General features: G+C 29.6%; 2 protein-coding genes across 3 annotated transcripts in view; both read left to right on the plus strand.

Annotated features, from left to right (window-relative positions):
• Nucleotides 1-11,815, plus strand: part of LOC113378304 — a 426,677-nt gene extending 414,862 nt beyond the window's left edge. For both annotated transcript variants that reach the window (XM_026618837.1, XM_026618838.1), the window contains exons 3-5: nucleotides 9,504-9,593; nucleotides 10,085-10,613; nucleotides 11,485-11,815. In XM_026618837.1, the coding sequence (XP_026474622.1) occupies nucleotides 9,507-9,593; nucleotides 10,085-10,613; nucleotides 11,485-11,672 (804 nt within the window). In that variant the 5' untranslated portion in view covers nucleotides 9,504-9,506 and the 3' untranslated portion in view covers nucleotides 11,673-11,815. The remainder of the gene's footprint in view (nucleotides 1-9,503; nucleotides 9,594-10,084; nucleotides 10,614-11,484) is intronic.
• A 7,553-nt stretch (nucleotides 11,816-19,368) lies between these two features.
• LOC113378303 (serine/threonine-protein kinase 4) lies at nucleotides 19,369-63,517 on the plus strand. The gene is made up of 9 exons (XM_026618836.1): nucleotides 19,369-19,546; nucleotides 59,371-59,632; nucleotides 59,709-59,936; nucleotides 60,349-60,670; nucleotides 60,782-60,903; nucleotides 61,041-61,251; nucleotides 61,418-61,688; nucleotides 62,868-63,033; nucleotides 63,319-63,517. The coding sequence occupies exons 1-9, from the start codon at nucleotides 19,533-19,535 to the stop codon at nucleotides 63,475-63,477; spliced, it is 1,755 nt and encodes a 584-aa protein (XP_026474621.1). The 5' UTR covers nucleotides 19,369-19,532; the 3' UTR covers nucleotides 63,478-63,517.
• The last annotated feature ends 80,662 nt before the right edge of the window (nucleotides 63,518-144,179 follow it).

Here is a 144,179-nt window from a genome sequence, read left to right on the forward strand (position 1 = left end):
ACATAATGACATATATATATATATATATATATATATATATATATATTATCTCTTTTATTTACAACTGTCCAGTAAAGGATATTCAATAAAATTGATGAATTTACAATAGTCGGCCGAAAAGGGACATTGTATACTACAAGGGCATAATAGAATTATTTATTTCTAAATTAAATATAGATTCATATATAAAAATCGAATAATTGAAATTGAAATATAACATCGCAAAGAACTTAACGCATACACACATCATTCGCATATAAACAAGCATCATTTATTATGTTAATTTGAAAATAGTATATAAGAAGTGCAAGTTTTATAAATTACCTGCATTAAATAAGGTGACATGAAACCCTAATTCGTATTCGTCGAATACGGTTCTGATGAAAGATATATATTATCATAATAATATTCAATTATGCGTATACCGCCGGCGGCTATCCAGTGGCTATTTGTAATGTGCGCACGGACGACAAAAATAATTTGTAAATTATGAGCAACAAAAAATGAATTAATAAAAATCGGTGAGACGCCTTGGTATCCGCGTGGTACGGCACTCGGGTTATATTCTGAGTTTAATATTCAGTTATGATTATTATTTAAATTAAATGAATTTTCAAACATGTAGTGAATACTCTATAAATATGATATAACAGACATCATTCAATTTTCACACATTTAAAATGGTCTAGAAAATATTTCATTTTATTTCTCTTTAACTATTGAGTTGATTATTTATAAACCGCAATCTTCTACACATTTATTTGCAAAATCTACCTTTGTCTATTTACTGGATAGATAATGATTTTATTACTTGTTGTGCATATACCTATCATGTAAATATGAAATGGTGTGTATATTTTATACTTAATTGTAATTATGGGTTAGATGTGTAAAAATTGTTATAAAAATTTATTCTGCTACAATATATAAGGAAAGCTATATATGATCTATTTATTCTTATAATGTTTCGTATTACTTTGCTCTAAATTGAATTATTTGAAATTTTTATCTATATTAACCGAGGAGTGTCGCTGCTGTACGGAACAGCTTGTCCAGTAGTAGTAGTCCAGCTGGTTCATTCAACGGACCAGCCACAATGATATATTTCTATCGTTATCAATAAAACCTTTTTTATTCATTTATCATTATATAGCAATCACAACAGTAATAACATTCTATGAGCTGCTATGCTAAGATGTATAAAACAAAACTATAATAAAAAAACTAAAAATAACTAAATAAGAATAAATAAAGATAACAACATGAAACTAGGAATAAATATTAATAATAATAGATAATAATAATAAATAATAAAGTAATAAAATAATAGTACAAAATAAAAACTTACATTAAATTAACTATCATATTTCGATGATTAAGTAAAAATTATAGAAATTGTTCCTATAACCAATCTGTTAGATTAGGATATTATTCATTGGTGATTTTCGCTTGTGTCTCCTGTAATCTTATATCTCAAGCAATGGGGCAACTATTTTATTTGGATGGGCTTCTAGTTTCTGAAAGTGGTGGACACTGAAGTCTCTTATTACTTCCTCGAAATATAAAATATTTAGATCGTCATGTATAGTCTTATTACTGACGAACCACGGAGCATCAGCTATCTTTCTGAGTATTTTAGATAGAGCACGCTGCATTATTGCTATGTGCGAATGCTGGCACATCCCCTTAAGTCTAAACTATATTTCCATATAGGTTTATATCAATAAAACTGTGCTAAAAAATTGAAAATTACGCTTCTAATGAACTAGAAATTACAATAGAAGACAAGTCTTCTAAATTGTTGAACTCATAGTGATAAATCTGGAAGCTAAAGCAAGCACAAGATGTCGTCCATGGACGACATCCGTACACAAAGTACGTGGATGTCGTCCACATTTGTAGCAAAAAAGATAAAAATACCTTGATGCTTTTTGAAATGACTAGAAATATCTAAATTTATTTAAAAATTGCTTGTGCACGTTAAAGTCTGATAAAAATATTTTTTTAATTGTTGTAAATCATAATTTTACAATAATTATTTATGATTTATATTTATACAATTATAAATATATAAGCAATCAGTTATAGCAATTACCATATAAACTTATCATTACCATACATTATTATTATACATTATGATTATTAAAATTACTATACAAACAAACAAAAATAGTTTAAAATGGACAAAGTAATTAGAAGCATAAATCTTATAGAAAATTAGGTCAAATTATATTCTGACAAGACAAAATAGGTCAAATTACATGTTATATAAATAATTCTGACCGGCTGTATAAATTATTGAATTGGTTATATTCACGAAAAGGTATGACAATTTATAAAAAATCGAATTATACAATTGTAATTTAAAAAAGTAATAAGAACTAAAAATCTTCAACATTTTGAAATAAAAATATTTGTGTGCATTAAAACTTGATAAACAAATTTTTAAAAAATATCAGTTAGTCAGAAATTCATAAACAGTTATAAAGATAAATAAATAAAAAATAAATAAATATATAATATATATATATATATATACGCGTGTGTGTGTGTGTGTCTGTGTGTGTGTCATAAATTTATTATACAGGTAATTTTTTACACAACTAATTTTTAAATATAAGTATAAACATTTAAACATCACATGTCCAATGGTGCTTTCTTAGTTCTGAATATTAGTTTTTGAAATATATTTAAATGACACTGAAGAGGAGTGAAGTGAAGATTCAAAACGTCTGTAATTTTTATAAACAAAATCAAACTCGTTTCTTTATTTTAATAATCTGCTGAATTCATTCTATTTATATTTTACATATGCGTGTTTGTGTAAATATAACAGTATGCGAGTGTTTGTGTGCTTTAATAAGTGCACCCTTTGATTTTCGTATTACTAGTACGTCTCCGAGCCTCCTTCCCATATGCCCGAGGTGTGTCTGAAGATCGACCTTACAAGGCCGTCGAGCGGCTACGCCGGCAGGAGAGTCGATGACCGTTCGTCCGTTGAATCATCGATTTACTGGCAGCGATTTACTCATCGGCTTCTTGTAATTTCCGATACTTAGTGACTTAATAACTGTTCGATGTTTAATTCAATTCGATTTGTTTTATACGATTGCTTTAATGTTTTACTTTGACATACCGATCTGATCGCACGTTTATTATTTATTTATTAGTTATATTTATATTTCTCGCGGATATAAGGTTAAGACTAATAAAAACATACACTATTAAAAAACGTTTTTAAGCTTATTATTATAATTATAAGTGTTTGTAAACAAATATTTGTAGTAACATGGCAGAATATATGATAACTAGTGGTGCATGGCATAAGGCCGTACCGTAAATGAATATTCCAGGAATAAAAATAATCAATAATCCAAAAACATTGAGCTTTAAATTAATAATAAGTGTTTTAAATATTTTTAAGTGGATTATTATAAATACTATATAATTTATCATCTATATTTTATATTGCATTGACCTTATCGCACATAACAAAAGGTGTGAAACTATATAAACAAAGCCTAATGACCTAATCTCATATTTCTAATTATAAGAATTATTTAGAATCACGTACGTTTATGAAATATAAATATTTTGAATGTCGTATATTTTTTAACTTCACGTAGGGTGTTACAGTAATCGCAAAAAAATGGAAAATGAAAATTTTTGCATATCTTTACGTTTTGAAGGTTTATGAACATTTTGGCATACCTTAGAAAAAATGGATGAATGAGTGTGCTTGTCTGTGAGTGTGTGTGTATGTTTGGATACAATTTGTCGTTTACGATTTCGGGCGATCCCTATTGATGAGAAGACGTGATGATCAGTTTTTGGTAAAGACAGGTCTAGTCGTTTTAAAGATACGGGGCAAAAAGTGCCAAAAACGGTAATTCAGTTTTTGAGGGTACGGAGCACCCGATTTGAATAATTCAAAAAACATATTATTTGTATTGACAAAATGATAAATTGGTTAAATTTTTTGGTAGGCAGGTCTAGCTGTTTCGGAGATACAGAGGAAAATGTTAAAAAAATGATATTTGTTGGTCTAAAATGATCATTAAACATATTTACATTAAATTATCAGATATTTTAATAATAAGAACAAATTTTGTTACATTTTTTTTGGGTTCCGTACCAAAATTTTTAATTTTTAAAGTTCACTTATACGGTTCAAACAAATTTCAAAATCTTCTGATTTTTTTTTCAAAATTTTTAAAAATATACAAAGTTTTACTTTACTTTTTACTTTAAATATAAATTTTAAATTTAAAATTTAGTTTAAAACTATTTATATTTCATATGCGTTATTCTACTCGTAAGAAATATATCATCATTCAGAATTCAGAAATATAAATTCATTCAGCATTCCTTCACAATGTTTCAAGTGGTTTGAGTGATGAGATCGTCACTGTATATTATATGAACGAATAAATATACTGTAATTATAATTATCTATTTGAAAACATTTCAAATAATTGTAATTAATCATTGATCAAAATTTATGGGTTATTAATTTTCTTGCACGAGTTATTGCTGTACGGGAAGTTCCAGCAATTTGCCTTAAGGCACGATGCCATGCACCACTAGTTTTAAACCATATCTATCAATAAATCGTAATGTAAATTTCGTAAATTGTTAGCGTATCTAACAAATCAATTGCACCATCAAATTCAGCACGAGTGTTGAACTTTCTTAACAAACTTCAACGGAAAAATGTGGTGAAGACTTGCTTGAACAAGTGAATACGGACCGAATCATCATAAAAGCTGATCAAATGTTGGTATATGAATTTGACATGCAACCCAGTCGGAATCTGAATGGTGGTGTACAGGTGAGCCGAAACCAAGACTTTGACTTTTGTTTTTGACACGTTAAAGTCTGTCAAAAGTTGAAGTCATGTTGCTGATTTTGTCTAATTGTGGTGGTGTTGTGCGCCCGGAAATTATTCCACATGGCAAATTAAAAATATTGTTTCGAAGTTATGCATATTTTGAAGAGATTGTATATAGAAAACATCTTAATTTATGACTAATGAATTTTGTGAACAAAATTTCGCGAAATTTAACGGCACCACTACCGTATTCACCAGACCTATCACCTTGTAAATTATTTCTTTTCGTAAAACTGAATCGATAGATACCATTAAGAAAAATTGCCAAAGGTATTGAAGACTATTCATCTGAAGGCTTTTAAAAGGAAATGTTTGCATGTGTTCAATACTTCGAAAAAGGTCTATTTTATAGGCAAAAAAATAAATTTAAATATTTTTAGTTTTAAAAGTCATCTGTTAAAGTAAGCAAGTAGTCTGGTAAAGCAAGACAAATTGCTAGAACTTTCCGTACCTTAATTTAAAATTTCTAAATGCTTTAAAAATTTTTGATAATATTTAAAAAAAAAATTAAGGATTTTTGAAAATTTTGAATTTTTTTAAAATATTTGTAAATTTAACGCTTTGCGTTGCTCTTTTAAAGATAAAATATCGTTGCAAATTATACGTATATGTAATGATTATACAACATATACAGGTAACCCCCATACAACATGGTAGTTACGTTCCAGAAAACTAGCGTGTTATGCGAATCCGTGTTATAAGGGACAAAGAACTAGTACAAAAAGAAGGGTTACGTTCCAACAATTCAAAAAACATGGTACAAATGATGATTAAATTAAATTTAAAAAAAATAATAATTGTTACGTTTATTCATTTTTTAAGAAGTAATATACATTACTTGAATTATATGATTTTTTTCGTTATAATTGACATTAAGTGCTATCCAACATGATCCTTTTTTTGCAAGATATCCTCATCCTCTGAGTAGTTTTCTATACTACCTTTCAGATCCATGCATTATTTTTGCAAAAAAAAAAAAAAATCTGCGATTACTTGCTTTTAGCAAAAAATTTTTATGCTCATTTTATTTAAAGAATTGCTTAAGAATTATTTAATATATTGTTCGGATAATCCAATTTTTTTTGATAGAATTCTATATATATATATATATATATATATATATATATATATATGTATATATTTATATATCAAATTAGTGATACGTCGATTTTACTAATTTTAGTAGTTTAATTATATAAAGTTTGCTTTTCATAGGTTTTACTATATTTCTTATTTTATTAAAACTTTCCTCAATTTTTAAACCGTGTTATGCGATTCCAAAAGTACCGTGTTATGAGGGTGATGGTCTCTTAAACCGTATTAGAGGTTTTTTTGCGACTCTTAAAAAATTATATTTGCTGGTGCAATTCATTTGTCCAATATCGAGAAAATGGATTATTCAATATATATATATATATATATATATATATATATATATATATATATATTTTATTTGTATTTGAAATGATGTACAGTTGTTTCAATGATGCTGACGAAAACGCACAAATAATCCGATAAAATTAACCACATCAAAGTAACGCATTTTTTATTAAGGTTATAATAATATACATAACTTTTCTCATTGGCGACGTTTGTCAGTGCGTATGGCTTGATATTATGGCAAACCTAATTATCTTCTTTGTGGATTTCGTAGCCTCTGAATGAGACTTTCGCCATAATTCCAAACCCTGTTGCTATAATTCAGTTTTACTAATCATAGTCAGATAGTTGTTTGTTTGATATGTGTTATTTGTTGTGACATGAATGGTTTTGTTTTCACGATATAATTGCTCAAAGTCAAATTGTGGACTTTCGTGGCCCGCCCTACCCTATATATAAATATATATATATATATATATATATATATATATATACAGTGCTGGATTTACAGTAGGGGCAATCGGGGCTACTGCCCAGGGCGGCAAATTTTTGGGGGCGGCAAAATTTGGATAGTGAGGAAAAAATTCTATACAATATAATAATCAACTTTTTTTTAACAACATTTGTTATTTCAAGAAATATAATTAACAAACCATAATACGATTGCAATGCAAAATTTGGGTTGAAATAACCAATAACTAACATTTATTATTTTGCCTTGCTTCCCTCTTCGAACGTAAATTATCAAATTGGTTAATAAGTTATCATATTTGGCAATTTGGCTAATATAAAGATCCGTAAACGAGCTGAAAGTTTAAGAAAAATATGTTTTCCAGTTCTCGAGCCCTCTTAAAATGACGAATTTGTGCACTTCCAAGCTTATAGCGTCGAAAAAAAATTAAACTAGTTACGCATTGTGCCTTAAGACAAATTCCTGAAACATCCCGTACTAAAAATTACATTTTATAAAGAGCTTTAAAATTTTTTGAAAATGAAAAAAACACTTTTAAAACACATTTTTTGTATTTTGAAATTTTTTGAAAATTATGAACTTTTTGCAAAGCAATCGCGCTGCGTGGCTGTTTCAGAGAAGAAATATCGAAACTCAATTACCATTTTCCGTAATTGTCTGTGCCAAAAGCTGAACAGCACATCTCCCCATTAATACAAATCTAATATTTTTTAATTATTCAAGTCGATTCCGAGAACACGGATCAACCGATTTAAATGATTCAATTCCTATTGATAAGGAGACGTGCTGATTAGTTATTGGCCAAGGCAGGTCCAACTGTTTTGAAGATACGGGCCAAAATGCCAAAAATGATAATTCAGTTTTTGAGGAAAAAAGCGTCCAATATCATTCAAAAAAATTTACAGAATAAATAACTGCTTAAATTTGTGGGGGGCAGGTTTAGCGGTTTCGATGATCCAATAAAAAAATTTTAAAAAGAAACATTTGGCGGACAAAAGTGCTCATAAGACATATGCACATTAAATTATCAGATATTTTAAAGATATTATAATAATAAGTATAAATTTTGTTTACATTTATATGCGTTCTGTAAAATTATATCCGTTAGGCTGCGACGCGGCGCTTACGCGCTTCTATATTTTGTCCCTACGCAGCAGAAGCAGCGCGATTGCTTTAAAAAAAAGTTCGAAAGTTCGTAAAATTTCAGGAATGGGGCGGCATTTTTGTCAGTGCCCCGGGGCGCCAAATTTCTAAATCCGGCCCTATATATATATATATATATATATATATGTGTGTGTGTATATGTGTATATATGTATATATATGTGTATATATATATTTTAGTATGTTATGTATATTTGTATATTGAAAGCGGTTAGTATATAGTATAAGAATGGCTCGAATGTCCGCTTCAGCTACGCATTTACGCTTGACAAGCGATTCGAACGAGTATGAATAAAGTCGAGAGAGCCGTACATACATAATTCATATTTTATTTATGAACGGTCATTAAGCCGCTGAACGCGTTTAAGGGTAAATATCTGTTCGATGCGAGATCGCCTATCAGCGGGGCCATTTATCATTTTGCGACGCCGGGCTCCTCTTTACGCTAGCCAGGAGCGGATTCAGGCACTTAATTATAATAGACATATCCATATCGAGACGCTTAATTATAATAATCTATGATTGGACGTTTTATTGACAGCGAGACCTTATACGATTATACATGGTGATTTTGATGAGCTTTGGCTTTAGATCGAATCTGATAAAAGTCAATGAGAAAAGAATGCAATCAACACATAATTTAAAAAATATGCATTGCAAACTTGAATAGAACGTTTCCAGATTTTTAAGAAAAAGAGCATAGTCAGGTAAGGTGTGACGGTACACAAAGGTCCAATTTAACTTTGGGCAATTATATTGTGAGAATTATATCACAACAAATATCACATATCAAACGAAAAATTATCTGACTATGTTGAGTAAAGCTACCAGCTCTTTATCATTATAGAAATGTGTTTTTTTACTGTTTTTAAAAAAAAATTGTAACCTGGCCAGGAGGCGAACGTGTTCAATGTCTGATTTATAATTTTGAAAGAATTTTACGGTAGACCTTTTTACCCGCGGACCGGTAAACCCCGCTCTACTCTAATGCAGCAGCTTGTGTTTATTTCTAAAAAAATCTTCTTTAAACTACCTTTCTTTTGATAATAGAGAGTTATTGGAATGTTCAACAAGTAATTTCTTTTAACCCTGCAGTTTGGCAGTAAGCAAGGGTGCAACCAGTGTATACAGTTAATGTTAGTAAATTAAATTTATCGAACTGTTAATAACCAATATGCATCAACCAAAAAAATGATTGTTTCGGCATCAATTGAATCATATCGTGATGATCTGAAACTTGATATCATATATGATAGTTACATTTTTCAAATTGTTTTCATCTTTTTTGAATAGCTGTGTTAATTTATCTATGATAGCATTGTTACCTTACCTACACAAAATATTTAAGTTGTGACATAAATGGTACACATATTAATACGCTTAGCTTAAAACTATTGCAAAGAATATGTCTTTTTACACACAATCCTTTCATTACATTTCCTAACATACATTTATTATGCAGATGCAAAAAAATCAATTAAATCTCCTCTCTGAAAATAAAAAAATAACTTTAAATAATATTTGTAAGAAACATTAAAACTAAAATATTGATTGCAAATATACAGGTATTTTAATTTTATATTTCATCTTTTTATAGAAAATGAAAATGTGCAGGAGGGAATGGTTGGCGCTGCATTTCGTTTTTCTGGCGGTTCATTCAGTTACATGTGCTCCTTTGCCGAATGAGGTTTGTATTGTATTTATATTAATTATATATAATTTAAATTAAGTATTATAGTTAACTATGTGTTCAAGTAATGTTTTAATTTTATAATCTATTTGAAATAATTATATTGTTTAATATCTAATTCCATATTTAAAATATTCAAGTGACGATTTTAATAGATAATTACAAACAACCTATTTGGGTTATCAGTATCAAAAACATGATTTTCAACTATTTACACATTTTTGAAATTAGTTTTGCTAAAATTGCAGACCGTTAGCTATAAAGAAACAGCTAGACTGATAATCATGGAATACTAACAAATGCAAGTCATAGTTTTTTTTTTATTTATATATTATTTTCATATCTGCCAGACAGGAAGTATCTGGTATGAGAGATTATGAAACAATTTTCTTATTTTATATATAGTTAAATTTTAACAACAATTTAAACGGCTTTCCTGTGAAAAGTTAATAAATATTATATTATAAATTTAAATTATTTTATTTCAGCGTACAAATGACGACCCTGCTACCTCAAACTCTAATAGCAGGAAAGCAAAATCTCTGTTCTTCGATTTCCCTTTAGCTTCATATCGCACGAATAATGAATATGAAGAATCCCCCTTAGATTACGATGCATTACTGATGTCTTCACATCAGCAAGTGGATGACATCGATGATCCAGAAGATCTATCCAGGAGTGCTCCGTCCAGAAAACGATATCAGAACAATGGAAATTTTCCGAATAGTCCTATCTACTACATCAGACTTCCTGCAACTCCATATATGTTTGTTCCCGGTTTAGGATATGTTTCTAATCCACCCACGATGAATCAGTTGGGAGCAGGTGCGTTACCTCCACCACCAGACCCGTTCATTAACTTACCTGTCAACTTTATGTCAAACGGAAAACCAACTAATATTTACCAATGGCCAGATCCATTTGTCCCAACAGCCAATAGACCATTCCAACAGCAGCATCAGCCGCAGTTCCAGATTCAAAAATATCAACAACAGAACGGATTTTCTCAATTCCAAGGTAAAAAATGAAACCTTTATGATTATAAATAAGTGATTCTCATTTGATTGTTCAACGTTATTGACAGATTTTTGACTATTACTTTTTATTATAACTTGTTAGCAATAAAAATAAATAATATGTTTATTATTAAATCATGCAAATTAAGTTTGTATAAATGCAGAAATAATTTAATCATACCAAATATAATTAAGAGAAGCTATCAATCATATTATGAGATAAAGAATGAAAGACGTATCGCACCCCCGCAAGAAAAGTGACTTAACTCAAACATTTTCAGAAAACACTTTATGTGCGCATTTTATACCAATTAGAATATAATCTTGAGTCCTAAAAATTGGCATGAGTTAAATTTTTAATTAAATAAAAATATAGTCAAACGACATTAGTCAAAATATGGGCGAGTTTTGAGATTTCTTTATAGTATGAACTATAAATTGCACTAATCTTTTACTAACCTTTTTTATTTAAACTCATCACAAAGTACTAATATTGCTAGAGGGGCTAAAGTATATAATAAGAACTTTATTGTAAAGTTATCCATTCTAATTATTTTGTTCAAAATAGTTCCATTAGGATTTGGAATAACTTTTTGTGCAATTTGTCGTTCATGTTCAAATACTATCATCATAACGGACATAAATCGCAATCATAAAATGTCATTTTAGATTAAATAGAATCATTCTAGTGTCCATGATATTAAGTTAAGACGCAATATCATTTGACAAACAGTTGTTTTAGACATACGTATCTCTTCAATCCTAACAAATGATACTATAAACCTGGAAAGAATGTGACTCAAATAAAACGCATGATTTATTTGTTTTAGAAAGCACTTAATTGATATATTTTTATATTGTTAATTTTTTAGCTCCATCTTACCAACAAAATGCAATTCCTCAGCCGATCAAGAAAACGCCCAAACCATCCAATAGCGACTCCAAAGTGACGCACCTGAAGGGTCCTTTCCCGTTCAACGGTCGTCCCACGGACATCATTGTTTTAAGGGATTCCTACAACGCTCTCTACTCGGACGCCCTTACCAACTTCTACCCTTAATTTTCTTTCAAATTTAATTTTGAACGTTCTAATAGTGATAATAATTTAAATTGCGTCAATGGGTTGCATCGTGTCAATTGTGGGTGCATATTGTGTTTATGAAGGTTCTACTGCCGCAGTTTTATGAAGTAATTTCAACATATCCAGCATTATCCAGAATCGAAATATCTGACAAAAATATAATCTATATATTTTTGTCAATATAATAATTTTATATGATTATATTTGTTTTTTACCAATCGTTCTTAAAAATTTAGTTCTACAATTGTATAGTTGTACCAAAATTATATAGTTGTAACCAAATGTCAATTTTCTGAATTTACAAATTGTTTGCATAATTTTAATTTTATTACATTATTGAATATATGTCTGTACCTTTGAATGTATGTATTAATTTCATTTATTTCATAGTAGCATTAAAACCGACTTAGAGGTCTAATCATACCGAATATACAATTTAGAATTTAATTGTGAATATACAAAATTTGTTTTCAAATGATTGTATATACCAGCCACATTTGTAATATTAATATTTTGCCAGCCGTGTTTATTATGCATAATTAACTTTATTTTCTTCTATAAAATACTTAAAGATAATTATTATTTGGATTTTTCATGTATTTAGTTTTAATATTATTTTTTGAATTTCATAGATATAAGTACGAAGAATTAGGCCAGCAATTTAATAATATTACATAGACAATAGATTTGCTGAAATTCAATAACTAATAAATGCTAATAATAATTTGTAAAAAAAACTTTACTATCGTACTTATTTTACATTCTTATAAATGACGAAATGTTGCCATCTCGCAACATTTTTAACTATGATTTCAATATTGAAGTCTGAACAAATTATCGAAAGGTATTTGATATTGTATTTTAGTTTCAATCTGAAACTTTTATCAAGAAGTGTTCGAAACAAGATTATGATATAATAAAGTTTTTAACCAATTATTCGTTTTGCGAACTACAATTGATCTACCAAAAATATTCATTTAACTGTAAACTTGATTAATAATTACATAACTTTTAAATAATAACGATACCTATAAGTAGACTAAGTTATAGCATATAATAACATTTACAAAAACATTGACAAAAATTGTTCACTGAATTGCAATAGTGACGAAACAATTACTTAAGAATAAAAAGTCAAACGTAAATATTTTTATACATACAATATAGGATAAGTTATTTTTGTACACAAATTAATCGAAGCGTATGTTATTTATTATTAGATATTTCCACTTTGACTTTTTTGTGACAGTATTAAAATAAAATGCATATTTATTTTTTGGGATTTCCATTTCTGATATTGATTTATTGAAATGCCTAATGTTAGTCCAATGTATTTTTTTCAGAATTTTGTAGAATATTACATTCCTTAGAATTTTAAAAAGTGAACAAGCAGAACTTAGAACTTTATAAAATAAAAGTAACCGTGTAGGTAAATCATTAACTTCACATTGGGTAAGTTATAGCAATCGTTCACAAATCGAAAATGAATATTTTTGCAGATATTTATTTCAAAGGTTTCTGAACATTTTGACATACCTTAGAAAATGTGTTTTTTTGTATAGCGAGGGAATTTCATTTATGCATCCCATTGTCTGGGTATGCCGAACTCAACACCGGCTGGGTATAATACCGACTAAAACGTCTGCTTTGTCTTTGCTTCTGGTCCCCACGGAAACCGCCGTTAGGCATTACTTCGTGGGGGTAGAATCTAGAAAGTTATCATTCTTGCACTGATTTTATACTTATCTTTTAAATGAGCGAAGTCCCATTCGCTCTTTCTCTTTCCGTAGATCGCAGGTCAATAAGCACATCTCTCGCAAATCTTTCTATGGCGTTCCAAGCAACCTCATTTATCAGCATCACCTCTACAGCAGTATCTAAAGTAATTTTTCGGCTCAATATCTCTTCTACATCGTCCCGTAGAGCACTAAATCGCGGGCAAACGACGAACGCGTACTCAGCATCTTCGTTTTCGCCCAAACAATATGGCCGATTCGGCGATCTATAGTGCTTGAAGCGGTGTAGGTAGGCTCGAAAACAACCGTGCCCTGATAGCATTTGCGGAGTGTAATAATATAATAATTCACTTCTCCATGCTTGCGATTTAGCCAGACTTTGATGATTGGAATGAAACAATGCGTCCATCTGCCCCACATCCCACAGTTGCTGCCATCGTTCAATTTATACAGTTTATGTCAATTCAGGACTCAGTTGTTGATGTCTTCGTTGGTAAATCGTTCGTCTTTTCTTTGCTAAGACTAAGATAGGCAGAGTTCCTGAAATGATGCACACTGCTTCCTCCAATGCTGGGCGAAATGCGCAATCAACTCTTAACACTTACAATTTATTGTCAGAAAAATGTATGTGTGTGTATGTATGTATGTGTGGATACAATTTTTTAACTTCCCGTAAGGTAAGTTATAGTAATCGCAAAAAAATCGAAAATGAAAATTTTTATACATCTTTACGTTTCAGAGGTTTCTGAATATTTTGGCATACCTTAGAAAAAATTGATGTATGTGTGTGTATGTGTGTGTGTGTGTGTGTGTGTGTGTGTGCGTAGTATGTATGTGTGTGCGGATACAAATTTTCGTCGACGATTTCGGGAACACGGATGAAGCAATTTGAATAATTCAAAAAACATTCGATCCGTATTGATAAGGAGACGTGCTGATTAGTTTTTGGCGGAGGTAGGTCTAGCCGTTCCGAAGATATGGGGCAAAAAGTGCCAAAAACGGTACCTCAGTTTTTAATAGAACGGATCGTCCGATTTTAATAATTGAAAAAACATTTTACTTGTATTGACAAGATAAAAATTTGATCAAATTTTTATAAGGGCAGGTTTAGCGGTTTCGGAGATATAACGAAAAAAGTAAAAAAAAATGCCATTTGGCGATCAAAAATGATCATTAGACATATGCACATCAAATTATCAGATATTTTATAGAGAATTTAACAATAAGTATAAATTTTGTTTACATTCCTATGGGTTCCGTACCAATGTTTACCCGTTAGACAGCGACGCGGCGCTTACGCGCTTTATATTTTGTCTCTATGCATTTAAAGCAGTACGATTGCTTTGAAAAAAAGTTCAGATCTTCCAACATATGTCAAAATAAAGAAAACATTTTTTTTCAAAAAAAAAGATTAAAAAAAAAAATTTTAAATATATTTTTTTTCAATTTTTTTTTTTAAAAAAAAAGTAATTTTTTGTCAAATTTATTGTTTCTCAAAAATCTTATTTTTTCGAAGTAATTTTTTTTCAAAAATGTTAATCGTTTTTAAAAAAAAAAATAATTTTTGGTACGGGAAGTTCCAGCAATTTGCCTTAAGGCACGATGCCCTAATTGCCTTAAGACAGATTTCCACTTACAGCTAGTTCTTAACGTTTTCGCGAGCACACATCAATCAATTTGAATTATTCAAAAACATTTGATTTCTATTGATAGGGAAACGTGCTGATTAGTTTTTCTTGCAAAGGCAGTTCGAACCGTTTCTGAGATACGGAGTAATAAGTGCAAAAAATAGCAGTTATCAAGAGAACGGATGATCTAATTCAAAAAAAATTTTGCCTGTGTAGACAGTGTGAAGAAATAATTAGTTTTTGATGAAAGCATTTTTTTATAATTTTCAAAAAAATGTTTAAATATCTGATATTATTCGGTTTTCAATTTTAATTCAGAATAAAAGCATTTCAGATTTCTGGAATATTTCGTTATGGTACGGGAAGTTCCAGCGATTTTCCTTAAACGATGCCATGCACCACTAGTTATTTTTGTAATATATTATGTTTACTTATCTATGCACTATTGTTAAAATATTTATAAAAAAAAACATACTTATAGCAATAAAGAAACATTTCGACATTCCAAGCTCAGACCCACAAGTAGTATACTGTCATTCAAGAACACCAACAGAGGGCCCAAGGATCAAATGCCACATTTCTGTCAAAAGATATTCAAAAGTCAAAAGATACAGAAAAAGAGGTCGAAAATATAAACTATGTATTCATAATGAATACCCTAGACAATATAATAATGATGAATACATCGTATTCTGATATTGTCTAGGGTTATTATTAACATTATTTTCTATGGGCAACTTCGAATTCAAACGCATACAACAAAAGTGATGGATGTTAAATATGTGGATAATATATTGAAAAGTTGTACACAATATTCATATCTTTACAATACATTTATGTTAAAAGTTTAATAAGCTGCTGCATAAGATCCTTTTATTAAGATAAGATTGAGGAATTCGTGCTTGTTTTAGATAATTAGATACCTCGTCTTACTTTTAATGTTGTTGAGCTGTATCGATAATTCTAGTGGCAGTGTTATTTATTATAGCATTTGTATAAAAAACTATCTACGTTTATACCATTATGAAATGTTTTCATTAGATCATTGTTATCTTTTAACAATTTGTGATTATTTATGAGGTCTACATTCCTATCGAAGATGAGCATATTCATATAACTTATGGCTGCTTATGCATATCAGTCGATGCAAGAAGGCTACTGTGAGAACAATTGAATATTTAGCAGGTGATATTAGTAATGTGTCAAGAACTTCCTAAATATAACACCTCATATCATATTGAAGTCTATTAAATTATATGTAAAAGTAGATTTCTTGGTTTTAAATCACAATATTTACAATCGGCTACTTAATGCTTATATGATTTAGGATTACATACGCTATACACATACTCTATTAAGGTCATTCATTTATCATTTAAGTTTTCATTGGATGTATTTCATTGGATTTTGAATCGGTTTCAAGGAATTATTCACTTGTTTAATGTTTATTTTTTTCTCTGAATTTTAACAGCAATCAGAACTTACTTCCTATGAGCTCTTGTGCTCAATCTTTTCTTTCATGCTCTATTCAACTAACGATTAACTTATCTACATTTGATTATTCTACTGTTAAAATTAATCTAATATTGATGCAACAATGTCCGGAAAGGGCTGTTTTCTCTTGGAAACATATTTATTATTGACTGAACATGTCAAAAATTTGATTTCATTTCAAGATCCATAAATCAAATGACACTATATTGCAAAATGTTCTGAACTTAAATTCCATTGATAAGATTTGATTAGGATTGCAAATTTTTGGCTACATGATTATTGATAAAGTGTATTGTAAGATGTTGAGCAGAAATGCGTTTTGTTTTAACATATGATTCATCATATGAAGTTATTGGATTATTATATTTGAATGCTTAGTGCATATATTTGTAAAAATATATTTGTTGTAAAAATATGCTTATATTTGTAATATGTTTATGATTATGCAAACATACAAATCTTTAAATTCCTTTAATAATGTAATTTTAAATTTGTTACTTGCAAATTGTATGTGGTTTTACAAGATTTGAAAGTAAAAGAAAAAAACTGTGTTTGTAAGCAGATGTATGAAAATTTAAAAGCGAACATAGGGTTTATATAATTATAGTGGAGTTTGTTTAATATCATTATATACATACATATATATATATATATATATATATATATATATATATATATATATATATATGAGTGAGTTCTTGAGGGCGATACATCAAACAAAGAAAAGCCAAAGATTTATAAAATAATCTTTATTTCCAAACGTTTCGACATTCAATTTAATGTCATCATCAGTGGATATTACGTTGGTTAGTTACATATAGAGAAGTGTACAACAGCACTAGAGATTGGCACTAACATTTATACAACTAACTTGTCAGCACTATGCATTTTTTATATAATTTTTTTGTATGATGTAAACAGAAAAATGATAGTTTTATTGAACAAAAATGTAAGTAGAATTATGTAATTTCTGCCACGACTTCTGTACTTTGCTAGTACCGAGGCATGTATCTATATGTAACTAACCAACGTAATATCCACTGATGATGACATTAAATTGAATGTCGAAACGTTTGGAAATAAAGATTATTTTATAAATCTTTGGCTTTTCTTTGTTTGATGTATCGCCCTCAAGAACTCACTCATATATTTCAACATCAAAATTAACTACTAAATCATATATATATATATATATATATATATATATATATATATATATATATATATATATATATATAGTGGTACCAGGACTTAATTAATAATGACTAAATTATCATTAAACTAGTTTTTGTGTTTGAGAAAACCAATCCAATGAGCATTCTTTTTTTTCTTAACTTATTATCATAGTACATATTGCAAATATGAGTTAAACATATCTAATCAAACAATTTTAATCCTCGATCAGTTGCATCTTTTTTGGGGTCATTTTTATCCACAAACTTTTCAACTTTGCCCTGCATTGCATGAACAAATGCACAACATTAATATTAATGAACTGAATATTTTAATTTTAAAATAATTTACTTTAAATATTTGTATGATAGTTAAATCCTTGTTAACTTTTCGTAGGGTAAGTTATTGTAATCGTCCAAAAATCGAAATTGAAAATTTGTACATTTCTTCACGTTTTGAAGGTTTCTGAACATTTTGGCATACCTCAGAAAAAATGGATGTGTGTGTGTATGTATGTATGGATGGATATAGATTTTCGTCCATGTTTTCGGGAGCATTGATAGGGAGATGTGCTGATTGGTTTTTGGCAAAGCCAGATCCAGCCGTTTCGGAGATACGGAGCTTCCTATGTGTGTGTGTGTGCGGATACAAATTTTCGTCGACGATTTTGGGAACACGGATGAAGCGATTTGAATAATTTAAAAAACATCCAATTCGTATTGATAAGGAGACGTGCTGATTAGTTTTTGGCGAAGGCAGGTCTAGCCGTTCCGAAGATATGGGGCAAAAAGTGCCAAAAACGGTAACCCAGTTTTTAAGCGGAACGGAGCGTCCGATTTGAATAATTCAAAAAAAATTTTACTTGTATTAACAAGATGAAGAACTGATCAACTGATTTCACGAAGGCAGCTCTAGCGGTTTCGGAGATCTTGTAAAAAAAGTAAAAAAAAATGCCATTTGGCGGTCAAAAATGATCATTAAACATATGCACATCAAATTATCAGATATTTTATAGAGATTTTAACAATAAGTATAAATTTTGTTTACATTATCCTATGGGTTCCGTACCAATGTTTATCCATTAGACGGCGATGCGGCGCTTATGCGCTTCCTTAGTTCGTCTCTATGCTGTTAAAGCAGTCCGATTGCTTTGAAAAAAAGTTCAGAATTTCTAAAATATGTCAAAATAATGGAAAACTGCAAAAAAGTAATTTTTTATCAAATTTATAGTTTCTCAAAAATCTAAGTTTTTCGAAGTAAATTTTTTTCAACAATGTTAATCTTTTTAAAAAAATAATAATTTTTGGTACGGGAAGTTCCAGCAATTTGCCTTAAGGCACGATGCCATACACCACTAGTTACAAATGATATTAGCACCCTCATAAGTTTACGTTATGCCTCCCACTCGCACGTATATCGAATTTTGCTCGTCTGACGAAGCGAACGGGCCCCTTCTTTGGCGGCTCGTATCTCGAAAAACTCTTAGGACTAGTCGCTCGTAAGTCGGGTATTAAAAATATTATTTTACCTTGGACATAAACCTCGTTTGGTCTAAGCCTTTCCTCGCTAGATATCGCCAAACGTTTCTCCGTCTGACACAAGAGCCGTGAGGATTGGTATTGTTTGTTTGATTAATATGGCAGCATTGTGTACGTATCACCCGTGATGGTGTGTTTTGTGTTTTAATTGTTACATGCTAGTTTTTTAAATAATGTGATGTATCATGTCCTATCAGTTATGAAAACTCAATTAAATATTGTTTTATTATCGTGCACGTGATCGAATTGAGATCCTTAATTCACAGCAAAATGTCTTCCAAAAGGTGAGATCAATACAATTTTGTCTTTTTGTTTAAATAGACCCATAATGAAAATATTCACAGATTATCAGTTAAGTTTGATAACAGGCTGTTGATATTGATTATGACTCTTATTTATAATGCAGTGTCTAGGAAGATAAATGTAAAAACAACCAAAAAAATATTAGTGAACTCATAACCTCACTTCTGTCGGATCATCATGAATTACTTATATTTCAGTTTGCATTTGCTGTAAACGTTGAATATAATTTGAATATTTCATTCTTTATAAACACTATTGTCGTACAATGCAAATTTTTAATGTTATAAGTTCTGAATGTTGATGTCATGCATAATTCTGAGCTAATAAACTTTTAAGTTCTAAATATGGATCAAGCACTTCATGAATTGTAAATAAATGATCCATTCAATTTGTTGATGAATTAAGCATATGTGTAGTATTTTTGTTTTGCGCGCGGTAAAGCCACGTGAAAAACGTATTGCATATATTGTATAAATAATTCCATTTATAGAAACAGTAATTCAATCATTTTGTATTGCTGTGAGAGTGTAATGCTTTATTATTTTTATATATTACATTTTTATATTTATAACTATATAATTATAACACAGTTTGTTCTTTTCCTCTGGGAACTAGTTTTGCAAAGCTTCTTGTAAGAACAGCTCTTCTTACTAATCATCTATATTAATCTATTTTGTAGATATATCAATTATATAGATATTTATATTATTTCCTTTATTTTAGATTTTTTAAAGTTGAAAACCAAATTTTTTAAACTTAATTTTTTATTTATATTATTCTGCTATATATCTAGGGGTGATATTGGATGTCACCCCCTAAAAATGAAGAAAGGAACAAGGGAATCTTTTAGTTAAGAAAAGTTAAATAACAATAGTTTTCCAGATAAACTTGAACAATAACACACATACACACAGGCATATATATATATATATATATATATATATATATATATTCTTGAATGTTGATTTTCAACCAATCGTCGAATTAAAAGAAAACAATAAATATAAAATGTTTATTCATACGTTTCGACAACGTCGTGTGTCGTCATTCAGCAATTTTTTGATGTTTTACAGTATCACACCAGGAAAAATAATAACACAAATTTAAAAAACATAGAAAATAAACAATAATAAAATAACAATTTGTTTTAAATTTAAACTAAAGATTTATGTAGTGTGAAAATTTAAAACAAAATTGTTATTTTATTCTTGTTTATTTTCTATATGTATATACATTATTATTATTATTTTGTTTCATCTGGTTTTCAAAAGCAGCCCTAACTGATGTCAAATAGAGCGGGGCTTGAAGGTCCGCGTTTATAAAGCTTCACTTCCGATATCTCAAAAACAAGTAAAATTAAGGTTTTTAACAACAATATTTGAAAGTAGGGGACAAACGATATATAACCAGTCATAGCCTTGATTTTTACGACGTTGCTATCGGTAGAAAAACGGCAATGTTTGAAAATCTATAACAAATGTATTTTCTTTTGTTGCTAGTTTTTTTGGATTGTGAGCACTGTTGTTCAGTTTACGAAACCATAATATAATTTTTAAGTATGCGTTATTTAATTGCTTCATAAGATGTACTGTTAATTTTAAGTTATTTTCAACAGTTTTTTTTATATAACCTCTATAAAGTTGTAACCATAATGCTTACAACTGGCTGGCGTAAAAAAGACCAACTGAACCTTTACCCCTGGCAAAGGGGTAAAAAATAAAAAAGTAGCTAAATTACAAAAGTAAATTAAGTTAAAAATAGCAATATTAAAAAAATAGTTATTCTAACTTTGCTCATGAATATTTCTGATGAAAATATCTCTGTGAAAAATTCACCCATGAAATTTATATTTTGCATTGGTTGAATAATGCAGCTATTTTTTTATAAAATCCCTTTAAATTAACAATAAGACATTGGGTTTGTTTACCCCCTGACCGTCTCATTTTACCCCGTCTATGGGGTTAAAAGGACTAGGTGACAAATTTTGGAAAAATAGCAATAAACACATTCTGTACAATGATGAATTACAAAAACAGTCAGATAGTTGTTCATTTGATATTGTGTTATTTGTTGTGATATAGTTGGTTTGGTGTTCACAATATAATTGATCAAAGGCAAATTGGACCTTTGTGCCTCGCCCTACCCTATATTAAATGTACAGTAGTACCTCATTTATCCGGACTTCAGTTATACGGATTTGCGATTATTCGGACTATCAACCGCGACCAATTTATATGTATGTACATTAGGGTGGTCCTTAAAAAGGACATTTTCGAATTTCTTCGCTCTCAAGGGCCACAATGCTTTCAAATGAATAAAAAATGAATCTCTAATAGTATTAGCTCTTAATATAAACATTTAGATAGAGCGCACGCCAATTGAAAGTTTCTTATATTTATTATTAACATACGTCATTAAGTAATTCTTGTGCCATCTGTATAGTATTTGTGAACTTAACCTCTAATTAAATCCTATTCATCATGAAATCAAGATTAATTTTGCAGCAAAATATTTATTTAATTGGTGATGTTGAAATTTAAATTATTATCTTGATTATATGATGAATAAATATTATAGAACAGCCCACATGGATTTAATTAGAGGTTATGTGGTTTTTAAATATTTTTATGTGTCATAATATTTGAGTTCACAAATACTATACAGATGGCGCAAGAATTTGCTTAATGACGTATGTTAATAACAAATATAAGAAACTTTCAATTGGCGTGCGCTTTATCCAAATGTTTATAGAGCTAATACTATTAGAGATTCATTTTGTATTCATTTGGAAGCATTGGCGCCCTTGGGAGCGAAGAAATTCAAAAATGTCCTTGTTAAGGACCACCCTACAATTCGAATTTTTGCATGATTAATGTTGCAGATTAGTATATGTACGTAATGTAATGTAAGAAAATATATATGTACATACATAAGAAAGTTTCAAATTCTTAATAAACATTATTTTCATTGATATCTATGTATGTAATGTTTTCTTTTTAATTAATACACAACATTATTCTTCATACATTTGATTATCCGGATTTTCGATTATTCGAATGCCTATCGATAACAATTAGTCCGGTTAATCGAGGTTCTACTGTAATTATTGTTGAAGTTAGGGATTAGTCTATTAGAAGTTAGTGATAGTTTTCAGTATATTTTTAATATGAATTCTCCAATATTATATGCTCAAAAGTTGAAATTCGATAATACATACATTCAATATACCTTTAAAATTCTTACTTACTTATTCAAAAATTATGTGCCTAATAAAAAATATATTTTATCATGTTTGTATATTTTTTAACTGCCTCGTCAAATAGACGGTCAAGTATAACAGTCTTTAAAGTTTAATGGTAATAGCACGTTGAAATTCTTATTTTGCGTCATACGAATTTGTGAAATAGGTGTTAATTAAAAATTAATGTGCTCCATTAATTAATGCACAATGAGATGATGCACATAATAATGTGTCTCCAATAATTGTGGGTCTATTTCGGTATCGGTTTCTGTCATAGTCTAAATTGTACCTCCTGCGTTGTCAGATTTAGTCCTGCACTTACATCCGGATACAGTCTTTACTATAGTATGTTAGTTCAAATTTTAAATAACATTATGTAAGTGGCATTTTGCCTTAAGGTAAGATGCATTAATTTTCATGAGAATCGATTCAACTACTTTTAAAATTGTGATAATGCAATTTTGAATTTTGATGCGACCTATTATTGCAAACTTCAATGAATTTTTATAATCAAACCAGTTTTCGTAGGCCTATAATATTTTAGTACGTTAGTTAAGCCTATGAACTTTAACATCATAAAGAGATTCATCAGAATCGTCAAAAACAAAAATTAATTACAAAGAAACATCCCAGTCTATTTTACCAATTTTACTAATCAGCAGGAATGATATCATTCAAACACTTCTAGAATTTTCAAAATTGGCTCAGGATTTTTGGCTAAAACGAAACTTGGATGAACGAAAATTTTTGTACCTTTTTGCTAATTCTAAAGAAACTGACCGATCAAATTGATTATTGATATAAAGTGTTTTATAAGATGTAGTAATGTTTGAACGCAATGCGTTTACTACATCATATGAAGTTATTGGATTATATTTGAATGCACCCACTATCGTTAACTTTTATGAATTTTTATTATTAAACCAATTTTTGTAGGCCCATAATATTTTAGGACGTTCGTTAAGACTATGAACTTTATCATCATAAAGAGATTCCAAAATTGTCAAAAAGCTAATCAGTAAGGATCCCGACTGATATCTTTCGGACAGTTATAGAATTTTGAAGATTGGTTTAGGATTTTTGGCTAAAACGTAGACGAAAATTTTTATACTTTTTTGCTAATTTTAAGGAAACGGCTCGACCGATTGCAAAGCTAAATGGAAAACTAATCGACGTCCTATTGAGTTACATCAAATGAAGTTGAATCTGTGCAGGCGTTCTTGAGAAATTGAAGGGTTAAAATTTTGACTCACATCATTTTGGCGTCAAGCAATTCAGAATGACTTAAAAGCTCGCCGAAAAACAAAATTTGGTAAAGCGTATTTCTGAAAATTTTAGAAAGGTATAAACGGTGTACTAACCCCATTTTGGTTTTAAACTTCATATTTTATTAACTGAACTTATGGTATCATTAGGAATTATATCAATTGCTGATTAATAACTTACAGCAGTATATATCCTAGTTCATATAATTGAACGAGTTTATTTTGAATTGAGGTAATAATTTAAATTATATATTTTTTTTTATATCATATAGATTAATATTGTGATCCAATAGAACATTCATTACCATATTGAAATGTGATAATGAAAAAATAAAACTGCAATCTTCATTCATTAAATGAGATTTTATCTATTAAGTAAATAATTAGATCAATTCGTCCAGCGTTTTTGAAATTGAATAAATTCAAGAAGTTCATTGTAAATTAAACTGTAAATTTAAAAACAAAAACCATCTTAAATATTCAATAAAATTTTTGCTTCTGAATTGTTTTAAATTTCTAAATTTGCAAAAATGAAGAATTAATTTAATTCCGTTGTTTTAGAATCTAATTTTTGCATCTAATGTCTCAAATGACTGATTTAGCTCGACGGTGCATGACCATTAGTTCCATCTGTCTAGAACTTCAGATTTAGATTTAGAAGTTATTATAAATTATTAATTTTCATATTTACTTTCTTATTCGGTACCGTAAAATAACATGGCGATAAATTTACGCAATATAAAAGATAAACAATTTATAAAAATGTTTAAAATTTGTAGTGTGCACTTTCTCTAATGTCACATACTTTTATAAATATGCAATATCGTCAATAACGAAACTATGTGAAGATGGAACAATGCATCAAAGGTCAGTTTTCTTTGCAAACTAGAATAGTAAAAAAATTAAATAAGTAGCCAAAGACTAAAGACAGTCAATTATAAATTTAATTTCTTTTCTTATTAATATGAGGCATTGAATTTTCGGTGTATCTATAGATAATATTCTGAATCTTTTCATAGAATTTTATTATAATTTATCTAATGGCAAAGTGAGAGTTATCAAATTTCTCGCATTAGATATAAGAGATTATCTTCATTTTAATCACTTAAACAAAGCCTTTCGTTGGAATTCGTTGCATGTTCCCAAGAGTATTGTGGTGACACTGTTATTGAAATCGCGTAGTATAATTTCAGATAAAACAAATAGAATTTTTTTTTCGACATAATATTTACAACAGTCCTATATGGACAATTAGTAAATCTTTTGGCATTAGTAAATTGCTGGAACTTCCCATACCGGAAATTATTTTTTTTTTGAAATTAATAATTTTTTTTTAAACTTCATGAAAATTAGATATAAAAAAATTTAGATTATTTTATTTTTTTAGATTATTTAGATAGCTGCGAAGAACCGAAATATCGAAGCGTATAAGCGCCGCGTTGAGAAAAGTGCACAAAATTTGTTATTATTAAAATGTCTATAAAATATCTGATAATTTGATGTACATATGGCATAATTGATTGAATTGATGTACATAATGATTGTTTTTGACCGCATTTGACATTTTTTTTACTTTTTTCGTTGGGTCTCCGAAACAGCTAGACCTGCCTATTCAAAAATTTTATAAGTTCTTCATTTCGTCAATACAAATAAAATTGTTTAAATCTTTCAAATCGGACGCTCTGTTATCTCAAAAACTGTATTAACATTTTTTTATTTTCTTCCCGTATCTTCGAAATGGTTGAACCTGCCATTGCCAAACACTAATCAGCACGTCTCCCCGTCAATACGAATCGAATGCTTTTAGAAATATTGAAACCGGTTGATCCGCGTGCACAAAATCGTCCACAAAAATTTGTATCCGAACACACACATACACATACATCCATTATTTTAAGGTATGCCAAAATGTTCAGAAACTATTGAAACGTAAATATATATAAACATTTTCATTTTCGATTTTTTGCGATTACTATAACTTACCCTACGGGAAGTTAAAAATGTCACATTAATATATTGATAGGCGATAAATAAATAGTGATAAAAAGTACAGTTGCATTTTTCTTTTATGAGGATGTTATGACGATTTCCAATCGTTTATATACAGTAATTTATAAGATGTTTAGCTAATTTAGTTTAGTTCATTTATGTGATATAAAACATTCTATTCAATTCGATATATAGTTCACAAATAAAAGAACCATTGGATTTTCCTTCTAAAATCCACTATACATCACAAACTATTTACTCAATGTCTTTCTATAGACATATTGTAATTTATATGGAATTGAATATAGTTAATTTTAAAAACATATAGATTCACAATTTTTAACAAATTATATATTCGTTCATTACTACAATTTCTGAATATTAAAACAACAGAAATTGCAGTAATATTCTTTAGCACAATTTGAATAAGCTATTGTTCTTCATTGTATGTATTGTTAATCGATTTTTAAGAAAATTTTAAATAGAAAGAGTAGTCAAAGCTATAGTTCACTAATTATCAATGGTCGACATTTTATATCATCAAATGCCAACATCGATATTTAAATGGCACGTACGACTACTTACTAAATGCACTACTTGTGTCTAATCGCAGACAATCAATAAATGACCGGGTAACGACTTCTCGGACTGGTCACCGCCGCATAGCAGCTCCATTAGAAATATTTTTGGAACAATTCTAATCATGTTGCCGGAGGAAAATAGATAAATCTGATAAATCGAAAAAAGAATCAGCTTGACTCTAATGACATTCCCATTATATATTTCATTAGTGAATTAGCTTAACAGATTTTATTTTGGTCTTTATCTTACTTCAAGATCATGATACTTTTAGTATTCCCAAAATGTATAATCAGAAAACCCAAAATCTGGCATTTCAAATATTTTTAAAATACTTTCTTTTCCCTTTCATAATACCTATACTTTCCTAGGTCTTTTACTGTCTTTCTTAGATTTCATGTTACTTTTATTTTGATTGTACACAATGTGTTTATTTATTGATATTAAATATTGACTAGAGATTTGAACTCTAGTTCTCCTCCTGAAGTTATTGTTTAATCCAGCATTTCGATAAAGTATTTAAACTCATTGACTGGAATTTTAAGAATTTTGTTTCAAGATTTTAGGTGATTTATACATTAGCAAGATGCTTTTTATGACTAAATTAAATTATCGTACAATAAGAAGTACTAACAAGCTATAACACACATATGGGTCGATTCTGCCGTAAAATAGAATTATGTTATGTTATGTTACGTAGCGTTTTTCATATAAAGTTGTACTCCCAGTACATCAAGTACTCCCTACTAAAAACAATCAGCTATTTCAGATAGAAAATCTAACCTAGAAAACGCACAAACTTCAAAAAAGAATCTTAACATAAGTGCATATTTGTAATGTGGAAATTTAGTTTCACCACGGTACTGAAGAGTAACGATCACCAAATTACTGGTTAACAATAAAAATAATAAAAAATGAAAATGAAGATTAATTAAAAAAAGAAATTAAAAAAATGACGATTAATAGGTACGTTCTAAAGATATTCTTTAGACCAAGGCTTCTTAAACTTTTTTATATGGCGACCCCCTTCAAGCTTAGGAAATTTTAAACGACCCCCTCCTCCAAATAATAAAATATATATTAACCGTTATCGCACTATTTTACAATGTAAATAAAATAAGGATTGAAGAATATGTGCCCATTCATGTTATATATAATTGGAAACGTTGACATAAAACTATATATATATATATATATATATATATATATATATATATATCTTATATATATAAAAATGGATCGCAAAATGTGTTGGTAAGCGCATAACTCAACAACGCCTGAACCAATTTGGCCAATTCTTTTTTTAAAATGTTCGTTGAAGTCCAAGGATGGTCTTACGGCGAGAAAAAATCGAATAATTGCCGGGAAACCCCTAAAAACAGCCCTTTTCTTTTTTAATCGAGTAAGAAACGAAATTTGTAGAAAAAACAGTCATGACATTTTGTGCAGTTTTTGATAATCTAATTTTTAATATATTTATATAAACATAGAAATATCTTTCTATTAATTAACGAGCTATATTGGCAGCCAAAAACATTGATGCAAATGAATTAAATTTTAAAATTCAAGAACAAATTACAGGCGAATCAGTTGATTCTGCAACTAACCAAGACGATCTACCGGAGTTTTTCAACTCGCAGGATTTGCTAGGATTGTCACCTCACAATCTTCAATTAAAGGTTGGATCGGCAATTATAATGTTGCGAAATATCGACCAACCGCGCCTTTACAACGGCACAAGGTTAGCGATAAAAAAAAACTACCAAACAACGTGATGGAAGCAACTATATTGAAAGGATAGTATAAAGCAGAAGATGTTCTCGCACCGTGCATCCCAATGATTCCGACTGATGTGCCATTTGAGATTAAACGACTACAGTTTCCAATGCGTTTATGGTATCATTAAGTGTTTGTGGTATTAATTTGGAAAACCCATGTTTCTCACATGGAAAATTGTATGTTGTCTGTTCCCGTATTGGAAAACCATCCGATTTGTTTGTCTATGCGCCAGGTAATCAAACAAAAAAACAACGTTTATCACAAAGCACTACAATAAAAATTGAACTGATTTTTTAATTATGATTTACATGATTAAAATTACTTACTTTTAAACGCTTATAGTGTTTTATTTAATTATTTTTAATTCACACCGAATTATTACCAGGGTGACGGTTCTGTTCAGGATAATTTTTTCAAAGAATAGAAAAAAGGTAGGAACAAAACACCGCCACATTACAAATTTTTTTGACAGGACGGAGTCTGTCGGGTCGGCTAGTATATATATATATATATATATATATATATATATATATATATATTTATTCAATAGAAAAAATAAACTTTTGTAACAAATTCTTTATAAGAAAACATAAAACTATATCTACATATTCAATAGAAAAAATAAAATTTTGAAACATTTTTTTTAATGAAAACCTATTATTAACATCAAACAATATCAATGTGATGAATGTGATTGTTTATTTTTACACAAATAATTAAATCTAGGCTCAATTTAAGTTAGTGCAGATCGTAATAAATTTTCAACGTATATTAAAGTTGAACGGTATTTTGATTTTATGTAAGTTAATGTAGAAGAGGCTGATTCACATACATATGTTGCACAAAATGGCAATAATTTGTTTATTGCCATTTCCGATAGTAGGGAATATTCTGATTTGATTTCAATCCAAAACTCATGCACAGACACTTGAAAAAATCTGAGTCGCACGTATTACTTGTTTTTTTTTTTTTTTTTTTTTTTTAAATTTTATTGGCCTCCGCTTTACAGCATTTTTAGCCACATACATTATTCATTTTATTCTTCATCATATTCTATACAATTCTTACATATATATTTCTTATACATTCATCATATATATACTATCTCTTCTTATATCCTAATCTTCCATCCAATTTTCATTCTTCTTCTTGTTTCTCAATATGTTCTTCTCATCTTCTAAACTTCTTTTTTCTTATTTACTTCTATTTTTTTTTCTCGTATTCTACAAATTAACAATTATTTGGAAGCGCCAGGAGTCGAACCATCGATCTCCGGCATGTGAGTCGGACATGCTACCTCTGAGCTACGTCCGCCACGTATTACTTGTTAATTCGGTAAATTCTTCTTGTGCTTTTAAGTTTAAAAAATTAATTTCTTCCATTTCAATTGAAAATGGATTGCAAATCCATTGTTGTGTATTGATATCATTGAGAAAATACCTATGCATGTAAACTTCCATATTCTTCAAATGATTAACTATAATTTTTGTTATAGGAGTATCTTTTTTTGAAATATTGTTGCTAATTATATACTCCTCAGTAAATGGAAACATTTCGAGCGATCCACTTTCTACTCTGCTTTTCCATATAAGAATTATTTTAACAGAGGCCTCAAGTTTATTTTTTAACATAAACATATTAAAGCAGACTCTCTGCATGGATAAATTCATATCATTGATTTTATCAAAAATATTAGCCAAATAGCATAGCTTGAGAAGCCATAAATTATCGTGAAAATAGTCTGCCTAATAATACTAATTTTAAAATATTGTTTATAATGATTGAAAAGTATCAGATCTTTGCGACCCCTCTTTAGTAGTCTCGCGACCCCCCTGGGGGTCGCGACCCCCACTTTAAGTAGCCCTGCTTTAGACTATAATAATTGTCTTGGTGAATTTAGTTTTACCGCTGTACTGTTTATAGTACAGCAACGATTAACAAAGCTAGAGTACATGTAGTTTGAGTTCCATAACAAACTGGTAAACGAATGATGATAGATATCACATTATTAAAGATAATCTTTAGAAAAAATAATAGTCTTTATTGAATTATTAATCCTGATTAAATAGTTGGAAGTGATATTATTAAGGCTTATTAGTTCAGAAGTATGTATATTTATTAGCCCGGTCAATTTACGCATTCATGGTTAAAATTATTCATAATGGGCTGTAACTTATTGTTAGTAAAATTGCTTAAAATACAATTATAAAAGAAAACTCAAAAGTCTTCATTGTTCCGGCGCGCGCTTGAAAAATTGCCACAAGGTCAAAAGTAAAAAAAAAAAGACTTTTTCAGCTAAATGGTCAGTTTTATCGCAAAATTACCTGAGATCAAATTGTAAAGCATAGAATCATCTACAAAAATGTATAAATACTTTTTTTCAGAGCCACCTTTTTAAAGATATATCACTTTGAAAAGTACGTTTACGTCACTCTGAGGTAGTGTGCTTAGCGCGTTTTTTACGTGGTTTTTCCAGTAGGTCTATTTCACGGGTATGTTGTGATTTAGTTTGTTTCGGAACTATTGCAAAATAATATTGTGAATTTGGGCTGGTAAAAATAAAGGCGATAATTATAAAAAATGGAGCTAAATCTATTTGTCTGAGTCATAATTTTCAAATGTTTCTACTTCCTCGTCTTCTTCTCGATCTTCGCCTGACAGTTTTTAGTACAATTTTATAAGCAGAACGCTACGTTACAAAGCCTTGCCATAACATTGCTCTATTTTACGGCAGAATCGGGGGAATTATGGCAATCATACCGTTATCAGGAGTACACTGTCATTCAAGCTATTATTTTACTCCCTACTGAACCGAATGCACATAAATATCTAACTGAAGTCACCAAGATATGTACTTTTCCAAACACATTTTTTTTACACAACGTATTTCAGGAATTTCCAATATAATAATCTCAAAAATAAAAATTTCACTTCTAGAAAACTTAATATTACAACAACAAATTAGAACTCCCAATAATTGAACTCCGAGTGATAAATCTTGAAGTGACACACTCTATGTCGTCTATGGACGGCACTCGTACATACAGGTCGTCAAGCGGATAAGTTTGGATTATATCGAAAGTTTTGTAGTATAATCCGATTTAGATAAAGGTTCAGTCGACTAATTTCCTAAAATTTCTTTCGACTCTTCGGCAAATGGTTCATTCGGTCACCTCGTGGACGAAAGAGCTTATCGCACTCTATCTAAGTGGGTTAAACGTATACGGCATTTATATTTGGGCGCGATGCAAAATGATTAACGACGATTGCGTGTGAATTTTGCTTTGGCCGTAGTTGAATTTGCATTTTTTGGACAGAAGAATGAATAAACATTTTAGAAACATGAAAATGAATTAATGTTATATCTTTATTGTTTCACTTTGCCATATAATATTCTATGCTAATATAGGGGCGAGGGAAGAATGGCGACTCTTAATATAAGTGTGTTCCTACTTGATCTCTATGAATAATGCAAGGTGGATCATAAATCTTCTATCTTTTTTAACTGAAACCGATTTAAAAAAAATCCAGAACACATACTTATATATATTACATAGAAACTTTTTATTCATCTTGAACTTATAAAAGTACACAAATAAGTATATGTATATATTTTTAAAGTTTACATCATCATTATATGACCCTTGATTATTTTGACACTGCTGTAATCTCGAGCGGAAATTCTCTTGTCAGTGACGGCAAAATTCAATTTAAACGGATTTTTAGTCCGCCCTCTGTTAAAGATTACAAAACGTATTTATCGAAATTGTATTATTAAAAATAAATCTATATATTATTAATATCATTACACATATACTCGCAAATACAGTTAAATCTCATTATCAGGATTAGTGAAGTGCTTTCATGAAAACTTATTTATTTTTTAACAGATTCAGGGATTTCAGGTTGTTTGCAGAAAAGCCAATGACACATTAATACTTTTTTTTAACAATAATTAAATAGCAATCAAAAAATTAAAACAATCTGTAAGCTATTTGAATTACAGTAATAGCACTGGAGTTACCTACATGACGTGATGGAGGATGGAGGTCACCCCAGTGGGCTACTCCATTTCAATGCATTTGATCCAAGAGATGCTTTTTCTTCAATCTTCTAATAATTGATGGTTTTAATATGGGATTAAATGCAGAGTTATTGCGGTTGATAATCTTATCGTGATGAATTTCACTTAGTTTTTCACTACTTCCTGAAAAGTGTCGATTTTCAGATCGTTGTGTATTTGGTTACTAATATACCAAAATGCAATTCGCATACATCTTAAATTTTTTTACTTTTTTCTTTGGATAAATTAAATTCGTGATCTACTGGCGCAGCCCCACAGCTGAACGCCATAAGTCCAGATCGGTTTTATTATTGCTTTATATAGTAGTATTTTGTTTTCTAATAATTATTTAGATTTACCTCCAATTAGCCAAAACAGTGATTTAATTTTTTTGCCATCTGTTTTGTTTTACTGTTTATATGAGTAATCCAATTCAATTTGCTATCTAAATTACCTTTATTGCTCCATTTTCCCCTTATTAATTTAAATGTTATAAGTTGTCTTCATTCATTTTACATTCATATTTTTCATTCATATTTGTGCACCAATAGTTAGACCAGTTTTCGATTTTACTCAAATGATGTTGCAGTTTGATGCTTGCACGTAATAGATTTTTGTTAGTAGAAATAATTACTATATCATCTGCAAAGGTTCTAATGGTTGTATTTTCGAAAACCGGAATGTCTCTTGAAATATAATAACAAGGGCCCCAGAGCGCTGGCCTGTGGAACGCCTACTTCAAAAGCATGAAAATCAGAAAAATCGGTACTAATTTTAAATACTTCTGAAATAAAATATCTGTTTCAGAAACTTAGATTTTTAATAAGCATTTTACAATGATAAAAAACTTATCAATTACTATTAATCCAAGTTAAATAGATCCTGAATGATCCTGTTATTTATAAACTTTAATTATTTATTTAAACATTAAGGTTCAGGAACTGTTTAACTGCCCGTAGGGTAAGTTTTACAGTAATCGTAAAAAATCTAAAGTGAAATTTTTTATATATCTTCACATTTCGATGGTTTCTAAACATTTTGGCATACCTTAGGAAAAGCCGTCTCGAAGATAAGGGGCAAAAATGGCAATAATGGTATTTTAGTTTTTGAGAGAACGGAGCATCCGATTTTAATAATTCAAAAAACATTTTACTTGTATTGACGAAACAACTGGTGAAATTTTTGGAAGGGCAGCGTTTCCGGCGATCCAATAAAAAAAAGCAAAAAACAATGCAATTTGGCGGTCTAGAATTACCATTAGAAATATGCACATCATATTATAAGATATGTTATAGAGATTATAATAAGTACTTTAGTGTACATTTCTATGGGTTTCGTACCAATGTTTTTGTATACATTAAATTACGACGCGGCGCTTACGTGCTTCTATATGCAGCGTGATTGCTTTAAAAAAATTCAAAATTTGCAAAAAATTGTGTAATATAAAATGAAATCAAAAATCAAAATTCAAAAAAAGGCAATTTTTTTTTCAAAAATTCAATACTTCTCAAAAATCTAATTTTTCAAAATTTTGAAAATTTTTTAATTTTTTTTTAGTTTTAGTTTTAGTTTTTGGTACGGGAAGTTCCAACAATTTGCCTTATGGCACGATGCCATGCACCACTAGTTCAGTGTTAATGATATAATTTCTGAACGAATTTTAGAATTACTAGAAATTCTTCCTGATCAATTTGATAAGCGATATATTTACCTGCTTTGGAAATGTATCGCTATTAATACAAAGCATCATTTCTGAAAAATTCCTTAATTTGCAAAGCAATTTACGAATTTCCGAAGCATCCTATGTAGCACCTTGAGCTACAGCTGAAAGCAAAGGCGAGTTCTCGGATTGGTTCGGGCGTGTAACTATGTGCGCTCACCTAATAAATAATGCATGTTCGCATATGACAAACGTTTTACCATTACTAAGTCTTATCACTGAATTAATATTGACTTCGCTGCGGCAGCCTTCTATGTTGTTCTGCTCAAATATTCATTGAACAGGGAACGGCCACAACAGCAAGCAAATGCATATATGTAATATAAATATATATTGCAAGTAGTTTCCAGCAAAATGAAAATTTCAACATATGCAGATTTTACCTCAAAACAAATTACTATATTTTCAGTCGAAATCTATTTTTGATGACCATTTGTAAGATCAGCCATTTATGTTGGATATAATTCTATGAGCTAAATTTGAATAGGTACTTTTGTACAGTACAAAAAGGTGCAGTATAAAAATATGGCTTTTCACCACTGCTCGGTCATAATTAAAATCTTCTATTCAGTATTGATTTTATAAGCTGGTTATGAAATATACAAATAACTGTAAATTAGTAGGAACGCGTAAGGTAGGAAAACTGTGAAAATACTGAAGTCTCATTGATGATATTAAGAAAATTAATTAGTTTGAGTTTTACTTAAGGCAAATCTTGAAAATTTTGATATAATGACACGGTGCTCAAAGTATAATAAAATGGAAGCTCTATGTTAATATGTCTATATAAAAGGGAATAATTTTAGGGGCAATTAATACATACCCATTTTTTGTTGGTCGCACGTTAAATCAAACTGGTTTAAAAATCCAAAAATATAAAGAATTCTAAATTTTCCACAACCTCGTGGTTAGAGATTGGTTTTGCAACCATAGGTTCTTGGTTCGAAACCCATCTCGACCAGCTTTATATCAAGCGAAGTTATCTTAGATTTTCACTTGAGATTATAGATATTAAACATGATATAAAGTGAAAATAGCATTTCGGGGCTTATATATCATAGCAGTATTAGGATGAATAATCTAATAATCTTTTCAGATAGAGTTTTGTCAACCACTAGGTTGCCTTCTAATAACAATAGGTTAATGAATCATACAACAGCTCACAAATAAATCATATCAAATCATATCAAAATTTTTTGAATGCTGTTTAACAAAAAGGAAAATCTTGACTTACATAAATTCATACTACGCACATTTACACACTTGAAGCGCAATGAACACACATGAAGGTTTGTAATCCAAATATTGAAAATGCGTTTAACGATTGAAAACTTACTCAAGTACGTGTTGTAATTTGATTATTTCCTTGTTCCAATAATGCCAAAAGTCTAATTAAAAATGTTGATACTAATAATTATATTTTTTATAAACTACATCCCACATTTGGGTAAGATGGCTTAAATCAGTGACCTTCAGTTGCCAATATATGAAACCAGCGCCATCATTTATTCCGATGTATTTTCCCTGTCTGCCCGTCGGATTTCATAACTTGTATTCCAATTTGCATGCATGTGTGCGCCTCCACCTGTTCGTAATTGAAGTCATTAGGCAGTACTCTCTATGAATACAACTCCCATACACTATGCTAGAGTTCAAGGTCTTTATCGACCGCTAGATTATTAATAATTTAACGTTATCATATCACCAGTTGATTTATCAATTCTGAACTTGGACTTGCGCGTGTCTTTTTTGTTTTTAATTAGTTTCCAATACATAAAAAAACATGCGTGCGTGGGCTGATGAAGCCAATATTGAAGTTAAGGAGGAAAACACATCAATGGGGAGGTGATAGGAAAGCACGAAAGCACATTAATATAAATTGAAGCTCGGATTTTGGACATTTGTCCCTGAAAGCCAAAAACCCATTATCTTCGATTTCAGAACCCATTTGATATATGAAATTTCAGACTTTGTAAAGCACAATGTATATTGCGTTAAACTTATAACTAATATGAACATACTGCAAGCCTTAGTTTATCATCGAGATTTTTTAGGAAAAGATTTGATTAGTGGTAACTAATCATTGTAATTGCATAGGTATATTAGAACAAGAGGTCAATCATAAAACATTTGAAAGGGTGCAATATTTCAAAAATTTGTAATCAAGTCATATTTCTAAAAAGATTAAATACAATAATATGTATTATATGTAAAATATTGTAATTTATAGGGAATAATAATGTTAATTTCTAGAAATAGTTAGTTTAAACACTATTGTTCCAAGTCAATATGTGTATCAAACTACATGCAAGAATAATATATTATGACATTTAAAGTATTTACATATTTAGACTGTCGATTAGAGATTATACTTTTTGAATCAAATAGAGCGCATAAAATTATAAACACTTTTTGATAAAAAATGTTCGTAACAGTTTTGATTTCTTTTGAAAATCTAAACGTCCAAACAGCTGATTTGTTAAGAACTGAGAAGATTCATTACGACAATTCAATAATAAAAAAAATTATATACGTTTGCTCATCCTATACTCATTTAATTTTACTAATATTGAACAGCTCTCGCACCATGTGATTTTGGCTTAATAGATTAATTATATTTGTTTTAATTACCAATGACCGAATACTAAAGCCTTTTTGTTATATATAACAAAAGTTAGAAGTAATTAATTTTATTATTTCTAGTCTCATTTGTACAAGACTATTATTATTTCTATTATAATGCAGGATCAAATACGAGGTGTGTTCAAAAAGTACCCGGAATTACTAATAATTAAATTTCGCGGGTCTGGAGTGTCTGATTGTCAAAATTTTTTTTTTATTGTGTTGGTATACATGCCCCTAAAGTATGATGAAATTTTCAGCTATATTCACTGTTTACTTTGTCTGTGGTAGTCGCTAAGGTTCGACGTGTTTTTCTGAGCTCGGCGATTTTTACAATGGAAGAATTGAAAAGTCAAAGAATTTGTATTAAATTTTGCGTAAAAAATGAAATAAAGTGTTGCAAAGTGCAAAAATTCACCAGATATGGCTCCGTGTGACTTTTTCCTATTCCCAAAGTTGAAGAGACCCATGAAAGGACGGCGGTTTTCCTCGATTGAAGAAAATCGCTGAGAGTGCTCAAGGACATATCAAAAAGTGAATATCAAGGGTGCTTCGAAAATTGGAAAAAACGCTGGCATAAGTGTATTATATCTGGGGGGACTACTTTGAAGGGGACCACATTAATGTAGACGAATAAATATTTTTTTGAAAAAACGAAAATTCCGGGTACTTTTTGAACAGACCTCGTATATTTTGTTCTACTTTGTTGTCGAGTAATGGATGTTATTAATACATATTAATTTGCACATTATAAATACAATTTTACAAGGGCTTTCAAATTAATTCTTCTATATAAATAAATACATATGTATATGTATATATATATATATATATATATATATATATAATGATCGTGAATGAATAATAATATTTTGATTTTTAAATGAGGTCATATAATATTTTTTGCACACTTGCAGTTTATATGCATACTTGCATTTCGAAGAATTGAAAAAATCTGTGTCCTAAACTTCGATATAGTACCATTTACAGCAATTTTATTTTTTACTATTTTTAACTTCCCGTGAGGTAAGTTATTGTAATCGTCCAAAAATCGAAATTGAAATATTTTGCATTTCTCAACGTTTTGAAGGTTTCTGAACATTTTGGCATACCTCAGAAAAAATGGATGTGTGTGTGTGTGCTTTGTGTGTCCGCATTTTTCCGTTCACGTTTTCGGGCACACGGATCAACCGATTTGAATGGTTCAAAAAACATTCGATTCCTATTAATAGGGAGATGTGCTGATTAGTTTTTGACAAAGGCAGGTCCAGCAGCTACGGAGATAAAGAGCAAAGAGTGCAGAAAATAGAAATCGAGATCTAAAAAACATTCAATTAGTAATGATTGGGAGAAGTGGTTATTAGTTTTTGGCAAAGGCAGGCCCAGCCATTTCGAAGATACTGAGCTAAATATGCAAAAAATGTCAGTTTTTGAGAACTAAGCGTCCGATTTAAATGATTCAAAGAACTTACTGCTTGTTTTAACAAAATAATTGATTTTGTAATAATAAGGTACGATGCCATACACCCCACTAGTTTTCATTTGAATTAAAAGCCTGAATTCAATTGCTTATACATATTTTATGTTTTTTCCATATATGCTATATATATATTATATATATATATATATATATATATATATATATATATATATATATATATTGTACGTGCCGCTTTTAGTGCAAACATTTACACCCAAGTAGTAGAAAAGAGTGGAAAAATACGTAGTTGTTATATATGGAAGAAAAACAGCGAATTCGAAACGAATCTGTATATAGAACTCAATGCTAATTATTATTAACATATAACCCTAAATTTTTCAACCTTAAACCTTTATTTTTGTAAAATTTTATCAGTTTGTGAAACTATGTTGCACTATGAAATTAAACATTTAATTTTTCTCTTACAGTTAGATTTTTTTACTTGACATGCGAAACGGGCTAAACATAAAAAATGTGACAATATCGTTAACAATCCTATACATATAGCCGCCATCGATTAAAAAAACGGTTTTGCAAAAAAATAATTCTCCAGAATTTACTCGAAAGCACATTTCTTGGTGAAATAAAGTAACCAACCATCTCATGTTTGGAGAAACATACGATTAATGATACAATCGCACACTGTGTGCTTTACCAGTAGTGATTTATTGCTAAGCGAATATTTTAATATAAAATTACGTATGAGTTTAGCCTTTTTTTTAAATAAATATTTTATTTGCTGTTTTTATATATTTGACTAAACACGAGTATTTTTAAACAGAGATGTCAGACATGCAGGATTTTACATTGTTTAATTCACAAAGGCTATCTTAAATATTCGAGATGGGGTAACTTTTACCGAAATTGCTTTATCGTAAGAAGGTAAGTGTTTTATAACAAAGTGACGTCGTTATAGGTAATTAGTTTTCATGCAAAAGTGAAAGCTTTCAGAAAATAAACCTAAGAATAGAACGATTTGGAAACAATGTCCTGGTAGAGTAATCCTGAGCTTTTCTTGTATAATAGGTGTAGTTTGTACATGATTCATTTTAAATTTATGAGAAGAAATTGAGTGTAAGGAAAATATTGTGCGTGTAGTATGTGTATAGCATATTTTGGCCTGCAACGATTCGTATTCGATTGGTTTTTAGTTTCTGATATACTGAAGGGCTGTTTTCCTTTGGAATAAAAAATGAGCATGTTAACAAATTCATACGAAATTATCAATTTTTATAGCTGTCTCTTATACTTCACTAAATTATGGGTTTTATACCAATAAATGACAATTTGAAAAATACTTATACTAGTAGATATACTAGTAAATATTTCAACTAACCGTGAAACTTTATATTTTTTAGATGAAACTTGTTATCTTAAAAAAATCTAAAGGCTAAATCAGTTGTTTTTAACAGTTTTGAGTTCTGTACTAATGTACATGAATATTTCTGTCTATGTAATACCAATTGAAATATTACAACACAGGTCTTTTGATCTTGTTGAATTAAAAATCCTGATGATAATATAGGTTTAGATAATTTTTCTTGCACAATCTAGTGTTCCACAGCATGGTAGTCAATATACTGAAGTATTGATCATAATTGTTCGGGATTTTTAAAAAGTCAAATATTTATGTGATATTAATTGATAAAAACGGGTCTTTTCTCTATCAAATATTTATGTGATATTAATTGATAAAAACGGGTCTTTTTTCTTTTTTAATGTCCTATACACCTTTCCCAGGTTTTACACGGAAGATAGGTTCCATAAAAAACCGTGTAACTTGAAAATTACACTTTTATATGGAAAAACCGTGCTAAATGAAAATCAATATAAAAAAATTTTTTTGGCAGTTTTTAATATGATGAATAACACGCACATTGACGGAAAAATAAATATTAATATGTCTAATATAAAACACGTTTAATAAATTGTAGTTTCATTAATAGAATGAAACTTGGCAGCATCTATTATCATTTCATTGTTACGGAGACGGTTCAAAATTTCAATTTTGGTTTATGAAGATATAACTTTTCTTTTACTCTCTAGCTTTTTATTTCTATCTTTATAAATTATAAAATTTATTTAAATCCATAAATTATACATTTTGTAAAAAAATGTTCTGTTATTTGCTCACCTTGAATTTCACGCTATCAATTATATATAAACACTTATTAAGAACAAATTTTAAAAATAATGATGCTCTTTGTTTTGGTATTTCAAAAAAACTAGTTTATACATACACACAATTTAGTTTTGATCATAAACGGCGAGTTCCCATCTTATTTATATTTCCATCATAGATATATACTTTGTACTAAGAATTCGTAACTCTGGCGTAAAATGTCCACCACCGATATCTCAAAAATCAGTATAGTTAAGAATTTTTAACAACAATATTATTAAGTATTTTGATAGTAAAACAATCAAAATATTATCACAGATATAAGCAAATTATAGTTTAGTGTTTATAATTTCGTGTAAATGCAAACTTAATAAATTTCGTTAAAAAAATCATTTTTGCGCTTAAGTCGAGAATTATTACCGCGTAAGATCGAAAACGTGTAAAACGGGGGAATAGGTGTACTTGACTTGAAAATGACAATTTCCATTCTATGTGAGCATCGATGTATAAATATCCGAGGTTGACTGACTTCTACGAAAATTCCTGTATCGTAAATATTTGGGAGTGTTTTATGAAATGGTGTTTATCGATGTCTTGGTTCGATGTCCCGTCATGAATTTTAGCAATCACGGTTCGGCAGACACAATTAAGGACGGAAGTGCAATGTAGCAGATTGATACAAGGACTCGCTTTGGTGCGACCGGCCGGACGACGCGAATGCGGGCGATGATAACATATTTATTTACTAGGCGACGGACTTGTACGAATACTAATCCGTTATTTTGTTTGAAGGGATATTATCATTTATTTGTCTTACAAATAGTTCTGCTTTAGCCGTTGTCGCTGGGAAATTTTTGAAAACTAGTGGGGTGCATGCCCGTACTGTAATTAAAACTCTTGGTATGGAACCCAAGAAAAATTACACAAAACGTGTACACATAATGAAAATCTCCATAAAATATCTGATAATTTGATGTGCATAAGTCTAATAAACATTTTTGACCGCCAAATGACATTTTTTTAATTTATTTTTATTGAGAGTCCATCACCGCTGGACATGCCTTCCCAAAAATTTAATCAGTTCTTCGTCTTGTCAATACAAGTAAAATGCTTTTTGAATTATTAAAATCGGACGCACCGTTCTCTTGAAAACTGAGTTACTGTTTTTGGCACTTTTTGCCCGTATCTTCGGAACGGCTAGACGTGCCTTCGCCAAAAATTAATTAGCACGTCTCCTTTTCAATACGAATCGAATGTTTTTCTGAATTATTCTAATCGGTTGATCCGGGTTCCCGAAATCGAAAATTTATATCCGCACACACGCACACATACATCCATTTTTTCTAAGGTATGCCAAAATGTTCAGAAATCTTTGAAACGTGAAGATATATAAAAAAAAATTCATTTTCGATTTTTTTGCGATTACTATAACTTGCCCTACGGAAAGTTAAAAAAAATGATCCTGAAAATGTATTATGTTATTCGAGATGTGACAATAAAAATGTTATCTAACGGTTTGGGTTTGGGAAAATTGTTTTATTAAATTTTATAAATCTAGACACTAAATGATTATTTGGGACTTATTATGCCCGGGTTTGTTTCAACTTACGCATTTAGTAGCGTCTAGAACATGGTACTTCTTTACATAATTATTTCACAGATCGAATTTTCAGTTGTAGAGCATTAGGTATGTTTTCTCCATTTACATCAATTTATTTCTTTAGACTCGAACAGCATTTTCACTTTTTAACTTCTCGTAGAGTTATAGCTGAGGTAAAGGTTTTTGAGCATTTTGGCATACCTTACAATTAGAAAAATTTTGATGTATGTGTGTATGTGCGGATAGAAATTTTCGTCGATGACATCGAGAACAGGGATCAACTAATTTAAAAAATAAAAAAACATTCGATTCGTGTTGATGGGGAGACGTGCTAATTAATTTTTGGTGCAGTCGTTACGAAGACTAAGCAAAATATGTCAAAAATGGTAATGAATGAATGATTCGAAAAGCATTTTATTTATATTGGCGAAACAAAGAACTGATTAAATTTTTGGACAGACAGGTCCAGCGGTCAAGTAAAAAAAACGCTATTTACGGGTAAAAAATGGATCATTAGATACATGCACATCGAATTATCAGATATTTTATAGGCATTTTAATAATAAGTACAAATTTTGTTTATATTTTTATGGGGTCCGTATCAATGTTCATCTTCGATGTTGTTACCCCTCTAAAATAGGTACGCAGCGCGATTATTCTGAAAAAAAAAGTTGAAAATTTTCAAAAAAATTTAAAATGTAAAGAAAATGCGATTTTTTTAATATAAGATTCAATTTTAAAATTCTCAAAAAACTAATTTTGCAAGATTTTGAAAAAAATTCAAAGCGTTTTTTTAAAAAAAATATTTTTGGTAAGGGAATTTGCAATTTACTACTATAGTTATGGTAAAGTATTAATATATGACGTAAATACTGCTTATATTTAATGCCACTAAACAATACAAATCAAAACAATCAAAAATTACTGCTAATATTATATTGGACTTTATCTCTCACTTTTGTGAAATCTTGACCTAATTGCAACAGTAATCAAATAACCTATTACGGAATAATATAAAAAAAAATTATGCGCAATACATTCATTTTGTTTAGGGTAATAATTAGATATTATAAATTACTATAAGTAATAAATAACATTTTTTTTATTGATAGAAACTCGCCGGTAAACAAATTTTAAAAAAAATAACATAAACATTATCTTATATATATATATATATATATATATATATATATATATATATGCAATTTAATTAAATCATTTAAAAAACTATGTATACGTACATAAAAATATTTCACATTATAGTGCAGGCCCTGTAGGGCATCGAGTATGCTTAATATGAGGACCGCAAAACTTTCTTCAGATTCTTTAACCTGAGATGCGAAATAAAGAGAAAACCCATATTGCCCGCTTCGGTGTTGGTCGAATTTCCATGTATCTGCCTTTTTACTTTACCTATGCTATTACCTGCACCGACCGACATATTCAGCGCTTTTCTTTAAATAAAACATTTATATATAAGTAAACCTAAGCAATATGTTATATTATATGATATGAATACGAATAAAAGTAAAACATTATTAGTTTTATACTGGCTGCGTCGAGCGCTACGACGCATGGAGGCATGGGTAAAGTAAAAAGGCAGGTACAGGGAAATTCGACTAACACCGAAGCTGGCAATATGGGTTTTCTATTTATTTGGTAAAATAATCTGTAGATTTGGCGGTACCCATATTATGCATACTCGAATCCATACAACGCTCGCTCTATTAGCTTGAAGAATCATTTCAAATTGTTTAAAACGCCTTTTACGTGTTCTTTCTTTTAATGCTTTTTACGTATTCTCTCTTTTAATGGCGATAATTTAAAATCATGTATGTATCACTAACATTTGTGCTACATTTAATGTGTTGAAACCTTGTCGTTAATTAAAATATCAAATCCTATGATAGTAAAATAAGTCCGTTTTTCCATTTTCATTAATAATGCAATGTTAAATCAGTAGAGATTATTCAATTATTCATAGTATGTAATTCGATCGACATTAACAAATGCAGTTTGTCCGTATTGTTATTAATAGTTTTGATTTAAATATCATTCGACTTGATAATGTTGGATCGCATTAAAGCAATTCGACAGCGGAAACAATGGTAGAATATTTTTCAATCTTGGCTCGTGGTAAATCGACATCGTGTTGCTTATCAAATATTCATGTAATGTCACTGCTATCCATTTTTAAATTGTTTAGGACATGAATTCAAAATACAGGATGAAAATTGGTTCTAGTTAGACTATTGTCGTGATTTTATCTTAAAAGATACAAACTTACATATTTTTAACTTCCCGTAGGTTAAATTATAGTAATCGCAAAAAATCGAAAATGAAAGTTTTAATATATCTTTACGTTTTAGAGGTTTTTGAACATTTTGGCATACCTTAAAAAATATATGTGTGTATGTATGTGCGGGTACAATTTTTCGTCGACTATTTCGCGAACACGGATCAACCAATTTGAATAATTCAAAAAACTTTCGATTCTTACTGATAAGGAGAAAGACGTGCTGTTTTATTATTAGTTTTTGGCAAAGGGAGGTCTAGCCGTATCGAAAAAAAGTGCAAAAGTGCCAAAAATGGTGAAATTTTTGTGAAGGCAAGACCAGCGTCTCCGGAAATCCAATAAAAAAAGTAAAAAATAATGCAATTTTGCGGTCAAAAATGGTCATCAGACATATGCACATCTGACATTTTATAGAGATTTTAGCACTAAGTACAAATTTTGTTTATATTTCTATGGGTTCAGTAATAATGTTTATCAGTCAGACTACGACGCGGCGCTTACGCGCTTCGTTATGTTATTCTAAAACAGCTACGCAGCGCGGATGCTTTAAAAAAAAGTTCAAAATTTGCTTTAAAAATGTGTTTATGTGTGTAGCATGTATGTAGGAGCTGTCATGTTTTACTGTTAGAAAATTGATCCGATTTAGATGATTTAAAAAACATTTGAGCTATAAACAATTGTAGAGAAAAAAAAAGTATAGAGAAATGTATAATTTGCAATCAAACGTAGGACTTCCTTATTAAGATACGATTCTTTAATAATTTCTACGATCATTTAGCGATTGCTATGTCTCTGCAATGGTAGTGGACGATCGGCCGTTATAATTTCTCTACTTGTATGTTATTTTTTTCTTCAAGGTGTTTTATAAAAGAGTACAGAAATTGTTTATCCAACAATGCTGGAACATGGGAGTCGTTCCCACGCACCTGGCGCGCGCTTACAAAAACATTTTAGCGTTCGAATCGGTAAAAACACAGGATGGCTTTTCCAAATATTTTTTTGTTCAATGATTCTTTCTAGATAAAACATTTTGTGACATTTTAATGCGGATTTTCAATGGCTGCACTCACTTTAGAGATACATGGAATTTTTTTATATTAAATCTAGACAAAATTTTAATATAGACTATTTTATAGCTGAACTCCCCTTTCTATGGTATTTATTTAGATGCTATTGATAGAATACATTTATTTTATTCATAAACATTTTGCTTATTTTTTCGTCGCTTGTTAGAAACAGAGCAAATAAATAAAGTATGTAGACATAATAAGAAGCTCATTTCATCTTTGTTTTATTTAATCTTTCATAAAGAAACAGAAATTATTTAAATTTATTATTATGAATACATTTTATGATGTTAAGGTGAAGAACATTTCTAGACCATGAGAGTAAGATTAAATCTTGTATTCTTATATTTATATAAAAATTTAATTTTATTTTACATTGTCAATGAGCAAGTTTTAGGCAACATTTTAACATTTTCCTTTTGATTAAATACCTGTGAACACGATTGAATGCAAATACTGTTTGCGAGAAAACGATGACAGTCAAAAACAGACAGAAAAATGATTGGAAGATATTGGAAACAGGAATAGCTATGTTTAATAAATATAAAACTATTTGTGTATAAATTTGTCAGAATATAGCTCATATTCATTGTTACTTACATATACATACTCACAAAACTTATGGAGTGTGATCAGTATAAATTACATGAAATATTTATTTGTTCTTGAAACACCAGTTTGTGTATGAACTATTAATATAGATTCTGATATATTTTGATTTTTTTATAAGTTTTTTCTATAAATCACTATTTTACTAATATTGAACTCAAAACTGTTATTATCAATTTATTATAATTCATCCTGTCCAGGTCTCCTATAATTCTGACAAGATTGGCTCATTATATAAAGTCATAATATAAGAAATGACTTTGTAAACAATATCTGTTTCTATTAACTGAAATTCCTCTTCCATAAAAACACTATGATGTTCGACGGTGGGAACGTTTTTTATATTATTAAATTCTTTTATTATTATACGATAATTTATATATCTATCGTAATGGGATAACAAGTAATATTTTAAGAATATAAAATGGCTTTAAAAGTACAAAATTCTCTGACCAATGTCAATTTGAGATAGACAGAATTCAAATCATAATGAACTACTTTTTCAATCTTGCCTCGGTAGGATTGTGGTGAAATTCTTTCGCAAGTCAGTTTGGGTGACCTCGAGGCTGCTTTTGTATTTGTCTGAATGAGTTCATATTTTATTGCTTACTGTGTAACGATGGGAATGTACTATGAATATTATTCCTTTAGAAAACTAGCGGGGCATGGCATCGTGCCTTAAGGCAAATTGCTCGAACTTCCCGTATCGTAATAAAATATTCGAGGAATTTTAAATGTTTTCAAATAGATTATAAAAATACTATTATTTATTATTTGTATGTTATAGACTAAATATAAGAGCTTATAAATTGGACGACACCGTTTATATATGTTTACATGAAAATAAAAAAATAGAACTTAATCAAGCAAAGTTAGGATTAAAGGACCTTATATTATATTTTTAAGAATTATATAAATTGAATTGCAAATTCAATATTATTTATTTAATGTACAAAGTAAGCTTCAGAATTTTATCTATACTTAAAATTAAAACCCGAATCATTTTCAATATTCAAAAAAAATTTTTTTTTTACAAATTAAAAGAAAGTCTATTATTTAATTTTGAAATAAAAAAAAGTTTTTTTGTCTTACCCAAAAACTCATCGTTGCTTCACACTGTCAAAACAATGCTTTTTAAATCATTCAAATTGGATGCTTTGTTCTCTCAAAATCTACCAATTTTTGGACATTTAGCTCCGTATCCCTGAAACTGCTGGATCTGTCTCTGCTAAAAACTAATCACCACTTCTCTCTATCATTACGATCTGAATGCTTTTTGAATCATACAAATCGGATGGTCTGCTCTCTCAAAAACCTAATTTATATTTGCTGCACTTTTTGCTCTGTATCTCCGAAACGGCTGGACCGTCCTATACCAAAAACTAATCAGCACACGTCTCCCTATCAATAGAAAAATATTGCTTTTTGAATAATTCAAATCGGCTGATTCGTGCTCCCAAAAAACGGGGACAAAAAATTGTATCCACACATACACATACATACACTTATTTTTTCTAAGAAATACCTTAGAATACCTTAAAATGTTCATGAATCTCACAGATCTTCATTTTCGATTTTTGGACGAATACTACAACTTACTACGGAAAGTTAATTAGTTTTACAAAGTATAATCAACATCAATATGTTATGCATGAATTGCTGATTTATTACTTACAGATCTATTGATGATTTGCTACTTACACTGATCTAGATGCAAAATATCAAAATGTAAACTATATAAACTAATATGCATTGACGATGTTCCCAACTGTCAACCACGCTTCTGGAATCGCGCAACTCGATCCAATCGGACTTCCGACTAAACATTTATTCCCCGGTCAGTGGTGAAAGAAACGTTTGTAAGTCAGTGATCCGCGCTCGACGAAGTACGCGGTTTCGATACAGCTCGTCGAAAATAAATTTCTCGGCGACAAAAACTAGTATCATAATATGGTTATTATTAATCAACACCTCTTTTGAGACAAAAAATTGTGGCCCTACTTTTTACGCGTTTTTTTCAACGCGCGAGATAAAACATCGGTTAATAATTTAGTTTGACGCGTTACTGCGGACGAGCTATACACGTAGGTCGAAGAAAATATTAAATATAATTAAATACTAAGTGCTTTTGTGCAAATATGTGAAATAAAAAATGTAAAATGGAGTAAATTTAAAATATGTTCAGTGTCGTTGGAAAATTTGAAAACAAATTAGATTAGAAAATTAGTTCTTACTTTTGTTACCAAACATTAATAATTTTGTTTTAATTGATTGACTGACAATCATATACTTCACGACTTGTACGATTATTTTATGCCTTTTATATATTCTGCACCATTAATTATTTTTATTATAACAAATAACTAATATATAGTAATATTTAATTCTGAAAAATCCTATTTAAGTGCTATTGAGTTTCAATGCTTGAATATTTTATATATTGATTTTTTTCTCTATGCTTTGATTTTGATAGTTCAGCAAATTAATTAACGAGTTATTAATTATTGTAATATGTATACACAGTTACTTATATTTTACTAAATAGACAATAAAATATAGGAGCTAGGGCTAATTGTTAAAATAGTTTTTTTTAATAAATATATCTTGTGATTTCCTTATTATGATTCTACAAAATAATGATAGATAGTTGATGGAAATGATTCTTCTACGGATTCAAGTAAAAATAATTCAATAACTGTTAATTGTGAAATAATGACAATTTATCAATTTCTAGAAAAAACGGCAATAATGCCTCTGATATATTTTTCTTTACTCTTTTTCATGAAAAATGACTCTTTGCAAGTAATCCTTTTCATACATCAATCCAAACTATAATTAATACAAATAAAATATATAAATGTCTCCAGTAAACTACAATCATTATCATAATACAAATAAAAGATATAGTGTTTTTCCTGTAACACAATTTACATGCGCGTTCAAATTATATATTCTGTTCAATCTTCACTTGAATCTGTATATAATTTTTGTATATTACAACTAGCCCCAAGGTTTTGTTCCAACTAACCTCAGCTGTGATTTTTTTACTTTAATCAAGATAACTATTTATACAATTCAGGAATCACATAAATTGTTTCTCATTATCAAAGATTAATAAATTTGAAACAAAATAAGATATATCAAATTTAAAGTTTATGATAGTAAAATTTCATATTACATTTCAAATATGACGAAACTGCACATTTCTATATATTGCGTCGACCTGTGGGACAGTGAAATTTACAGTCGAGACAAAAATATTATTGTTAAAGATCCTACTGAAAACGCCTGTTACTAGTTACCCCTGTTAAAGATAGCCCCTAGCTTCCCTATACTTGAAATATATGTTTTATTATCATTAGTTTTGAGCACATATATAGTTCAATTATAGTTTCAGAATTGTTTGTTATTCTGAGAATATTTCAACCAATTCCGGCAACAAAATGTTGAATTTAAATCAACATTTGCGAATTTCGTATATATCATTGGCGTTTTTATTGCTGACAGTCGAGTTTTCGAATAAACTTCTAAATATTCATTTATTCAAATTACGGTTTTACTTTTACTCGTTGTTTGTATCCATTTATAGCATTAATATTTTAATCAGTCGACTGGTTATTTAAATTATTTTGATGCGATCTGAAAATGTATTCAAAAGGTATTTAATGCCACATAAAAACGCCAATTGTAATAGATTATACGTCAAATCAAATTTTATTGTTTTGTTGAGCAACAGTTTTACAAATTTACAAATCAATCGTATGTGCATTTATGCATGTGGTTCAAAGATTATTAACATGTAATTTAATGCAGATTATATTTGACTGAAATGACACACGAATGGCTGTAACATTACTACCCTTCTGTTGCATTGATAAAACGGACGTTCCAAAGTTGATTGACTAAAATAATTAAATAAACTTTCGAAATTACTAGAAAATTTATTAAAATAAGAAGATTTCTGACTGAAGACTAGTGAAGTTCTTCTTAACGTTATTTACTGTAAAATAAAAATACGAAAAATCAGGATAATGCTTTAATCAATACTATTGCCCATTATTGAATTTGTCAGTATCATTCACTTTACTGTATTGTTTTTTATATATTATATTGATCACATTTTTAGTTTTTTTTTAAAGTTTTTGTTATTCTATTGTTAAGTTTAAAGTTTTTGTTATTTTATTTTTGAAGTTTTTGTTATTCTATTGTTGTCTTGTGTGGGCAGGTTCCCGAGTTCAAACCCCCGCTCTGGACAACCTGATATCGTGCAGTAGCGATGTTTATTTTTTCTTGAAAATATAGATGAAAATTGTGCTTCCAATTGAAAATAGCCCATTTCGGCACTCCGGTGTGGGAAACCTGCTTTCACACTATTCTTCCCCAAATCGAGTTGGACTTTAACTCAGCCCTAAGGCAGTAGTACCCATTGCAGCTCCTTAGGGCATATTAATTTTGTTAAGACCATTAAACATCAATTACTTTAATAATATCCGAATATATAGTAATAAAAATGATAAATTTATGTAACCTGTACAAGTTACAATAATAGTTAATAAATGTATTTCATGTGTTTTATACTTACCAAGAAAACCTAAGCGAAGCATATTGTTATATATTCAACTGGCAAGAATATTGTCGTTTGATTAACTTGCCATTCTTTTCTCCAATGTTAATTTAATCGGTTGATTAATTATTTCTGCTATTTATAAAACATTCCAAAAATGCATTCAGCGTAATTCTATTGCAAATTTTATCGCCCAACGCGCACGAATTTGCAAATGCCATCACATCGCACGGACAGGTAATTTAGGTAACCCGGTTACAATCACGCCACTTATTAATTGTTTACATTAATTGATATTATGTCACGAATGCGATGTTTAGCATAGCTTTTGTATGTTAATCTTACATATTTCGATGTTTATAGCAGTTTTCGTTGATAAGAAACTTTCGGTTTGCTTGTAACACATGAACATATTGCTTGAAGCTAAATATCTTCATAGAAAACGATGCCATATTCGCGGAAGTTTCATAGTGCATATTTATATATGTATGCTACGGCATTATAATTCGAATATTTTCTACCTTATAAAGTTATTGTTTCAAGAAGTACTAAACGTACTGAATTTTATACTGTTCTATAAGATATAAAATAAGTGTACACATGCAGTGTGCAAATCCTTGTAATATATACTCTTAAAATAACTTATTATAAGTTCCATTAATTAGTTATAATTGATTAATGTGCTATATTCCGAGTTTTTTATTTATAACCTCATTGAACTAATTTGACTAGAACTTTACTTAAATTTGTGAATATTTTTAATCTTTGATGTTTTAATGAATTATCTGTTATTTGCAAAAAAAAAGTTATTTGTAAAAGTAAGGTACCCGTTTTAATCGTTTGAGAAAAAGTTTTTATAATTTTTTAGCATGTTTTACATTTATAATCATTGTACCGTCGATAATAACACCGCAATTACTTTTTATTTTATACTTCAATATTTATGATTGACATTCATTGCAGTATTTATTTGCCAAATTTTAAACGCGTTTTCCCCAAATGTGTTTTTCAATACGATGTCCACCATTTCTCGAGTTCTACTCGGCCGATTTATTTTAGATAATCTAATAAGAAATTTAATTTTTAGATAATCTTCTTTATAGACTTCTCTCGAGCATATACTAGCCTCATCCCCAAATTTCAATTTTTACTATTTTTAAAAAAATTCGATAAACTCAAAAAAGTGGTAAGAAAATGGTCTTTTTTCCATTTAATTTTTTTAACTTATTTCTAGTGTATACTATTGCAACATCATTCTAGATTAATAACCGTTTTTTATTTCGGATTACTAGGAAGGTTGTAATTGTGGACATGGTCAACACGTGCCAATTTTTAGTGACCCCCCACTTCACAAACTGCTAATTTTTAAAATGATTATTTTTTTTATTTTTTAGTCTCTATTCTTGTAACTTTGATAAATAATTTATAAAAAAATAATAGTACAAATTTTATGATGATAAAATAATAGCCTCTTTCTTATGATGATTTAAAAATGACATAAAATTCATGCCTCTACACTGGAATACCCCCTTGATTTTTACTTTTTTTTAATATGCAAGTTTAACCTATATATTGTCTAACAATAAGATTATAAAAATATTTATATATGATCACTATTCATGGATTAGACTGTGTTTATTATATTGATACTGCTTATATATGTAGGTGAAATATCGATCGAATATTCAGTATTTTCGTTTGACATACTATTATAGAGTCGCAGGGATTTATTTTGTTTTGTCGCACACAGGGTATAGTAAGGTTTTTTTTCCATTATTCTTCATGCGAACGAAGATATTGTGACAGACACATACTGTAAACAGAAAGTACATGATCAATACATAATATTAAATACATCTGATTATTAGAATTGTAGCTTGGAAAAAAGGTTCTATAAATTTATATGTTTTTATTATCTTATTCAGTCCTAATAATGCAAAATATTATGATAAAAATTGATTAACTAAGCGAATGCTACTAAACTTGAAAAACTTGTGTATATGATTAATAGAGTGAACACAATTGCAATGATTAAAGCATTGTTACGGTCGTTCGTAGGATCCTGTTCTTTTTTTTAACATCTTGTGGTTCCGTGTCTGTGGTGTCATGATGTCCATGTACCAAACGAAAGACAGTTCTGTTTGAGTAGTGTTTGATAACTGTAAATTGTGTGAATAGAATTAATAAATCGATCGTTATGCAAAATATATCATCTTCAGTGGACCGCGGTCTCTTCGGACCCGAATTGCCGACCATCAACTGCGCCACGTGCTACGTGCGTCGATCTAAAGGCGAAAGGGACACTTGGTAATGATGCACATATAATAGAAAAGAACATTGCATTTATGACAGAAAATTTATAACAATTCGAAATTTGTTTTTACCCATTTATATGAGATGTATGTTATGGTTCAATTTAGTATAAGTTTTCCAAAAGCATCATATTTTGCAACGAACACATTTACAAATAGGCGAGACTGGGTACGGTTGTGCCAATTTACGGTACTGACTGTTGTCAGAGATAGGGTTCAAAGGGAAAACTATAATTTATAAAGTATATTTATTTGAACAAGTTTCCATTATTGCATTGAGTCAGCGTCCTACATTAACATGATCTGTAGCCCGAATTCTTTTTACAACCAAAAGTATTTTTTTTTGTTCGATTTTTTTCAATAATAACTCTTACTTGTATACAGATAGATCACTTTGTTTGTTATTATGCTGTAAGTTGAACACTAGTAGTTGATTACTAGAAATTAGTTTTGTTTTATGTGATATGCATATGTTGTCACCTGCATTTTTTATCCTTTTTGTGAGAAATTTAGTCAGATTAAGGAAAATCTAACTTAACTAAGACAAAATACGAAAGAGAAAGGGAAAGGAAAATTCAATACAAGAAAATAAAAGATTTGGCAGAGATTTTTTGTTTAAAAAAATATGTTTTGTTATATATTGTTTTGTTATATATTGTAAATGATTATGTTGTGTTGTGTTACATATTTCTGACAATAAAAGTTATTATAAATTTATAACTTTTCTCTTTAATCTATTTTCATGTCTGTCACAACCGTCCCCCGGGTGTGGTCCCTTTCTTTGTATGATTAGATTTGATAAGTTGAAATATTTTGTATATTATAATATATGTATATAATATATTAACTTTTTCATTAATCTACTTGTCGTATACATCTTCGATTTTGCCTCGTAATATAGTAATATACAAAGGAACCTCGGTATACTAAGATTAGTTTTAAGAAATTCGAACTAACTTCATTTAATATTAGATAAGTATTAAGAATTATTGGTGCATTTATCAATTGTATATTGTAGAGTAAACTGCGCTCTGCACTGATATATAAATTAGGTTATTATTTTTGCATAAAGCCAAATTAATTGTATTTTAATTAAACTTTTCTAAAACTTAGCATTTTCATATTAATGCTTTCATATTACATCTTTATTATTTATTAACTTCCCGTAGGGTAAGTTATTGTAATGGGCCGAAAATCGGAATTGAAAATTTTAACATTTCTCGACGTTTTGAAGGTTTTTGAACGTTTTGGCATACCTCAGAAAAAATGGATGTGTGTGTGTGTGTGTGTGTGTGTGTGTGTGTGTGTGTGTGTGTATGTATGTATGGATACAAATTTCCAGTCACGTTTTAGGGCGCACGGATCAACCGATTTGAATGGTTCAAAAAACATTCGATTCCTATTGATAGGGAAAAGAGCTGATTAGTTTTTGGCAAAGGCAGGTCCAGCCGTTTCGGAGATACGGAGCAAAGAGTGCAGAAAATAGAAATCGAATTTTTGAGAGAACGGAGTATCTGATTTGAATGATCTAAAAAGCATTCAATTAGTAATGATTGGGAGAAGTGCTTATTAGTTTTTGGCAAAGGCAGGCCCAGCCATTTCGAAGATATGGAGCTAAATATGTAAAAAATGGCAGTTTTTGAGAGAACTAAGCGTCCGATTTAAATGATTCAAAGAACTTTCTGCTTGTCTTAACAAAATAATTGATTTTGGAAAAAAAAATTTTGTTCAATTTTTTTTTTTTTTTTTTTTTTTTTTTTTTTTAGTTTTATCAAAAATATTTCAGATTTTATTTTTAATTCTGGCTATAGTTCTAATATACTTTACAAATATTTTCAACTCTGCAATTCAGTTTATATAATTCTCATAAATATTAGACAATGTTACAATATTTATAATAATCTATTTGAAAACATTCAGTATTCCTCGAACATTTCGGTACGGGAAGTTCCAGCAATTTGCCTTAAGGCACGATGCCATAAATGCCTCAAGACAGAATTCCACTTACAGCTAGTTTATTTCTTATTTATATTTGCACTCCGTTTTCATAAAATGATTTGTCGTAATTATATGATACAAGTCGTGTGATTAATTTGCTAATATCATAACTGCTATTTAAATGAAAAGACTTTAATGGCTTGTTCGGTTAAATAATAATATTTAATAACATGGTACTGTGTTTGATTAAGTAGATCAATCGTACAAACGCATATATATATATATATATATATATGTTTACTTTTTTGTGCCAGAATATAAAAGTTAAAAAATTTAATACATAACTTGTTTCTAAAGATAGTTAATGAAAAAAAATTGAAAAATTTCAAGCCTACAAATCTCTACCACAGCTCTACAAATCTACAAATATAATGTGCTATAACTATGTATATATAAATGTTTAAACCGAATGTTTGTGTAAAATCAATTTTATATAATTGGAAAAAGTATGAAGAAAATATATATAGGTGATACTGGGTTTGATGGTTATGCCTCATTTTTTTTATCAGTAATAATTTTGTTAATTTACTAGTTAGCTGGCAGAAAAGTCCATCAAAAGGCAATCTGAACATTTGTTTAGGTGGAAATGCTGTGCTCAAATATTCACGACTGGTGTTGTTATAAATTTCTTCGTCAAAATCAGTCAAACAACTTCTAGTTACTTCTAGTTTACTAATCAGTCAAAATATTACAGTGACTATGTATCAATATACTGAGATCTCGTCAGAATCATCATTACAATGGTGACAAATGTAATGATGACTATTACCTGTCATTTTTCGTGAAACCAGGAACCGCATGTTCCTTGTTACTTGATTCATTTTACGCCACCCTTGCTTTCAGAATATGAGCTGCCGCAAACCAGGAAAAAATCTTTCTTTTCTTGTATTGCCTTTTCGTTTTTTATCTTTTTTATTTTGTCTTAGTTCAGTTAGAGATTTCTTCACATGTTCAGCATTTCAATCGATAAAGACATGAAAATTATGTTGCAGCCGTACCCACAAAATTTGTCTCTACCATACCCAACGCACACTTCTGGAGACGAATCATTGTGATGATCAAGTTAAATTATCTACGCAAAAACTAATTGCTGACAATTTACTACTAAAGCTCAACTTATAGCAAAATAGCAAACAAAGTATTCTATCCGGATACAAGTGACGAAAAAAACTTACTTTTGACTCTTTAAAAACAAAGCAATAATGGGAACTTGTTCAAACTATCATACTACATCTTTCTCCCCTTCGACCAATTCTCAAAATCAGTGTAGTTTAGCTGTTACAACGACTGTCACTACCGTACCCAGACACAACTGTACTCAGTCTCCCCTACTATACATCAGTTTGGTGCAAAAAATTACTTTTTTCGGAAATTCATATATTACCCAAATGCATATACGTAATTTAAAATCCTTTCGAAAAATAATATAGAGAAGATGTTAAATTTATGTAAATAAATTAGTTTAAAGTTTTGAAACTCTTTATGAATGTTATCCAAAAAACGAAGTGATCTATAATATTGATTGAAATCTCTGTCAAATATTTTAACGTTCATGTTTCTTATTGTATATAATTAGGAGAAATGTACAGATTTCTTAAATATTCATCTTTTATATACGTACTTCATAGTTTAAACGGTTCGGTTAAAAGGTAAAGATGGTTCTACAATATTGATTGAAATAGTCCATTCGATAGTTTATGGTTTATAGTCCGAGGTGTTATAATCTGCAGTTGACACAGATTCCGTTCAACACTCCACACGCGTTAATGAAATTATGTCTCCAAGTTAATGAAGCGAATTTCAGGACTCCGTTTTATAACAATATCAAACGCAGTCAACCCGATGGGTTACTAACACGCAAGAAACCAGATTAAAATAATCCAGGAGGAAAAATAGAACTGGAACTCCGGATACCTGGATGAGACCGTGACAAAACATACCATAAATAATATTTAAATATCATGTTGGCGATTTTGATGAATTTTTGAACGTTGATGGTCTTAACAGATATCCTAAAATATTATATGTAAACCTACGAGATGTGGTTTAATTACAAAAATTCGTCAAAGTTTGGAGTTAAGGCTTTGTCAAAATTTAAAAATTTTATTACCTTAATTTTAAAAATTGCTAAAAATATAGTCTTATGTCGATTATATACACAGATCGGGAAGTCTTTATAACTTGCTGTCAAAACGCCGCTTACACCTAGCATTTTGATTGTATCAATTTTATCTTTAAGATTTTATTGGTACCTATTTCAAATATCGAAGATCTTAAATATTCATCAAATTTAAAAATTTATCAATTATATGAACAAACAAGTGTGTAAATCGTTATTAATTAGATTAATATTATTTTCTAATTTTTGCGAATTTTGTACTGATACTAATTTTAAACAATTACTGGTTTTAAAATATTTGTTTTCTAATTTTTTTTTAACATCATGCAGCAAATAACTAAATAAAAGTTATATTTACAAAAAAATCATATTTTTATTAATAAATAGTTATTGACTTTATCATTGTTTATATCATATAATTTTTAAATCAACTACAAAAAATAAATCAACAACAAAAAATCAATTGTGGGAAGTTTAGTTTCCCAAGATAGTCGTCTCTTGATTTTTTATTCCTATGAATGAAATGAAATAACGTTTATTTTCAGTAGTTTGCTTGTGGGGACGAACTTTTAAGGAATGTAGGTTTAGTAGATATTTTTTCCATGAATGATTCTCACACACGCAACATGAACTAAAAATACATCACGAAGAATGAAAGAATTTTGAACTTGGATTATACAGTTCTTGTAAACATAAGATATTTTGATAATTTTTTTTTTTTTTATTATTTTATTGGCTTTATAAACTGGTACATTATATTTTGATAATTCTATCATAGTAAAATATAGTGTAACACTGCAATTTTTAATGTGCGGATCACATACATATAAAAATCATTCATAAATGTTAGATTATATGTACAAATAACTTATTATTTGTAATTTGTGTCTGATTCTTGTGTATATTTACCAAAGCATGTAATTATCCATTTTTATTAAAAAATTCTAGGGGTTCTTGCAAAATTTAACCATGTCGGTATATCATAAAACACCTAAAACACTTTTTTCGTGTCTCTGTTGTATTATTCCACATGTGCATATAAGTCAAGTGTGACTTATAGCTTTCGATTTCTAAATAATTGCGGAAAAATTCATTCATTCAGGAATTTCAAATCGTGGACATGAGCGAATAATTTTAGAGTGAAACGTGCTGAATATTTTGAAAAATCAAATATAGGAAGCTTAAATTATTTGTATTATTAATAATAAAATAATGTTAACTAATTCTTATTGACTGTATAATAAGTTATCAAATTTCTGCAGCATCTAATTGAAAACATTTTTTTTCATATTTACAATTAAAAGAAGAGAATTAGTGAAGAGTAGTGTGTAACTTCGGATCTTCGAAAGAGGGTCAAAATTCTCTTGGATTTTAGAGAAGACTGGTGAAAATATCACATTTAGAGATAAAGACTTTAGATTCTATTCTTTTTACAAATTTTGGGTATCGTATCGTGATATGATGTTTTTTGCAAGGTTTTTGCTTCTCAAGGTTAAAAAAATAGTTTAATTTTACCGGCAGGGTTTTTTAATTTTGCTTGTTACATTAAATTTGTTTGTGGATTTCAAAATTCCAATTAAATTGATTATTGTCATAAGTGCACAAAAAACTGGAAGTTCCAGAAATTTTCATTAAAGGCGAAATGCCATTCATCAATTTTATAATCATGAATTTTTATGAGCAAATATACATTAACCTTGACCAGAACGTAGTTTCTGGCATTTTCTACCACGATTCATAATGTTCACATTATCTATTATGTACAATCACAACGACCAACCCCATAATCGATTATGTACAATAATAGCAACTGTGCTTGCTTATAGCATTGAAAGCTATTTTGAAAGAAAAATATTGTTTTGATGATTATCGCCACAGCAAAAGCAGCCAAATCAATAGATCTTTCTTTCTTGACCGGTTAAAGTACTCTTATTACTATTTTTAACTTTCCAATGCCATACCCACTAGTTTCTCTAAATTTTTAGCATTGTGGATAAACTGGAAAAATTTTCTTCGGTCACTACTTCTATTATCTTGTATGAAAAATTGGACAGAAAACAATAAATTATTGGAAACTAATTTGTTTTCAAATTGTAATAGCATAAATGTGAACGTTGGCGTAAAAATTGGAATATTTATCGCAAATTGACAATATATTTTTGTACAAGCAAAAGATGTATTAGTTGCTTCAATTTCATTTCATTGCGTTCAATAAGTGTTCTAAATTCAGGTTCTTGGTAGATTTGACGGAATTATTACACTTAACACTTTCACAATACGTCGTGAATGCGTTATTCTCTAATATAACTGATTAATGTAAAGTTTTATATCATGACTATATTCATCTTTTGTGATTATCAACAATCAATTTTTGCTTTAGTGAGCTGAAAAAGCTATCGGAGGAAAGTCTGACCAGGCAGCCCGAAGAAGTTTTTGACATAATCTGCAAATTAGGAGAAGGATCTTATGGATCGGTTTACAAAGCTCTTCATAAAGAATCCGGACAGGTATTGGCCATCAAACAGGTGCCTGTAGACACAGATCTGCAGGAAATAATTAAAGAAATTTCAATAATGCAACAATGTGATAGTCCTTATGTTGTCAAATATTATGGAAGTTACTTCAAAAATACGGATCTGTGGGTGAGTGGTCATAATATAATTGTTTCTAATTTAATTGTTATTTTTCTTGTAATAAATGATTTTGATTTTTTTTCAGATTGTTATGGAATACTGTGGTGCAGGATCTGTGTCAGATATAATGAGATTACGTAAGAAAACTCTTACAGAGGAAGAAATAGCAACGATTTTATGTGATACGTTAAAAGGTCTTGAATATTTACATCTACGCAGGAAAATTCATAGAGACATCAAAGCTGGAAATATACTCTTGAATTCAGAAGGTCATGCTAAACTGGCGGACTTTGGTGTTGCTGGTCAGTTGACGGTAAGCAACATTTATAGTATTTTTTTTTAAAGTTTACTAATATTTGGTCAGTACACCCGACGCCATTCTCAAACACTTATCTTGTTTGATACAACAGAACTTTACTGAAAGAGAAAATCGTTAATAAACCTGAAACCAAAACGTTATTAAAATAACACATTCACACTGAGAAAGAGAAAATCGTTAATAAACCTGAAACCAAAACGTTATCAAAATAATGGGGTTAATTCATTTCACTTCTGAATTGTTAGATGCTTTATTTTATCATTCGCACTGTATTTATCATATAGATTATTACTTTAACTTTGGCTAACTGAAATGAAATTACACGTTAATAAAATACATATATATATATATATATATATATATATATATATATATATATAATAACATATTATAATAATTTTCGTAGGATACGATGGCAAAACGAAACACTGTGATAGGAACTCCTTTCTGGATGGCGCCGGAAGTTATTCAAGAAATCGGTTATGACTGTGTGGCAGACATTTGGAGCTTAGGCATCACTGCTTTAGAGATGGCAGAAGGAAAACCGCCATATGGAGATATTCATCCCATGAGAGCAATTTTTATGATACCTACGAAACCACCACCGTCTTTCAGAGAACCTGACCAATGGACTCCTGAATTCATAGACTTTGTCAGTTTGTGCCTTGTGAAGAACCCGGAAGAACGAGCGACCGCTACGGATCTGCTGCAGCATGAATTCATAGGTAGTTGTACCTTGGCGGGTTTCTTTTAAATTATTTATAGCACTATCATCTATGTGTAATATGCAGATCGAAATTTTTATTATATGATTAATGGTTGATTTTTCTTCCCATTAGTAAATGCCAAGCAACCAAATATACTTGGGCAAATGATTGCAGAAGCTCATGAAATTAGAGAAAATCAAAGTAATAGGCATATTGCTTTAAATGCTGTTAAGCAGAATCATACCAATGAATCTGTAAGTATAAGTTTTATTGCTTTATTATTTTTTGAGTTTGTCAAGTTAAAGTCGAATTAAGATTTAGTGCATCATAACTTTTTCTAGTCAACTGTTTTCTAAAGATGAATACTATAATTAATGTGTTTGTCTTTTAGGATGAAGATGAAGGCCATGTAAACAATAAGACAATGAAACAATATTCAGATAGCACGTTGGTCCCAGATAAAGACAATGCAGATGGAACCATGATTGCTCATCCAGATTCAGGAACCCTTTTGCCAACTTCACAAACTGGAACAATGTTAGAATTATCTTCAAATTTAGGAACAATGGTTATTAATAGTGATTCAGATGAAACTATGAAGAGTAAGAAATTATTTCAATAATAATAAAATCTACCGAGTATAATTTGTCATAATAAAATATTTTTGATTTATTTAATATTTGAAATATCAATTACCCTTGTTCAATGCAGTCAAATTTGATCAATCTTTATTTTCACAGTTTTTAATAATCAGTTTACTCTCTATAGGGCATGATACAGCACCAGGAGACCATGGAAAGAAGTACAGGCCCTTATTCCTCGATCATTTTGATAAGAAGGAAGCTGAAAATAATATAAAAGGCAATGGGCTTTTGCCTCAACCAAACAATAAAATACCTACATTAGATCTCAACCATACACAATCACAAGATAAAAGAATACAAGAAAATCATAATAACCAACAACAAAGCCCGCAGACGCCTACCGCCCAGCAACAAATTATCCAACAAACAGCAGTTAATGCTGATGATAGACAAAGGTTAGTATATGTATATTAATATATATATATATATATATATATATATATATATATATATATATTAGGGCGGGTCAATTTGTATGAATAAAAAAAAGTTAGTATGAATAAAAAAATATAAGATACTTCACTGAAGAAACCATACCTCTAAAATGAATTCTGATGTCCTGTGCATTGACCCAAAGATTGAGTCAAATTTTGTAAAATCCTGTTTTGGCTCATTTAGAGCACCTCAATAGAGTCCAAATGGATGACCGACCCTCACTAACTTTTGAAGGCCGATTTACCCACGCCCATTGTTAACCCCCTGGGACTTCTCTTTAGAGATCCCCCATACAAAAATTGCATCATGAATGGATCTTCAATATGACAAAAATCAGCAATTTATTTTTATTATACATTTTATTTAAACATAGCATATGTAAATAAAACTGTGTTAAACTTATAAATTATTGCTTGAATTCTTTTTTGGTTTCAAATCTGTAAAATTACGCACAACTCTCTAATGTCGGTGCCATAACAGCCACTAGTTAGCATAGACATGCGGATACAAAATGCATTGGAAAAATTGAAACAACAAATTTTAATAAAAAAAAAATTGTGAAAAAGTTTTCAGTGTCTGTATGAATTAATATGCGAAAAAATGGTTTAAAAAAATTTTTTTCTGAGTAAAATACCAAAACCAATGATTTTTTGCAATTTTTGTATAGGTGACCTTTAAGGGGAGGTCCCAGGGGTTGAACGATGGGCTTGGTTGGATAGGCCCTTCAAAGTTAATGGTGGTCGGTCATACATTTGGACGCGATTGGGGCACTCTAAATGGGCCAAAACGGAGTTTTTCAAAATTCAACCCTTATCTTTAAGTCAATACACGGGACATCAGAATTTATTTTAGATGTTAGTTCCTTCAGAAAATTATCTTATTTTGTTCCCCAGTATCCGCAAATCATGTGTCTGAATGACTTTTAAATCGACCCGCCCTAATATATTTATATAAAAATAATATATATATATATATATATATATATATATGTATATATATATATATATATATATGGGTGTGTTTTTATTGATGAGTATATTTCAATTAAATGAATTCAATAAATTGCCGTTTAACGTGTTTCACATAAGAATTATATCTTGTATCATATACCTTTTATTTATCGTATTTTACTGTTTTAGATTTCAATCTCAACTTCAATTACAATTAAATCAAATTTCTCAAGTCGGATCACCTCAAGTAGCTCATTCTCAACAACAACAACAAGCTGCTGATCATAACATGCAGAGGCATCATGATAATCAAGCCAAGTTCCAAAGAGCATTTGCTGATGGTGATTTTGAATTTGTAAGTTTTTAATTTGAAGTTAATCTATCAAGTATAAACTATAATTCAAAGCTCAAACTATTACATTTAATGATTATTTGCTTTCAAATTACTATTAATTGCTAATTGTCTACATTTGATATTTTTATTTTTTCTGAAAAGAAAATGAAAAGTTTTAATATATTGAAATAAACATAAAGCACTTATTAATATATATTTTCTTCTAAAAACTTGGTTATTTAAACTTCATGATCTTAAGGCAAAAATGTTTTCAATTATTCATTCTGTTATTTGTACTATTTCTAGTTGAAGTTTCTTAGTTATGATGAGTTACAACAGAGGATGTCGAGTCTTGATTCGGAAATGGAGAGAGAAATTGATGATTTGCGTCGAAGATATCAAAATAAGAGGCAGCCGATATTGGATGCCATGGACACGAAAAGGAAGAGGCAACAAAACTTCTAATCACCCTAAAACTATATCCAAAAATACAATTATTATTGAACGAATTGGAAAATATTTTATCCTTATAAATGATATCAAAAATTTGCACTAAATTTTGCCAAAAAAATATTAATTTTGATAAAAGTTCAAAATGAGAAATTTGCATAATAATGAAATCAGTTTTTAAAATAAAATGGATTTTAAGAACATACAAATATTGAATTGTTTATTAATTTTTTCATTTTATTATAATTTTATTTTATTCTAATAAGTTTCTTGAATGTTTTAAATAATTTATTAAATGAGTAAATAGTTAATTATTTTAAATAGACCATTGATTATGATTGATCTATTAAACTATTGTTCAGTTGATTTTAATATTTTATAGTTCAGCGGTTTAACAAAATTTATTACCTATAGGTATTTCTAAAGGTACAAAAAATTATGATAATTATTTATTTGAATTATCATAAAATAAATAAAATTCATAATTTATTTTATGGTATTCAAATAAAATAATTGATTCATATTTTACCCTAATGGTATGAAGCATTAACCAGTATTTATTAGATGGGAACACAATTATTTGAACTTCTGTTATTTACACATATAAAATGATTACAATATTAGCAAATGGAAATTGTTCATATAAACCATTGCGCTCATTTTGATATTTAATAAGTCGATAAAACTGTATAATATAATAGTTTACAGAATGCAGAGTACAGAGTTTACAGATTATTAAAATATTTGAATTTTGTGTCTTTTTGTGAATTTCAAAAGTGTGAGGCAACTTTCAGATAATATTTTATCTATAAATAATATCAAATTGAATTGAAGTAACATAATAATTATAGAAAGTAAGTTGAAAACTTTGTTTGCGCTTACTTAGAGAAACATAACATTAGAAATTGTGAGATAATCTAACATAAAATACGTTAGGTATGGTTGCAAAGGGATTTTGTAGATAAATAAAAATCTTTGATAGTGAAAAACCAAATATACTAATGAACCTTATTACCCAAATAGATGAATAATGTATCTAAAAGATTTATCAGAGAGACTGGATTAGGATTGAAGCATCACTTACTTGAGTGAAAATAATTAATTATAAGATTGTTAGAGAATGAAAATAGCTTACCAGTGATAGGTATTTGAAGTTTTATTATAAGTGAATTAAGTCACATATCTAAATTTGGATGTGTTTGCACAAATGAAAACATTTGTGAACAATATCAGTATAGAAATATAAAATTACTATCTCGACTTAAGACACTTTGGTAATTAGACACAAAGATATGTACCATAAATCAATAAAACATATGTATATATATATATATATATATATATATATATACATATATGGATATGTAATATTTATATGAATGAATTGTTGATTGAATGCTTGTGTGGTTTCTAACAGAGTTACAAAATTAGGCATAAAAATTGCCTCATTGCCATCATCTATTTTGTTAAGTTAGTGAGTTTTGTGTCACATTTTCCACATTTCCACTTTTTCTCAGTTAAATTTCACTAAAAATTCATGTTCTTTAAATAGTTTACTGCATATTTTGTTCACTGGTGGATATGTCTCAAGAATTTATGACTTCTTTTACATCTGTAGACATTACTACTGAGATATTGTTTATTTTCAAGTTTTCTGTTGCCAATTTATTTACAAACATGCAATTTATATGTTTTGTTTAGCTAATTAAAATTTAACCAACGTCCGAAGTATCAAAGTTTCTTTAGTTGATATCAATATTGTTTAATATTAGCATGAAGACTATCTTTCCAAGTGTACAATATGCATGCCAGTTAAATGATGGTTCCTAGTGAGCCTTTTTTCAAAATATTTTATTTTATTTAATTTTTTTTATTAGAGATACGGCTGTTATATATTCGTATCAAATGTATAATAGCGATTGAAGATAGATTTATAGCTTTGTATATATAGAACAAACAAAATAATTTTAATATATCACTATCATCAATAAATATAGTGACTGATAATTTTGTATATGTTACTAATAAGAAATATATTTAGATACAATGAAATTGAATTTCTTAATCTTATCGTCTTAGTCCCAATGCCTGACTTTCAATTACCCGATTTAGATTTGTATCAATTTTCAATTCTATATTTTGTCAATAAAAAAACTACTTTAATATAATAAGTAAATTTTATAGTTTCTATCCAATCGAAATAACTTTCTAAAATTGATCTTTTGATATAAATCCAAATTTATTTCTCATATAAAAATTACTTTTTCCAAAGCATTTATAGTATCTACCTATGTTGGTTTTGCAAGATATTAAAAAAAATAAAGAAATAGTCAATTCATAAAATTACAACAACGTTAACTACAATTTTTACTTAATATCTCTACAATTCATTTATACTAAATTAGTTATAATTGACGAACGCTGAATTGTATTTTTACTAATATATTATCTTTTCACAGGGTTCCCTCTGGCGGACATAAAATTGGATATGTGTGCAAGGTTTAGATGGATTTAAACTCACATAGATGGCTTTCCAAGTTATACAAAAAATTGATTAAATTGTGGAATAAACTGTTATATGTGAGTGAATAAACTATTTAGTGATAGGTAGGTTGAAACTCAACGGTGATCCATCATATTAGATTATTTTTAACTTCCCGTAGGGCAAGTTATAGTAATCGCAAAAAAATCGAAAATGAAAATTTTTACATATCTTTACGTTTCAGAGGTTTCTGAACATTTTGGCATACCTTAGAAAAAATGGATGTATGTGTGTGTGTGTGTGTGTGTGTGTGTATGTGTGTGTGTATGTATGTATGTGTGTGTATGTATGTGCGGATACAAATTTTCGTCGACGATTTCGGGAACGCGGATCAACCGATTTGAATAATTCAAAAAACATTCGATCCGTATTGATAAGGAGACGTGCTGATTAGTTTTTGGCAAAGGCAGGTCAAGCCGTTCCGAAGATACGGGGCAAAAAGTTCCGAAAACGGTAACTCAGTTTTTAAGAGAACGGAGCGTCCGATTTTAATAATTCAATAAACATTTTATTTGTATTGACAAGATGAAGAACCGATACAACTTTCATGAAGGTAGGTCCAGCGGTTTCGGAGATATAGAGGAAAAAGTAAAAAAATGAGCCATTTGGCGGTCAAAAATGATCATTAGACATATGCACATCAAATTATCAGACATTTTATAGAGATTTTAACAATAAGTATACATTTTGTTAACATTCCTATCGGTTCCGTACCAATGCTTATGCGTTAGACAGCGACGCGGCGCTTACGCGCTTTATATTTTGTCCCTATGTAAAGCAGTACGATTGCTTTAAAAAAAAAGTTCAGATCTTCCACAATATGTCAAAATAAAGAAAAAAAAATTTTTTTTCAAAGAAAACAAATTTTTTTAAAAAAAAAAATTTTTTTAAAAAAATTTTTTTTTTCAAAAAAAACTAATTTTTTGTCCAATTTATAGTTTCTCAAAAATCTTATTTTTTTAAAGTAATTTTTTTTCAAAATCGTTTTAAAAAAAAAAAAAAATTTTTGGTACGGGAAGTTCCAGCAATTTGCCTTAAGGCACGATGCCCTAATTGCCTTAAGACAGAATTCCACTTACAGCTAGTTATTATTAGAATTTATCTAACAGGGCTGACTTATTATACTATTTGATGCAGCCATGTCTGAGAAGAGCTATTTTCACTTGGAAAAATATTTAGAATCTATATATGTTCGTAACAAAAATGATTACAATTGACCATGGGTATTCCTCTCTTATGACAAAAGTAGTTCAGCATGTGACATAGCACAGATATAGCCCTTTCAGTTTACGCATTCAAGGTTACAATAATTCATACTGGGCTGTAACTTGGTAAAAATTGTTTAAAATACAATTATAAAAGAAATCTCAAAAGTCCCCATCGTTCCGGTGCGAGCTAAAAAAAATTTGTACAAGATCAAAGGTCAAAAAATTAATTTTTCAGGATTTTTAGCTAAATGGTCAGTTTCATCGCAAAATTACCCGAAACAAAATTGTAGAGCAAAAAATTATCTACAAAAAAGTTTCGATACTTTTTTTTACTCAGAGTTATACAGTTAAATTTTTATATATCTTCACGTTTTAGAGGTTCTTGAACATTTTGGCATACCTTAGAAAAAATGGATTTATATGTGTGTGTGTTCGGATACAAATTTTCGTCGTCGACTTTGGTTACACCGTTTGAATGACTCAAAAAATATTCGATTCCTATTGATAAGGATACGTTCTGATTAGTTTTTGGATAAGGCAGATCCAGCCGTTTCGAAGATACGAGGCAAAAAGTGCCAAAAACGGTAACTGAGGTTTAAGAGAACGAATCGTTCGATATTAATAATTCAAAAAATATTTTACTTGTATTGACAAAATAAAGAACTGATTAAAGTTTTGGTAAGGCAGGTTTTGCCGTTCCGGAGATCGAGTGAAATGAATAAATAAATGCCATTTGGCGGGCAAAAATGATCATTGGACATATGCACATCAAATTTGACGTTAGACTCCGACGCGTGGTGCAAGCGCTTCGATATTTCGTATGTATGCAGCTAAAGCAGCGCGATTGCTTCAAAAAAAGTTAAAAATTTCCAAAGTGTTACGGAATATAAAAAAAAATCTTTTTTTTTTCAAAAAAATCATTTTTTCTGAAAAAGTCACATTTTTTTCAAAAATTTCAAATTTCTCAAGAATCTGATTTTTGAAAACTTTTTTTTGAAAAAAATTATTTGGTACGGAAAGTTTCAGCATTTTGCCTTAAGGACGGAGCCATACACCACTAATTTCAATAATAAAGTTGGCCATCTAGCTTAAGATATATCTATACAATATATAAATTTTAAATATTTAGCCTATTTCAAATTATAAATAATATTAGAATATTTGAAGATCATCCAGAGTGTCATAAAACGTCATAAATCAAATCGGTGAATGTATTTGATATTTACAACCACTGGTCCAAGGTTTTATTTCCTTGGCGGTAGTGATAACAGTTTTTACTTGGAAATATAGATTTAAATATAATTTCAGAATTAATGATGGTGTATATGATTAGATCTGCAAAATAGCAAAAATAATCACATCAAAAAGAGAATTGACAACCACTGGGTTGGTTTTTAATAACACTAGGTTAAGGTATTACATCACAACAGCTCATAGAATACATAATTCTAATTTCTGTAAAGAATTATTAAAATGACTCATCTAATATTGTACATTTAGCCCATCATAGAGAAGTTCTGCAGTTCACATTGTTTGTTTATTTCGCCACCAGTTTATTTGCAAAAGTGTGTAATATTAAGACTGTGTCATGATTTTGCTATTTAAAGGTGTTTCTACTTACCTCCAAGGTACCAGGCAGCAGCTTCAAATGATTATAAAACGATTACATTTGTAAGTCAAATACATTTTTTATTTAAAACGAGTTACCAATTACTTTATGAAATAACATGCATGCCTTCATTATACAGAATGACTTAAAATGTCATGATAGGATTCAGAATTACTTGATACGCCGAGAAAATATAAAATTAGCAAGTCGGATTTTGAGGCGATCACATAAATTCCTTCAGGAAGTTAATAAATGATATTTTGTAGTTATATATATATATATATATATATATTAGGGTGGTCCTTAATAAGGACGTTTTTGAATTTTTTTTGCTCTTATGGGCTCAAATGCTTCCAAATTGATAAAAAAAATCCTCTATAAGTTTTAGCTGAAGCTGTTAATATTGTCTTTTAGATAGTGCGCAATTCAAAGTTTTGTATGGAAATAGCATGAGAAAATTTTCAAAAATTTTAAAAATGTTTGTGTAAAAATCTTTTTAGCTTAGCGAACAAATGAATGAGTTTTATTCAAAATTCGATGCTCTTCAAAACAAATTATAAAAAAACTGTCTTGCAGAGCGTCGAATTTTCAATAAAAAATGACACGAATTGTCACTTTGAACTCATTTTTCGCTAAGTTATAACGAAAAAAACATTTTTCAAATTTTCGAAAAATTTTTCATGGTGTTTCCATACGAAGCTTTGATTGAATTGCGCACTATCTAAAAGTTAATATTACGAACTAAAACTTTTAGAGAATTTTTTTTATCAATTTGGAAGCATTTAAGCCCCTGGGAGCAATAAAATTCGAAAATGTTTATATTCAGGACCCTCCTAATATATAATACCCTAATCAAGACCTGTTGAGTAAAAATATTTTATTGCATGAAGCTTTTGTTTTCTAATTAAATTCATTATAATGGATGAATGTGAATAAAATATTTGCATTTAGATTATTACATGCATTACAAGATTAGTCATTCATAATTTGCATTAAAATCGTTGATTAAACAATGCATTCGCTATTAATTACAACCTCGAGAAAACATTATTTAGTTAGCAGTGTCTATAAATACCCCACAGTGTATTTACTCTTGAATAATTATATGCTTATCTTAATACTTAAGATATTGTTAGGCTTAAGCGATTATTGATATTGTCGTTCAGCGCGGTGTTACCGTACGATACGTGCGTAGTCTAGATCGAGTGTATTCGAAATTACAATAACATGTTTTCTGCAAATGCTAAAAAGTTTGAATACACAACACTCCCATAAATCTTCTTTAAACATTGTAAAAAGTCTTTTAAATATAGAAATATTATAAAAAAATTGCTGAATGATGACACAAAACCATGTCGAAACGTATAAATAACTAGTTCATCATTTATTGTTTCTTTTATCCCGACAATTGGCTGCAAATTATATATAAAAGATTTAAATTTTTCCGTTAGACGTTGAGACATGTTCTTGAATGTTGATTTTCAAATCCAACATAGTGCTAATGCAACGTGCCCAATCGAAAATATTCAATGCAGATTATATTACTGATGCTCCGTGGTTCGTTAGCAATAAGACTTTACACGACGATCTTCATATTGAATTTATAAACAGAGTTATACAAATCAACAGTGTCAAACATTTTCATAAACTAGAACACCAAACAAACTCTATAGTCAGTCAACTTCTTGAGACACCAATTTCAAGAAAACTGAAAAAGAAGCTGCTCAATGATAATATGGAGGACCCTTAGAACTACGACAATTTATATAAATTCTCTAACTATCAATATAATTTTTATCAGATTAATTTATATATGTATTTGAAAGTTTTTTTTGTCATAATTTATTTTTGTTAATCAAGACTTTAATGTCTTATTTACAAAATTGATAGGTGCTAAAAAAGAAATAATAAAACAAATTGATTATAAAATGAAACAAAGGTAAAATAAAAACAAACGAAAATAATAACATAAATGAACTATGACGTGATGATGTATGCCGCGTACTAAGTTAGGACGCGTGCAGACAATGGGCTAGGTGTTTGGCAGATCGGAAGGCCATTTTTTGCTTAGTCTTCTTAACGGTCTGTGAATCGCTTGAATAGTAGGATTTGTATGCTAGATTAATTTATTGTTGAAAAATGAACTTCTAGTTTTGACTTCTAATTCCGTTGACTGTAGAGATTTTCCTTATGTAGGCAAAAGTTCGAAATATACCAAGGCGCATTAGTTCAGATGCGCAGAATTTTATTCTGGCACCTTTGAATGATGATGTGTATGAAAATGTGTGTATGTGTGCGAGTGAATGACATAAGCCAAATAGCTCATGGAATTGTCCTGTATTCTGATTGCTATTGAACATAAAATTTAAAAAAAATTCAAATCGGCTTAGTTCTCTCAAAAACTGATTTGCCTTTTTTGCACTTTTTATCCAGTATCTTCGAAACAACCGGACGTGGCTTTGTCAAAACTAATCAGCCCTGCTTAAGTTAAGAAATAGTTACAGTCGCCATGAGTTTCGAAAATCGGGTTTTTTGAAGTTTTTATTTTTTTACTCGTTTTGTTTAGATTAAACTAATAAGTACCATTTTACAATCATAACATACGCTTTAAATAAATAGTATATACTTTAGTACATTTTTTTAAAGGATGGTCTTTCAATGTAAAAATGTTTTTCAAATTTTAAATTCATGGTTTAATAAATAGTCTTAATATGAAAAAACGTGGGAAATTTGTGCTAAATACATTATTTTTAACCGTGGTTCTAAAAATGGTATTTAGGGCTATGGATTCCAAAGTATAAATGAACAAAAATAATAAAAAGTCAATAACCAAAAATGGTCATTGCGAGTTTGATCTAAACTCTAGGTTTTACGCAAATGCTCATAAATTACAAACTGCATGAGGTAAATCTTTTTCTGACTTTTTTATGATGGTTCACAATCTTGCCATCTTGTTTCGGCTTTTCATTGAGATTTGGAACACCCAATCTATTGTCATAAAATTATGAAGTTATGTATATATTATTTAAATCATTCTGTATACAAATATAATAATAAATTAGTGGGGCGCATGGCATCGTGTCTAAAGGCAAATTGCTGGAGCTTCCCGTACCGTAATTAAACATTCGAGGAATGAAAAAATAATAATTGTTTCGAAGATCTTCAAATAGATTATTTATTATAAATACATACTGTAAATTAATAAGTGTTTTTTAAATTGGCTGATGAGCGTATTTTATGAACAACTAATGTGTACGTTTACAAGAGTCAATTTTTTTAAATTTGATTTTTTTGATAATTTAGATTTTTTTTCAAAATTTTGAAATTTTTTCTTAATTTTGAAATATTTTCCGAAGTTTAAATTTTATTGGAATCTAAAAAAACGCTTTTTTAAATATTTTGAGAATTTGGAAATTTTTGAAAATATTCGATTTTTTTTTAATTTTCGAAAAATTCTCAAGTTTTTGTAAGAAATCATTTTTTTTAAATTTTCGAAAATTAGTTTTTTTTGAAAGACATGAAAAATTTCGAAAATTTGTATTTTTTGAAACATTGAATTTTTTTTTGAAAATTTTGATTTTTTTAAAATATTCAAAATCATTTTTTGCACACCATCTACTCAAGCAAAATGTTGTTTGAATTAATCTAATAGCATAATCCGTTCTCTCAAAAACTACATAATAATAAACGTTTTTACACCCTTTACGCTTCATACCTCCGAAACGACAAAATTGCCTTTTGCAAAAACGCCTCGCAATCGTTACGAACCGAATGATTTTTTAATCATACATATTGGTTATTCTATACTGTCGAAAATGTCGAGGACATTTGTTTGAACCATATAAAAAAACTTCAAAATTAAAAATCTTAGTACGGAACCCAGAAAAGTTTACACAAAATGTGTACACAATATTAAAATCTCTATAAAATATTTGATAATTTGATGTACATATGTCCAATAACATTTTTGACCGCCAAATGACATTTTTTAAAATTATTTTTACTGAGAGTCCATAACCGCTGGACCTGCCAAAAATTTTACCAGTTATTCATTTCGTCAATACAGATAAAATGTTTTTCGAATTATTAAAATCGAACACTCCGTTCTCTTAAAAACTGATTTACCGTTTTTGGCACTTTTTGCCCCGTATCTTCGGAACGGCTAGACCTGCCTTCGCTAAAATCTAATTAGCGCGTTTTCTTATCAATACGAATCAAATATTTTTTAAATGATTCAAATCGTTTATTCCATACTGTCGAAAATGTAGAGGACATTTGTTTGAACCATATACATGAATTTTAAAATTAAAAATCTTGGTACGGAACCCAAAAAAGTTTACGCAAAATGGGTACACATTTTAAAATCTCTACAAAATATCTGATAATTTGATGAACATATGTCCAATAAACATTATTAACATAGTTTTTCATTTCGTCAATACAAATAAAATGTTTTTTAAATTATTAAAATCGGACGCTCCGTTCTCTCAGAAACAGAGTTAACGTTTTTAGCACTTTTTGACCCGTATCTTTGGAACGGCTAGACCTGCCTTTGCCAAAAACTAATCGTCACGTCTCCTTATCAATACGAATCGAATGTTTTTTTTAATTATTCAAATCGGTTGATCGGTGTTCCCGAAATCGTCGAAGAAAATTTGTATCCGCACACACAGTCACACACACACGCACACACACACACACACATACATCCATTTTTTCTAAGGTATGCCAAAATATTCAGAAACCTTTGAAACGTAAAGATATATAAAAATTTTCATTTTTTTTTGCGATTACTATAACTTGCCCTACGGGTAGTTAATAAAAAATATTGTTCTAGAAAAATGTCGCATTAGTATGAACTACAAACAAATTGAAAAACATTGCAACTTTTTTGATGTTTTCTAATTTTTTAGTGTTGTTCATACTAATGAAATATCTATAAAGAAGATTGTAAAAATTTTAAGTAAATCGGTCCAGTAGTTGAAAAATCGTGGGTATCGTAAAGAAAATTAGTTTCAAGAAAAACGTGTAAAACGTGTAGAGAAATGACTAAAACAATCTATACTGATTATTTCAATATTCAACTATGTTATGATAAGAAAATGTATCAATTTGATTGTGATCTTTATCATTATCTGCATATAACAGTATGTCATGACAATCTTGATTATTTTTGTATTTCTTTAGTTAGTATGTGTTGTGTTAATAATATTGCAGATATGACTTTGGTCATTATTTTTCCATAATTTATTCATATGATCACATTTTACTTGTTACAATTTCAATACAATTACATGTATTTATAACGATCAAGTTTATTTTTATAATTGAAATTTTATTGTATTATAATTATTTATACCCGTGTTTGGCTCTGGGTAATCCGATAATTAACTTCGGAAATTTGGATGAAAAATATGGGAAAGGTATTTTTGTTTTTGATATATACCGCATGTTAAGTTAAGAGAATGAATTCTACTATGTTGTAATGTTTGCTTCAGGTTAAAAGTCATTTCGGTTTAGCTTGAATCCTAAAAATACAATAACTTGTGTTGTGAATGGGTTGTCCGTTTCGGTTTAGATTCAATTATTTTTAGCTTGTTATCTTGATTTATCTGAAAATTTAACAGTATTATTACATATTAAAATAGTGCTACTTGTTAATTGATGTTCATTCAGTTTGAAAATCCGAACTGTGTATAAGGCAAAATGCAGCGCACTTCTACGCACTTCGAGTTCATTTTTCTCTAACTGATTATATCTCAGGAATGATTAATAATTGTTTTCTTTATCATCAGTAACTACTAAGTACAGATAAATTTTCAAGCAATATAATTCATTTAAAAATAGTGAAGTATGTTGATAATACAAATATCTATTATAAAAAATATTAAATAGATAATCAGAAACAGAAGGAATGCATTGATATATGTATGTATGTATATATATATATATATATATATATATATATAATTTTTCACAATTTTCTGAAAAAATTTTTTAAAAAGGTCTTGTAGATTCGGAACAAAATCTAAATTGTAATACAAATAATGCATTTATGTTTTGTTACTGCACTAGGTTGCGACGAGCAATTCTGCTGACCGCACATGATATCCGTATTTTTATTTATTTATAAGAACGCAGCGGCGCATTATCTTAATTTAATCGATGCTTTACCTTATTTTTATTCATTTTAGTGATGTTAAGGGGTTTTAAAAAGGAGTTCCTTGGCCTCCATTAGCTGATCCAGCTTGAGCGTAAGTTCTTCTTTAAGCAGTCTCAGCCGCTCTAACTGGTTCGTAATTTCAGATTCCAATTTTGGTTGATTTTTGCGGATTGACCCTACTAGTTTATTGCACTCTTCAAATGCTGTATCGCATTTATCCATACTGTTTTGGCATTCAGCTGCACATTTTTCAAAATTCGCCTCATTCTTGTCGTGTTCCGCGGCGCGATCTGCCAAGAGCTGAAGTAGTCTTTCTTCAACCTCTTTTTGAAGTAACCTTAATTCTTCCATGTTAAAATATTTAACTTAATTTTTTATTTTCGATTTAAATTTTGAGAATTGTTTATATAATAAACGTGTTTTGTTCTAGCAGAAAAAAAACCGATTGCTCAGATATACATACAAGCTGTCAACGAAGTATCGTAAATTGTTTTATTAAAAGCCAAATAATTGCTCAATCATTAAAATTTATTTTTTTGCCTTTAAAATTGGCCTTAATAGTTGAAGTAATGAAGATATACCATCAATTATAACAAATATTCCAATTGTCAACAAACATTTTCAAAAGCCTTTATAGGAATCGTCTTCAGCTCTTTTGGTGATTTTTTTCTAGTGACATGCATTGACCTAAAGCGGTTTTTGATGTGTAGAAATTCAAGTTTTACGAAAAAAAATCATTTACAATAGGATAGATCTGGTAATTACGGTGGTTGTGCTATGATATTTCTTAGGTTTTCGGCCAAAAAAGCGGTACAATATGAGTTTTGTGCAACAGTGCTTTACCATGGTACAAGATCCATTAATTTTCTTTTTACAAACTGAGGCGTTTCCTATACACGGTCTCAATAAAATGTCGCATATTTTCCAAATAATATTGTTTATTTACTGTAGATAACTTTCGTGTTCCTAAATGGCGTTTTTCACTGCCATTTCATTGACTTTGAGATGACGTTTCTATACATAGAAGACATTGTTGGATGATGAAATCTTCCACTACTTTTAGGCCTTCTGCCATTGCCTTCCACCACACATAAGCGAGGGTTTTTGTTAAAGCATACTCCCCACAGGCTTTATGCAAAATCGTCAAACACATCTGCAGTTAACTGATAAAATTCAATGCAAATAACAAAATAATTTACAGATGATCAAACATTGCAATATTAAGGGCAGTTGTGTCTACATCATATTGAAAATTGACGTATATCCAGCACTCTTTTTTAAACGAGCAATTCTCCGAATTTAGTTATATATGTACATACAATTAGTTTTTTTTTAGATATATACAATTTGGTTTATATATATTGAACCAAAAGCCAGTAAACCTTTTGAACAACGGTGTTCCTGTAACGCCAAAAATTGTTGTACTGTTGATTCTTAGCATCGATTAAAGTACGAAAACGACGGCTTGGCAGGCCTGCACGTCATGATCGTCCAGGCGTTTGAAAGAGTGAAAAATCAGGAAATTTAACTTTTCCTGCTCGCTTCAAATTTGCATGGGATTTAATTTATTCATTGAGAAGTTCAAAATTCAAATTGCCAGACAATTACAACCTGCACAAGTGCGTTCCACATAAGACAAAAGATTCACTTCATTAAAATAAACTTTATCCTATGAGGTTAAAATTTATATATGTGTTTGTCTAAGCGATTTCAAGAAGCCTAAACTCTCAACGGGCGAGATTTTCCAATTGACAATTTCCAATTAATATTTTTTTGTAAATTCTAAAGAAACGTGTCGGCCATTTGAGTTTTATTGAAAAGTTTTTAAATTATTGATATTGGTTCATCCATTTTGGAAAACAATAACCGACTCACACACACATACGTACTTTTCTTATTTTGGTCTCAAGCGATTCAGAATAACTTGGAGCATCGAGAAAACAAAATTAGCTAGTCAGATTTTGCTAGCAACAACAAACTTCTCCTACTAAAGCTAAATTTATAGTATCGTTCAGCCCGTAAAAATGTTTAGTTGCAGTCAATATTTAGCAAATATTAGTAATATTATTTGAACACACTTTATTTATTAGAAACATCTCATTTTACTGCAAATAATTATAGTATATAGTTATAATTGTAAATATATCTTAAATATCTAGTTTATATTATTAATATGACTATAAAAATAAAAGGTATTTAATCTGTTAAATTCCTTTAAATAATTGACTCAGCACATCACAAATAGATACATATTAATTATCCGAATTTATAATTGATTTCACATTACAACTATCATAAATTACTCGATAAACATTTTGCGACATGTAGTTCAGCGCACAATTGCGAATTAACTGATTTAAATATCATATGTTCCTAAACATCAAGGTTTACAATATTTTATGACATCATTACATGCGTTATAATTTAGTACATGTGGTACATAACTGTATCGTCGATCACTCGCAAATGAGCATTTTCACATAATAAGCTTTCATATAATTGATGTCGATCAATTAAGATATGCAACTAGTGGGGTGTATGGCATCGTGCTTTAAGGGGTTAGGGGTACTTGGGATTTTTGAAAAATAGATTTTTATTTTTTTGCATTTTCATTAAGGGTAACATCTTGAAAATATTCTCTGAAAATTTCAAGTTGATCCGATGATTACGTTTTGAGTTATTGGACTCTTACCAGCGCGTTGACGCAAATGGAGAGCTCGATACTTATACTCAACATCATTCCCCCTCACCTCGTGATGTTTTAAACGCTTTCAAACCGATTTACGACGATCTCAACAATGATAATTTACTTTTAAGATGTGTAGTTCAAGATTAAATCCATAATCAGAAAAAATTAAAAGCTTCAACCAACTAGTGTAAAAAATATACCTAAAAACCGTGAATACTAGTTTTACTATCGTACAAATTGCTGAATGCATATACATAATTATTATTATTGATTATGGATACCCTAGAACCTAATTGTGGGTATATTTCCCATTGGTATGCTGAAAAATTGGATGCTGCACGTGTGAAAGTGGCAGATCAGCGCGCCAACGAAAACACTCAGGAGGCCAGAATGCTTTGTAGGCAACAGCAAATGGAAATTTTGGAAACTTGCACAATGACTGATAAACTATTATATGGCCCAGATATAGATGACTCGGTTTAAGTAATTCAATAATTCGAATTTCTGTACGTAAATCCAATGTGAAACTTTAAACGCGTTTTTCTCAAAACTATGTTTTTTGAAACGGTGACCACTGTAACTCGAAAACCACTTAGTAAATTTTAATGAAATTCATACAGCTTTTAGAATACATAATAAACTCGTGCCTGATCTTTTTATTTTTTCAAAAATTTGAATTTTTTAAGACCAATTTGCTGTTGATTTTTAACCCCAAAATCTAGATTTTTTCTTTCTGATGCTGCCATTTTGTTAATTTTTGCAAAAAAAAAGAAAACCTTCGATCCGGCCCGGGATTAACTATTCATAAAACTATTTTTTTAATTTGATTGATTTTAGATGAATCTCTAAGGAGTTATGATGGTCACCGCCAAGACCGTTTTTTGAAACAGGGTCAACAAAAACAGCTGTAACTTTGGGAATATTGATTTTTTTTTTCTGAAATTTTTGTTACATCAAGTCAAAACATTGTATAATAAGGCTGTATTAATATTTTTGTAAACAAACATCGCTTAATAACAAAAAAAAAATACTGCAAACACTCATTTTTTTGTGTCCGCAAGTACTCCTAACCCCTTAAGGCAAATTGCTGGAACTTCCCGTACCGTAACGAAAAGTTCGAGGAATACTGAATGTTTTCAAATAGATTATTATAAATATTGTAACATTGTCTAATATTTATAAGAATTATATAAACTGAAATTGCAAAGTTGAAATTATTTGTTTAAAGTATATTAGAACTATAGTCAGAATTAAAAATAAAATCTGAATTATTTTCGATATACATTTTTTTTTTGAAAAAAAAAAAGTTTAAACAAAATTTTTTTTTTCAAAATCAATTAATTTGTTAAAACAAGCAGAAAGTTTTTTGAATCATTTAAATCGGACGCTTAGTTCTCTCAAAAACTGCCATTTTTGCACATTTAGCTCTGTATCTTCGAAATGGCTGGGCCTGCCTTTGCCAAAAACTAATAAACACTTCTCCCAATCATTACTAATTGAATGTTCTTTAGATCATTCAAATCGGATGCTCCGTTCTCTCAAAAACTCGATTTCTATTTTCTGCACTCTTTGCTCTTTATCTCCGTAACTGCTGGACCTGGCTTTGCCAAAAACTATCAGTTCATCTCCCTGTCAATAGGAATCGAATATTTTTTGAACCATTTAAATCGGTTGATCAGTGCGCCCGGAAACGTGACTGGAAATTTGTATCCATACATACGTACACACACACACATCCATTTTTTCTGAGGAATGCCAAAATGTTCAGAAACCTTCAGAACGTCGACAAATGTAAAAATTTTCAATTTCGATTTTCGGCCCATTACAATAACTTACCCTACGGGAAGTTAATAACAAATTAACCTGCGATGATATATATATAACCAAAATCTCGAAACGTTTGTAAAATAGCGCAAAAATGTGTATGTACCAGAATGAAGTATTAGACTTAATGTACCTCCAAGTATTTTTGGAAGTAAACTAAAATTTTTATAAAATCGAACAAGTTAGAAATTTGCAAGGAATAAAAATTGAATTCAGAAACTCAATATATTCATTGCCGCAAGAAAATTTAAAAAGACTACAGTAACAACATAAATTTATTGTAAAAGATAAAGAGTAGGATTCTTCCAGCTTTGCAAATAATAGCTACCGTGGTTGCATAATCCAAAGAAAATGATATTCGGTTTGCAAAGTATCATTTCGGAATAGGAAACGTTCCGAATTCAGAAACAAAATAAACGTTGTGAGTGAAATTCATAAATGCAATTTACGTATTTCATAAAAATATCAGTTCTTCTCGAGGGAACGTTTTATGCATCTGAATTTTTAATCAGAATCTACTTGATATTTACAACGTAGTTTCTTTGTAGGAAATAGGCCATAAAATCTTGGTATTTCTTTCGTGTTTAGCGAATGATTTATTTTTTAACATTCTCGAGTCAGTTAATAAGTCACCGAGAATTCTCCGCTCTTTGTAATGGTCCTCTTTATTACCGTCGGCCTCAAGTAGACTTTAAATTCCGATATATTAACAGCTATAAATTACAAAGGCATTGTGCTATGTTTTAATAAACGCCAGTTGTAAAGCATTTCTTTATATCGCTTTGCCTTGCACTGGGCTACAATATTTCAGTTGCACTTTAGCATAAACCTTTATGACCTGGACTTCGCCAAATCTCACAAAAATTAAGCAGTTCAAGCCATTGAAAGTTATACAAAATATAGTATAATTCAAATTTAACTATAGTAACATTTGTTTATTATTTTATCCAATTTGAATATTTTCTATTTTTACACTTTCATAATTCCTTTATTATCATGACCCATTTTATATATACTTAAACAGTCCTTCAAGTAATAATGATAGTAATACCATAAAAATACAAACATATGATAGCTATAATCATTTTCATGATAATTAACTTCCCGTAGGGTAAGTTATTGTAATGGGCCGAAAATCGGAATTGAAAATTTTTACATTTCTCGACGTTTTGAAGGTTTCTGAACGTTTTGGCATACCTCAGAAAAAATGGATGGTGTGTGTGTGTGTGTGTGTGTGTGTGTGTATGTATGTATGGATACAAATTTTCGTCCACGTTTTCGGGCGTACGGATCAACCGATTTGAATGGTTTAAAAAACATTCGATTCCTATTAATAAGGAGAAGAGCTGATTAGTTTTTGGCAAAGCCAGGTCCAGCAGTTACGGAGATAAGGAGCAAAGAGTGCAGAAAATAGAAATCGAGTTTTGGAGAGAACGGAGCATCCGATTTGAATGATCTAAAAAACATTCCATTAGTAATGATTGGGAGAAAGGGTTATTAGTTTTTCGCAAAGGCAGGCCCAGCCATTTCGGAGATACAGAGCTAAATGTACAAAAAATGGCAGTTTTTGAGAGAACTAAGCGTCCGATTCAATTGATTCAAAGAACTTTCTGCTTGTCTTAACAAAATAATTGATTTTGGAAAAAAAAAAAATTTGTACCATTTTTTTTTTTTTTTTTTTTTTTTTTTTTTTTTAAATTTTTTGTATATCGAAAATAATTCAGATTTTATTTTTAATTCTGACTATAGTTCTAATATACTTTAAACAAATAATTTCAACTCTGCAATTCAGTTTATATAATTATTATAAATATTAGACAAAAATACAATATTTATAATAATCTATTTGAAAACATTCAATATTCCTCGAACGTTTCGTTACGGTACGGGAAGTTCCAGCAATTTGCCTTAAGGCACGATGCCACCCACCCCACTAGTTTTGTTTTACAATCAACATTATCTAAATTTAGTACTGGATCCAATTAGATCAATTTTATAAGTGCTTTGGTGACATTTTATTTCCAAATAAAGAATAAGCTAGGTCTCTGCCAATAATTTTTTTTAAATTACAATATTTGTTACAACTGCTAAATAATTAACATCTAATAACAGTAATGAACAATTATATAAATTTAATAAATATAGCACAAAATAAAAAATAGAATTTTCAATAAAATGATATCCGTAGTATGTTGATTTAATATCGAAATATTGGGGTGTATGGTAACGAAATGTTCGAGGAATATTGAATGTTTTCAAAGATTATTATAAATATTGTAACATTGTCTAATATTTTTAAGAATTATATAAACTGAATTGCAAAGTTGAAATTATTTGTTTAAAGTATATTAGAACTATAGTCAGAATTAAAAATAAAATCTGAATTATTTTGTTAAAACAAGCAGAAAGTTCTTTGAATCATTTAAATCGGACGCTTAGTTCTCTCAAAAACTACCATTTTTTGCACATTTAGCTCTGTATCTTTGAAATGGCTGGGCCTGCCTTTGCCAAAAACTAATAACCACTTCTTCCAATCATTACTAATAGAATGTTTTTTAGATCATTCAAATCGGATGCTACCTTCTCTTAAAAACTCGATTTCTATTTTCTGCACTCTTTGCTTTTTAGCTCCGTAACTGATGGACCTGTCTTTTTCAAAAACTAAGCAGCACATCTCCCTATCAATAGGAATCGAATGTTTTTTGAACCATTCAAATCGGTTGATCCGTGCGCCCGAAATATGAACGAGAAAATGCGGACACACAAAACACACGCACACATGCACACACATCCATTTTTTCTGAGATATGCCAAAATGTTCAGAAACCTTCAAAACGTCGAGAAATGCAAAAATTTTCAATTTCGATTTTTGGACGATTACAATAACTTACCCTACGGGAAGTTAATAAAAGCAAATAATAACTAGTGGGGCGCATGGCATCGTGCCATAAGGCAAATTGCTGGAACTTCCTGTACCAAAAATTATTATTTTTTTAAAAAACGATTAACGTTTTTGAAAAAAATTTACTTCGAAAAAATTAGATTTTTGAGAAACTATAAATTTGACAAAAAATACTTTTTTTTTGAAAAAAATAATTTTTTTTTGAAAACAAAAACTTGAAAAAAAAATGTTTTCTTCATTTTGATAGATTTAGGAAATTCTGAACTGTTTTTCAAAGCAATCGTACTGCTTGAACTGCATAGAGACGAAATGCCAAAGCGCGTAATAAGTGTCGCGCCGCCGTCTAACGGATAAGCATTCGTACGGAACCCATAGAAATGTAAAAAAATTTTATACTTATTGTTAAAATCTCTTCAAAATATCTGGTAATTTGATGTACATATGTCTAATAATCATTTTTGATTGCCAAATGGCATTTTTTTACTTTTTTCATTAGATCTCCGAAACCATTGATTAATTCTTCACCTTGTCAATACAATTAAAATGTTTTTTAAATTATTAAAATCGGACGCTCCGTTCTCTTAAAAATTGAGTTACCATTTTTGGCACTTTTTGCCCCGTATCTTTGGAACGGCTAGACCTGCCTTCGCCAAAAACTAATCAGCACGTCTCCTTATCAATACGAATCGAATGTTGTTGAAATTATTCAAATCGGTTGATCGGTGTTCCCGAAATCGTCGACAAAAATTTGTATGCGCACACACGTACACACACGCACGCACACACATACACACATACACACATACACACACACACACATACATCCATTTTTTCTAAGGTATGCCAAAATATTCAGAAACTATCTTGCCCTACGCAAAGTTAATAATAATAATAAAATTAATGAGTAAAATAAATAAAATTTTTGAATAATAAAAATAATACTAGAATAACAATAAAGTAGAATAAAAACAATAAGTGAAAGATAATAATAAATATAACAAAATAACAATATTAGAAATAATAAGATAATATAATAATAATAATAATAATAATAATAATAATAATAATAATATCAATGTTAGCGTTTACAAATGGCTATTTATGAGATCATTGGGAATTTTTTGTCTTAGCCTGATTGGGCGCGCTTCTGAAAATACTTTCTGTGCCAAAAAATTTGGGTGTTCGTCAATTCTTCTTTTATAGTTTTGTGATTTTTGTTGAATTTCTTTATTTACTGTCATCAAGCTGCTGTCCTGGTGAATCAACCAGTTGGGAACGTACCTAACGTGCCAATATATATATATATATATATATATATATATATATATATATATATATGTATATATATATATATATATATATATATTATTTGAACAGCGATCAGAACTTACGGGATCTATGAGCTGTTGTGATTAATATCTTACAAACTACGTTTGTTTTATTACAGATGGCAACCCAAACAGTTGTCTCTGTAATAGGGCAAGTATGGTACAACAATGCCGGGTGAGGGCTATTTACACTTGAAAACATATTGCTATTTATATTTCCAAGTGAAAATCGTTGTCACTGTTGCCTGACAACAGGCTGCTCGAAGTGGGTATTGAACCCGGGACCTCTGAAACAAGTCCCGTCGCTCTTAACCGCTTACCTACGGGCGAGCCCAATGCCAATAATATGATTTTATTTTAGTTTAATTCAATGTAATTCGGAGTAATTCGAGTGTTTCATAACTTGGGCACTCTTTATGGGTACATACACATTCCATAAATAAAACTTTAACTATTAGGGGAAATACGGACAAAATGGTATATACAAGTATAGACAAAATGGCACAATGGAATTTTCAAAAATTGGCTAGTTTAGTAACCTTTCCGCAAATGTATAACGTGACAAAAGCCATTATTACAATCCTGTCAGATGTTGAGCGTCATTGCCACTGTAATGTCGAAGTAATCAATTCAAAAATGTATCTCATCATCTAAAATTTTATTTTCAGTCATGTTTTTTTGGGACTTATTTATTGTTTGTAATTATTTCTGTTGAAATTAATAAACTTACCCTATATGTAATTTGTCTGTATTATATGGGCAAAATAGTTTTTGTAATTGGTTGCATTTTTCCTTAATAAATAAGTTATTATAGTTCTCACTTAATTAAAAGTTGATATTACTGATAGTCGATGAGACAGTGATGAGTAAAAACGAGTGAGGCTGGTTAAAATATCGTTAAATAAATAAATATCATTAAAAAACAAAACACCATATAATTAACTTCCCGAAGGAGAAGTTTGTTTTCATCAAAAAATCCGATTTGGAAATTTTATGTTTTTCCGGCGTTTCAAACCATTCTGAATCGAATGAGACCAAATTTGGAAAAAGTGTGTGTGTGTATGTGAACAGATTCTTTGTCGTAAATCGACGTTTTCTCAAAAACGGCTGGATCGATTCCAAAAATTTAAAAGCCATTCGATGTATTTCGATGAAGTCTAGCGTTTATAAATTTTGCGCGATGATCACCGAAGCCGTTTCACTGTAAATAGCAGAAAAGTGAAAAATTTTTCGTCCACGTTCGAAAGATATTGGTTGGGAATCGACCTGATTAGTTTTTGGTAAAGATTTGGTAAAGTGTTAAAAAAAATTTTTGGACGATTTTTATGATTTTTTTTGACGGTAGATATCATAGTCTTATTATCATACTAAATTATTACGGACCTATGACAAGTTGTTTAATTTTAAAAATTCGTCGAAGTTGCAAAAATTAGTATCATTTTTTTGCCGTTTGTCAAAATTGGACTTGTCATCGACGTTTGCTGTAAAACGCCTGAACCGATTTCAGAAATTTAAAAGCCATTTGCTGTATCTTTATGAAGGTTATTGTATGTCAGTTTTGAGCGACGATTTGCCGAGCCGTTTCTTTGTAATTTGAAAAAAAATGTTAAACTTTTTGTCTACATTCAAGCTCATACTACCGAATCGATTTTAAATAATCAAAAACTGTTCGAAAGATATTAGTTGGGAATGATGCTGATTAGTTTTAGGTGAAAATCTACCAAGCCGTTTTCTTGTAATTAACTGTTGAAAAAAAAAGTTAAACCGATTTTTATGGAACTTTTTTTGGCGATATATCATAGTCTTATAGAACTTAATGAAATATTACGGCCTTACGACAAGAAGTTTAATTTTAAAACTTCATCAAAGTTTGAGAAAATGAGTAGTTTTTTTGAAGTTTGTTAAAAATAGACGATTTACTTGGTATAGCGATAGAGAACCTGGTCTTAATAAACATACTAAATTATTAAAGTCCTTCGAAAACTGGTTCAGTTATAAAAATTATTGATTTTTGAAAATTTGCTTTTAGAAAATACTCTGACCGGGTTAAGTGTTCGATTTTCAATAATGTGTAATAAATGTTCGAATACTTTTAACCACTCATAAATTAATTTATCATGGATTAAGGCGATTATTTACACATATCGGAAAGTTCATGTAACTTCTATACATATAGGCAAAATACCAATACCAACTAGTTTTGTTTGTACTTCCTCTATATATATCAAGTAGATAATCTTTAATAATATTAATTGCGTCTATTTCATGTGTAAACAATAACTAAGTCAGTTATGTATGCCAGTCACAGGCACTACGAACAAATATTAGATGAATAAAATTCATCCATAAATTGAAATTTAAAATCTGAAAAAAGTGATTGCGAATTACAAAAAGAATTTCAAAAATATATGCTGTTTTAAAAATATACCCGTTTAAAATTAATAAGTAAGAATTAAAATATTAAATGTTTTTGAATAATTTTTCTAAACTACTTTTGCACTGATCATATTGGCTATTTTAGATTTTTATATGAAAAGTCCAGGCAGTATAGTTCGATGCATTTTCGCGACCATTTCCATGCTATTTGCGTGCACGACGCGAGTACTAATTTTAAAATTACTTTGCTTTCCGTAATTCGAAATAACATTTAATTACTGAAAACTATTCAATTTCTGACAGGTTAACACGCTGAAGAAATATAAAGTTCAACATGAAAGTCAAATAACGTTACATAAACGAATTTAGATCTTTTAGACGTTTTCAATTTGTACTTTACAAATAGAAGTCGATTATATGTCAGCATTTTTTTCAGTTTACTTCTCGAAGAGTAAGTTATTTAACTTGCAAAAAATCGAGAAAGACTTATTTTATATAGTTACATTTCAAGGTCTTATGATCATTTTTCATACTATAGAAAATATGGATGTACTAGTTTGTTTCTGTGGAGTTGGTATGTATGAATCATTTCCTCGCTCTTACAAAAGTGGCGGAACCGATTTTGATGATTGAAAATTTCACTAGTTTCAAAAAAAGGTGGATCGTCAATTAGAAAATATTATATAAACTTTTCCACTATTACGATATTATTCTTCTTTCTAAAGAATTTGAAAATAAATATTTTTTTAAGTAAAACTTCTTTAGGCGCGACTAGGGTGTAGTAAATCAGTACAAATGCAACGGAAGTGAGTTACGGCAAGGTCGAGTGCCAATGATTTGTCATGACTTTATACGTGCGTACATCACCGAAAGCGTGATTCATATTGTTCATTTTTTGGTGTTTCATGTTATTACATTTTAAGATTAAATATTAGTACAAACTTGAGTTAATAAAAAATGTCTGGATCGGAAGAATATTTTATCCCGTTCCCCATAAATAATTATAGTGCAAATAATAAAGCAAATGAAAAATCTGTGCCGTGCAAGAAAAATAAGTTTATTGAAGTAATTTGTATTATTCGTGGTTACCATATATTTTTGAGGTTACTGAAATAGACATTATTTTTATATGCAAGACTGATACTACAACTGTTCAAAGAATGAAACTGTACCGCCAGCGAAAAACTATAAAAACTAGCTGTAAGTGGAATTCTGTCTTAAGGCAATTAGGGCATCGTGCCTTAAGGCAAATTGCTGGAACTTCCCGTACCAAAAATTATTATTTTTTTGTAAAACGATTAAACTTTTTGAAAAAAAATTACTTTGAAAAAATAAGATTTTTGAGAAACTATAAATTGGACAAAAAATTAGTTTTTTTTGAAAAAATTTTTTTTTTCTTTATTTTGACATATTGTGGAATCGTACTGCTTTAACTACATAGGGACAAAATATAAAGCGCGTAAGCGCCGCGTCGCTGTCTAACGCATAAGCATTGGTACGGAACCCATAGGAATGTTAACAAAATGTATACTTATTGTTAAAACCTCTATAAAATGTCTGATAATTTGATGTGCATTTGTCTAATGATCATTTTTGACCGCAAAATGGCTCATTTTTTTACTTTTTCCTCTATATCTCCGAAACCGCTGGACCTACCTTCATGAAAGTTGTATCGATTCTTCATCTTGTCAATACAAATAAAATGTTTTTTGAATTATTAAAATCGGACGCTCCGTTCTCTTAAAAACTGAGTTACCGTTTTCGGAACTTTTTGCCCCGTATCTTTGGAACGGCTTGACCTGCCTTTGCCAAAAACTAATCAGCACGTCTCCTTATCAATACGGATCGAATGTTTTTTGAATTATTCAAATCGGTTGATCCGTGTTCCCGAAATCGTCGACGAAAATTTGTATCCGCACATACATACACACACATACATACATACACACACACACACATACACACACACACACACACACACATACATCCATTTTTTCTAAGGTATGCCAAAATGTTCAGAAACCTCTGAAACGTAAAGATATATAAAAATTTTCATTTTCGATTTTTTTGCGATTACTATAACTTGCCCTACGGGAAGTTAAAAAACAAGCAATCAATAATTCTATGTTAATTTTAATTACATGAAGTTCTTTAAAAACAATTACATGACAAGTGAAATTGTGAAAACAATATTTATTTAGGCATTGTTTTACATAAAAATTCTCTGCATTTTTATAGATATTGAAAAATATTAATGCAGTACAGCTGAATTATATCTGACACTTTTGGAAGTTTAGAGGAAGTCTACATGTTTGTTGTTTATGATGGCTATTAAGTATTGCAAAGTTGCATATTTTTATAAATAATCAAGACTAAGTTGATATTCAGATTTATTACTCTAAACAAGTGATCAAGCACAATAATAGTTTGTGTAGCTGTGTATCGTTTATATACAGATATACTTTATTTATAATGGACATCTAAGCAGTATATTCATTGCTAGTGTTAATGAAATTATTCAATATTATTATATTACAGCTGTCCATTGGTAAACAAATAATATAGAATTTATTAATCAGCAATTACTTTATTTCTCTAATAAAGGTTAAAGTCCTAGATGCTAATTCGAATGACAAACCGATCATGTCGTATTTGAAGTACGACTTTAATTGCATTATTGTTTTCAAATATTATAAATATTTTTAATGCTATTATAAATTTATAATTTATTATTATATAAATATGTATAATGTTTGACGTTAAAAATGTTTTTTTTTTATTTAATTTATTCTGCAATCTGTTTTACATATTCATTAACATTAAGCAGAGATTGCTAACAATAATTATCATATAATATAAACAAGAAGATAGTAGCAACACCCGACGTTAAAAATGTGTGCGTCAAAAATTGTTATATGATGTATTTATTTTTAACTTAAATGCCATCTCGTACAATAGCAAAAAAGTTTTACTTAAATCGCGTGTGAACCTTACGCGCACTCTTTGTTTTAAATATTTAAGTGCAATTAAACCTTTTATTTTTTTTACTAAAATTGGTTGATAGTGTATTCATTTAATAAGACTATAACAATTTTTATTTGATCAAAAAGTTGAATGTTCTTGATAATAATATATAATAATATGACTATATATTAATTTATATTAAATATAATCACCTGGTTTAAATATTTTTTATATTCTTATGATTAAATGAATTTGTTTGGATTTTCGACAATATTATAAGTGCTTAAAATACTAGTATTTATTTTTGTGGAAATATATTATTAATGTAAATATCAAATGAACTATTGAATAGTAGCTGATATTTTGGACAACTTTTCTCTCATGATTACTTAAGCTCAATTTGAACAAATTTGCAACAAAATATTTTATTTGCGATCATTATTTAAATAATTGAATATGTTTCTATTCGATTTTTCTATTATTTTCTAAATACAAATCATTATTACATAAATCGAGTGCACCATTCACACTTGCCATATCATAAATCTAATTTTTATTACAAGATATGAAATATCTATTTATACAAATTAATTATATACAAGCATCTATAAATATAGTAATATACTACCACATTTATATATTCTAATATAATACCTAAAAAAAGCATGGAAAATCAACAAAGAGAAAATTTCCATATCAAATTGTATCATACACTAACATGTAAATAAATAAAATTTAGATAATACAACTTATAATCATTTTCGACGAAAATGTAATTCACATTATTTGATTAAAGATTTAGAGTGTTTGCTCATTTTTTATGGAATAATTTTATCAATGTATGATAATTCTTTTGCGACAGTTGTGCTCGGGTATTCAAATGATAATTAATAAAATATCTACTACTCGTGCTTCTAGACACAGTGGAGTTGAAATACGGCGTACGCGCACAGGGCCGCATTCAAGAAAGTAGAGACCCCGGACACGAGAAATATTTTGTATATGCTCACCTATCATTTCATTATTATCAAAGTCTATATCACTTTTCCAGAATCTACTTTTCAAATTTCCGCTTTCATGTTCCCATATGCTGTGCCTCGGCTTTTCTATTTTTCCTATTTTCCTATATTTTCTCTGCCGACGCAAGTCGTCGATCATTTAAATTTTACATTGTTCAAATCTTTTCAGACTTATTTTTATTTCGATACCATTGTATAAAAGTTGCTCTGGTTGCAATGTTAATTCAAACCAGTTTCCTTTTCGTTTAGTAATTGTATTCTGATTTTCTTTCTTTTGAACTCATTTTAGTAGGCTTAAACATCGCCAAATAAAAAAGTAAACAAAAAAATCGGCAAAAAAACCACCGATATCTCAAAAACAAGTTAAGAATTATTTAACAACAATATTTGAAAGTTGAGGGAAAAAGATGTATAACCAGTTATCACCATGATTCTTACGACGTTCCTGTCAATAAACAAACGGCAATGTTTAAAAGTCTATCGACTATCGTTGTAACTTGTTTTGGTTGTGGCACTGTTGTTTAGTTTACAAGATTTTAATATAACTTTTAGATACACGTTATTAATTGTTTTATAAGATATATTATTATTTTTAAGTTAGATTGAACAGTTTTTTTTATATAACCTCTATAAAAGCTGAGTGTGGTATAAGAGTCTAACTGAATCTTTACCCTGGGTGAAGGTGTAAAAAATAAAAAAACAGTTAATAAAAGAGTTATTTAAGTTAGCTAAAGCAGTTTTACAAGAAATAAGACAGATAAATAATTATTCCAACTATGCTGTTAATTATTTCTAACGAAATGCCCATGGGATTTTGATTTTACATTGGTTGAATAACTATTCGTAAAATCCCATGAAAATTAAATGTAAGACATTGGATCTATTTACCCACTAGCCGTCTCATTTACCCCGCCTATGAGGCAAAAATGACGAAATTTTTGAAAAATCAGAAAAATGACTCATTTCTGCAAAGTTGAATTAACTGGGTCTTTTACTGAATATAGTCAGATAGTTGTTTGTTTGATATGTGTTATTTTTTATTATATAATTGGTTTGGTTTCTGCAATATAATTGCTCCAAAAACAAATTGGACTTTTGTCCCCAACCCTACCCTACTTTTATATATGCTTTTATCTGCAATAAAACGATGCAAAATCTTATTAATTGTTATTAATACATATTTTGTTAATGTATAGAAAGTATTCATATTTTTGTGAACCCTTCCTCTTAGAGTCGCCTATAGGCGACATCCACATGACTACCTGTTTATGAGTGTCGCTTATAGACGTCATAAATATGCCCGAATGAACATTCTGAGTTAAATAATTGATAATTTTAAGTAGTCATTGAAATTTCTAGTTCTTTAGGAGTGTCTTTTTAAGTTTTTAAATGCATTTTTATTGGAAATAGTGTTGTGCCTAGTCCGTTCAATGCGCTGCTGGGCGGCTTGCTGTTCCATACAGCAGTGTCACTTCTGCGGCAAACCCTGCTGTAGCGAAACGGTTATTATTTGATATCCACTCAAGAATAAATAGGAGCAAATAGAATTATCCAAAGAATGATTCAATTTACTCTAACTTATATTGATGTTGTGATAATATTTATAATATATTATTAACTTCCCGTAGGGCAAGTTATAGTAATCGCAAAAAAATCTAAAATGAAAATGTTTATATATCTTTACGTTTCAAAACCTTTTGAACATTTTGGCATACTTTCGAAAAAAATGATGTATGTGTGTGTATTTGTGTGTGTGTGTTTTTTTTTGTATAGCGAAGGAAATGCCTTTATGCATCCCAGACCGGTCTTCTGTCTGGGTATGTCGGACTCGATACCGCCCTGGTATAATACAGACTAAAACCTCCGCTTTGCCCTTGCCTCTGGACCCCACGGAAACCGCCGTTAGGCATTACTTCGTGGGGGGAGGATCTAGAATGATATAAATTCTTAACTTGTTATAATCAATGTTATAATTCATGAACATTATACTTATCTTTTAAATGGGCGAAGTCCCATTCGCCCTTTCTCTCTCTATAGAACGCAGGTCCGTTTAAACCATATTTGTGTGTGTGTGTGTGCGTGCGTGTATGTGTGTGTCTTCGGATACAAATTTTCGTCGACGATTTCGGGAACACGGATGAAGCGATTTGAATAATTCAAAAAACATTCGATTCGTATTAATAAGGAGATGTGCTGATTAGTTTTTGGCAAAGGCAGGTCTAGCCGTTCCAAAGATATGGGGCAAAAAAAAAGTAAAAAAACGCCATTTGGCAGTCAAAAATGATCATTAGACATATGCACATCAAATTATCAGATATTTTATAGAGATTTTAACAATAAGTATAAATTTTGTTTACATTCCTATGGGTTCCATACCCATGTTTATTCGTTAGACGGCGACGCGGCGCTTACGCGCTTTGATATTTCGTCTCGATGCAGTTAAAGCAGTACGATTGCTTTGAAAAAATGTTCTGAATTTCCAAAATACTTCAAAATAAATTTTTCTTTAAAAATTCTTTTTTTTCAAAAAAAGTAAATTTCTGTCAAAAATTTATAGTTACTCAAAAATCTAATTTTTTCAGAGTAAATTTTTTTCAAAAATGTTAATCTTTTAAAAAAAAAAATAATTTTTGGTACGGGAAGTTCTAGCAATTTGCCTTAAAGCACGATCCCATGCGCCTCACTAGTTAATTTTTATTTATCTTCAATTAATGGCTCGCAATAATGTCATAGTTTGCTTTTATTTATATAATATTTTTTTTAAAGTCGATCTTAAAGTGCCCCCGAGCATGACGGGGTTTTTGGCACGTGCGGAGACGGTGCTGCACATGTATACGTTTAGTTTACCTACAAAACTTTTTGATAAGATATTATTTTAATATTTACTTATTTTGTAATCAAACTTTCAATCTAAAAATATATTTTACCTAAAATAAGCGGTTCCGTACCAATTACATAATTATACAGACACCCGAGGCGATGTCATTTGCTGTCTCTATTACTTTTATAATCAAATATTTAACTTTCATTAAATTTTCTATTTTTATAAATTCTAATATGGAATCTAATTAATAACATAAACAAATCAAAGCAAAAATAGAACTTTCTTAATAGCAACAAGAACTTGCTAAAAATAAACTCATTATGGATTTTAATTTTAAGCAAACATTCATAATGAATAAAGTACGCAAGAATACGTCAGCATTTTACTCATGATGCGTAATTTTTTGACACGATATCAAAAAAAGTTAAATAATTCGATAGTTGGCAGTTATAAATTTTATCCATATTTTGAAATTTTATTTTAATTTGCAGTCGCAATTTAATGAATTAAGTATACCTGACCTGTAATTATATTGACCTATATTTAGAGAAGTTTCGGTAAGCTTCTAAATTTTACTATATACAAATAAATATATTCATCAAAGAACCATGTTTTAAATTTGCAATAATTTTAACAAGGGTGACGGTTTTGGAGTTGGTTTTACAACTTTTTAGTTTACAACGCCAAATTTTAATTAATCCAAAGATTCTATTATATTTCTGAATAATAATATTTGAATAACTAATATTTAATATCTTTCTTCGCTACTTTTTCTCAAGAACTAAAGTTCCATAATTTACACTATCTTTAAGACTGATCTCACCTCAATTAATTTCATAGTTTAGTCTGTTCCTGATAATGCGCTTATTTTTTTCAGATAAGTATGTACATAATTCCTTAATTTGAGAAGCATCTCAAGCTTTTAATTGCCTAAAACCATTACAGTATTGTTATTCAAAAAAAAAAATGTAATATTTGTATAATATATTCTTTAAAATTATTATCGATTGTATAATTTAATTAATCTTAAGGATATTTAGTAATATTGACATAAGTCTTTATTATTGTAGCGTGTCTTATTTACTACACAATCTCACCCTTCAAATGCAAAAAATGTAAAATAATAAAAGTAACAAATATTATTTAGGTGTGTATTTTAAACTCAGCTAATATTTACTTCCTATTTGCATATGGTAGGTACTCTGTTCAGTTAGTTATTCTATTTAGCGTATAGTTATTCTATTTACATTTTATATTTAAATTTAAGGAATAAAATTATTGTTTGATTTTAAAAACTTGTACAAACTTGTCTTCAAGTTCCACGTTTCGTATACTCTGATACCTACCAGGCAGTAGCGATATACGTTTTTACTTAAAAATATAGAACTAAATGTTTATCTTTATGAAAATACACTTTCTGGTTATTGCTGCAATATAATAATTTAAAAGTAGAATGCCTCCCTATAACTATCAGGAAAAAAGAGTGCGCGTAAGTAAAATTTATTTGCTACTGTAATAAATACATCATATAACAATTTTGAATAATGTTTATTAGTAATATGGAAACGCTCGTGATGTACACATTTATTAGTGTCAACCATTTTACACATTTATATAATGATAAATTATAAATTGTATATTTATAATAGCATTAAAAATATGTATAATATTTAAAAACAATTTTTATAGATAGATAGAAACTACGAATAATATAGAAATAATTTCTAATCAATAACCTTACGTTTAGTTCACGGAACAAATGTTTAATTTGTTTTATTATTTTCAAGGAACAGGGTAAAATATTTTTCTGATTCAGGCATTTTTCATTAAATCAAGATTTGTACTGCGACGCATACAATGCTGATACCGTTACGTATACAACGACAGATCTCTATTCACATACACGACGACTAATCACAATCGACCCTTATAGAAATGATATCATCGAGTGCGAATGACGAATCATTGGCACTCAACTCTTATCTTATCGACTCTTATCTGTCGTAACGCACTTCCGTTGCATTTGTACGGATTTACACCCTAGTCGCGCCTAAAGAAGTTTTACTTCAATAAAAAACATTGGATTGCCAATCATTGGATTGCCTTTTAATATCGTTCATATTTAGTAGTAAATGGCATTTTGCTTTAATGCAAATTGCATGAACTTTCCAAGTTTGAATAATCTACTTAATAAATAAAAAACCAATATATTAATCAATGAGTAATTTATAAGTATACCGAGTTACTCCATAGCCTTATATTGTAAAAAAACTATTGCATATCATTCAATTTTGTTCATTCTTTTTATAATACAACGAACGAATTTTAGTAAGTGCATTAACACCAAGCACTCCATCGCCATACAAAAATTCATTAAACTAAGACCTTTTTCTGTCAAAAACTAAACAGCACGATTTCTAAATGATATCTCTCGAATAATTTTTGAATGTTCAAAAGCGCTTCAGTTTTTGCTAAAACGTAGACGAACTATTTTGCACTTTTCAGCTAATTCTAAGGAAATGGCTTAGCCGATTAATACTAACAAACGCAAGTGCTTATCAAGTTTTATCGAATGGCTCACTAAGTTTTTAAATGTTTGAAATCGGTTCAGACATTTTTAAGAAAACGTCGATGAATTTTCAACATTTGGTTTCATTCGATTCAGAATGACTTGAAACGTCCAGAAAACATAAAATTACCACATCAGATTTTTATGCGAAACCATGGACTTCTCCTTCGGGAAGTTAAAAATAGATTATTCTAATAAAGCAATACTATTAATGTATAATTCTTATTATTATATCTACAGATTCACTGATTATATTTCTACGAAATAAACATGGATGGATGCCTTAGCTATTTATCTGTCTAATCAAGTAAATATAATTCTATAACCATTGTTTATCATTTCACACTTAATCTATTTTCTAGAAAAAGTGTCTTGTGCTATTTGTGACCTCTACCAGAGCTAGTAGTAAACTCTAATCGTTTATTTTTTGTTTTCTTTTTATAACAAAATTGACATCTTTCTAAAATACGCATAACACATTTTATGTAACACATCCTACATGTGCCCAAATCTTACAAATGATACACTTTATTTGTGTTAAAATTTATCACATACTAGAAATATCAATTTTTTTTATTCATTTTCTGAATTTGAATACGATTATCTTTATTTAGCTTCGACTTACATTTGAGTTTCCCCTTTGTCTCTCATTTATCTTATACTTTACTTTTGTCATTTTTTTCCTGTTTTTTCTTTCCTTTTTTCATATTTGTTTTGTAAAAGTTTTTTCCAAGAGTATATCCATCAATACTGCTGATTTTCTTCCTTGTCTGCTAATTGTATAACTTTTTTTTTTTGGTACCACCTTTGCCAAAGTGGTCGTCAAGAAGAAACTCCAAGTTGGTTCGTTCACAATTTCGATTTGATTTAAATATTTAAACACCATAAAAGTACATTTTTTGTTCTCAAGACACCGGCATTAGTAAATTAGTCATTAGTGACTGCTATTTGATTTACTAAGCTTAGCACAATAATTACATTACTTGATCAAAATATCTTAGAGAATATTTCTTCTCTATTTGCTGAACTGCATTTTTAAATGTGAAATGAAATTCTCTATAGCAATAATCATTCTCAATCCTTCGCGCTCAGTTATTTTTTGCTCATGAGTGTGCCATTTTTGCAAAAAGGTTAAGAAAATCTCGATGGTTTTGTCAATTGAATACAGTGCTTTGGACATTGTCTGCTGGTTAAAATTTGCTGTTTGTAGATATTTAATTTTTATTAACTTCCCGAAGGAGAATCAAATGAGATTCTCCTTTCTGAATCAAATGAGACCAAATTTGGAAAAAGTATGTGTGTGTGTATGTGTATGTGTGTGTGTGTGCGTGTGCATGAACAGATTTTTTGCCGTAAATCGACGTTTTCTCAAAAACGGCTGAAATGATTGCAAAAATTTAAAAGCCATTCGATGTATCTTGATGAGGATTATCGTTTATCAATTTTGTGCGACGATCGGCCTAACCGTTTCTTCGTAAATAGCAGAAAATTGAAAAAAAAATCGTCCACGTTTTAGCCTGCAATACTGAATCGATTTTGAAAATTCAAATGCGGTCGAAAGATATTGGTTGGGAATCGACCAATTTTTGCTCAAAAACGCCTCAACCGATTTCAGAAACTTAAAAGCCATTTGATGTATCTCGATGAAGATTATCGTTTGTCAATCGGCCAAACTGTTTCTTTGTAATTTGGAAAAAAGTGTTAAGCTTTTTGTCCACATTTAAGCTCATATTACCGAATTGATTTGAAAAAATCAAAACTGTTTAAAAGATATTAGTTGGGAATGGTACTGATTAGTTTTAGGTGAAAACCTACCGAGCCGTTTACTTGTAATTAACTGTTGAAATAAAAATTGAAGCCGATTTTTGGAATTTTGGAATGATTTATGGAATTTTTTTGGTCATATATATCATGGTCTTATAGAACTTACTGAAATATTACGACCTTACGACAAGTAGTTTAATTTTAAAAATTCATCAAAGAAAATGAGCAGTTTTTTTGACATTTGTTAAAATTAAAATTAAGCGATCTAATTGGTATAACGATATAGTACTCTAGTACTCTTAATGAACATACTAAACCATTAAAGTCCTACGGAAACTGGATCAATTATAAAAATTATTGATTTTTAAAAATCTGGTTTTAAAAAATGCTCCAAATTAACGTGCTCCTTCTTTTTTAATTATGTGTAATAAATCCTCGGAATATTTTTAATCACTTTTTTTTTATTGATTAAGTCGATTATTTACACATTTCGGGAAGTTCATGTAGCTTGCCTCAAGCAAAATACCAATACCAACTAGTTTATTCAATTCTTCATTAGCAAATTGCAATTGTAGTATTTATTAGAGAATTTTTGACACTGCGATGTTATCATTTCAATTGCCAGCCTCCTCCAGTTAAAAACAATAATATCTAATAATGCACAAAAATAATTAGTTCTAATTAACTACTACTCTGAAAGTAAGGTATGGATATGTAGTTTTATTTTATAATTTGTAAGACCAATATTATATTTAATTTAAATATATCCTGTCTTAAAAATGTAATTTACGGATTAAAAATTATAATTTCATATTTCTGTTGCGCTTTTATTTGGATCAATTTTATAAAGATATTTTTACATACGAAATTAATTTAATTACAATTAAATTAAGTAAAAAAAATAATGAAATACTAAAATATATAAATAATCACAAATTTAATTTATTTTATGGTTTTGCCTAGTTCTCTCTATGTTCAAGCGGCGTCTGGGGCTTTTAGCTCGGCTTGGGTTGGTCCTCAAATTCTATTTTCAAAAATATTCAATTTTATTAAAATGATTAATATAATATTAATTTTAATTATTAATAATTAAATATAACATATTGTATAGTTTTAACATTTTTATAAAAAATGTGTCTTTATTAATTTTTAAAAATCATTTAAAAATACTAAATTCAAATGTCAACATATTAGTGAGCATTACTTATTGTTAAGAAGCGTTTTAATGATTCACCTTGTAACTTGAAGTTTTCTTTGTCTTCGGTGTCAAGTATTCAGACGTCACCTTATTAGGTTTTCCAAGGTGTATTAGGAGCGTTTTTATTTCTATGCTTTTTGGCCTGACGTATATGCGTCTTAGCATATATATTTGATTGCAAGGTAGTTCTACATAAGGTAGCAAGCTTGTCATCGGAGGCATTTTAGTGGCAACATCGATTTTATTAGCTGCATCTAATTGCGGTTCGTGATCATCAGGGAAGTTCTTCTTTGCCGCAACTAACTCATTGGCAGTACCAATAAAAAAAATGATCATAAAAATCTAAAAATAAGTATTTTATAATTATTATTAATATTATTTTAAATATTACATTAATTCACATACCTTTATAAAACAAGATATGTCCATTTTAAATTTTTTCATAAAAAAAACAAAAACAAATATTTGGCTCTATAAAAGTATAAAAATATTTTTTAAAAAATGGCAAAAGTAATTTATGTTTAATTTGATGTTCATATATTATGAACAGACTACTGGATTTAGAAAAAAAACATTTAAATGATAAAACAAATTTTACGATTAATTATAACATGTTTCATGTGTCATACTACTTTAGAAATTCTAGTTTATCATATTAGAAAGAAAGCAAAAATTAACTTAGCAGAAGACATTTTTCTTAAAATAATCGATATCGTTTTATTATAAGTTTTGAACATCAATTGCGATGACGGAATATGCAGAAATGTCACCATAAAAATTCGTGAAGTATCTGGTATAAATTGAAATGGGACAAAACTTCTAACATAGAGGAATATCGAGAATTGTGTCATTACGAAAAATTATTGAACAAATTTATATATTTGCGCAAGTTTTTCTTAATTCTCGTATTATGGCATATATTTTACACATAATTAGGGCGCTAGGGCGCTAGGGACTTGTTGTAGATCCACTAATTTTATTTCTACGAAATAAAGATGGATAGATGCTTTTACCACACCTCTACTGAGCCAAATAAAAATATTTCCAGATAAATTTTGTATATCTTTGTTTCAAAGCTCTGAACATTTTGATATAGTGCCGAAAAAAATAAACGTATATGCGTATGTGTGGTATGTATGCATGTACTTGCGGATACCAATTTTTGTCGACGATTTCAAGACCACACAACTTATCTCAATGATTCAATAAGCATTTGATTTTTATTAATGGGTAGACGTACTGATTAGTTTTTGAAAAAGGCAGGTCCAGACGTATCGAAGATAGGGGACAAAAAGTGCCAAAAATGGCGATTCAGTTTTTGAAGAAACGGCTTTGGAGATCCAGAAAATAAAGTTTGAAAAAAATACCGTTTGGTGGTTAAAACTAATCAATGATGATTAGTTAACTAATTATTGGAGATATTCATATCAAATTATCGGATATTGCATAAAGAATTGATAAGTAAGTAGTAATCTAATTTTATTTTGTTTCATTTTTTTGAGTTGTATACCAAGATTATGAATTTTTACACTTTTGACAATATAAATATAGTTCATGCAGCATAAACGATTCAAAAAAACAAAACATTCAACATAAGTTGAATACGCTCGTCGACCAATTTAATAATCACTTATAAATTTACAGTATTTATATTAATTTATTTGAAAATATTTGAAACAATTGTTATCAATTATTGAATTGATTAATTTATTAATTATTGATCATTTTTATTTCTTGAATGTTTAATTACGGTACGGGAAGTTTCAGATTTTTTGTCAGGCGCAATGCCATGAACCACTAATTTATAGATGATTAAATGGTAATTTTTGTAATCAGCTTCATATTGAAGCACCATAATAACAATTTGCTTATAAAAGCAGATAGTGAAGACCAATATGCCGATAGTGAAAAAAAAATACTCAGAACAATGTTTTACTGCACTTAATCTAGTATTTTAGGAACACAACTCAATGGTCAACAATTCTATTTCTGTTTAGAACATATTAGATATAATTCAAATAGTGATTTGAATGTAAATTGCAGTAATGTCCCGAAAATATATTTGCATTTAAAATATTATATAACTACATTTGTCTAATTTTACTACACTGTATAAAGCAAAAAGAGTGCGTGCTTTTTACATGAAATCGTCGAAGGTAAAATAAAAGGCCTAAAAGAATTGGGCAGAATAAAATTGCAGATGGTTGACGACTTGCACGAGAAGAGAAAATACAGGAAAGTGAAAATCGAAGCACAGGACAAAAACGTGTGGAAGCAGAAGCATGGGTAGAGAAATCCATAAAAGAGTATATGTAAAAATTGAATAATGGTAATAAGACAGTAATGGAAATAATATACAAGAGAGGGAAAGAGAATCATTAATTTGTGGTGCTTTCAAACCTTCAATGGACCTGTTTTCGGGCTACTATTCAATATTTATTCCTGCACTTGATTTCTAGCTGGCCAAGGATTGAATTGAACCCAGAATCAAAGTTTTTGGTCTGTTAAAAAAGCATATGCATCATTAATTTCCCGTAGGGTAAGTTATAGTAATCGCAAAAAAATCGAAAATGAAAATTTTTATATATCTTTACGTTTCAAAGGTTTCTGAGTATTTTGGAATACCTTAGAAAAAATGTATGTAGGTGTGTGTGTATGTGTGTATGTGCGTGTATGTGTGTGTGTGCGGATACAAATTTTCGTCGACGATTTCGGGAACACCGATCAACCGATTGGAATAATTCAAAAAAGATTTGATTCGTATTAATAAGGAGACGTGCTGATTAGTTTTTGGCGAAAGCAGGTCTAGCCGCTCCGAGGATATGGGGCAAAAGTGCCAAAAACGGTAACTCAGTTTTTAAAAGAACGGAGCGTCCGATTTGAATAATTCAAAAAACATTTTACAAGATAAAGAACTGATCAAATTTTCATGAACGCAGGTCTAGCGGTTTTGGAGATCTAATGAAAAAAGTCTCTAAAAGGAGACTTCCCCCTAACACATTCTACATGTGCCCAAATCTTACAAATTATACACTTTATTTGTGTTAAAATTTATCACATACCAGAAATACCAATTTATTTATCATTTCCTGAATTTGAATATGATTTTCTTTATTTAGTATTGACGTAGGAGGAAGTCATCAAGTAGCGGACACCTAAGGTTATTTATAAATAAATCAAAAAATATTTTACGAATTGTTCATTAAATTATGATTTATGTTAGATAACAAAGTTAGAAATTAAACTAAATTAACAAAACCGCAAGCTTTGCTAAAAATAACTAATACTATCAATCAAACTTTGCTATCAAAAAATATGATTTTAAACAGTGGCACCTAGTACCGGACATTTCAAAATAACCTGCATTGATCACATATGTAACCATCTCCACGCTCTGGAAGGTCTGCACACGTGTCTTTGACAAATATTCTTAGATACTGCAAATAAAAGTCACTATTCATCCACCCTTTTGGTTGGGCCAGACCTAGGCTCTCAGCTGGTGCATTCGCCATAAGCTTTTCATTATTTGACTAGAAAATACAAAGAATGGGGGTATGTAGTAACCGTGAGCATTCATACAGAATAAAATTAAATAATTGGAATAAACTACGTAAATTCTCACAAGAAATATCAATATGTTTACTGTCCGGCACTAAGGGACGACTTAGAGTCCGGTGCTAAGGGACAGACATTCTCGTTCATTTGGTGGCACCTACTAATATTGGTCAAAAAATTTAATGATATTCTACCATTTTAGGGATAACAATCAAGTACTTTGCATACCACTCAAATGTAAATGCATAAATATGCTAGAATTACTTCCATTGATATTTAGGTGACGCCGTGATTTTGCGCCTAAAACAGGAAAGGGTTGCTACCGCCGTGGCCGTGTGCTTCACAGTTGAGTCTTGGCGCGTGATCCTGCACTTGTTTGCCCCTCGCGACTTTTTCACTTATATTTTTAAATGAAAACATTTATACTCGCTTAAATAATACGTGTTAAATAGAGTGTCCGGTCTTTGGTGCCGTCCGGCGTTACGGGACTTTCCCCTACATTTGAGTTTCCCCTTTGTCTCTCATTTACCTTATACTTTACTTTTGTCATTTCTTTCCTGTTTTTTTTTTTATCATTTCCTCATATTTGTTTCGTAAAAGTTTTTTTCAAGAGTGTCCATTAATACTGCTGATTTTCTTCCTTGTCTGCTAATTGTATAACTTTTTTTTTTGGTATCACCTTTGCCAAAGTGGTCGTCAAGAAGAAACTCCAAGTTGGTTCGTTCACAATTTCGATTTGATTTAAATATTTAAACACCATAAAAGTACATTTTTTGTTCTCAAGACACCGGCATTAGTAAATTAGTCATTAGTGACTGCTATTTGATTTACTAAGCTTAGCACAATAATTACATTACTTGATCAAAATATCTTAGAGAATATTTCTTCTCTATTTGCTGAACTACATTTTTAAATGTGAAATGAAATTCTCTATAGCAATTGATAATCATTCTCAATCCTTTGCGCTCAGTTATTTTTTGCTCATGAGTGTTGCTACTTCAAGCCATTTTTAACTTCCCGTATGGTAAGTTATAGTAATCGCAAAAATATCGAAAATGAAAATTTTTATATTCTTTACGTTTTAGAGGTTTCTAAATATTTTGGCATACCTTAGAAAAAATGGATGTATGTGTGTGCGTGTGTGTGTATGTGTGTGTGTGTGTGCGTGTATGTATGTGTGTGTGCGGATACAAATTTTCGTCGACGATTTCTGGAACACGGATGAAACAATTTAAATAATTCAAAAAACATTCGATTCGTTTTGATAAAGAGACGTGCTGATTAGTTTTTGGCGGAGGCAGGTCTAGCCGTTCCGAAGATATGGGGCAAAAAGTGCCAAAAACGGTACCTCAGTTTTTAAGAGAACGGAACGTCCGATTTTAATAATTCAAAAAACATTTCACTTGTATTGACAAGATGAATAATTGATCAAATTTTCATAAGGGCAGGTCTAACGGTTTCGGAGATCTAACAAAAAAAGTAAAAAAAAATGCCATTTGGCGGCCAAAAACGATCATTAGACATATGCACATCAAATTATCAGATTTTTTATAGAGATTTTAACAATAAGTATAAATTTTGTTTACATTCCTATGAGTTCCGTACCAATGTTTATCCGTTAGACAGCGACTCGGCGCTTACGCGCTTTATATTTTGTCTCTATGCAGTTAAAGCAGTACGATTGATTTGAAAAAAAGTTCAGATCTTCCAAAATATGTCAACATAAAGAAAACATTTTTATTAAAGAAAAAATTTAAAAAAAATATTTTTTTTCAATTTTTTTTTCAAAAAAAAGTAATTTTTTGTCCAATTTATAGTTTCTCAAAAATCTTATTTTTTCGAAATAACATTTTTTCAAAAATGTTAATCGTTTTTAAAAAAATAATAATTTTTAGTACGGGAAGTTCCAGCAATTTGCCTTAAGGCACGATGCCTTAATTGCCTTAAGACAGAATTCCACTTACAGCTAGTTGCAAAAAGGTAAAGAAAATCTCGATGTTTTTGTCAATTGAATGGTGCTTTGGACATTGTCTGCTGGTTAAAATTTGCTGTTTGTAGATATTTAATTTTTATTAACTTCCCGAAGGAGAATTTTATGTTTTCTCGACGTTTCAAGCCGTTCTGAATCAAATGAGACCAAATTTGGAAAAAGTATGTGTATGTGTGATTGCAAAAATTTAAAAGCCATTCGATGTATTTCGATGAGGACTATCGTTTATCAATTTTGTACGACGATCGGCCTAACCGTTTCTTCGTAAATAGCAAAAAAGTGAAAAAAATTTGTCCACGTTTTAGCCCGCAATACTGAATCGATTTTGAAAATTCAAAAGTCGGTCGAAAGATATTGGTTGGAAATCGACCTGATTAGTTTTTGGTAGATATTGTTTTGGTAGATAATTTGGTTTTCTTGTAATAAGGTGTTAAAACATTTGTTTTCGACGAATTTCATGATTTTTTTTCTGGTGATAGATATTGTGGTCTTCTAGATCATACAAAAGTACTACCGTCCTACGAAAACTCGTTTAATTTTGAAAATTCCTCAAAGTTTGCAAAAATTAGTATCGTTTTTTGGCATTTGTCAAAATTAGACCTTTCATCGACGTTTGCTCAAAAACGCCTGAACCGATTTCAGAATTTAAAAGTTATTTGATGTATCTCGATGAGGATTATCGTTTGTCAGTTTTGTACGACGATCGGCCAAGCCGTTTCTTTGTAATTTGGAAAAAAGTGTTAAACTTTTCGGCCACATTTAAGCTCACACTACCAAATCGATTTTAAAAAATCAATAACTGTTTGAAATATATTAGTTGGAAATGGTACTGATTAGTTTTAGGTTGAAAAAAAAATGAAGCCGATTTTTATGGAACTCTTTTTGGTCATATATATCATGGTCTTATAAAACTTACTGAAATACTACGGCCTTACGACAAGTAGTTTAATTTTAAAAATTCATTCAAGTTTGAGAATATGAGTAGTTTTTTGACGTTGGTTAAAATTAAAATTAGACAATTTACTTTGTATAACGATAGAGTACTTGGTCTTGATGAGCATAGTAAACTATTAAAGTCCTACGGAAACTTGTTCAATTATTAAATTATTGATTTTTGAAAATTTGCTTTTAGAAAATACTCCGAGTTAACGTGTTCGTTCGTTTTCAATTATGTGTAATAAATCCACTCGGAATACTTATACTCACTCATAAATTAATTTATTTTTTATTGAATAAGTCGATTATTTACACATATCAGGAAGTTTATGTAACTTGCTTCAAGGAAAAATACCAATACCAACTAGTTTATTCAATTCTTCATTAGCAAATTGCAATTGTAGTATTTATTAGAGAATTTTTGACACTGCAATGTTATCATTTCAATTGCCAGCCTCCCCCAGTTATAAAAAAAATATCTAATAATGCACAAAAATAATTAGTTCTAATTAACTACTACTCTGAAAGTAAGGTATGGATATGTAGTTTTATTTTATAATTTGTAAGACCAATATTATATTTAATTTAAATATATCCTGTCTTAAAAATGTAATTTACGGATTAAAAATTATAATTTCATATTTCTGTTGCGCTTTTATTTGGATCAATTTTATAAAGATATTTTTACATACGAAATTAATTTTATTACAATTAAATTAAGTAAAAAAAATAATGAAATACTAAAATATATAAATGACAAATTTAATTTATTTTATGGTTTTGCCTAGTTCTCTCTATGTTCAAGCGGCGTCTGGGGCTTTTAGCTCGGCTTTGGTTGGTCCTCAAATTCTATTTTCAAAAATATTCAATTTTATTAAAATGATTAATATAATATTAATTTTAATTATTAATAATTAAATATAACATATTGTATAGTTTTAACATTTTTATAAAAAATGTGTCTTTATTAATTTTTAAAAATCATTTAAAAATACTAAATTCAAATGTCAACATATTAGTGAGCATTACTTATTGTTAAGAAGCGTTTTAATGATTCACCTTGTAACTTGAAGTTTTCTTTGTCTTCGGTGTCAAGTATTCAGACGTCACCTTATTAGGTTTTCCAAGGTGTATTAGGAGCGTTTTTATTTCTATGCTTTTTGGCCTGACGTATATGCGTCTTAGCATATATATTTGATTGCAAGGTAGTTCTACATAAGGTAACAAGCTTGTGATCGGAGGCATTTTAGTGGCAACATCGATTTTATTAGCTGCATCTAATTGCGGTTCGTGATCATCAGGGAAGTTATTCTTTGCCGCAACTAACTCATTGGCAGTACCAATATAAAAAATTATTATAAAAATCTAAAAATAAGTATTTTATAATTATTATTAATATTATTTTAAATATTATATTAATTCACATACCTTTATAAAACAAGATATGTCCATTTTAAATTTTTTCATAAAAAAAACATAAAAACAAATATTAGGCTCTATAAAAGTATAAAAATATTTTTTAAAAAATTCTAAAACAGAAAAAGTAATTTATGTTTAATTTGATGTTCATATATTATAGAACAGACTACTAGATTTAGAAAAAAAACAATACATTTAAATGATAAAACAAATTTTACGATTAATTATAACATGTTTCATGTGTCATACTACTTTAGAAATTTTTGTTTATCATATTAGAAAGAAAGCAAAAATTAACTTTGCAGAAGACATTTTTCTTAAAATAATCGATATGGTTTTATTATAAGTTTTGAAGATCAATTGCGATGACGGAAGATGCAGAAATGTCACCATATAAATTCGTGAAGTATCTGGTATAAATTGAAATGGGACAAAACTTCTAACATAGAGGAATATCGAGAATTGTGTCATTACGTAAAATTATTGAACAAATTTATATATTTGCGCAAGTTTTTCTTAATTCTCGTATTATGGCATATATTTTACACATAATTAGGGCGCTAGGGCGCTAGGGACTTGTTGTAGATCCACTAATTTTATTTCTACGAAATAAAGATGGATAGATGCTTTTACCACACCTCTACTGAGCCAAATAAAAATATTTCCAGATATATTTTGTATATCTTTGTTTCAAAGCTCTGAACATTTTGATATAGTGCCCAATAAAATAAACGTATGTGTGTATGTGTGGTATGTATGCATGTATTTGCGGATACCAATTTTTGTCGACGATTTCAAGACCACACAACTTATCTCAATGATTCAATAAGCATTTGATTTTTATTAATGGGTAGACGTCCTGATTAGTTTTTGAAAAAAGCAGGTCCAGACGTATCGAAGATACGGGACAAAAAGTGCCAAAAATGGCGATTCAGTTTTTGAAGAAACGGCTTTGAAGATCCAGAAAATAAAGTTTGAAAAAATACCGTTTGGTGGTCAAAACTAATCATCAATCAACTAATTATTGGAGATATTCATATCAAATTATCGGATATTGCATAAAGAATTGATAAGTAAGTAGTAATCTAATTTTATTTTGTTTCATTTTTTGAGTTGTATACCAAGATTATGAATTTTTACACTTTTGACAATATAAATATAGTTCATGCAGCATAAACGATTCAATAAAACAAAACATTCAACATAAGTTGAATACGCTCGTCGACCAATTTAATAATCACTTATAAATTTACAGTATTTATATTAATTTATTTGAAAATATTTGAAACAATTGTTATCAATTATTGAATTGATTAATTTATTGATTATTGATCATTTTTATTTCTTGAATGTTTAATTACGGTACGGGAAGTTTCAGATTTTTTGTCAGGCGCAATGCCATGCACCACTAATTTATAGATGATTAAATGGTAATTTTTGTAATCAGCTTCATATTGAAGCACCATAATAAAAATTTGCTTATAAAAGGCGATAGTGAAAAACAATATGCCGATAGTGAAAAAAAATACTCAGAACAATGTTTTACTGCACTAAATCTAGTATTTTAGGAGCACAACTCAATGGTCAACAATTCTATTTCTGTTTAGAACATATTAGATATAATTCAAATAGTGATTTGAATGTAAATTGCAGTAATGTCCCGAAAATATATTTGCAGGTATAATCATATATGCGATCTATAATCTAAAATAAAAATATTATATAACTACATTTATCTAATTTTACTACACTGGATAAAGCGAAAAGAGTGCGTGCTTTCTACATAAAATCGTTGAAAGTAAAATAAAAGGCCTAAAAGAATTGGGCAGAATAAAGTTGCAGATGGTTGACGACTTGCACGAGAAGAGAAAATACAGGAAAGAGAAAATCGAAGCACAGGACAAAAACGTGTGGAAGCAGAAGCATGGGTAGAGAAATCTATAAAAGAGTATATGTAAAAAGTGAATAATGGTAATAAGACAGTAATGGAAAGCGGGAAAGGCAATCATTAATTTGTGGTGCTTTCAAACCATGGACCTATCTTCGAGATACTATTAATTATTGCACTTGATATCTAGCTGGAAAAGGAATAAATTGAACCCAGGATCAAAGTTTCTGCTGTGTGAAATGTGAAGAGTATATGCATCATTTTCTTCATATTTTATTCATTTACTATAAGATGGTAAAAATACAATTTGCACATGTGTCTTTGACGAATATTCTTAGATATTGCAAAAAAAATCACAATTTATCCACCCTTTTGGCTGGGCCACACCGATGCACTCAGCGGGAGCATTCATCATAAGATTTTCATTCTTTGACTAGTAAATACAAAGAATGGGGGTATGTAGTGACCGTTAGCACTCATACAAAACAAAATTAAATAATTGAAACAAATCACGTAAATTCTCACAAAAAATATCAATATGTTTACTGTCCGGCACTAAGGGACGACTTAGTGTCCGGTGCTACGGGACAGACATTTTCGTTCATTTGGTGGCACCTACTAAAATTGGTTGAAAGATCTAATAATATTCTACCATTTTACGGATAACAATCAAGCACAACTTTTATCTTTGCATACCACTCAAATGTAAATTCATAAATAAGCAAAAATTACATCAATTGATCTTTAGGTGACGCCGCGATTTTGCGCCTAAAACAGGAAAGGGTTGCTCTCACCGAGGCCGTGTGCGTCACAGGCGAGGCTTGGCGCGTGATCCTGTACCTGTGGGCCCCCCATGCCTCTTTCACATGTATTTTGAAATGAAAAGATTTATACTCGCTTATATAATACGTGTTAAATAGAGTGTCCGGTGTTTGGTGCCATCCGGCGTTACGGGACTTTCCCCTAATTGTTTTAAAGTGGTGAATTATAGCAAATACAATAATTAGTACATTAGATGGTTGCAAATTCAATAGTTTGCAATTGCTTGAAGTCTATATACCATTTTTTAAACCGCACTCTAAAAGAAAAAAAATACATTTTGAACAGCGTAATTGTTTTTTACTTCAGCAAATTATTTAATCAAGAATTAAATAGAAATGTTTTAGTAGGTTTTAATATTTTTTTATTTTAAACTATTTTTACATCAGCAAATAAAATTTAAACAAACATATTAATTCATTAATTGATTAATCGGATTATACTCCCGTCTGCTAGTCGCTAACGAAGTGCGTCTTATATCATTTCCATTTGAAACACGTATGAGGAAGAGGAAGGTGTACTACCGACAACATGAATATTTTCATGAAGGATTGAATATTATTATTTATCTTAATCAAGAGAAATCTTAACACGGAGTGGTTTCTGACGTAGATATTGTCACGCGAACGAATTCATTAGGACCAGTTACTCGTGGCGAGCATCGCATATGCATTCACACATAAACTACACATGTATTCAATATTAAATACAGAGCCAAATCCTTTTGATAATATGATATATAACTTATGATTTTATTGGTGAAAATATGTATACGCACTCTTATTCTCAAGACACAAAGTTTTACAAAGCCATTCTCTCCGATCAATTCTACGCTGGTATGACAAAAATATCTTTTAGTCAATTTCTTACACCTTCTTTAAAATCTAAATTTCTTTATTCAATAGTCTTATCAAAAACAATAAATATCGTATCATGCTTTTGCTAAACTTATTTATAGCAGGTAATCAATGTAAGGTTTTTCTTACCAGCAACTGGTAACCTTGTCTCTGCACATCATTTGATTCCACATAAACCTAAAAATGAAGTGCACATTCAAATATCATATTTGCAGTTTGAATTCATATTATGAAGTTTAATTATATTTTTAATTAAAAGTTTATTACATTAGTTAATTGTAAGTATAAGTCTTTGCAGATTTACGCTTCAGAAAATAATTCTGATTAATTTAGAGAAAAGTTTAATATGACAAGCTATAGATGTACAAAAGGTCAAAAGTCTACTTTTCTAAGTTATTTTTCTTATTTTGAATAGTAATTCCATTTTTACAGTTCTTCTTTTTTTACTCTAACAATGACGCTTTTTAGAAGAAAACCCAACAATTGCCTTAATTTATATTGTTAAGGCCAATTACTTATCATTTATATTTCTGATTTATTTTTAATTTGATACAGCAATGAGGTGAATGACTATTTCTACTTAGAAACATATTTAGATCTATATTTTTAATATTGTTATATGGTTGTGTTGATATTTACTACTTATTGATATCAGACTTCTAGAACTAGGAACCTTGTGGTTGCGAAGCCTAACTACTAAGGTACGGAAAAGCCCTCATTCTTACTTAAATCTTTAAATTCTCACTCACTTATAAACAGAAAATTATTGCTAAAATCTATAATATGATTCAAGGCAAATATTCAAAAAGTAATAAAATGACAGAATTTTATTGTTACTGATCCCAACTCGAAAAAGTCCGGAATCACGCAGTATGATCCCAGATTTTCACTTGAAATTATAGATCTCAAGCAATAATAATAATATCCTTTTGGGTGCATTGTTAAAACATTCATAAGCTCATCATAATTACATACGTCTTATATATACTTATATAAAATAGAATGGTTGACACCAAGTTCCTTGTCTTATTTTTAATGTTAAATGAATTTTAGGAAATAATTATTCAACCAATGCAAAATATAAATTTCATGTTTTTTTTGGCTGGTTTACATTTGTTTCTCTATGCTTTCAAATATTGTTGAACTTTGCTTATTTCTGAAGTATCGCTGGTGGATTTTTTATTCGTAAACCTTTAAACCACGCTCTATCCTATATAAATTCATAATTTGAATTTCTAAGCCATCGTCGATAATAAAACAAACTAGCTAATTGTCAAGCATGAAATTCAATTAGTTTAGTTCTAATATTATATTTAGCTGAGATTGCAGATAACAATATGCAAATTCAGGTATAATAAAGATACTAAGTGTAAGACTAAAGAATCTTAAAATTGTTATATACATGAGAAAATTAGGAGTAAAAACAATTTTGTATATAATATTATTTGAACATATGTAAAAGCGATCTAAATTTACAGATTGATTTTAGATATGATATAGTATTCGTATATATTATAATATAAATATAATACAGCTCTTTATATTGAAGTATATAATTATATTCACAGGTATATATAAAATTTATCAGTATGTATATATTGTGCATACATGTGTGCGTAATAATATACATATATTTATATGTATAAACAATAATCAACCGTTTAAATTCGTTAGGCAAACAATCGACAAGAGACGCAATGCTGAACGGCGTTGCTTCGAAAACGTCATTTCATCACGCGCCTCCAACTTTGCGGTAAACAGTGGCGTACCCAATAAAAACGAATAATTCTACATGATTATTATAATATTTCCAATCATAATAAGCTTCGTGTCTGAAGTCAAATTTGCGCTGTGAAAGAAAGATCGTGTCTCATTTGTATCACGATAAGAATTGAAGTCCTATTTGCTTTTTCTTTTGATAGTTTAGATTTTAGAACCTTAGGTAAATGAATGATGCATTTACCTAAATGATTATATTAAACTTTAGAATATCTCTAAAAAAATTTCTAAGTAAAATTATATTTTTAACAAAATTTTTGGCCTCATTAAATATCACGTTTTAGTCACGTTATGAACATATGGCATCCAGTACTGGGGCTGCGCTAGAAAAACAAATATCTGCTTATTAGCACCTAAATATGTCCCAAACTGGCTAATACACCAAGATGGCAATATGTTCACAGTCCAGGAAGAAATAGCACGGTTCGCAAACAAACACAAAGAAAGATTGACGTCCCGTCCAATGCCAAACCAATTGGCAACTAGCTGTAAGTGGAATTCTGTCTTGAGGCAATTATGGCATCGTGCCTTAAGGCAAATTGCTGGAACTTCCCGTACCGTAACGGAATGTTCGAGTAATACTGAATGTTTTCAAATAGATTATTATAATTATTGTAACATTGTCTAATATTTATGAGAATTATATAAACTGAATTGCAGAGTTGAAATTATTTGTAAAGTATATTAGAACTATAGTCAGAATTAAAAATAAAATCTGAAATATTTTCGATATACAAAAAACTAAAACTAAAAAAAAAAAAGGAACAAAATTTTTTTCCAAAATCAATTATTTTGTTAAGACAAGCAGAAAGTTCTTTGAATCATTTAAATCGGACGCTTAGTTCTCTCAAAAACTGCCATTTTTTACATATTTAGGTCCGTATCTTTGAAATGGCTGGGCCTGCCTTTGCCAAAAACTAATAAACACTTTTCCCAATCATTACTAATTGAATGTTCTTTAGATCATTCAAATCGGATACTCCGTTCTCTCAAAAAATCGATTTCTATTTTCTGCACTCTTTGCTCCGTATCCTCGAAACGGCTGGACCTGCCTTCGCCAAAAACTAATCAGCTCTTTTCCCTATCGATAGGAATCGAATGTTTTTTGAACCATTCGAATCGGTTGATCCGTGCGCCCGGAAACGTGACTGGAAATTTGTATCCATACATACATACATACACACACACACACACACACACATCCATTTTTTCTGAGGTATGCCAAAACGTTCAGAAATCTTTAAAACGTCGAGAAATGTAAAAATTTTCAATTCCGATTTTCGGCCCATTACAATAACTTACCCTACGGGAAGTTAAAAAACCCTGCTGGCAGTAAACATACCATGGAGACTAAAACGAACCCTTAGAACTCTGCCACAGAGAACCCGAAATTTAAATTCAAATCTAAGGGACAATACTACAAGGTACTCAACCTCAAACTGAAGAGAAAACCGTGGTTTCGGAAATATGCGGATGAAAACAGAGGTATCATTAGCGAGAATGAGACATACTTGCAATTGAATATCTGAAAATATGTTTACACACTGCTATAATCTACAAAAAAATTATAGATAATTTAAGTAAAATCTCAATAGTTATTTAAGGTACAAAGGGCTAGAAAACAACAATTATAAGATTTTAATTATTATGCAGAAGAGTTTCGTTGTTTTTAATTTCCCGTAGGGTAAGTTATTGTAATGGGCCAAAAATCGAAATTGAGAATTTTCACATTTCTCGACGTTTTGAAGGTTTCTGAACATTTTGGCATACCTCAGAAAAAATGAATGTGTGTGTGTGTATGTATGTATGGATACAATTTTTCAGTCACATTTTCGGACGCACGGATCAACCGATTTGAATGGTTTAAAAAACATTCGATTCCTATTAATAGGGAGATGTGCTGATTAGTTTTTGGCAAAGGCAGGTCCAGCAATTATGGAGATAAAGAGCAAAGAGTGCAGAAAATAGAAATCGAGTTTTTGAGAGAATGGAGCATCCGATTTGAATGATCTAAAAAACATTCAATTAGTAATGATTGGGAGAAGTGTTTATTAGTTTTCGGCAAAGGCAGGACCAGCTATTTCAAAGATACGGAGCTAAATGTGCAACAAATGGCAGTTGTTGAGAGAGCTAAGCGTCCGATTTAAATGATTAAAAGAACTCTCTGTTTTTCCTAACAAAATAATTGATTTTGGAAAAAGAAAGGAATCATTAAAAAATAATTAGTGTATAAAAATGAAATTTTGTAAGTGACTGAAAGCTATAACAAAGGCTAAAAAATAATAATGATAAAATAAGTACACATATATTGAAATTAAATTTTATTATAATTGACCCCACCAGAAAATCGCGATCGCCGCCGTCTTTTGCAGCGTCGTCTTCAGAATTCGATTCGCACAAAGCGCGTATATATACACCCGTTCCGGCACACGCCTACTATCATTGTGTATCACACAGTCAGTGATAGAGTTACGCGTTCGTTCCGCACTTAACCTTACGAATACTTAGATTTTCTTTAAGAAAATCTTCTATCTAAGAAGAAAGCAAATTCAAGTTGATGCATTATTCTCCGGAATTGTTAGAGAATCTGAACAACGGTTCGTTGTTCTTCAGCTACGAATACAACCGGCACTGTAAAGGGTCTTTGAAGAAACTGGCTCGGAAGCTGCTCCACGTTAGGACGGCCGTGCTGAAGATTGGGAACAAGTAAAGATTACCAGGAAAGGGAAACGATGATGACCAGGAACAGAATTATACCGCATCTTAGCCAACGTCTTCGGACATCATGTCAACATCATTCATCACAAATATCATCGCAGTTTAGGTAGTAATAGTTAACACTTTAGGATAGGAAATAAGCTTAAAGAAGGGAACAAGAACCATGATCTTGGAATAACTGTTTTCTGGTGAGTACATTTAATGTTATTTTCATTAAATCTGCTTTTTTATGAATAGTCAAATAAATTTCAACACCATATCTAAATTTTAACATTGGTGGCGTAATCAGTTTGGACGTGGGCTAGCACTAACTAGTCCCGGGTTTGATGGATTGATCCCAGCCACGACTAAATCTGATATCAGGCAGCTTCGACGTCAAATTTCCACTTGAGGTTATATTTGAGTCTATATCCTCTCGTGGGTATAGCTGCATATGTAATCATAAAATGTCAACAACTACTTCGAGTATTTTTAATTAGTTACAACTGGATAGTCCCTGTAGTCCAGGGTTGCCATTTTTTTAAAAAGCTTTCAAAACAATTTCTGAATGTCCTCATATGACAGATTCTAATCAATAGTATAACAAAAAAACTGAACATTAATCTGATGAACAGCATATTTAAATATTTATTTATTATATTATTTGAACGGTTAGTAAATGAATTTTATTTGTAAATCTGTATATATCGCGAACATTTAGTAATTGTTTTGATATTTCAGCGTATAGTTTGTTCGGATGTAAACCTAGTATTTCTCCTATTTCCGTTGTAATATATTATGACTATACTCATCAATATTTTTTTAATTATTTTTTTAGTCAGCAATGTCTTCAAAAGGCCAATTTTACTTATATATATATATATATATATATATATATATATATTCACTTGATATTTATAAATTTTATAACCTCGAATGAAAATTTGCCACCATTCTGCCTGATGCGAGCTAGTCGAGGATGAGACAGAACTCGATACAAAATTAAATACTCTATATTTTTTAACTTTATAATTTCCTCCATTAGCTTTATGTACTATAAAATTGAAATAGTGCATAAAACATGAATCTGAGCGCGCTAAATTGAATTGATTTTCTTATATCGTTTATACATTTGGAATCATTAGATTATTACAAACAATATATAAGACAGAGTTCGTCAACACTATATATTCTATAACATGTTAAATTTCGAAGAGACTTCATCTGGTTTCAAATCAATATTATATTGTTTTTGCAGCGTATTTGAACTGTTCAATTAATATAAATGGGGTTTTTGGGGCAATGCACACAAAATTAAATTATCCATAACGTTTTCGGTAATGCTCTATTCATAATACAACACTAAATTTTTAAATACTTTATAATGTTTATTTATGCTAACGATATTTACTTTTTCTTTACAGATTTTCGTAATTGAAAATAAAAGAAATACTGAAGGGGTACATGTTCCTGTAACCATCAAAATATGTACTATATTTTTTAAATATTTTATATATTTTTGTATTTACATTTCGCCAAATTTCATTCATGTATTTTTTAAGGACTATTTTTATACCAACTTATTATATTAATAAACTGATTATAGATTAGATTATAATATGCAATTTTATTTTAGTTTATGTATTTGTAAATTGAACTGTGCTCAATGTTTTTTTTGATAAAATTGACTCACTGCCTAGTTTCAAATGTTGATTCAGCACCGCGTCAGTTTGTCTGTCAGATGAACGTTGTTTAAATTGCTGAATCCAGTGGTGTTTTCCAAATTTATTTACTGTGCCAAAAAGAGTAATTTCGAAGTGCAATAAACTGCACACGCACACATCTATAATATTTAATAGCAATCTGCCGGGCGGCAGGTTCATGGTGCGAGAGCATCACAAATTAATGATTCCATTTGCCAACCTCGATTTTTATTCCTATTACCATTAATTACTTTTTGATCATATTTTTCTTTCCGAACCTCTGCTTCCATACTTCCTGATCTTGTTCTTCTGCTTTCAGTTTCCTGTATTTTTTCTTCTCGCATAAGTCATCAATCATCTGCAATCTAGAATTAAATATTCGCAGTGGTATATATATATATATATATATATATATATATATATATATATATATATTGAAGTATCAAAAATATGTATATAATATGATATTTTTTTTGTTACTGACTCTTGAAGTGAAGTGATATAAAAACTGACAACCTATTGTATCATATTCAATCAACGTTATATATATATATTTTTTTTTGACAAGTTTACGTACTAACAATAAGATTTCAAAACAAAGTCATACGTTTTGAATGTATTAACTCCTTCCAGGGTATTTCACTGGTCGTTAATAGACAAGTCGTTAATTATTCCCTAATGATTCTTAAAACTATGTGATGAACTAATAATAAAAAGATTTCAATTTTTAGACTAAATTTAGATTCTATATTTCAATTATATATGCAAATTGCCTTATTTACTTAACAATCAGAGTACATGAAATGTCTCAATGAGCAATATGTTTCAATTAACACATAGATAACTAAATAAAAGAAGTAAAATAGTAACTACGAAGAAAATATTTGCGTGCTCTAGTTCAGCTCTATAATATATGTATATATATATATGTTATTGAATATAATGTTTTTTAACTTTCTGTAGGGTAAGTTATAGTAATCGCAAAAAAATCGGAAATGAAAATTTTTATATATCTTTGCGTTTCAGAGGTTTCTGAACATTTTGACATACCTTAGAAAAAATGGATGTATGTGTGTGTGTATGTGTGTGTGTGCGTGTGTGTATGTGTGTTCGGATACAAATTTTTGTCGACGATTTTGGGAACACGGATGAAGCGATTAGAATAATTCAAAAAACATTCGATTCGTATTGATAAGAAAACTTGCTGATTAGTTTTTGGCGAAGGCAAGTCTAGCCGTTCCGAAGATAATGGGCAAAAAGTGCGAAAAACGGTAACTCAGTTTTTAGGAGAACGGAGCGTCCGATTTGAATAATTTAAAAAACATTTTACTTGTATTAACAAGATGAAAAACTGATCAATTTTTCATGAAGGCAGGTCTAGCGGTTTTGGAGATCTAGTAAAAAAAGTAGAAAAACATGCCATCTGGCGGTCAAAAATGATCTTTATATATGCACATTCAATTATGAGATATTATATAGAGATTTTAACAATAAGTATTAATTTTGTTTACATTCCTATGGGTTCCGTACCAATGCTTATCCGCCAGACGGCGCCGCGGCGCTTACGCGCTTCGATATTTTGTCTGTATGCAGTTAAAGCAGTACGATTGCTTTGAAAAAAAAGTTCAGATTTTCCAAAATATTTCAAAATACACTTTTATTCAAAAAGTCTTTTTTTCAAACAGAAGTAAATTTTTGTCAAAAATTTATAGTTTCTCAAAAATCTAATTTTTCAGAGTAATTTTTTTTCAAAAATGTTAATCTTTGAAAAAAAAAATGGTACGGAAAGTTCCAGCAATTTGCCTTAAGGCACGATGCCATGTGCCCCACTAGTTTACTCACTATTATTAATATAATTGCTGTGCTTGCTTGTAAGATTGTCAGTGACATACATACAAGACATACTATGTGAGAAATAAGAAATATGTAAATATATGTGTTTAAATCATGATTAACAAGTTATCTTGTCTTTTTAGGATTCCATTTATTCATTTGTAAATAATAATAAATTATTATAAATATAAATTATTTTGAACAAACTTTATCGTTGTCCATCCTCGGACACGCAATAATCATTCAAATCTAATATAGTCATTATTCAGATGATTCGGTTAATATAAGTCTTACTAAGATAAAATAAAAAACTTAATCCAAAACAGTCTGTCTTTCTGTCAATCAATATCTATATTAACACTGTTTGTTATCAAGGGGGGTATCGAACCCGTAAACAGTGGTTGCCAATACATGCTGCTACCACATATCATGGCTATGGTGGTATTTTCTTTCTTAGTTTTGCTTTAATGCAAATGCAAATTTAATGAAATATTGTTGTTTTTTATAATTAAAATAATATTGTTATTGTTTCAAATATTGCCAAAACATAAATCAAATAACTCCAAAGACTATGTTAAAAGCTTTAAGACAACAAGACATAAGTATACAATGTCCCTTTTCGACCGACTATTGTAAATTCATCAAATTTATTGAATGTCCTTTACTGGACAGTTGTAAATAAAAGAGATAATAATAAAAAAAAGCTTTAAGACGAACTAACTAAAGCGTCCTGGTACGTATCAAACAAAATTATACAAAACGATATAAAAAAGTATTTAGATCTGGAATTGATAAAAAGTTGACCACCTTAATTGACTCAGAAATTGTAGGAATGATGTAGTCTTATCAGCAGGAAATTAATGAAAAGACAATCCATAAACTACTATAGAGCTCGGTTGATCTTCCACTATGATATCAGATTTGCACGTCAGTTTATAGATCTCTAACATGATATCAAGTGAAAGTGTCCCTTCGTGGGCATTGCTGCAACATATGTATAATAATAGTTGTAGTGCAAGTAGTACGAATTCGGATTGTATCTCTGTAGATACTGTGTACAGGAAAAATGCGAATCCATGATTGAGTTGCAGTTTAACTTATTAGAATATTAAAATATCATGTATATGTAAAAAAGTATATATTACCCAATCAATCCATATTATATGCTATTAGACTACAAAAGCTTATAATTCGGTTTATACTCTTTAAAAGATAAAAAAGATGATAGTAGGTAGTGTTAATGAAAATAGATAACTCGTAGGGTCTACGTGAAAATAATGAAATATTGTCCCTAAATACGATTGGTCATAAAATCAAATTATACAGGAAAAGTCCGAGTATCAAAACAGTTCACACCCCCAGGGACGGTTGTGACAAACATAAAACAAAGTTAAAATAACAATAGCTATAAACACCAAAATGGTTTATAACGACTTTTATTGTTGTTAATAACAGTGATATGTAACAAACCAAAAACTTTTAAAAAAAGCTCATGAATAAAATACAACTATATATTATTAACAAAGTTAACAAGAAATTTTGGTAATTTTTTTGTATTGAATTTTCATTTTCCTTTCCCTTTCGTATTTTGTCTTAGCCAAGTTAAATATTTTTATTTGTTTAATCTTCACCCGAAAAGGACAAAAAATACATGTCACAACCGTACCACTTTTGAAAACAAATCGTAACTAGTGGGGCGCATGGCATCGTTCCTTAAGGCAAATTGCTGGAACTTTCCGTACCAAATCTTTTTTTTATAAAGATCAACATTTTTGAAAAAATTTACTCAGAAAAAATTAGATTTTTGAGAAACTATAAATTTTTGACAAAAATTTACTTTTATTAAAAAGAAAAGACTTTTAGAAGAAAAATTTATTTTGAAATATTTTGGAAATTCTGAACTTTTTTTTTCAAAGCAATCGCACTGCTTTAACTGCATAGAGACGAAATATCAAAGCGCGTAAGCGCCGCGTCTCCGTCTAACAGATAAACATTGAAACGAAACCCACAGGAACGTAAACAAAATTTATACTTATTGTTAAAATCTCTATAAAATATCTGATAATTTGATGTGCATATGTCTAATGATCATTTTTGACCGCCAAATGGCATTTTTTTTACTTTTTTTACTAGACCAGTTCTTCATCTTGTTAATACACGTAAAATGTTTTTTGAATTATTCAAATCGGACGCTCCGTTCTTTTAAAAACTGAGTTATCGTTTTTGGCACTTTTTGTCCCATATCTTCGCAACGGCTAGACCTGCCTTCGCCAAAAACTAATCAACACGTCTCCTTAACAATACAAATCGAATGTTTTTTGAATTATTCAAATCGTTTCATTCGTGTTCCCGAAATCGTCGACGAAAATTTGTACCCGCACACACACATACATGCACACACACACATACACACACGTCCATTTTTTCTAAGGTGCCAAAATGTTCAGAAGGTTTTGAAACGTAAATATATATAAAAATTTTCATTTTCGATTTCTTTGCGATTACTATAACTTGCCCTACAGGAAGTTAATTATAACTGAGCTAAATTCTGTAAGAAAAAACTAATTTTTGGTTAAAAAGTAATGTTCAACTTACAGCAAAACAACCAACAAAAGGACCTATCTGTATACAATTAACAGTTATTATTAAAAGAATTTTGACATAAAAACTTACTTTTCTTTAAAATCAACAAAGTGGTTTTCAAATCATGTTAATGTAAGGCACTAACTGAGCAATAATGGAAAGTTGTTGGAACAATTATACTTCATCCTTCTCCCTTTGGGGGAGATCAGTATAGTATAGATGTTATGACAATTGTCACTACCGTGCCCAGTTTTTCTCACTTGTTACATTTCAAAACGATGCATTATTACCAATTCATAATTGATCGTGTCTTTAACTATCATGTTCAAGTGAACTGGATTTTCAAATCCATAACATTTATAAGGGAATCGATTATGATTACTAAAGTAGTATATCAAACGTTTGAGTTCTGTTTGTTCAATATTTCTGCAGAAAATGCATTAATAGTAGCATGCTCCTTTGGTTGTTAGATCATTTCTACCATTTATTACTCCGAATCGAAATTTATCTGAAGAATTAATAATGTTTTCAAATTCAAATTTGTTTGAACAGTTAATAATGGTTTTGCTTAAGGTAATAAGAAATTCACATCAGAATCTTAGGTTCTGATAGGAAAAATGGTTTGTCAAGTACTCCCAATATCTCAAATTCCAAATCCAAATTTGTCTGAAGGGCTAATAATATCTTAGATTCGAGTAATAAGAAATTCTCATTAGAATCTTTGAGGCTACTTAGAAAAATGGTTTGTCAAGTATTCTTAATACTTCGAATTTGGAATCCAAATTTGTCTAAAGGGTTAATAATGCTTTAGATAACAAGAAATTCACATACAAATCGTTGGTTCTAATAAGGAAAAAAGTGTGCTAAATATTCCTAATCCAAATTTGTCGAAAAGGTTAGTAATGTTATAGCTTCGGGCAATAAGAAATTCACATTAAAATTTTTGGTTTTAATAGGAAAAAAGGTTTGTCAAGTATTACCAATACTTCGAATTCTAAATCCAAATTTGTCTGAAGGGTTAATAATGTTTTAGCTTCAGATAATAATAAATTCACATTAAAGTTTTTGTTTCTAATAGGAAAAATGGTTTGTCAATTAATACCAATACTTCCAATTCCAAATCAAAATTTGTCTGAAGGGTTACTAACGTTTTGGCTTTGGGTTCACATTATAATCTTTGATTCTAATTGGAAAATTGGTTTGTCAAGTAATCTTAACACTTCGAATTCCAAATCCAAATTTGAAATTTACATTAGAATCTTTGGTTCTAATAGAAAAAAATAGTTGTCAAGTAAACTGTCAAGCACTTCAAAAATCTAAATTTTTCTGCAAGGCTATTTATGTTTTAGCTGCAGGTAACAAGAAATTCACAATAGAATCTTTGGTTCTACTCGGAAAAATTGTTTGTCAAGTATTTCCAATACTTCGAATTCCAAATCAAAATTGGTCTTAAGGACTAATATTTTAGCTTCGGGTAAAAAGTAATTCACATTATAATCTTTGATTCTAATTGGAAAATTGGCTCGTCAAGTAATCCCAACACTTCGAATTCCAAATCCAAATTTGTTTGAGAGGTTATTTATGTTTTAGCCTCAAGTAAATGAAATTAACATCAGAATCTTTGGTTTTAATTGGAGAAATGGTTTGCCAAGTATTCCCAATACTTCGAATTCTCTTTACTTCACCGTCACTGCGTTTCCTCATCAATCCGCTGTTAGTCGAACTGTACATCGTTCGTTTGAAATTTTAACGAATCGGACAAATCGAAAATCAATTCGTTAGTGTCACTTCGTTTAAAAATATATACCTCGCAATCGTGACACTTTACCGAATTGTCATATGTGCCGTTGCAATATCCGCTCTTGTCAATTACTGATTTCGATATGCAAAATCATCGACTCTCGAACGCCTCGTTGCGGCTCCATTACTTCACCCATTCACAGATATCCGGGGAATTAAATACACGTAATATACAAGCAACGATTATAAAAGGCAGGGATGGAAAGACTGACAAAAATTTTATCCTACTTTACCTAATGTCTTCTAACTTCAACTCAATTAACCGATAAACTGTGGTTGACTAGTAGGGTAGACGGGGTACTGTTGTGCCAGGTTACGGCAGCCACAGTCGTCATAACAGCTAAACTATAACGGAGACAATTGAAGTGTGTTTGTTCGAACAAGTTTCCGTTATTGCCTTTAGTCAGCGCCCTACATTAACATGATCTTTAGACCGAATTGCTTTTAGTTGAAGTTGTTTTGATCGATTTCTTCTAATAATAACTGTTATTTGTACACCCGATAGATCACTTTGTATTTCATTTACTTTTCTCTCAGATAACCCGTATATTGGCAAAACTAGTGGGGCGCATGGCATCGTGCCTCAAGGCAAATTGATGGAACTTCCCTTACCGTAATTAAACATTCGAGAAATGAAAAATAATCAATAATTGTTTTGAAGATTTTCAAATAGAATATTTATTATAAATACATACTGTAAATTAATAAGTGCTTTTTAAATAGGCTGATGAGCGTATTTTATAAACAACTTATGTGCACGTTTACAAGAATCCATTTTTTTAAATTAGATTTTTTTGATAATTTAGATTTTTATTCAAAATTTTAAAATATTTTCTTAATTTTGAAATATTTTCCGAAGTTTAATTTTTTTTGGAATATAAAAAACGCTTTTTTAAATATTTCGAAAATTTGGAAATTTTTAAAAACATTCGATTTTTTTTAATTTTCGAAATATTCTCAAACTTTTGTAAGAAATCATTTTTTTTTAATTTTTCGAAATTTAGTTTTTTTTTAAAAGCATGAAAAATTTCGAAAATTTGAATTTTTTTGAAACTTAGAATTTTTTTTTTTTAAATTTTGATTTTTTTTTAATTTTCAAAATCACTAAATTTTCAGTAAATGCATTTTTTGCACACCATCTACTCAAGCAAAACGTTGTTTGAATTAATCTAATAGCAAGGTCCGTTCTCTCAAAAACTGGATATACGTTTTTACACCCTTTACGCTTCATACCTCCGAAACGGCAAAATTGCCTTTTGCAAAAACGCCTCGCAATCGTTACGAACCGAATGATTTTTGAATAATTCAAATCGGTTATTCTATACTGTCGAAAATGTTGAGGACACTTGCTTGAACCATATGAAAAAACTTCAAAATTAAAAATCTTGGTACGAAACCCCCCAAAAAAAAAATACACAAAATGTGTACACAATATTAAAATCTCTATAAAATATCTGATAATTTAACGTACATATGTCCAATAACTTTTTTGACCGCCAAATCACATTTTTTAAATTATTTTTATTGAGAGTCCATAAACGCTGGACCTGCCTTCTCAAAAATTTTACCAGCTGTTCATTTCATCAGTGCAAGTAAAATGTTTTTTAAATTATTGAAATCGGACGCTCCGTTCTCTTAACAACAGAGTTACCGATTTTAGCACTTTTTGCCCCGTATCTTTGGAACGGCTAGACCTGCCTTCGCCAAAAACTAATCAGCACGTCTCCTTATCAAAACGAATCGATTGTTTTTTTTATTTATTCAAATCGGTTGATCGATGTTCCCGAAATCGTCGACGAAAATTTGTATCCGCACACACACACGCACACACGCACATACACACACACACATACATCCATTTTTTCTAAGGTATGCCAACATATTCAGAAACCTTTGAAACGTAAAGATATATAAAAATTTTCATTTTCGATTTTTTTGCGATTACTATAACTTACCCTACGGGAAGTTAAAAAAATGTCAAATTTGGCGGTCAAAAATGTTTATTGGACATCAAATATTGGTACATCAAATTATCAGATATTTTATAGAGATTTTAATATTGTGTACACATTTTGTGTAAATTTTTTTGGGTTTCGTACCAAGATTTTTAATTTTAAAGTTTTTTCACATGGTTCAAAAAATGTCCTGGACATTTTCGACAGTATGGAATAACCGATTTCATTCATTCGGTTCGTAATCGATCGCAAGGCGTTTTTGTAAAAGGTGTACAAACGGTTATGCAGTTTTTGAGAGAACGGATATTCCGATTAGATTAATTCAAAAAACATTTTGCTTGAGTAGATGGTGTGCAAAAAATGCATTTTGCAAAAAATTTAGTGCTTTTGAAAATTAAAAAAATCAATATTTTCAAAAAAAAATCAAAATTTCAAAGCATTCAAATTTTCGAAATTTTTCATATTTTTCAAAAAAAAAATAAATTTCTAAAAATTTGAAAAAAATTATTTCGTACAAAAATTTGAGAATTTTTCGAAATTTAAAAAAAAATCGAATATTTTCAAAAATTTCCAAATTCTCAAAATATTAAAAAAAAACGTTTTTTAGATTCCAAAACATTTTAAACTTTTAAAATTTTGAAAAAAAATTTAAATTATTAAAAATTTTTCTAAATTATCAAAAAAATCTAATTTAAAAAAATGGACTCTTGTAAATGTACACATAAGTTGTTTATAAAATACGCTTGTCGTCCAATTTAAAAAGCACTTATAAATTTACAGTAAGTATTTATAATAAACTGTTTGAAAATCTTCAAAACAATTATTGATTATTTTTTTATTTCTCGAACGATTAATTACGGTACGGGAAGTTCCAGCAATTTGCCTTAAGGCACGATGCCATGCGCCCCACTAGTTCAAACTTTATTTTCTGGATCTCCGAAGCCGTTCCCTCAAAAACTGAAACGCCATTTTAGGCACTTTTTGTCCCGTATCTTCGATACGTTTCGACTTGCCTTTTTCAAAAACTAATCAGCACGTCTACCCATCAATACATATCAAATGCTTATTGAATCATTGAAATAATGTGGTCTTGAAATCGTCGACAAAAATTGGTATCCGCAAATACTACACATACACACACATACGTTTATTTTTTTCGGCACTATATCAAAATATTCAGAGCTTTGAAACAAAGATATGCAATATTTATCATTTTCGATTTTTGTCGTCGTTACTACTTGCCTTGGTAAACGATATAACTGAACCCAAATGCAGGGTAAATTGCAACTCCGCACTTTTCCTAGACAATAATTTGTTGCAAAATAATATATTTCTGGAATTATTTTTATTTGGCTCAGTAGAGGTGTGGTTAAAACATCTATCCATCTTTATTTCATAGAAACATAATCAGTGGATCTACAACAAGTCCCTATCGCCCCTAGCGTTCCTATTATATGTAAAAGATATGCCATAATACGAGAATTAAGAAAAACTTGCGCAAATATATAAATTTGTTCAATAATTTTTCGTAATAACACAATTCTCGATATTAATCTATGTTAGAAGTTTTGTCCCATTTCAATTTATACCAGATACTTCACGAATTTATATGGTGACTAATCTGCATTTTCCGTCATCGCAATTGATGTTCAAAACTTATAATAAAAACATATCGATTATTTTAAGAAAAATGTCTTCTGCTAAGGTAATTTTTGCTTTCTTTCTAATATGATAAACAAAAATTTCTAAAGTAGTATGACACATGAAACATGTTATAATTAATCGTAAAATTTGTTTTATCATTTAAATGCATTGTTTTTTTTTTCTAAATCTAGTAGTCTGTTCTATAATATATGAACATCAAATTGAACAAAAATTACTTTTTCCGTTTTAGAATTTTTTAAAAAATATTTTTATACTTTTATAGAGCCAAATATTTTTTTTTATGTTTTTTTATGAAAAAATTTAAAATGGATATATCTTGTTTTATAAAGGTATGTGAATTAATATAATATTTAAAATAATATTAATAATAATTATAAAATACTTATTTTTAGATTTTTATGATTATTTTTTTTATTGGTACTGACAATGAGTTAGTTGCGGCAAAGAATAACTTCCCTGATGATCACGAACCGCAATTAGATGCAGCTAATAAAATCGATGTTGCCACTAAAATGCCTCCGATCACAAGCTTGTTACCTTATGTAGAACTACCTTGCAATCAAATATATATGCTAAGACGCATATACGTCAGGCCAAAAAGCATAGAAATAAAAACGCTCCTAATACATCTTGGAAAACCTAATAAGGTGACGCCTGAATACTTGACACCGAAGACAAAAAAAACTTCAAGTTACAAGGTGAATCATTAAAACGCTTCTTAACAATAAATAATGCTCACTAACTATCACTAAAACTATACAATATGTTATATTTAAATATTGATAATTAAAATTAATATTATATTAATCATTTTAATATAATTGAATATTTTTGAAAATAGAATTTGAGGACCAACCCAAGCCGAGCTAAAAGCCCCAGACGCCGCTTGAACACAGAGAGAACTAGGCAAAACAATAAAATAAATTAAATTTGTGATTATTTATATATTTTAGTATTTTATTATTATTTTTTACTTAATTTAATTGTAATTAAATTAATTTTATATGTAAAATTATCTTTATAAAATTGATCCAAATAAAAGCGCAACAGAAATATGAAATTATAATTTTTAATCCGTAAATTACATTTTTAAGACAGGATATATTTAAATTAAATATAATACTGGTCATATAAATTATAAAATAAAACTACATATCCAACCTCACTTTGCGCTGTTTTATTTTGCGTTTTTTTAAGAGTATTAGTTAATTAGAAAAAATTGTTTTTGTGCATTATTAGATATTTTTTTTTTTAACTGGAGGAGACTGACAATTGAAATGATAAAATCGCAGTGTCAAAAATTCTCTAATAAATACTACAATTGCAATTTGCTAATGAAGAATTAAATAAACTAGTTGGTATTGGTATTTTGCTTGAGATAAGCTACATGAACTTCCCGATATGTGTAAATAATAAATAAACTTAATCAATAAAAAATAAATTAATTTATGAGTGATATGCCAATTTATGCCAAAATATTCAGGAACCTTTGAAACGTAAAGATATATAAAAATTTTCATTTTCTTTTTTTTGCGACTACTATAACTTGCTCTACGGGAAGTTAAAAAAATATATTGGTTTAGAAAAATGTCGCATTCGTATGAACTACAAACAAATTGGAAAACATTGCACCTTTTTTGATATTTTCTATTTTTTTAGTGTAGTTCATACTGATGACATCTATAAAGAAGATTGTAAAAATTTCAAGTAAATCGGTTCAGTAGGTATAAGTTGAAAAATCGTGGGTATTGTAAAAAAAATAGTTTCAAGGAAAACGTGTAAAACGTGTAGAAAAGTGAATAAAACAATCTATACCAATTATTTCAATAATTTAAATTTCACTGTAATATTGAGTCAATAAATTATAATTTGAAAATTCCTATAAATTATAAATTAATATGTTCAACTATGTTATGATAAGAAAATATATTAATTTGATTGTAATCGTTATCATTATCTGGATATAACAGTATGTTATGACAATCTTGTTTATGTTTGTATTTGTTTAGTTAGTATGTGTTGTGTTAATAATATTGCAGATATGACTTTGGTCATTATTTTTCCATAATTTATTCATATGATCACATTTTACTTGTTACAATTTCAATACAATTATATGTATTTAAAGATCATGTTTATTTTTATAATTGAAATTTTATTGTATTATAATTATTTATACATTTTTTTAAAAAGTGACTAATTATTACAGAATCATGTATGGACCGTAGATTTTTATTAAACCACAATTCATTTTTAAATAAAAAGGCGAAAAACTTATTTTCCAGCACCGACGACGACACATATTTCCGGGAGATAAAATAAAAGAAACAATTAATTCTTCGGTAATTCATTGCTCTAAAATAACAACAGTAAACACAAAGTGAAGGCCCAAGGCTGTTGCTTTCAATTCTGAAGCCTAAACAAAAATCAAATTAGGAATCCATTGTTTTTATACCGTGCAAAGGTTTGTGTTGATTTGTACATTTCGAATTATGAATTCTCCGTTGAATAAACTTCATGCTTTGGTCCACCATTCTATTAGTATCGCAGAGGCGGCAGGGTGCCGACGACCCTTGTTCGGCTCTGGGCAATCCGATAATTAACTTGCGTCGGAAATTTGTATGAAAAATATGGGAAAGGTATTTTTGTTTTTGATATATACCGTATGTTAAGTTGAGAGAATGGTTCTACTTTATTGTAATGTTTGCTTCAGGTTAAAAGCCATTTCGGTCTAGCTTGGATCGTAAAAATACAATTACTTGTGTTGTGAATGGGTTTTTCGTTCCGGTTTAGATTTAATTATTTTTAGCCTGTTATTTTGATTTATCTGAAAATTTAACAGTATTATTACATATTAAAATAGTGCTACTTATTAATTAATGTTCATTCAGTTTGAAAATCCTAACTGTGTATAAGGCACAATGCAGGGCACTTCTACGCACTTCTAGTTCATTTTTCTCTAACTGATTATATCTTAGGAATCATTAATAATTGTTCTTTATCATCAGTAACTACTAAGTACACATAAATTTTCAAGCAATATAATTCATTTAAAAATAGTGAAGTATGTTGATGATACAAATATCTATTATAAAAAAAATATTAAACAGAAAATAAGAAACAGACGGAATGCATTGAAATATATATATATATATATATATATATATATTTCAATGCATTCCGTCTGTTTCTGATTGTCTGTTTAATATTTTTTATAATAGATATTTGCCTTATCAACATACTTCACTATTTTTAAATGATAATATATATATGATAATATATGATAAATTATATATAAATAAATATATATATATATATATATATATATATATAATTTTTTACAATTTTCTGAAAAAAAATCTTAAGGTATTGTATTGTAGATTCGGAACAAAATCTAAATTGTAATACAAATATTGCATGTATGTTTTGTTATTGCTACTAGTTGAGCAATTCTGGTGACCGCACATGATACCCGTATTTTTATTTATTTATAAGAACGCAGCGGCTCATTATCTTACTTTAATCGATGCTTTACCTCATTTTTATTAATTTTACTGATATTAAAGGGTTTTGAAAAGGAGTTCCTTGGCCTCCAATAGCTGATCCAGCTTGAACGTAAGTTCTTCTTTGAGCAGTCTCATCCGTTCTAACTTGTTCGTAATTTCAGATTCTAATTTTGGCTGATTTTGGCGGATTGGCCCTATCAGTTTATTGCACTCTTCAAAAGCTGTATCGCATTTATTCATACTATTTTGGCATTCCGCTGCACATTTTTCAAAATTTGCCTCATTCTTGTCGTGTTTCGCGGCGCGATCTGCCAAGAGATGAAGTATTCTTTCTTCAACCTCTTTTTGAAGTAACCTTAATTCTTCCATATTAAAATATTTAATTGATTTTTTTATTTTCGATTTGAATTTTGAGAATTGTCTACACCATAAACGTGTTTTGTTCTAGCTGAAACAAACGATTGCTCGGATATACATACAAGCTGTCAACGAAGTATCGTAAATTGTTTTATGAAAAGCCAAATAATTGCTCAATCATTAAAATTTATATTTTCGCCATTAAAATAAGCCTTAACTAGTGGGGCGCATGGTCCGTACCAAATATTATTGTTTTTTTTAAAAACGATTAACATTTTTGAAAAAATATTACTTCGAAAAAATTCGATTTTTGAGAAACTAGGAATTTGACAAATAATTACTTTTTTTTGAAAAAAAAATTTTTTTTGAAAAAAAATGTTTTCTTTATTTTGACATATTTTGGAAATTCTGAACTTTTTTTCAAAGCAATCGTACTGCTTTAACTGCATAGAGACAAAATGTCAAAGCGCGTAAGCGCCGCGTCGCCGTCAAACGAATATCATTGTTACGGAACACAAAGGAATGCAAACAAAATTTATACTTATTGTTAAAATCTCTGTAAAATATCTGATAATTTGATGTGCATATGTCTAATGATCATTTTTGACCGCCAAATGGCTTTTTTTTTACTTTTTTTATTAAATCTCCGAAACCGTTAGACCTTCCTTTATGAAAATTTGATCAGTAGTTCATCTTATCAATACAAGTAAAATGTTTTTTGAATTATTAAAATTGGACGAGTTACCGTTTTTGGCACTTCTTGCCCCGTATCTTTGGAACGGCTAGACCTGCCTTCGCCAAAAACTAATCACCACGTCTCCTTATCAATATAAATCGAATGTTTTTTGAATAATTCAAATCGGTTGATCGGTGTTCCCGAAATAGTCGACGAAAATTTATATCCGCACATACTTACACACACGCACACACACACACATACATCCATTTTTTCTAAGATATGCCAAAATGTTCAGAACCCTTTGAAACCTAAAGATATATAAAAATTTTCATTTTCGATTTTTTTGCGATTACTATAACTTGCCCTGCGGGAAGTGACACAACCGTACCCAGTCTACTCATCCTGGAGAGTGGCAAGATTTTCTGTATTAACGAGTATATTCGTCATGCATATAAAACAGTGTCCATTTACTATTCAAATTGATTTTTTTTAAAACAAGCTAAACATATTCTCAACTTTCGTGATATCTTGAACATTTTGAAGCTTTTTGAGGCTAGTGTAAGATGAAAATTGTACATTACATACAATTGTATATACTGCTATCCATTAGACATAACTGATTTATTTTTCTTGATCATCATTTTTGCGCTCTTCGTATAATATTTAATTTAGTTTTATTAATTACTTATTGTTTGGATTATTTTATATATTGATTTTAAATGCATTTTGCTGATTTCATTTTAAGTCCTTCTGGATCTATTCTGTCGGCTATGTTATAATAAAACTAAATGTGAGTGGCATTTTGACTTGAGCAAGTTGCATGAACCACCCGATAATAATTGATTTAATCAATTTATAAGAATTAAGAATTAGTTATTAATATAAATTTTACAGCTGTTTGTTTCCTAAATAAAGATTTCGCTTTCAACTAACAACTCAGGAGGTTGATCAAGGAAAAAAGCATAAAATATCAACAAAAGAACAAATATCAACCCAATACACACTAATACAAGATCTGCAAAAATATTTCCATAAAAAGGCTGAAAAGAAAGTGGCAGCAAGATTTAATAAATTGACAAACAATACATTTTTGTAAGGAAATTCCTCAATGGAGAAATTTCTAAACGCCATCTACCCACCAGCTGATAACCTCATTGAACCAAAGGTTCAAATTGGTAAAAGAAAATCAAAACTTAAAGCTAATCAACGCGATTTTGAATCAGTACCTTTCAAACAAATTATAATATCTGTATTTAAATTAATTATAGTACATAAGCGCGACCAAACAAATGTTTCCGAATTTCAATGAATTTTTGATATTAAACGATTTGTCATAGAACCATAATATTTTTGTGTGTTTAAGACCATAAATTCTATGATCATAAAAACTTTATTAAAATTGAAAAAAAAATAATTTGCAAAAAACTCTCCGGCTCATCTCTTTACCAAAATCTAAATAGCACGATTCCCAACTAATATCTCTTGAATCTTTGAAGTGGTTCAGGAATTTTGGCTTGAACATGGATATTTTTTTGACCAATATAAACCGGCTTGGCAGATTGTTGCAAAAAACTAACAACACAAGTCATTTTATCAAGTTTCATCGAATGGTTGTAAAATTTTGTAAATTGGAGCGGCCGTTTCTGTGAAAAGGTCGACGCAATGTTAAATTTCGGTTCACTTACACCCACAAATATATACTTTTTCAAATTTTGGTATCAACGATTGAGAATGACTTGAAACGTAGAAAAAACATAAAATTAACAAGTCGGATTTTCTGAAAAAAACATTAGCTGTAGAAATTTATTATATTTATAACAGTTGCGTAAAATTTTGAGCGAATGAAACGACGAGGACAGATATTATTCATAATAAAAACTTTACTTCATTATTTTAAATGTAGAGAAAATTGTATATTCTACGTGTAAAACATTCATTTAGGAATCTTCAACGATGTTCTACCTTTGCTTTTTTTTAAAAAATATTCAGGAATATAATTTCAAAGTTACTGTTATTATAATATATTTAATGAGCTACAGAACAATATACAAATTCTGTGAAAATATACATAACTAATAATTACTTTTTAAAAGAAATAACGTGTTTTTAAATGCAATTCAAACTAGTTGGTATTGGTATTTAGCCTTGAGGCAAGCTACATGAACTTCCCGATATGTGTAAATAATCGACCCAATCAATAATAAACAAATTATTTTATGAGTGATTAGAAGTATTTCGAGTGGATTTATTATACATAATTGAAAACGAACGAACACGTTAACTCGGAGTATTTTCTAAAAGCAAATTTACACAAATCAATAATTTTTATAATTGAACCAGTTTTCGTAGGACGTTAATGGTTTAGTATGTTCATTGACCAAGTAATCTATCTTTATACCAAGTAAATATTCTAATTTTAATTTTAACAAACGTCAAAAAACTACTCATTTTCTCAAACATTGATAAATTTTTAAAATTAAACTACTTGTCGTAAGGCCGTAATATTTCAGTAAGCTCTATATGACCTTGATTATATATCGCCAAAAAAAAAAGTTCTATAAATTCGGCTTAATTTTTTTTTCAACAGTTAATTACAAGAAAACGGCTCGGTAGATTTTCACCTAAAACTAATCAGTATTATTCCCAACTAATATCTTTCGAACAGTTTTCGATTTTTTAAAATCGATTCGGTAGAATGAGCTAAAATGTAGACGAAAAGTTTTACACTCTTTTCAAATTACAAAGAAACGGCTCGGTAGATCGTCTTGCAAATCTGACAAACTATAGTACTCATTGAGATACATCGAATGGCTTTTAAATTTCTGAAACCGGTTCAGGCGTTTTTGAGCAAACGTCGATGAAAGGTCTAATTTTGACAAATGCCAAAAAAAACGATACCAATTTTTGCAATTTTTAAAGCTAAACGAGTTGACGTAGAACGGTAATATTTTAGTATGATCTAGAAGACTACGGTATCTACCGTAAAAAAAAAATCATAAAAATCGTCGAATTTTTTTTAAAAAAAAAACTTTATTACAAGAAAGCGGCCCGGCCAATATCCATCGAACGGTTTTTGAAGTTTCAAAATCGATTCAGAATTGCGGGCTAAAACGTGGACAAAATAATTTTCACTTTTCTGCGATTTACAAAGAAACGGCCCGGCCAATTGTCGCACAAAACTCAAAAACTCTAGTCCTCATCGAGATACATCGAATGGTTTTTAAATTTTTGAAATCGGTCCAGCCGTTTTTGAGAAAACGTTGATTTACGGCAAAAAATCTGTTCACACACACCCATACTTTTTCCAAATTTGGTCTCATTCAAATCAGAATGGCTTGAAACGTCGAGAAAACATAAAATTAGCGAATCTGATTTTTTGATGAAAATAAACTTCTCCTTCGGGAACCAGTGAATGCCCTCTGTTTAACAGTGTCGCCATACAAGTTGGAAACATCTGCCTTCATTGATTACATTGAGTATTGTTTGTTTCATTTAAGTTGTAACTGTAGTATTAAATGCGACATAAATCATGCTCGTGAAAATATATTCCCAATCTAATTCAAATAGTTAACACAGAGTTCAAAGATAAATATGTAATTTTTATAAGGATACAACTATTTTTTTCACATTGCATTTGTCATTTAACAGATAAAGTGCAGCATTAATTTGTCATTCATATGGCACTGTGCCGCAAGGTAAATTGTTGCAACTTTTTGTTCCTTAATTTAAAAAATTTGAAAGCTTTGAACATTTTTGAAAACTTTGCAATAAATTACATTGTGAGAATTTAGAAATTTTTGAAAAAAGAACTTTTTTTTAACTTTCCGTGGGGTAAGTTGTAGTAATCGTCGAAAAATCGAAATTTAAAATTTTTATATTTCTTCACGTTTTGAAGGGTGCTAAACATTTTTTTGTTTTGACATACCTCAGAAAAAATGGATGTGTGTGTGTATGTATGTATGGATACAATTTTTCGTCCACGTTTTAGGGCGCATGGATTAACCGATTGGAATGGTTAAAAAATCATTCGATTCCAATTGATAGGGAGATGTGTTGATTAGTTTTTTGCAAAGGCAGGTCTATTTTTGTGTATATCGAAAATAATTCAGATTTTAATTGTAATTCTGACTTAAGTTCTAATATACTTTAAACAAATATTTTCAACTTTGCAATTCAGTTTATATAATTTTTATAAATATTAGACAATATTATAATATTTATAATAATCGATTTGAAAACATTCAGTATTCCTCGAACATTTCGTTACGGTACCAGAAGTTCCAGCAATTTGCCTTAAGGCACGATGCCATACACACCACTAGATAAATTTTTATTTTATTTGAATTTCAGTTTTTTATTTAACCCTCCGTCGGTCGGATATTTTTTCACCTCCGAACGGTCGGAAAGGTCTGGCTGGACCACCATTCATTTATATGCATTTATATGAAATAAATGAGTTTTTGGTGTCTTATATATTAACGATTATTAGTAGTGAATATTTATAGTTCAGATTTTTTCTTTTTCTTACCGTCTTTTGCATGTGTTGACCTTGCTTATAATAAAAATATTACATATTATATTATATAAAAAAAATCAAGAAATATAAAAAAATCGTTGCTATTTTGTTAATTTTTCTGTTTTATATCAATGAAAAACAATATTTATTCTTTTTCGGCGCCTTTGAAATGAATGTGAAATTCAAATGAAAACGAAATGAGGCGCGTCGCCTTTGAAATGAACTGTAAAACTCAAAGTGAAAATATAATTTCACTATAGGTTTGCCAAAAAAAATTTCGAACGCAGTACTGGTAGAAAAATTGTTGATAATGTGTGCATTACTCATCCGATTTTCAGTGTTTGCGATTACCAATAAGTTTGGTAGGTTTTCAAGGAACTCTCGTCATGAAAATACTAACATTCATATTACAACACATAGCAAAGAATATATTCAACGCAATTTGAATAGAAAATACCATGAAAAAAGACAAAATACTGGTTTACATATATCAAAAAGCGTATATTTCATACAAAATGTATGGGTGGTCTAGACAGACCTTTCCGACCGTTCGAAGTATAAAAAAGTTAATATCCTTATAATTATCCTTCTGTACATTTTTTCGTCCTGATTTTTTCATTGATCGACAGCTAATGAAATTTTAGGAAAAGTCAAGAAATTTCAAGTCGATAGGATTACTAAAAGTATTTTTTTTTTTAATTGAAGTCGAAAAAAGTCTGGCCAGACCACGCCGACCGACGGAGGGTTAAGTAATCGCACTGCGTAGCTGTTTTAATAGACGAAATATCAAATCGCCTAAGCGCCGCGTTGAAGTTTAACGGTTAAACATTATAAATCTTGGTACGGAACCCACAGAAGTGTGAACAAAATTTGTGCTTATCATTATAATGTCTATGAATATCTGATAATTTGATGTGCATAAGTCTAATGATCATTATTGAGCACGAAATGGCATTTTTACTCTTCTCATTGGATCTACGATCCAGCGGATCCGCTTTCTTAAAACTTTAAACAGTTCTTCATTTTGCAAGTAAAATACAATACGAGTAAAATGTTTATTAAATTATTCAAATCGGACGCTCCGTTAAAAAGTAAATTACCATTTCATTCAGCATGTCTGTCTCCTTATCAATAAGAATCTTTTGATTTTTAAATCATTCAAATCGGTTGATCCGTTCTCGAAATCATCGACGAAAAATTGTATATGCATATACACACACACATGCATCAATTTTTTCTAAGATTTGCCAAAATTTTCAGAAGGTGTTGAAATATAAAATATATAAAAAAAATATTTTAGATTTTTTTACAATTATTATAATTTACCCTACGGAAAGTTCCAATAAAAAAACTATTTGAACATAACATTTTGAATTAAGGTATTTGTTTTTCTTTAAATGTTGAATTTTTAAATCAGCACTTCCATTCTATAAAATTTTAAAATATCATAGAAATTATAATTTATTTTGTGTGCTACAAAAAATATACAAATTATGTAAAACTATACATAATAAAAGACTACTTATTATAATAAATAATAAGTTTAAATTTAATTAAAAAAGACTGACAGAACTATAAAAAAACTCTAGAAAAGGAAGTACCAAAAAAAATTGCAAAAAATCTGTGAATTAGGGATACAGATTTATTTATACCTATTCAACTATATTTTGCGTACTAAATGTTTTGGAAACAACTGCATGCCCTCTATGTAACAGCGTTGTCTCTATGTCTACATGTTGGAAACAACTGCCTTGAATGTTGAATTTTGAAATTAGGTCCTCCATTCTATATTATTTTAAAATATTCTAGTGACATCTTTGTCATAAATTTTATTCTATTCACTAGATTATATATACTTTTTTGTCTTTTTGTATCGTTGCAGTATGAGTTAGTGTTTCATGTGCAAGTGTTGTGTTGAACTTCGGCAGTTCAACGCAAGAATAATTCGGTGTTCGGTATTTAGTCGAGGTGTGTTGTTTCATTTAATATTTTATTTAATAGCATGGAATGTATAAAATCTTTAATAGTACCTTCATTAATGATTATATCAAGTTAGTAAATTAATGTTTTGTCAAAATCACGCGGAAATATCGTCATTAATAAGAAACATCACAAAACGATGAGTGTCATTTACCCATTTGCAACATGGCGATTTTTTTATATCTACAAGTGTGTACTTCCAAATTTCTATATTTTAAATTAACTCAATTAACATTTAGATTTTTTAACAACAATTAATTGTGATAAACGCAACGAAATAATTATGCTAATTCTTATTTGCACTTAATGGTGTTTACATCTAATTATTATGGTAATTTTTCGACAATTCGGAATTAATTTGTTATCGAATTCATTGGACTGAAATATAAAGTTTTTCCATTGGAGATCGCGTTTATTTCCTTTACTTTATTATCTCATAGCAACGAACAACAGTATATTTATAATTAAAATTAAATACCATTTTATTTAGGAAAAGAATTATAGTTGGTAAAATTTTTATATGTAATTTTTCGAAGATCAGAATGTTATATATATACATATAAGAAATTTTTGAAAGATGATTAAAGTAAAGTAATTTACTTAAGTAAGGTTAAATTCTTTTTATAATGATATTCAGTACGGTCAACCATCCTTTAACACGGTACTCCGTGACTGCGGAACTGAAACTGCAACAGCTCTCCGATAACACGGACCTCTTGTCTTATAATAGGGTTTTCGTTAAAGAGCCCATATGTTCCGTACTCGCAACTTATGAACGACTTTAGTAACTAATATTAATGTAAGTTTTGTTATGGACTACTGTATGGTAACAGACATACAGTATGTTTATATACTCAAGCCAGGTTATGTCATAGCTGTATACAATATGAAGTTTGTGGTAGTGTCAGGAATCTTTCACAGATGTTATTCCTTCAAAAAAAAAATCTTTTTTTTTTTTTTTTTTTGTTTCCACAGCAATTAGAACTCTTTATTATTGTTCTATAAGCTGTTTTGACTTATGACCTGAGGTAAAAAAAAAAAAAATGTGCTTGAATTTTTTTTATTGAAAAACAGATATTCGTTTAGTCTTATTACTTTTTTTATTATAATCTTATATAAAGTTTTAAATTCAGCAAAAATATTTTTAACTTTCCGAAGGAGAGTTTATGATTTCGCGACAAAATCTGATTTGTTAATTTTTTGTTTTCTCGATGTTTCAAGCCATTCTGAATCGAATGAGATCAAATTGGAAATAGCGTTTGTGTAAGTGAACCGATTTTGACTTTTGAAGACGTTTTTTTTGAACCGCTCAACCGATTTAACAAATTCAAAAACACATAGATGTATCTTGTTGAGGACTAAAGTTTATCAGTTCGAAAGATATTGATTGGGAATTGTGTTGACTAGTTTGTGTTGAAGATCGGACGGACCGTTTCTTCGTAAATAATCTTTTCTGATGATTTTGATAAAACTTGATATAACCATAGATTTTTTCGTCTAAAATAACATACTAAAATATGATAGGCCTATAATAAGCGAATTAAAAAAACATCAAAGTTTAACACTATATTTCATAAAGATTATAAAAAAAAGCTGATCTAAGGTTAAACTAACGATGATTATCATAAAACAATTAAATAACGTAAAATAAAGTGGGTCTTAATACTCGTAGACCTTTAAGCCTATTTCATCATTATTTTACTGCTAAACTCGTTCTAATCCTGGAAGAATTGATACATTTGATATAATGTGAGCTTTGTAACTAATTTATAAAATATTTTATTCTAGAAGGCTTCATAATTTATTGACACTTTTACAGATGTGTATTCGAAAGTTAATATTTGTATTATTAGTCGAATCTTATTAATTAAATTGTTGTCTCTTATAAATCGAAATAAATTATACGACAAAATGTTTCCTTCGATAGATTCCAAATTTAAAGAAACCAAATGAAATAATAATCTAGAAAATGTTTTATAGATACAAATGAGTTCTTTCAGAGCACAGAGTTTGAATATAATATGATTTGCAAAGTGTGCCAACTAAAGCCAAAAACTGATTTTTTATATTAAAATTTCCATAAAGTTTATATTTTGAAATTCTAATAACACTGGCGAACCGTTCAATAATGTTTTTGTGTACAAATCATCTGTCAAAATCATCTGACATTTGAGGTATGAGCCGCCGTCTATTGTGTCATTCTGGATTACGCTTCTACAGAAATTTTTAAATTAAAAATGTAAAGCTATACGCGGTTTTGAAATAATATCTGATTTTTACTACAACCTTTGAATTAGCACGAATTTTTCAAGACTAAGACTGGCCAAATTTGTACAGCCAACGTAATGTTTTAGCATACCTAACATAATGTCGAGCTCCATTTTTATATATAAGATTCAGATTTATATAATGCTTTTATTCGAAATTTTTTATGGAAATTTGGAATTTCGATTTAAACTTCAGATTAAAAAATTGGAAAGAATTAATAAATTTTGACTATTGAAATAGTTTCATTTATTTTCTATGTACAGTGTATTATTATATTATAGTTCATAATTTTGATTTATGGTAACATTTTGCTTCATTGTAACTGTAGCTCAGTGTTATCGCGATGTACGACGACTTAAAAATAACAAAAACACAGATTTTGAAAAATAGAATAAGGTTTAAATAAAATAGTGTATAAAACAATATGACTAGTGAAAATGTGCCTAGTGTTTTGTGCAAAGAACATAATAGTGATGTTATGTGAAGTTAGACAGACTAATACAGGTAAATAGTTGTAGCTACTCAATTCTGTTTATCACTTTAACCCTCCGTCGGTCGGCGTGGTCTGGCCAGACTTTTTTCGACTTCAATTAAAAAAAAAAAATACTTCTAGTAATCCTATCGACTTGGAATTTCTTGACTTTTCCTAAAATTTCATTAGCTGTCGATCAATGAAAAAATCAGGACGAAAAAATGTACAGAAGGATAATTTTAAGGATATTAACTTTTTTATACTTCGAACGGTCGGTAAGGTCTGTCTAGACCACCCATACATTTTGTATGAAATATACGCTTTTTGATATATGTAAACCAGTATTTTGTCTTTTTTCATGGTATTTTCTATTCAAACTGCGTTGCATATATTCTTTGCTGTGTGTTGTAACATGAATGTTAGTATTTTCATGACGAGAGTTCCTTGAAAACCTACCAAACTTATTGGTAATCGCAAACACTGAAAATCGGATGAGTAATGCACACATTATCAAAAAAATTTCTACCTGTATTGCGTTCGAATTTTTTTTTTTGGCAAACCTGTAGTGAAATTATATTTTCACTTTGAGTTTCACAGCTCATTTCAAAGGCGACGCACCTCATTTCGTTTTCATTTGAATTTCACATTCATTTCAAAGGCGCCGAAAAAGAATAAATATTGTTTTTCATTGATATAAAAAAGCAAAATTAACAAAAAAAGCAACGATTTTTTTATATTTCTTGATTTTTTTTATATAATCGTTAATACATAAGACACCAAAAACTCACTTATCCCATATAAATGCATGCCAGACCTTTCCGACCGTTCGAAGGTGAAAAAATATCCGACCGACGGAGGGTTAACGTTAAAGTTGAACATTTTCAACCACATTTTAGTTAATAATAATAATCTACTTCTAAATTTTTGTTTATTAGGACATTTTTGTTATAGTATAATCATTTTGTTTTTAACTGTAATTTATGTTTGTTACACACACAAATTATTAATAAATCCAAATTCCACCATATCGATTTTTATGTCTCTCTCTTTTTGATGAATTTACGAATTGTTCGGTTATTTTGCCGTATTAAAAAAAAAAGATTATATAATAAAAAAGGTTAAATAATATACTTTTATTACCGTCTATTGTAAGAATGAGCAACCTTTTTAGTTTACATGCGTAATACTAGCAAACATTATAATGAAACTAGTGGGGCGCATGGCATCGTGCCTTAAGGCAAATTGCTGGAACTTCCCGTACCAAAAATTATTTTTTTTTACAGCGATTAACATTTTTGAAAAAAAATTATTACAAAAAAAAAAAAAATAGATTTTTGAGAAACTATAAATTCGACAAAAAACTTTTTTTTGGAAAAAAAATTGTTTGAAAAAAAAAGTTTTCTTTATTTTGGCATAGTTTGGAAATCCTGAACTTTTTTTAAAGCAATCGTACTGCTTTAACTGCATAGAGACTAAATGTAAATGTAAAACGCGTAAGCGCCGCGTCGCCGTCTAACGGATAAACATTGATACGGAACCCATAGAAATGTAAACAAAATTTATACTTATTGTTAAAATTTCTATAGAATATCTGATAATTTGATGTGCATATGTCTAATGATCATTTTTGACCGCCAAATGGCTTTTTGTTTTACCCTTTTCATTAGATCTCCGAAACCGCTAGACCTGCCGTCATAAAAATTTGATAAATTCTTTATCTTGTCAATACAAGCAAAATGGTTTTCGAATTTTCAAAATCGGACGCTCCGTTCTCTTAAAAACCGTGTTACCGTTTTTCGCACTTTTTGCCCCGTATCTTCGGAACGGCTAGACCTGCCTTCACCAAAAACTAATCAGCACGTCTCCTTATCAGTATGAATCGAATGTTTTTTAAATTATTTAAATCGGTTGATCGGTGTTTCCGAAATCGTCGACGAAAATTTGTATCCGCACACACACACATACACACACACATACATCCATTTTTTCTAAGATATGCCAAAATATTCAGAAACCTTTGAAACGTCGAGATATGCAAAAATTTTCATTTTCGATTTTTTTGCGATTACTATAACTTACCCTACGGGACACGAATAAAATTTGCAACAAGAATAAAATACATTATAATTAATTTAATGTTAAAAGAAAGTTGGTGAAAAAAATAAAATTCTACAGTTAAAATGTTTGGCGAGCCGTACAAAAATATTTAAAGGTCCCCATGAAGCCTTCGGGACGCTGGTTGTTGAACCTTGATCTATTGTATTCGATGCTTCAATACGAACTGAGTTATTCTGTATACAAATAGCCATGAGCCTCAGAGGAGACGGCCGAGTTATATGCTCAGTGAAAAACCTTCAGGTGCCAAGTTCAAATACTGTGTTACGTGCAACCGATATCAAACATAGTGATGTCCATTTTAGTTTGGAACTGTAGACATTCGTGGCGTTGCTGCAAAACATCAAATAAATCTTAATTAATATGAAAGGTAAAGTTTTTATTTTAAAGAGAAAGGATAATTAAGTTGACTATGTAGTGGAAAATAATACTTATTTTAACTATTGAAATCTTACAATTGGATAAAGAGAAGATGCGAAATTAGCCATACAATGTTTCCATATATCTCTAACTGATCTCAGGTCAGGAGACATCGTTTGCAAATTATTCTCCAAACTTAAAAAGTCGCTTGTAAAATGTGAGATTTCTCCAGCAAATGTTTGCTGCTGCGGCACCTTCTTCCGGCAGCTTCTTTCCCGGCGCAGTCGGTGTCGTCGCGGCATAAAACGTTCGCAGCATGGAAAGTCCATTACGTCGGCCGGTCCGCTCTCATAAATCAAGGTTGCGGTAAAAACCTCTTGATAGAGGGTAAGGTTTCTGTGTGTGTATTTTTTCCAGCACAAGATCAGCGGTCACGTAGATCATAGCAACGGTCAGATACTTCCCGAGCCAAAAGTAATCCTTCTGAATTTATAACCGAGAATCAGTTCTCGCCAGTATCACATTGTTGCCCCGATTTTTAAGAGGACAAAATATGATGGAAGCGGCGGAGGCTGGCTTTGGATAGAATTGTGCATTCGACAGCTTCATAATGTTTTTTAACTTCTTGTAGGGTTAGTTATAGTAATCGCAAAAAATCGAAAATGAATATTATTATATATCCTTACGTTTCAAGGGTTTCTGAACTTTTTGGCATACCTTTAAAAAAAATTGATGTGTGTGTGTGCGGATACAAATTTTTGTCGACGATTTCGGGAACTGGAATCAACCAATTTGAATAATTCAAAAAACATTGGTATTGACGGGGAAATATGCTGTTAGTCCAGTTTTTGAGAGAACGGAACGTCCGATTTGAATGATACAAAAGGATTTTATTAACTTCCAGTTAAAATTTTTATATATCTTTACGTTTCAAAACCTTTTGAACATTTTGGCATACCTTAGGAAAAATGGATGTATGTGTGTTCGGATACAAATTTTCGTCGACGATTTCGGGAACACGGTTGAAGCGATTTGAATAATTCAAAAAACATTCGATTCGTATTGATAAGGAGACGTGCTGATTAGCTGATTGGCAAAGGCAGGTCTAGCCGTTCTGAAGATATCAGTAAAATGTGCCAAAAACGGTAACTCAGTTTTTAAGAGAACGGACCGTCCGATTTGTATAATTCAAAAAACATTTGCTTGTATTAACTAACAAAAATAAATTGTAACAAAAAAAACTTGTATTAACAAGATGAAGAACTGATCAAATTTTATGAAGGTAGGTCTAGCGGTTTCGGAGATCAAGTAAAAAAAGTAAAAAAAAATGCCATTTGGCGGTCAAAAATGATCATTAGACATATGCGCATCAAATTATCAGATATTTTATAGAGATTTTAACAATAAGTATGAATTTTGTTTACATTCCTATTGGTTCCGTCCCAGTGTTTATCCGTTAGACGGCGACGCGGCGCTTACGCGCTTCGATATTTCGTCTCTATGCAGTTAAAGCAGTAAAATTGCTTTGAAGAAAAGTTCAGAATTTCCAAAATATTTCAAAATAAATTTTTTTTCAAAGTCTTTTTTTTCCCAAAAAAGTAAGTTTTTGTCAAAAATTTATAGTTTCCCAAAAATCTAATTTTTTCAGAGTAATTTTTTTCAAAAATGTTAAACTTTTGAAAAAAAAAATTTTTTTGGTACGGGAAGTTCCAGCAATTTGCCTTGAAGCACGATGCCATGCGCTCCACTAGTTTGTAATAATAAAGTAAATATATTAATACATTTTTGGAAAGACAGGTCTACGCTTTCGGAGATTCAATGAAAAAAGTAAAGAAAAAATTCCATTTGGCGAAAATGAACATTAGGCTTATGCGCATCAAATTATCAATTTTATTTAGGCCGTATCAGATTTAAATAATGAGTACTAATTTTGTTTATATCTCTACGGGTCCCGTACCAATGTTTATCCGTTAGACCTCTACGCGGCGCATACGCGCTCCGATATT

Source organism: Ctenocephalides felis, unplaced genomic scaffold, assembly GCF_003426905.1.
Source record: "Ctenocephalides felis isolate EL2017-DRISC unplaced genomic scaffold, ASM342690v1 CF-g0.4_SCAFFOLD_01886, whole genome shotgun sequence".
Classification (NCBI taxonomy): Eukaryota; Metazoa; Arthropoda; class Insecta; order Siphonaptera; family Pulicidae; genus Ctenocephalides; species Ctenocephalides felis.

Excerpts from the sequence above, each read along its gene's own strand:
- LOC113378303 (XM_026618836.1), top strand. Across the intron at positions 59,937-60,348 it reads GTGTTGCTGGTCAGTTGACG|GATACGATGGCAAAACGAAA; the intron begins GTAAGCAACATT and ends TAATTTTCGTAG. Across the intron at positions 60,671-60,781 it reads GCAGCATGAATTCATAGGTA|TAAATGCCAAGCAACCAAAT; the intron begins GTTGTACCTTGG and ends TCTTCCCATTAG.